Source organism: Ochotona princeps, chromosome 21, assembly GCF_030435755.1.
Source record: "Ochotona princeps isolate mOchPri1 chromosome 21, mOchPri1.hap1, whole genome shotgun sequence".
In the NCBI taxonomy this organism is placed as follows: Eukaryota; Metazoa; Chordata; class Mammalia; order Lagomorpha; family Ochotonidae; genus Ochotona; species Ochotona princeps.
Window position 1 is genome coordinate 28,504,740 of NC_080852.1, and position 133,850 is coordinate 28,638,589.

Consider the following 133,850-nt stretch of genomic DNA (forward strand, 5'->3'; position numbering starts at 1 on the left):
TAACAGTGAGTTCATTACTAGGGTGTCCTTGAAAGAGGGAACTCCTATTTTCTTCTTCAAATTAACTACCAGATTCGATGGGGAACATGCTCACCTTGGTGGGACCGAACCCAGGGGCTGCCTATAAACACCATGACAGAGCTTGCGCAACCACATCCCTCTGCAAGCAAAATGAACCAGTAGGTGCAATGCTTGAAGTCCTTCACAACAGCTGTTCAGGGATGGCCAGGCGAGGAGCTGACAGCCATCAGCTGGTGCTGCGTCCATGCAGAGCTGTCTGTCGATCTGACACAAGCTCTTCCTTTCCTCACTAACTGGTCTTAGGCAAGTCCATCTGAGGCCATAGGTGTGGCTAGGAGAGAGAAGGCAGTATAGTAAGAGTAGGCTCCATGAGTTTGTGGGCTGCTTCCTCGTGTAACTTGAACCCCAGGGGCTGTGGAGGCCTGATTTCACATTTGCCACTTATCTCTGATGGTACAGCACTCATATGCAACCCAACCCTAGAATTAGTGGGTCAGATGGAGGTGGAGTGGCTACTTCGACTGGCCGAGAACGCTCAAGAGAATGTAGGGATTTGATGACCCCAGCTACCTTTGGAACCTTCCTGTGTATCCCCATTCTAAATTTCAAGATTCTATTTATTCCTCACTAATGATCATATTGTAGTAGGAAAGACCCTGAGCATTGTAAATCCCAGTTGTGTTAATTCAGTCACTTGTAGGATGAGACTCAGGGTTGGTTTTCACAAATCTCAGCCGGGTAGCTATTAGAGATTGAATTTCTCTAAGCTTTTGGGTCATGTATGCAGATTCAGGTTGACAGTTGGAAGTCCCCAGCTCATCCTCCTCTTTGCCCACTTCGTCTATCACTGTGAAAAGGAGCAAGCCATTTTTTTGACACATTTTTTTGACCGAGGGGTACTTCGGGACCAAATACCTGATCACCCAGAACCTCATCTTTTTCTCAGTATTTGATTAAAAGTACCTAGCAGCAATAGTGTTTCTGTTATGTTCCCTCTGTCTCATATTTTCTCAGTTCTTTGAAAATAAGTTGAACATCCCATGGGTTTTCTTAATCCCTAAACAATGCAGCATGTATTTCCTGACAATAGGATTATTCTCTTCCATACTCCCTTGAATGTCATTTTATGGTGTACTGAAGTCATCTTAAGTTTAAGTAAGGCCAATGTTGACATAACATTTTTACCTAAGCTGTTATGGATCCAGTCACACTCTGCAGCCTGTCATCCCAGTGCAGGGTCCTGCCTGAGACTGTCAGCTACCACAACTTTGTCCCATCTCTTGGCCTCCTTGAATCTGGAATCACTTCTCAGCCTTTCTTCATTTTGTTTTGACATCAGTGTTTCTGAGCAATAGAGCCACCCATTCCCGTTTTGGAATAGAACATTCCACCCTTTGGGGTTTATGTGATGATTCGTCATGTTACGTTTTGGGTCTAGCATCCTTGACTAGAATATTCTGTAACTGAGGTGCTTTCTTTCTCAGGATTTCATATCCGGAGGACCACCCTGTCATTCCTCCCTTCACCTGATCATTAATAGATCAGTTATGTGCTTTTTCTAAGCAATTTATGCAGATACTTGAAGATTATGAAAATATCCTGCTGCTCCACAGAATGCCACTCCCTCCCTAAATTTAGCCTCCATTCACAGTCCCCACTGTGAGCTGCACCTTGATTCTCTCACTCTGGCCCTGATGTTCTTCTAGCCCCTCGCAGTCTCCTGTAGGCAAAGCCTTCCCCACTCACCTGATCATTTAATTATGTAATATCATGAGTTCTTATGTTTTCAATGTGTTCCTTGGGCTTTTTTATCCTGATGTGAAATTTAAAAATGAAACAAATGTAGCAGTGAACGTGTATGGCAAGATGGAATCATAGACGCAAGTGCTCAATTAAGCAATGCATTTCTGTTTGGCTCTCCAGATTGGCTTTGCACTATGAATTGCTGCAGCATGGGTATATGCATAGTTAACAGCAATGGGCTTTATAGGTATGAGGACAGCCTCCAACTGTTGCTACAATTCACTATTGAGCCTGGCCAAGATCGTTGGTTTCCTAGCAACTACCACACGCAAAGCAGCACAAAAACTCATTCAGCACCCATCCACCATCTTTATCACAACCTTAGAGTTCCCAAATATGAGAATGCTCAAGAATAACACATTTTGATATTGTAAGGAAAACTCTTGAGCTGCAGCTCTTGGAATATATCTGTTTAGAACAGGCTGACTGGGGCCCAGCATGATAGCATAGTGGTTAAAGTCCTCACCTTGAACGCCCCGGGATCCCATATGGGCGCCGGATCTAATCCCAGCAGCCCCGCTTCCCATCCAGCTCCCTGCCTGTGGCCTGGGAATGCAGTAAAGGACGACCCAAAGCCTTGGGACCCTGCACCTGCGTGGAAAACCTGGAAGAAGCTCCTGGCTCCTGGCTTCGGATTGGCTCAGCTCCAGCCATTGTGGCTGCTTGGGGAGTGAGCCATCAGATGGAAGATCTTCCTCTCTGTCTCTCCTTCTCTCTGTTTATCTGCCTTTCCAATAAAAATAAATTAGTCTTTAAAAAAAAAAAAACCAGGCTGACTGGTTTTAAACTGATCTACATAATCCTGACTTTGCTCAGCTGCAATTTTCCAGGAATTAGCATCATTACTAGGCTGTCAACAGGTGTTGGTGGCAGTTGTGGTTGATGCTCCAGTTCACAGTGTTGTCAGGTCCCAGAGAGAGGCATGGTTCATGGAGGCGTGGTTCCCTTGTCCCCTGCCAGGTGGGCAGGGGAATGACTCCACATTACGATCTCTGATGGGGAGATTCCTACATCCTGACAGCATCGCATCTTGGCAGAGGGAGGTGCTTGGCTGTATTTATACTTTTCACTCTTAGTGGAAACTAGATAAGCTAATAGCCACAAATTCCCAAGCAATGACAACTGATCCTTCCAAAACAATCAAGTCTGACTACACTGCAAAATTTCTTAATTCTTTTGGTGGCCTGTGGTCCAATGTAGGGTGAGCCCCACTGCCTTGGCACATGGCAAGTCTGAAAGCAGAGCAATGGTTTCAGTGTTGCTCAATGACTCGCATTTACCCTGGTGGCTATATTACCTATCTGATAACAGTAATTATGCATTAAAAAATATTCCCTAGGTACTAACCCACAGTGACCTGCATGTCCTCTCCTTCTTTATCCTTGAAGATAAGACTGCTTCCTTTCCTTGTGTAGAACTGTACTCCGGACTCTGATAATCACAAGAACCTCAAGCTCTCCAGCTTAACGTTTGCAAGAAAATAACACTAACCTACAAGTGCAGATTTCAATGGGCATGCACATTCAAATCCATGTCAGGACCCCTGCACTTGTCCAACTCACCTCCCATCACTCAAAGCTCACTGTAGCTAATGATGAGATACCTGCCAGGGTCTCTTGTATCAGCAGCTGCAAGCCTGTGTTGTTCTTTACGACTCCTCCAAGGTATCCTTAGTCTGCACAGCCACCTGAGTTTGTCCTCTCAGATGACATCTTCAAAGGCCTCTAAAGCTACAAGACCTCTAAAATGGCAACATGCCTGTAGTTGGTCCCGTGTGCATGAGTGAGGACCGAATAGAACCATGCATTCTGTTGGAGTTGATCGAATTATAACATGAGATCCTGGGTAGATAGCCACAAGTTCTTATATTAATACCAATTAATTCCTGCCAAGGACCATGCTCTGATTCTAGCATCAAATCCTTTCATGTCCAATCTCTGCCCTGAATCTCACTTCTGCAAAGTGGGGTCCAGATCCCTCCTGTGGTACTGAGCTCCTGTATACATTGTGCTGTCCCCATAGCACTGGAGTTCCACTTCTGTCTAAAGCTGAAACTGAATCATGCCTTATTCAAGCCTAACCAGTTGTTCAGAACTTTTTGTGGAAGGCAAAAGTGTGATGCTTTTCACAGTGAAACCAAACATGAGAAAACATGAAAACCCTAGTTTCAAATTGTGACTTCTGTATTTGGGAAGTAAACATTTGTTGAGCACTTGTATGAATCATCGCACGTCTGCAAAAGGCAACTGTTCACACACAAACATACACTCCCCCACACACACATGTATTCAGTTGGTCAATAAATCTGAGAGAAATTCCTAATTTCCAAGTAGCATAATATGTCTATGCTTTCAGCATGATCAGAAGTGTTTACGTTGACATCAGTTTTCACCAGGTGCGTGGAGATTGGAATTCTGCTGTGATAATGAGTAGATTCAACCATTTCCAAAACAATGGCAAAATTTTCCTGACAGTAAAATTAACATATTCTACTCAAACAACTGAAAATCAACATACCATATGATTCAGCAATAGCACTCCTAGGGATATAGCCAAAACATCTCCTACACAAGAAACCAACATGCACGCCTATGTTCATAGCAGCACAATCTACAATCGCAAAAACCTGGAAGCAGCCAAAATGCCCATCAATAGAAGACTGGATAAGAAAGCTATGGTTCATCTACTCTATGGAATACTACTCAGCTATTAAAAAAAACGAAATGCAGTTCTTTGTGGTCAAATGGGCCCGATTGGAATCCATCATGCTAAGAGAAATGAACCAATCCCAAAAGGTTAAATACCACATGTTTGCCTTAATCTGAGATGAAAAGATGACAACTTGGAAGATAGTGCCTGTATATTGTAATATTAGTGCAATCTCTAACAACCTGTATCCAATGCAATAAGATAATGCGATATAATCTATAAACCAACAATTAATGTCAGAATACTTAAGATCTACATCGAAAAACTGTAAAACCTACTATACCCTCAATATGCTATGTTAACCTGTAATGGGGAGGGAGTGCAGGGAAATCTTTCAGGACCATAAAAAGAGTGAGAAAAAAGTACAATATAGCCTATCAAGATCAAATTTGGTAATTCATAGACAACAGACTCAAAGCGGCACCAAACAATAAAACTACTATACCAATGCATGAGGGGGGAATCGGGTGCGATCCTGACAACCTCTTAACAGGAGGTCATGTGCGTGGAGCAGGGGGGCACTCCAGAGTGGAGCAGGTGGTAAGGAGGAAGCTTGGATCCCAACCATGAAGACGCCCAGAACTTCACCACAAACTATTAATACGAGCAACAAGGACTATATCCCAACTGCCAACGTACTAACCCAAGGGAATTGGATGCCCTCGGAGGCCGAGTACTCTGAGGTCACCCACCCCCAACCGGAGCTTCCGCAGGGGATGGAAGAAGTCCAAACACTACCGTGCGGAGGCCAACGTCATCGGAAAGACAACCAGAAGCCCTGAGCAGTCCACAGAAACAGAAGAACAATAAATGTCCTTCGGGACCAGGGAGGAGAGCTTTCTCTGGTCCAAGCCTGGCTCCACCTCTGGACCCCCGCCCTCCCTCGCAATGACCATCGGGATCGCTTTGAAAACCCCTCACAGCAAACAAACAATCATACAAACAAACAAAAAAAAAACTAAAATAAATAGACAAACAACAGAAAGTAGAGCTTGAAATCTGACAGGAAAGAGCTGGTGTGGATTGGCTCATGCCTCGCTGGGTGGAACACAAAGATTAGTTACTCCTCACCACGGTGTTGAGGATTTTCCTGCACACCCCCCCCCCAAAAAAAATGTTCTGCACCTTAAATGTCGACAAATATCTTGTTAGAGTTACAAGCCAGTCTAGATTATCCTAAAATCTGCCAAGATCAGCAAAATTATACTTCAACACAACAAATGGCTAAATACTAAAATGAAATAGACACGAGACAGCTGAATGGTACCTTATAGCCATTTTAAGGTATATAGCAGCTGGTCCTGTATATAAACTAAAATTGAAATGTCAATGAGCAAATCATAGGTTGTGGTTAGGACTTGCTTTTTTTTTTTTTTTTTTTTCCCATACTGGTTACTCAAAACCATGTCAATTCCATAATATTGCAAATTGCTGTTGATGTTATATTGGGACTCCTAATTGACTGTGATGATATTCTACCAGCTCTAACTTCGGACCAGAAATGGTCTCCCCAAGAAACTGTTCAACCCATCTGGACAATAAGTAACTGGACTCTATGCTTGGTATATGTTTGCAAGGAAAGAATCTTGATTGAATTTGAACTGTAATACTGCATCAAGGTGGAAGAATCCACCAGGGGGGAGGAGAGGAGGAGGGGAGGGGGGATTCCCAAGGCCTATGAAACTGTCATATAATGCAAAATAATTAATAAAAAAACAAATATAAAAAAATTAACATATTCTGTGACCCCAAAGTTCTTCACTTTCAGAAAGAAATTCTATAGAAATATTAGCACCAGTAGTATTGTGATAATTGTCTAGGCTGGAATTAAGCTGATGTTCACCAACAGAGAAACAGGAAAGGTTGCTTGCTATGCTTTAAATGTGGTTGTCTCCATGAACTCATCTAAGAATTTGAGTCCACAAATAATATGTTAATAATATTGAGAAAATGGAAACCTACAGGGCTAGAGATGGGGTCTTTGGAAAATGACACTAGAATCAGATATGTTCCTTAGGGTACAGCCCTAATGAGGGACCCAGGTGGCTTTACAAGAAGAGGAAAAGAGACCACGTATGGGTACATGTGTGTGCTTCTTGTCTTTGCGGTATGACGTCCTGCACTGCTGACGGGCATTACCAGCAGGAAGGTGATGGCCGGATGTGTCCCCTCAACTTTGTACCTCCAGAACCAAGAGCCACATCAAAAGTTTTCATTTTAAGTAGCCTGCCTCAGTTGTTTCACTATAATGCTGAGAACCAGACCAAATCAGTATGACTACCATGCAACAGAACACTGTTGGGGTATTAAAAGGAATCCATTTGCTTGAAAAGATGCCCATGCGATGTCAGGAAAAAAGTCTTGTCGTATTTCACCAGAGAGATGAAGGAAATACAGAGATATTGAACGTGCCCAGAACTTGTCCCCTAAGGAATGCTTGTGAAGCGAGAGAAAGCAGTTCACCAGAGCTCAGGATCGTCATTCATTCATTCCCAATTCCCATTTCTCTAAAGAGTCTCCTCCCACACACTACTTCCTTCTTCAAACACGCCAAGACAGGTTTTAAGTAGACTATAAAATAAAGGAGCACTTTTTGCCTTGAGATGCGCATAAAGAGGTGTACATTCAGGTGAGTTCCTTTCAAATCCCTTTCAACTTAGATTTTCCACTGGTTTTCATAGCTCATACTAGCTATTAAACTATTTAAACTTCAGGGGGTATCAAAATTGCCTAGAGGGTGGGTGACCATGCAAATTTTGGAGCCTACCTTTAGCTGGAGTCGGGGGGTGGACATCTGTCCCATAGGCACATGAAATCATTTGGTCTGGCCCTATCATGGCAAGCACAGGTGGGACTCCAAGTTCAATACAACTTTCGCAGGCTCATTTCTTGAAGCTGATAATCTTTTTAAAAAGATAGATTCATTTTGATTATAAAGTCAGATTCACAGAAGGAGAGACAGAAAGATCTTCCATCTGCTGGCTCATTCCCCAAGTGGCTGCAACAGCAAGAGTCAAGCTGAGCTGAGCTGATTTGAAGCCATTCTGCAGGATTACAAGCTATTGGACCATCCTCTACTTCTTTTGCAGGCCACAGGCAGGAAGCTGGAAGTGAAGTGGAGCAGCCGGGACACAAATCAGCACCCAGATGGGATCCCGGTGGTTGCAAGGCTAGGCTTTAGCCATTAGGCTACTGTGCTGGGTCCCAAGCTGATAATTTTACTATGGGTTGCGAATGATGTTAAAAATACCCACATGGCCCTTGGCAGAACTGCAAGACTCCAGTTGTTTAGAGCTGAAGGTTCCCAATACTGTGTCCTTTTCATTATGCCAGAGCAAATAGAGGGGCTTATTGGGTGCTGCATTGTTAGGGAAAAGTCTTGTTATGATTGGAAGTGGTACAATTTGATTTTGTCTGTCACTATAAATTGTTCTGCAGGCAGAAAAACCAAGCCTACTCCTTGGGAATTGATGTAGTAAGAAGGGCTGCCCAGGAGCAGAGTCCTAGGATGTAACTTGCCAAGCCTGAAGTTGGCAGTGTTTTTCTTTGCATCCACAAGAACTTCCAGGGCCCAAAATTCAAATGCCTCTGAAATGTTTGAGTAAAGGAGCTAATAACCTACAGAAAAAAATTTGAAAAAAAAAATGTTTTTTTCAGGATTCCAATACTCCATCTGTTTGAGCTCCTGTAGGAAACAGGTATTGAGTTTTGCCAAGCGGTTTTCTGTACTTATCAAAAACCATCATATTGTTTTGGCCTTTATTCTACTAGTATAGTGACTTAAATTGTTTGATAATCAAATATTAAAACAACATCATACTCTGGGATAAATTCCAGCTAGTCATATAGTATCTCTTTAAAATATTCTGTTGAAATTGCTTTGCTACTATTTTATTCAGGAATTTTGTGTCTGTGTTCCTGAGGAATATTGGTCCTTGGTTGTCTTTTCTTGCAATGTTTTGTCACATTTTTGGATCAGATTATTGCTGGCTTTATAAAATATAGTGGGAAGTCTTCTAGCCGCTGTTTCAAGATGTTTGTGTAAGATTAGTGTTATTTCTCCCTCAAAAGTTTGAAAAAGTTGGGCCTGGCGGCATGGCCTAGCTGCTAAAAGTCCTCGCCTTGAAAGCCCTGGGATCCCATATGGGCGCCGGTTCTAATCCCGGCAGCTCCACTTCCCATCCAGCTCCTGCTTGTGGCCTGGGAAAGCAGTCGAGGACTGCCCAAAGCTTTGGGACCCTGCACCCGCATGGGAGACCCGGAAGAGGTTCCTGCTCCCGGCTTCGGATTGGCACGCACCGGCCCGTTGCGGCTTACTTGGGGAGTGAGCCATCAGATGGAAGATCTTCCTCTCTGTCTCTCCTCCTCTCTGTATATCTGGCTTTCCAATAATAATACATCTTTAAAAAAAAAAAAAAGAAAAAACTTAAAAAAAAAGTTTGAAAAAGTTTACCAGAAAAAAAAATTGTTTCTGGAATTTGCTTTGTCACAAGGTCTTTCTTTTACAATTGGCAATTTTCCATAACAAATGTAGAGCTATTCAAATTCGCTATACAATCTCAGGTGACTTATGGTATATTGAACTTCTTTTTTTTTTTTAAAGATTTATTTATTTTTATTACAAAGTCAGATATACAGAGAGGAGGAAAGACAGAGAGGAAGATCTTCCGTCCGATGATTCACTCCCCAAGTGACCGCAACGGCTGGTGCTGCACCCGATCCAAAGCCGGGAACCAGGGACCTCTTCAGGGTCTCCCACGCAGGTGCAGGGTCCCAATGCTTTGGGCTGTCCTTGACTGCTTTCCCAGGCCACAAGCAGGGAGCTGGATGGGAAGCGGGGCTGCCGGGATTAGAACTGGCACCCATATGGGATCCCGGGGCTTTCAAGGCGAGGACTTTTAGCCGCTAGGCCACACCGCCAGGCCCTATGTTGAACTTCTAACAAGCTTACCTGTTTCACTTGTTGAATTTTTTAGCATAAGATGGGTCATATCTTTATTCTTTTTAAATCTGTAATATCTGTAACAGGAATTTTTTTATACCTGTTATTGACTTTTTATATTTGCTGCATTCTCAATTGAAGACTTACAATATTTCTTTCAGACAACTAATTTTGATTGTTCTTTATTTTAAATTTTTCATTATTTCTACTTTTTAGTTTTACCTTCCTCCTACTCAATCTGAGCTTCATTTGCTCTGCTATTTGTTGCTTCTTAGGTATTTGATTTTAGGCCTTCATTCTTTATATAGGTTTCTCTCTAGGTCCAGTTTTAGTTGCACAGCATGAATTTTGTTCTATGGTGATTTTTACTATTATTCAGTTTAGAATATTTTATGACTCATCTCTTTATGTTGACACCCTAGAATCCAGAATGTCGGGTTTGTCAGTGAACATTAAAGGTTTTTGTAAACAGTCAGATATGTCCATATTTAAAATACAAATAACCAATTTCTATGTCAGCACAACTAAAACACTATGGGTATAATTGAGAGGCTAACAAGCGCACTCAGTGGACAATACTAAATACAGTGTTCTTAAAATTCATAAAACATCATGCAATATATTTCAACTATCTTTACTGAAGTCTCTGGAGACACAAATTGACTTGGCCATCTATAGCTGGGTAGATTTTGAGACTCGTTATTCCTCATATTGAATCCTAAATAAGTGAAGAGCTCAGGTTGCTTCTTCAATTCTCTCTCTCTCCAAAGACAAGGCCCTCATGCCTGTGCTCTCACCTTGGCTTCCTAAGTCGGTTAATAAAATTAAGAAGGTCATGTCAACACAGTTTCTCATATGAGCCTTTGCAGAAAGGGGGTAACATGTTATCACAATGCCCAGTGCCCAGAGGGGCATGGGATCTCTCTACTTGACCCAAGCAACAGCTTCTCCAAGCCTTCCATCCTCCTACACACCAGGCCTAGCAGCCCTGTTGTCCTCTTCCAGCAGCAATGCCACCTGCTCCATTCTCTTTCGCTTCCTCCTGTCTCTGCCTGCTGGTGTTTCCCTGCTGCTAACACCTTCCTGTGAGGACACTGAGTAGGTTCCAGTTGTAAATTCCCCTCCAATGGGGCACCAACTTGCTGCTTCATCTGTGAGATGGACTGTGTCTACCAGACTCCCAGATGACAAAACATTTTGTTCTGAGCTCTGAGCTAGGGCTCTGCTCTGTGCTAGTGAGGCTACAGTCTCCCAGGTCTTAATATTCCCAATCATCTTGATCTTGAATATCTGTGTCTTCTCTTTTGGGCGGTGCTGTAGGAGACAGCACATGCTCTAATACAATCCTACCATGAGGATTTCTGTATTTTGTGTGATGAAAGGAGACTAAGGAAGAGGGAAGGTGGGAAGGAAGGTGACAGAGGGTGAGCGAACACTCGCTGGATGTGTACTGGTTAAGTGAATGAATGACTATGGCACCACTAGCCTTATTTGGTAGGTAAGAACTGAAGTTTCAGAAAGTTTAGCTTACCCACGAGCTCAGCCCTGGGCCCTAGATCGATCTCAGGTTTGACAATCCAGTTCCACCACCACTTTTCCCTGCATCTCCTAGGAAGCAGGGCTAGCACCGCTCAGGTGCCACTAGAAAAAAGATCCCAACAGAAAGTAGATCAGAGCACTGCTTTCTACACCAAGCAAGCCCCCAAATGGGTGGAAAATGGTAGCCTGACGAAAGCTGGTGCTTAGAGAAGCCGTGCTCTTGCACAAGTCCTCCATCTCCTGGTGCTTTACCAGCCTGCAGCTGACCCACACTGTTGTAACCCGGGTGCCATCCGGCTCTGAATGCCGCGTGTCCTTCATTTCAGATGTCCTCCCTGCCCGTCATCCATGCCAGATGGAGACCTCGGGCAATTTCGATTCTACCACCCCTTTCGAATATGACCTTGGCAGCTTGCTGTGTGAGAATCATGACATCAAGTACGCCAACTATGCCACCACCGTCTTGTACTCCCTGGTCTCCCTGCTCAGCCTCGTGGGCAATAGCCTGGTACTGGGGGTGCTGATAAAGTTTGAGAACCTGGAGTCCCTCACCAACCTCTTCATTCTCAACCTGTGCCTGTCTGACCTGGTCTTCTCCTCCTTGCTGCCAATATGGATCTTGGACTTACACTCAGACTGGGTGCTGGGGGAGTTGCTGTGCAAGCTGTTCAACATGGGCTTCTCCATCAGCCTCTATAGCAGCATCTTCTTCCTCACCATCATGACCATCCACCGCTACCTGTCCGTGGTGAGCCCCATCTCCAGCCTACGTGTCCACACCCTCCGCTGCCGTGTGCTGATGACCACGGCCGTGTGGGTGGCCAGCCTGCTGTCCTCCGTAGGCGACACCATCTTCCACCAGGTGCTGTCGACTGATTGTAAGTATTCAGAACAATGGGCACACCTGGCCTCAGTGTACCAGCACAATGTCTTCTTCCTGCTCTCCATGGCCGTCATCCTCTTCTGCTATGTACAGATCCTCAGAACCCTGTTCCGCTCACCGTCCAAACGTCGCCACCGGACGGTCAGGCTCATCTTCGCCATCGTGACCGCCTACTTCCTCAGCTGGGCTCCCTATAACCTCATCATGTTCCTGAAGACCCTGGTGAAAACTGGGATCATCAAGAGCTGCGAGGTCAGCCAGCGGCTGGACTTGGCCGAGCTCATCAGCCGCTATGTGGCCTTCTCCCACTGCTGCATCAATCCCGTGCTCTACGTCTTTGTGGGGATCAAGTTCCGCAGACACCTCAAGACTCTCCTGCGGCAGTTCTTGCTTTGCCAGCAGCAGCTGTCCAGCCCGTCCCCACTCCCCCAGTCCCCAGGTGCCTTCATCTATGAGGGTGCTTCCTTCTACTGACAGGAGTGATGCGGAGCAGGTGTGAGGGGTATGGACAAGACGTTGTGGAAGATATATCTGTGGGGACCGGTGTCACCTACTGCAGCTGGCTGGTGTGAAAGCACTTTGTGGGTCCTGCTGGTCCTTCCCAGCCGCAGGGAAAAGCGGTTCTTCATGTGAGAATTCTGCATTGCTACCTAGGAAAATGTCTTGTCATTCGTCCTTTCCCTCTTAGATGTGGATTTCTGCTCGGCACTGGGCTCAGGAGTTTGTGAGATGTGGAAAGGTCCTGAGAAAGGAGCATCCATGGAGCTGGGGGGGTGGGGCGGCAGCTCCAAGGTATTGTGTGTTGAACGCCATGCAGGTGGCTGGCGGGGAGCTTCGCCGTCCCTTCCCTGACGGGTCATTCCCTTGCTTTCTTCCCCTTGGAGGTGGCTGGCTCTGCGGTCCTTAGTGGCTGTGGAGGACTTGGTCAAGAGCAGTCATGTCCTCACAGGCAAAGTGGGATGCTGAGGACCCACAAGGGCACTGTGAGGCAATTCTTCACCCCAGCTCAAGCCCCAAGTCCATAAATTGGCCCTGGAATATCCAGTTCCTGCACACCATAACAGAGAAATGAGTGTCATACACGCAACCTCAGGGAATACAAAGACAAGTGAGGTATGTTTGTCTGTCCCGCAGCACCCACAGTCCAGCCTCAAAAGTGTACCTAAGCACCCCTCCCCACCCTTGGTGTAGGCATCAAGGCTGAAGTCTCCCCCCTGTCACCCCATTCTTCCCAGGGGTGCCTGAGCTAACCTCAGCTTTACCCCCACCCACCTGAGTTGTCCTCCTCCCACTTGGCTGATGGTCCCAGCTCTCTTCCCAGGCAGCCACAGCTCTCATAGTGAGGTCCTGGCGACCTCTGCCTGAGGATTTGTCCCCGACACTGGGCCTTACTTCCTTGGCATCTTGCTTCCCCTGCTGCCTTTTGCCTCCAGGCCTTTCACTGCTCTGACCCCTGGAGGTTTCAGAACCCTCAGGCTCCTGGTCACCTGCAGACCAAGTCCCATCACCCCAGAGACTCGCAACCCCACAACCTGGGTCCACGGATTTTCCCCCTCCAAGCCCCCTTTCTCTAAAGGAACATGAAACTTGCCAACACTGCTTCCCTTGCTCCAGGCACCTGCTCCTCTCCCTGCCTCTGGGCCTTTGTCATGTTGACACCTCAAGCACAGGTCCTTCTCTGGGCCAGCTCCCACTTGGGTGGCAGGGACCAGGTACTTGTGTCATCTTCCACTGCCTTCCTGAACATTACCAGGGAGCTGGCTCAGAAGCAGAGCAGTGGGACTTGAACTGGGCACTTGTGTGTAAAACACCAGTGCTGCGAGCAAGCGGCAGTTGAGCCCTCTGTGCTACAACATCAGCCCTGGTGTGTCTTTTTCTTCTTTCCACAACTGTCCACATTACATCTGGAAGACTTTTCTCTAACTCTATCTTTCAAATACATAAATAAATCTTTTTTTTAAAAAAAGAAAGGAAATCTTCCCTGAACATCACTGGTGGTTGCAGGGAAGAAGGGATGGGCTGGCTGCAGACAGTGGAGGAGTTTGGCATGGGGATGGAAGGGAGGTTTGCTCCGCCACCTTTGACATGCATGCATATGTATGTCACACTGCCTTGTCAACACAAAATGTCCATGAGCTAGTGTAGAAGGACACTGTGACCGTTGAAGGTCAGTGAGCACAGGATTACAATTGACAGGGTAATATTTGTACGAGAACAGCTGAGTGGACAACATGTGAATGAGCGCACTTGGTGGAATATACAAAAGAGTTCCAAACAAAAGTAGAGAAACAGTTGATGGGGTTTGTTGATAAGCTCAGTGCCTCCTCCCTTATCCTATATGACCCTCGGTGTATAAAGTCTGATGCCACTAATAAACTTCAGTTTTCGACCATCAGTCAGAGTCCACGCGTGTTATTATCGGCTCCGTGCACCAAGTCCATTGCTGCAGGACAGCGACAAGCTAGTTCATGCGTATTTTTTTGGACTGAGACTCTAGAATCCAGGTGGACACTATATGGTGCAAAAAAAAAAAAAAAATTCAAAATCCATGAGCAGGTTCTCCACATACGCATTCCCACGAAGGTTGTGACGCATCCTTATGTTTTACACTTGCAGCACAGGACACAGTTACATAGATCCCAAAGAGGAATCGCAGGCACGCAGGCCCTCTGGAATTGCAAGTTCCAGCGGTGATGGTCAGAGAGCTTTTCACTTTGTAGAGCTCCGCACTGTCGAAGAGCATGCCGGGAGGCGTAGTCCACGGCCATCTGCTCGTGTGGCCCGATGCGAGCTGTAGGCTCATGCCGCCGAGGAGCATGCCGGGAGTTGTAGTTCGCAGCCGCCTGTGGCGGGGCGTACGCGTCACGGCGGCCGGTACGGCGCTCTAGTACTCTTCCGCTTGGCCCCAGAAAGTTTCGATTCTGCCCCGCCGTGGGCCCACGAGCGCGTAAGTGCCGCGGGGGACAGGCAGGACTCTGGGGGCGTCGGGACTGGCCTCGACCCTGAATTGGAGAGCTTAGTTCAGGGTGCGGTTTGTCACCTGTTGCCCTGACGGTCCCCGCCCACCCCGGCTTTCCCACAGACCCTGCCTGGGACTCTGCCCCGGACCTGTCCTTAGCCCAACGCGCCTCGGAAACACCTTGGGCAGGGGGAAAATACCTTTGGAACCCAGGCTGCCCCTGGGCAGGCAGCTCAGACACCGGTTCCCACACCCCGGACAGCCGAGGGGTCGCGCAGGGGCCTGCTGTGTGGGGGTCTCTGAACGAGGCGGGGCTTGTCGTGTCGGTGAGAGGTCTCATTTTTGGCCCAGCCCAGAAATCTTCACCTGAAACCACTTGGCCGATACAGGGCTTGCCCTGTCCCAGGAGTAGTCGGCTCGCTGCCCCCGCCTTCCCCCGGGCCACTCGTGCTTCGTGGCAGGGTCGCTGGCCCTCAGGTAATCCTCACAGAAACAGCTTGTGGGCGGCTTCTGCGGTGTCTCTGGTGTGGCTGCATAGGATGGAGAGGGTAAAATGTTATTTTTTCCTAAGAAAAGCAGCCCATATGGTTGACATTAATCCGCAGGTCCCCTCACCCTGTGAACACCATTGCGTGCGCCCTGCTCTCCCTTTGTCACTCTCCCTACCTTCCCTGCTGGCTGTCCCCTCCAGAGCGCCTGTTGACACATTGCCTGTGTTGGCAGGAGCCCGGTGTCCCTAGCTTGTCTGAGCACAGCAGTTTCCTACCCACACTGGGAAGCGGGTCAGGGCTTAATCTGCTCTCCGCCCTCCTGCGGCTGCTGACCTGGTGGCCCCAGGCAGGCTTAACCCCCTGGCCTCTGCCTGGGGCTGCTGGGGGTGGAGGGACCCAGGGCTCCCATCTTTTAGGAAGGGCTTGGCGTGGACACCCCTTGACTCCCCACCCCTTGAGTGGCAACCACTATTTCCAAAGTGTTGACTACCTGTCCCCTCCCCCTACCAGTTGTGGGTCATGGTCAGACTGACCATGGCCACCTTTGACCAAGGAATTTGGAGGAAAACAGGGTTTATCTGCTTGAGTGGAAAAATGTGCGTCTTTGTGTAGCCTGTGTTTATGTATTTCATGTTTTGGGAGGCAGAGGTACAGAGAAAGAGAGGACAGGGGAGACACAGAGATATTTTGTCCACTCCCCAAATGACCACAACAGTTGGGTCAGGGAGAGGCAGGAGCCAGGAGCTTCATCTAGGTTACCTACACTGATGACAGAGGTCAGAGTGCCTGAGCCATCCTCCGTTGCTTTCCCAAGCATATTAGCAGGGAGCTGGATCTGAAGTGGAGCAGCCAGGACTCAAACCAGTGCCCAGACTGAATGCTGACACTGTAGGCAGCTAACTGGCTATGCCACAGCACCGGCCTCACATTCTTTTATTTTTAGAGTTGTTTTCAACTGTCGATTAGAAAAGTAGGGAAATACCTAGAATCACCAAAAGACTTATATAGGGACCATCCATATACTCAAGGCAATATTTTACCTTGATTTTTTTTTTTTTTACACTTGCTTTAGGGGTTGATCCCAGCCTGGGGCAGGGATTCATTCCCCCAACTGCTCCTTGTACTACCTTCCCCCCGCCCCCACCGCCCCCGGGCTGAGTTGAGAGCACCTGACTGGCTTCAGGAGGCCAGTCTTTAGCTGGGTGGTTTCTGGGTGGGATGCTTGAGATGAGAGGAAGAGCGAATCAGAGGTGGCCTTGCTCCATGTTGACCACGAAGACTGCAGGTCACCGAGTGGATAAGCAAAACATGACAATCTCCTCCCCAACCCGTGCCCACTGCAAGCCCAGGTGTGGCTGCTGGGTAACCTGTGTTTTCTGGAGATCCCAAAGTTGCCACATAGGTGTCTCAAAACCAGAATCCCTTTCACATGAGGCAGGGAAGCTGTTTTCTAGCTGTGATCTCATGGGAGATGTCCCCCTGGTCGTATCTAGGGCGAGGAGCCACGATCACTGTGAATAGACCAGGCACTATGTAGAGTGCTAGTGGCCGTAGAGAAGTCATTAATGCAGCTGCCCTTGCTGGTTCACCTAGTGGCTGCTGGGTTCTTAATGTTGCTCCAAAGATGAAATTTCTGCTTGTGATTTTAGTGTCAGTTTCTTTCACATAGCAGCTCTTGATTGGTGTAAGCGCCTCTGTTTCAGTAAGTCCATGGGTAGAGTGGCAGCTGGAGTGTTGCTGCCTCTCTACCAATGGCAACTTGGTTTACCAGGTTATTTCCAAAAATGTTTTATTGAGTTCTCACTTTTGAAAGACAGACAGACAGACAGACACACAGAATCATTTTTCATCTGTTGGTTCACTCTCCAGATGTCCACAACACCCAGGCAAGAGTCCAGCCATGTTTTCCAGGGGAGTAGCAAGGAACCAAATGCTTGAGCTGTCACCTGCTGCGTCCCAGGGTGCACATCAACAGAAAGCCGGATTGCAAGCGAGGAGTTGGGACTCAGACCAGTCATTCATAGTGAGTCTTAGGTACCACGCCAAATGCCTGCCCACCTTCTCACTGTTCTCTGATGAGCCACTTAAACCGACTGGAGTATCTAGACCATCCCTGTCATGAGCCCTGAAGCCTTGGGATACTTAGGTCCTTTAACTTTGAGAAGCAGCAGGTGGTAGGAGGCGTGCTCAGTTGGCAAGAGAATTTTTTTCCCCTTTTTCTCACATTGTAACCAGTTGACCCGATGGTTGAGTTACTGGTCATAGTCCTTCCTGCTCACCCGGATCCCTGTGGCATGCGAAGGACACCAAAGGCCTGGTTCTGACTGCTTCCAGTTGGCAGGGATGAGGATGTGTGCAGCAGTGTGGTTCTGAGGACAGACCGAAGGAGAATCTGTGGTTTAAATACTCTCATCTCGTGGCGGCTCTGGGGGCCTAGAGACCGCTTGGCCAACCACCTCGGGGGCCTGGGGCAGTGCCTCCTTGGCCAAAAGCAGGAAGTCCAATTAGGGGAGCCTTTGGCATCTAGAAGAGAAACTTATAACCACTGCCCCAAATCCAAGAAAGCCATGAACACACAGCAGGCTTCATTGCAATAAGCCCATCCTGGGGCTGAACTTGGAGCTCCCCAGGCTTTCTGTAGCTGCAGACTTGGCCAGGGGCAGAAAGGAGCGCTCAGCCATGGCCCATCACAGAGAATTTTCCTCCCCTTTCCTGCCCGCTGTTAGGATCGCTGTTAGAATCACTGTGCACGAAGACAGGTGAAGGGCCACCCCCCTCAGGGCACACCTGGAAGACGAGGTAGGAAGAAGTCAGATAACTTGTCCTGGACAGGCAGATTGCTGGGAGGTGGCCTGGTGAGCTGAGTATACGTAACACATAACAAGTCTGGCTATGAGTCCAGGTGGATGAAACTCGAGGGGAGCCTGCTGCAGCTTCAGAGCCAGCCGGGGGTCTCTTGTCCCCACTACTGCCCCCAGCTGATCTTGTTCTGGGCTTCTGCCCAGGCTGTTCTCCCACTGCTCCTCCCCCACCCCCGCCCCAGAAAGCACAGCACCATGTCTCAAGTCCCCTGCACTCGCCAGGGACCAGGCTGAGTCTTCTATTGCCTGATTGAGGTTCGCTTGGAGCTTGTTGACCTCGATGACAGTGTGACCCAGAGCTCCTGCAGTCCTATTTGTGTGATTGGGTTTGTATGAGTTGTGTAGTTGTGTGATTGAGTTTGCATGATTGAGTTGTGTAGTTGCTTGATTGTGTTTGTGTGATTGGGTTGTGTAGTTGTGTGATTGAGTTGTGTAGTTGTGTAGTTTTGTTTTGTAATTTCGTTGTGTAGTTGTGTAATTTCATTGTGTGGGTTATGTAGTTTCGTTGTGTTGTGTAGTTGTGAATCCCATCGAACAGCAAGGACCTCCTTCTGGAGGAGTGGTCTGCCCAAGTGACCTGCCAGATGTTCCGGGGGTGTCCCTGGGGTGTCACGTAGACTGTCAGGCCCGGGATTCACACAGCCCCCAGCCTAGCAATTAAGGCAGGAATCACAAAAGCAGAAATCGTCTAGGTTCTTCACTTCCTCAAAGCCACATGAGTAGCTTTATCAGATTCTGTCACATTCAGTTCCTAACTCATCTGCAGCTGGCCCGACCCTCTTGGCAATGGCTAGGAGTGTGCCCAGGTTGTCACATGGGTGCTTGCTCAGGCATTCCAGCGGCGGGACCTCGGCCTGCAGGCTGGAGCACAGGCAAGTAGGTCCTCTCCGGCAGCAACCGCTGGAAAAAACAAAAACAAAAAAACAAAACAAGACAGTGTTTCCTCCCTGAAAAACAGTGTTGGCTGCTCCTGGGCACAGGCCCCTTTGGGGCCTGCCCTCCTGGGTCCCTGGATTTCAGGCTGGTTGTGTGTGTTCTAGGGGAGTCACTGAAGAACCAGCTGTTTGGGGTGGGATGGGAACCCAGATTGGGGCTCAGAAATGATGGCCAAGTCCTAAGTCCCCATTCCCTTTAAGAAGGGAAGGAGGTGACCCGCAACAAAGGTGTGTTTGGAAAGGATGACCCAGGCCTGCGGTGGGTGGACACTGTAATGACAGGTCCTGCAGGCTGAGTCACCTAACACACCCACCTGTGTTCACGTGCCGGCCTGTGAGCTGACTTCTGGTAAACTCACCAGCACTCTGCTGGCCACCCTGGTGAAGCCCTGGTGGGGTAGTCTGTCTGCCCCCGAGTCCCACTGCCAGCAGGCCTTCGGAGAACAGGTACCACAGGTGGGAGCTTGCGGAATGAATACTGTTGTCTGCACTGAGCCAGGCTTGGGCAGCGGGTGGAGTTGTGCTTGTTGACACGCTTTCTCGGCCAGGATGGAATTTATAACCGGGTGTTCCATCTGGTTGAGACTTGGGGGAGGAGTCCAGCCGTACTACACCCTGTCTGGGTCAGTTCTGAGCCCTTGGTGTGGGAGCAGAGTTCCGAAAGCACGGCAAGGCCCATTGCATGGCCCCAGCCTCCTCCTCCCCTTCCAGTCTTTTGTTGCCTTTAGCAGCTGTGTAGACATTCAGCCAGTTTCCAGGCCACATTATGGACATGAGTCACTTGCAGCATCATGTCATATGAGTCAGTGCATGCCTTTGTATGTTAACTTGGAACTAAATTACTGTCTGAGTTGTTTGGGTATTGAAGGCGCCTGGGCAGGTGTAGGAGTCTGCATTTTGTCTCTTCCCATCTTGGTCAGAATGGATGTTTTGGACATTTTGGATGGCTTTAAGCATACTTTTGAGTTATTGATAAGAAAAATCTAATGTTCCCAAGGGTTTCGTGCAGTGACTGTGCTGATACTCCAAAGAGCTTACCCAAGACAGTGAGGAAGGCTCTGGGGTTCGCTGGGACCCTGCATCCACGGAGGTGGTGTGCGCCTTGGGGCCTGCTGAGGGCTGGACACCTGCAGCCTCCTCTGCTGCCGAAGCAGCGCAGCCCTGGGGGACCGAGGCCCAGAACTGCCCCAGAGTCCAGATAGCAGCTGGCTGCTGGGTTGCAGCTGTCAGGATCGGGCTGCTTCACGCTGAATGTCTGTGGTGCTTCAACGGAAAGTCACGCTTATCTAGGGACGCGGGGAAGTTGGCTGTGGCCTAGTCTGAGATAGTGCCCCTGCTGTTCCTTTCCTGGGGGTAGTAATGGCTTCAAGGCAGAGGACAGAGTGCAAGTGGCTAAGAATCCATGAAAATAGCAACAGGGGACCTGAGTCCCTGTGAAGTGGTGAACCAGGTCTTGGCGGGGAGCTCACTGTGGCCACGGATCTCACGGTCATGTCTGCCGGCCCACAGCCTTAGTGGCGACACAGGCAGTCAGGACAATCAGCTTATATAATCAGTGGCTGGAAACAGCTCACTCCCTGACCTGGGAATTTGACCCCAGCTCAGTATGCTGTGAAGGTCACACGGAGAGGGCCTGCTGGCTTGGCTGGCTTAAAGGAGCTGCTTATGCCTGTGTGCAGGCGCTCCGTGCCAGCAGACTGCTTGGGCTGTACACGTGTCTGCCCACGTGCCAGCCTCCAAACAGGACCGGCTGCCAGGAAAGCCGGCTGCTGTGTAACATGCATTGTCTGTGTCTCACGCCCTCGTCTTGGGATCCAGTGGGCTTCCTGTGAGTCCAGGCATCCTCCTCCGAGATGGGTTCTGGAAGCTCCAGGCTGCCTGGTAAAGGGGAAGCAGCTAGGGGAGGTGAGTGCAGGAAGAGACGCACCCTCCCCACGCTGTGCCCTTCCCCCGCGTCCCCTCTCCCTGGACTTCTCAGTGCCCACCCACCCGTTCCTTGACACACAGTTTAAACTGCCCCTCCCACAGGGCCCCTTAGCATTTGTTAAAAATTCATCCAGTGCTGCTTTTTTTTTTTTTTTTTTTGAGGCAGAACTTTCGTGTTTTGTGAGTTGTTTGGCAGGCCTTTGGTAACTCTTTCATCAGATAGCCATCAGCAGACACTGAACTGACTCCCCTCAGTCCCCACTTCACAAACACTCCCAATTTCCCCCTGTGCCCGCGTGGTCAGCCCCTCCCTCCTCGCCCCTCCTCGCCCCTCCTTGCCCAGCCCTGGCAACCACCAGCCTTGTTTGCTTTGCCATCGTGAGAGCATCTCATGAGTGGGAGGCAGGTGTGCAGCCTTTTGACTGGCTTCTTTCACACCATAGCCTGAGGTTCCTCTGTGTGTCTGTCTGTCCCCGTGTGTCTGTGGTACATTGCTCTTGGTTGCTGTGTAGCTGTGGATTTGTGCCCATGCCCCTACAAGAACCTGTTGCTCAGTGTCTGGCTATTGTTCCGTCTCCATGCAGACAGCTGGGCTCCACGGGGGCAGGCCTGTGCCATGCCAGCCTCTGTATTCCCAGGCTGCACCTGGCGGGTACCTGACATGATGCAATGCTGGGCCAGCTTGCTATTCCTGCTCCCTGCCCTGCCAGGACTGAAGCTCTGCACCGGCCACTGACTGAGCCTGGGTTCTGGTTTACTCTAGGGCCTTGCCTAGTCTTGGTTCAGCAGGTCAGCTGGAGGCACTGCCAGGGATAGACAGGCAGGCTTCTCATAAACCACTCCTACCTCCCAGGCTGGTGTCTGTGAAAAGCAGGTGCCAGTAGGTGTTCAGGGGCTGTTGAGGGTCAGTGTGACGAATTGCTAGGGTGAGTGTGTATGTGTGTGGTTATGGCTTTGTGCCTGGCTGTCTTTTCCCACCCAGGCAGGAGAAGCTGCCCTGGGCCTTGTTTTCACTGAGTCATAGCTGTCCTGCATGCTGGTTAAAAATAGGCGCTCTCAGCATCCACGTCACGCTACCATAACAGGCCCTCCTCACCCCTGCGGACACTGGAATGTTCCAGTCAGGCCTTCCTTGCCCACTGTGGCTGCTGGAATGCTCCAGTGGGTGTTTGGAGGAGCCTTCAGGCAGGCAGGTGGGTGGGCAGGCTCCTAGTGTGGTAAGCAAAAGTCAGCAGTGCTAGCAACTCTCAGGGTGGCATTGGAGTTCAAGGTGGTGCCTGAGAGCCGGTGGGAGGGGCTGCCCACTGCCAGTGGGGATGACGGCTCAGCTCAGTGCGTCAGCTACCCTAGCTGGGAAAGCCACCAGGTTGGACATCAGACTAACCGGGATGGATGCAGTTCTGTTCCTACCTGGCCCAGGGCCTTAGCCTATGGGACTCTTCTGAGTGTCATGTGCTGCTCTGTATCCAGGGGCAATGCCATCCACCCCCTCAGGGTGAGTGTGCACAGAGCACACGCTGGGGCCCAGCACACAGGCCCTCATGTGACAGCGGCTGCTTTTGCCAGCAGATATGACAGCCTGGCGGTGGGCAGCTAAGGGTGGAAGCAGAATTCTGGGAGCACAAGGAATGTCCCAGGCCAGTCCAGTCCCCTTCCCTGGGCACTCGTAGCTCCTCACCCCCATTGGTCTGTAGCCACCTCTGTGTCCTTAAATCACACCAGCAGCTGCCCAAGGGGCTGCTAAGTTGGTACTCAGCAGCAGGAGTGGATTGTAACTGAGCTTAAAATAGAGGCCCATCCCCTGTTTGGTAGAGGGTGGCAGGCCAAGTGGCATTTGTACCCCCAGGCTGAGGCAGGCTCTGGGCAGCTAAGACCAGGGGCTGCTCCCCTTGCTAGGCCAGCTAGGCTCTTCTCGGTCCAGAGGTCCTGAGGGTATGTGCCCTTGGTCCGTGGCCCTGCAGCGCTACTGGCCCAAGGGTTCCTGGGGAAGTGAGGTGAGGTGGAGGGGGAGCCCTGTGTGGGCAAGGTGGGGTCTGACAGGAGGGCGGCTAGGAATCTGGCATACTCTAGCCTTGGCTCTGAAGGGTGGACGGAGCCGCTGGTGGCTTTCCTAAGGCTGGACAGTGGCAGTCCAAGAGGTAGAATTGGGGCGGCTCTCACAGAATAGGCTGTGCTGGTGGGCTGAGGCTGTTTCTCATGGCGCCCCAAAGCAGGCAAGTGAGAATGAACGTGTGAGATCCTGTGTGTGAGTGTTTCGGAAGCTGTGGAGATTGCCCCAAGGGAAAGCACACCCAGAAAGATGAAACCGTCCTGGCAGGGGGAGCTCCCAGGCAGGCACCCTTGTACCCAGAGCAGAGTTTTGGCACTAACTGTGCTCCCATGGTTCCTCCCTGACTTCTCCCGTGCAGGTGTCACTATGGAATCTGACCGCCACTGACCACACAGTCACCAAGGGCTGAAGTTCTAGGCCTTTCTCCAGACACAGACAGGAGGCACAGAGCAAAGCAAGGCGACCTCGCCATGGCTTCCTGCAGCGCCGAGGGCCAGCTCCAGAGGATCATCCGCGACCTGCAAGGTGTGGCAAGGAGGCTGGGCACACCAGCTTGGCTTCCCAAACTGTGGTGGTAATTTGGCTGTCGAAATGGCGGTCCTTTTGTCTTCACTCACCCTGAAATATTTGGGGCTCAGATTTCCACTGTCCCCTTCGTTGAGAGTGTGGTCAAGCCAGTTTGTAAACAGAATCAATTACGCAACTCTGAACTAGATCAGATTTCAGAGTGCATGTTCCAGGCGTAGGAATGAGTGTGTGTGTGTGTGCATGTGCCAGGCATAGGAATGAGTGTGTGTACACGTATGGGAATATCTTTGTGTACACATGTGGAGTGTGTATGTACATGTACATACTAGGGAGTATGCTCATGTGCAGGTGTGGGGTAAGTATGTTCATGTGCACATGTGTGTGCGTGCAGGTGAGTGTTTTCAAGCTGCCTCTGTTAAGTCTTTGACTCAGTCCCAAGCCTGTGGGCTGCAGTAAAGCTGGCTGCTGTGGGGAGGGAGTGTTTTCTGTTCCTCTAAGCAGGAAGGTCACATCCTTGTCTGCCTTGTTTTGGTTTCACTTGGCCCTAGATACAGGTATCCCATTGCCCATGATGCATGATGCCAGCTCTGGGTCTGCCACACCTGCAGGTTCCCCCAGCATGATGTTGCCCAATAGTAGAGGCTGAGCCCCATCTTGGAGAGAAAGGCAAGGTGGCAGAAGAGGCAGGGGGGTATATCTGACTCAGGAGAACAGATGGCCTTCTCTGCCAGCTGCTGGTTCCAAGTTTACGGTGATGGCCCACGGTCAAAAATCCAGGCAGATTTTCCACCCTTTCCGTCACCAGTGCTGATGTTGTTAGCCTCTCGGAGGCTCCACAGGGACTGTTCAGCCTGCACACAGTGCTCTGTCACAGCAGCACTATCAGCCAAAGTGAACAAGTTACAGATCACTACAGCAGGCATGCTGTCACCTATTTGTCACATGTTGAGCCCCTGATAGCTAATGATTAGCTGGTATTTAGTGGACCAGGTGCTATCCTCCATGTCTTACAGATAGTGACTGAGTCCTCGTGTTTGGTCCTGTGGGAAAGGTGCCATTGGCATTCCCACTTTGGCAGGTGAGGAAACGAGCACAGAGACATTAAGTAGCTTGCCCAGGGTCACACAGTGGCAGTGAGGCAGAAACAGAGCCGTGAGTTCCCTGCTTCTTCCGCAGACTTTGAAATCAAGCAGCTGTGGACTCAGTTTCTTGCCCCACTTTCATATACAGATTTATTTATTTTTATTGGAAAGTCAGATTTACAGAAAGAAAGATCTTTATCCATTGGTTCACTCCCCAAGTGGCTGCAAAAGCTGGAGCTCAGCCAATCCAAAGCCAGGAACCTGGAGCCTCTTCCAGGTCCCCCACACGGATGCAGGGTCCCAAAGCTTTAGGCCATCTTCAGCTGCTTTCCCAAGCACAAGCAGGGAGCTGAATGGGAAGCAGGGCTGCCAGGATTAGAACCAGCACCCATATGGGATTCCAGCAGGTGCAAGGTGAAAAGGTCCTGGCTCACGGCCAGGGGCTCCTTTGAGACTGTCAGGAGCACCCAGGTCAGGTTGAGGGTGTCTAGCCTGTAGAGGAGCAGTGAGTGTTGAGCACTGTGCCTTCCCCAAGCAGCCCCTGCCTCCTGCCCAGGGCCAGCCATGGCAGAGGGTCCTTTGGGCACACATCAGAGTCCATCGCACAGGTCCGTCTTTGCCGTTGGCTAACTTCCCCTGGGGGCAGGGGGTAGGGGGCGGAGCAGTATGTTGGCTAAGCACTCAGCCAGCTCAGACTCAGCCTTAGTGATGGGCAGGTGTGTTTCATGAAACCTGGAGCTTCTTTAATTTGAAGAATGATCAAATTGTGTCCAGCGTGTCCCAGCCCTCTTGACTGGTCAGGTGAGTCCCAGGATTCAGACTCACTGTAGTTCTGAGACACAGCATAGGCAAAGGTGGTCGTCCCGCGGCTCCCATCCTTTTTTGTGCAGGGATGTAAATTGTCCCAGACACGAAGATGCAGGCCCAGCCCCAGCTATTGCAAGCATCTGGAGAGTGAACCCAAGGGCAAATCTTTCTCTCTGCCTCTCTCTCTCTGCATCTTTCTGCTGGCCAAATAAAATTAGTTTAATTACTTTCTTGAAAAAATTAAAAGGCAGTCCTGGTCTCTTGCACCATGTTATAAAGCAGAAGACCCTCACCAGAGGCCAACTAAATGGGGCAGCCCAGTGTTGGACTCTGAGCCTCTGAAGTTGTGACCTAAACCAACCTGTAGTATGTAGCCTCAGGTATTTTGTTATAGCCACACAGAACAGACTGAGACAGCAGGAATATGAAACAGCCACTTACAAGATAAAGCTCTCTCGAGGTCAGTATTAGGGGACTGAATGATTCATGCACCCAGAAAGCATTGGGTGGAACAGTTGCTGCATGCACATGCCATGGTGATGGGCAGAAACAGGTGAAGAAGACATATGCCTGGTCAGTGTCTTGGTGGGCTCCGCATGCCTGGACACACTCCAACTCAGGAATGGTACCCTAAGGATACTGATGTGACCTGTACATTTCTGTGGTACTTTGTCATCACTGTCACTCCCTCCTCCTGCTGCTGCTCTGTCTTCACCCAACATCTCCCTGGACACATGTTCCTATATGTTGTCTTCCAGATGCTGTGACAGAGCTAAGTAATGAATTTAAAGACACAGGGGAGCCCATCACAGACGACAGCAGCAGCTTGCACAAGTTCTCCTATAAGCTCGAATATCTCTTGCAGGTGAGTGACACCTGCCCCGTGCTCCTTGTCCTACTGTTGTCTCTTGCATCTGAGCCTATTCCTTATTCCTTATTCATCAGTGAGCCGTTGAATCAGGATCCCTGGAGCCAGCCCAGGGAAGTTTTCTCTTGGCATACTCAGGGTGTGACCCTCATGCCTTCTTGCTTTAAGAGGCATTGGTCTAGAGGACTCTGCAAACGTGGAAAAACGCAGACAGCTAAGATAGACAGGAAAGAAGAGGGCCAAAAGTTTATTTTAGGCTGGTGGTGTTAGCTATTGCTCCCCAAACCCTTCCCTCTCCACCCCCTTTTTTTTTCTTTCTGGACAAGGTGCTCTAACAATGTGTGTCAAGTTGGTTTCCATAATCGGGAAAAAGTGCCGTGGAGTGTTGCCGTGAGACATAGCTGTGTCTGTGTACCTGTGTCATCCTGAACACTCCTGTCCCACACATCCCATCACAGCGTATGAGATGTCAGCCCACTGCAGAGTAGGTCCCAGCACATTGAAGTGCATGAGTTTGCCGTGCCTTTCCAACTGATTGTTTAACCATACAGAAATGTTTATGAGCTTTTATCCCAGCCTCCCCACTCCATTAATCCCATTTTGGTTTTGTACTTGAAATGACTCAATGCTGATATTTCTTTGAATTTGCTGTATATGCTTTAAAGCAATAGTGAAGCCAGCACTGAGTAACTGGTTTCCAGGGGTGTAGCACTCTAAGCCAAAACACCTGTGGTGCCCACGTCCCACATCATGGTGCCTGGGTTCAAGGCCTGGCTCCACTCTTTCAGCTTCCTGTTGGTGCACACCCTGGGAGGCAGCATCCATGGCTCAGGTACTTGGATCCCTGCCACTTATGTGGGAGACCTGGATTGAATTCCTGGCTCCTGCCTCGCCTAGCCCAGCACTGGCTGTTGCAGGCAGTTGGAGAATGAACCAACAGAAGAGAGATGTCTCTGTCAGTCTTTCTCCCTTTGTCTTTCTGCATTTCAAATACATAAAAATAACTTGATATCTTAGAGTTTCATAACTGGGATGAAGTGTCACTGCCTCATTTCCCTGAGTGGGGGCTGAGTTAACATCCTCGGCTTGCCCCTTAGACTCCTCCCTTGTGTTGATAGTGACCTTGGTGGTTGTCCACCCGACTCCACACAGAGGTTCCTTCAGGGGATAGGCCTTCCTGGGTAGCTCTTATTCCCAAATCTCATTACTACTATGACCTTGAGCCAGTTCCTTAAGCTCTCCTAGCTTCAGTTTCCTCGTTTATGAATTGGGAATAAAAAATAGTGTCATTTGGAGATAAGCATAACTCGATTTGCTAGTAAATAATACCACCAGTAATTTTGGTCTCACCTAGTGCTGGCACCTAAGAATCTTTTGTTACCACTTAACCATTTACAATGATGGGATTAATAGTGATGGGCTTGCACCTCTTTCTCTGCCCCTTTCTGCTCCCAGTTTGATCAGAAAGAGAAGGCCAGCCTCCTGGGCAACAAGAAGGACTACTGGGACTACTTCTGTGCCTGCCTGGCCAAGGTGAAAGGAGCCAATGACGGGATCCGGTTTGTCAAGTCCATCTCGGAGGTGAGTGGATGGCAGCAGCTGGGACCGTGTGTTCTCCACCTGCCTTCAGTGACTCTGCTGTGGGTAGCAGTGAGTCAGCAGGTACTTCAGTGGGTTAATAAGGAAGTTTCCTGTGTAGTTGGTACCCACGGTTGCTGTGGCTCCAATTCAGCAAAGCCAGCCACCTATCCCGGGGTGCAACAACCTGAAAAACACTTAATCTCGGATGGACTTTAGACCACAGCCCCTGCATTCCTTCCCAGGCCTGCCTATTCACACTAGACTCTGCTTATGGCATCCCTTAGAGGTAAATAACACAGGATTCCTCTTTTTCAGGTTATTTTCTTAGATGAAATTCTGAACTGTTTGCTAGCTTACAGTTTCCCTACAAATTGCTCAAGAAACTTGGAAATGAAATTGTTATAGAATCTCCAATGATATTTCTTAAAATGCTGGTATGCTAAGCAACCTCCCATGTGCAGTTCTGACAGCAGAGTGCTGTGGCCTTGCTGTTGTCCGGAACTCCAGAACGGCAGTTATGCATGCATGTACACACACACACACACACAGAGTCTGATCTATCCCTGGCCCCATGGCACTCTCTCCTCTGTGCTCAGCATAGCCCATGCAGGAAGGAAGAGCTTGACACATCCAGGAGCAAGTCAGCCCACAGACTCTGGGCACAGTGTCCAAAGGGCTTGTGTCATATGTCTTCTCAGTGTCTCTTCAGTGAGCGTGAGGTTACTGAAATGGACACACATGCTCCTTGACTGGCTTCCTGCAAAGGCCATGACATCAGGTGCTCTAGGAAGAGCCTCTCCCCAGCCATGTTGGTGGGAGCCCATGTGTCCCTTCCTACAGAGAATGGCAGTATGAAATATGCTATCATCAAGCTGCACTGTGAAATCTGAAACAACAGGGAGGGACCCTGGTTTCGAAGAGTTGTTGCAGTGTAGGCAGGTGCTGTGAGGTGTGGCCTGGTGGAATGCACAGGTGTGGAGCAGTGAACCTGCATCATCGGTCTGGAGAGGCTGTCGCCACTCACCCCTCTCCTCTCAGTGCATCTGAGTGGCTCAGCCCACTCCTATCTCCCATTGCTCAGCTGCCACATCCCTGCCACTAAGGCCTTCAGCTTTATTACTGGAGACAGCTGGATTCTGGAGATGAATGTAGTCCCTTGAGGCTGGGAGGTGCTTGCCGATACCTGTCTGCTGCTTGGCAGGTTTGTTCTCTCCTGCCACAGGCCGACCTTTGGCCAGTTCAGACACATGGAGTTAGAGAGCATTGTTTGTGGAGGCTGCCACAGGCTCTGCTTCCGTGCAGCCATGTTCCCAGGGGGCACCGTCGCTCAGGATGGCTTGGGACACCACTGGGCTGCTGGATCCTGGTTGGCATCAGTGACCTTTGTGTCTCCCAAGTCTTCCAGCTGGAGGGGAAGGACAGTGAAAAGGAGGCATTTTGGGACCTGGCAGGTTCCACTGGGGTGTGAGGCAGCGCTTCGGGCTGATATAGGTTAACAGTCTCAGAAGCTGCTTCCAGAGGCTCAGAATGGGCCTCATCTGTCCTCTGCTCAAGCACCATGAGCAGGGGTCAGCTGGCCTCAGGCCTGTGGCCCACTGGCCCCATGTGAAGCCTGTGGTTGTCCCTGCAGGTTTCCTGTCCTCTGCTGCCATCGTGTCACTTCTCAGTCTCATGCACTTGGGTTCTAGTAATTGCTAATAGCATTAAGGAATTAGGTCACGAAAACAGATCCATCGTCTCAAGATGAAAATGCAAGGGCTGTGCAGTGTTTTCCTTTGCAGTACAAAGGAAATATTGTTCCCTTGACGAGGATGTTGAAAAATATATTATAAGAGGTTCCCTATATATATTATATGTATATATACACACATAAGTATATATATGTATGTATGTGTGTATATATAATCCATTAATTTAATGGATCTGATAAAAAAAAAAAGAGCCTCAGATGTTTACTGTTTTAAAAGTGTTAATGTTCTCAAGGCTGTTATGACAGCCAGATTGCTAAGAAAGATGGGTTCCTGCTTAGGGAACTTACACACGTGGCCTGGGATATGAGGGTCTTATTGAATACAGCAGGGCCTGGGTAGGGAGCATGTGTTAGTATGACAGGCACACTTCCCAGTAATGTGCCTCACTGCCCAAGTTCTCTCATCTTCACCACTGTGGGAGCACCTTGTTCCCACCCCGCCCATCAGTGGAAAAGTTTCTGAACATGGGCTGTCATCAAGCTCCCCACCTTGGTCAAGATCAAAACCCAGGAAACTCACAGAAATGTCTTACAGCTTCTGTGGCCCATGAGGTTTCACACCTCTTTATTGTTTAAAACCACTTCATATTATGGTAGCACTTCCTTGAGTAAGCTGTAAGGGGACCTATAGCACTGGGCTAAAGGTGCTGTCTGCTGCAGTGTTTATGCCCTCACTGAGGTGCCAATGCTTGAGGCTCTGCCACAGGCTTCCTGTGTTAATCCAGTGGCGTAGTTGGGATCTTAAAGCATATGAGGGTTTATAGCTCATCTCTGGGTCAGAACACTGTCACCCTCCCCCTGCCACAGACACATACATTAGCCGTTCCTGGCCATCGAAGGGGTGGAAAAGGACTCTAGCTCATCCCACTCAGCCGCTGCCTGAGTAGGTGCCACCTGCATAGGTGCCTGCAGGTGTCTTCTGGGACTGTTCCTCTTGGCCTGTCCATTTTGGCTCCCAGGTGCTCCCAGGTGGCTTAACTGTGCTTTAACAGATGAACCGGAGTCCATGGCTAGCTTACCCCATCTTCATCACAGCAGGCTTCCAGAACCATCCTTTCTGACCATGCTGTGAGTGGTGACTTGGTACCCAAGTCTGTCCCAGTCATGTGTTTTTCCAGTGTACTGGTCTTGAGCCATTGAGAGGTTTGGAGGATGGGCCTGCACCTGGGCCTCCACTGCACACTTTTGAAACAGACCAGTTTCTGTCTCTGGTACCCCAGTGCCACTGGGCCTCCTAGAGCCCCTGCTGCTCTCACTCCCCCAGCACCGGTGACTGATGCTGTCTGTGGTGACTAAGGAGGCACCAGTCCGACCGGGAAGGCCTTAGTAGGTGCGTGGATTATCCTGGTGGTTTCATGGGACACAGAGAAGGTCCTGCCACACCCAGCAGAACTTCTTAGACCTTCCAAGCAAAGCCACTTAGTCTCATTCCTCTGTTCTCCAACAGCTTGAAAACAAGCCCAGCATCAGCCAGAGATCTTGCTCCTCAAAACCCTTCCCTTCTTTCTATCAAAGAATTTCAGATCTGAGTTTCAGCAATGCTGCAGGAGCAGAAAAGCGAAAATGACACCCAGGAGCACCCACAGATGTCTGTGAGCCTGTCTGAGCTGGATCTTTCTCCAGACCACTGGGGTCTGGAGGTTACCCTTGGACAGGGTCACCCCTTCCGCTCCCACCCACGCTGCAGGAGTGGCATTCATCAGACACTTTGTGTCTTGGGTGATACAAGTGAAACCACCGTGTTGGGGTAGAGCAGGGCGACAGGCTCTGCCCTGCAGCTGTTTTTTGCAGGTCATGTTAGGGGATGGTCTGCATTTTCATGTAGGCTGTTGGCTCTTCGTCTTGATAATCTGCTTCTTCCAGCTGCGGACCTCTCTAGGGAAAGGACGAGCATTTCTTCGCTACTCCTTGGTGCACCAGAGGTTGGCAGACACCTTGCAGCAGTGCTTCATGAACACCAAAGTGACAAGGTAAACACGTAATGCTGCTGGGTTGAGTCCCATGCCGCCAAGAAGCCAGGTCAAGTCCCTCCTTAACACCAGTAACACCTGCGGTGACGGCACAGTGTGTCCTTAGCTTCCTGCCACGGCCTTTGACACACAGGGTGGGTAGCCAGTGCTGATGGACCGAGGTTGCAGCCTCGGGCTCTTCCAGAATCATCATAGGGTGTTCAACACCACTGAACCAGGGACGGAACTCGACACAGCCAAGGTATGGCTTGCCAGGCCTAGGCTCCTGGAGACTGCAGTGTGCAGCCAGGATGAACCGGCTGTGACTGCTCAGTCAGGATCATCTGCCCACTCACCTCTGTGTTGTTGATGCAGAGGTTTGGCAGGGATTGGAGTGCAGAGGAGAGTGGGTGTCAGATGCAGAGCTGCACATCAGAGCGCTCTTGCAGGAGTGGACGAACATTTGGCTGCCCAGGGTTGGTGGATATTCCTAACGTCATTTGTGGGCCGTACAAAAGACCAACTCAAAAATTAGCCTGCCACAAGTTGACTGACTTTTCCAAGTTGACACGTTTTATGTTTTTCTGCAGTGACTGGTACTACGCCAGAAGCCCTTTTCTGAAGCCAAAGCTGAGCTCGGACATTGTGGGCCAACTCTATGAGCTAACCGAAGTTCAGTTTGACCTAGCATCGAGGGGCTACGACTTGGATGCTGCCTGGCCAACATTTGCCAGGTATCTTAAGGAATCCATTGATTTAAAAGTCAGAGAAAGAGAGAGATTTGAAATTTTTGCTTGCTCAGTTACAAACAGCCGTGCAGCTCTTAGGCTGCGATTTTTGCAGATTTGGCCTAAGATAACATCTGAGGGCTATAGTTCAAAACCAAACAGTTGGTCAGAAGGTACGAGTCTGTGGGTGTGCATGTTGCTGTAAGACTCAAGATTTGACAGTGTTCTAAGGTACTTGCTGGTCCTTTTGGAAGTATGGGAGGGGCCTGTGGGCTTTGCCCCATTGTGGTTCCTGCAGTTATTCGAGAGGCCTTCCAGGTGGCACAGAAGGGCACAAACCCACTATGGCTCAACCCTGGAAAGGTTGCTGTCTTTTTGTTTCTTCTTTTTCCTGTGTGGAGCAGTCTAGCCAACCATGGTTACCTTACCACCAGTGTGGCCTCATATACCGTCATGCAGCACTCATGTTCCTGTAGGGCGAGGCTGAGTGCAGGCTCAGAGTGGAGGGACTTGCCCAAGGTTACAGCTGATGGGATGCAAATGGTTAAGCTCAAGGCTAGTATTCTTAAGAAAAAAATTATTTTTATTGGAAAGTCAAATGTACAGAGAGGAAGAGAGGTAGAGAGGAAGGTCTTCCATCTGCTGATTCACTCCTCAAGTGACCACAACAGCCAGAGCTGAGCCAATCTGAAGCCAGGAGCCAGGAGCCTCTTCCAGGTCTCTCACGCCAGTGCAGGGTCCCAAGGATTTGGGCCATCCTTGACTGCTTTCCCAAGCCACAAGCAGGGAGCTGGATAGAAAGCAGGGCTGCCGGGATTAGAACCGGTGCTTATATGGGAGCCTGGCGCATGCAAGGCAAGGACTTTAGCTGCTAGGCCCAGGGCTAGTATTTTTTAGAAAAAGAAAAGGTTTTGAAAGGTAGAGAGAAAGCCAGAGTCAGATAGAGATCTTCCCTCTGCTGCGACAGCTGGGGCTGGGCCGGGCCGAAGTCAGGAGCCCAGGATGCAATCTAGGCCTCCCAGGCTGGTGTGGGGGCTCATCGCTGCTGCCTCCGAGGTAGACAGGCTGTGCGGAAAGTCGAGCTGAGACTTAGACCTGGCACTCCGCTTTGAGATTTGGGCATCCCAAATGGTGTCTCAACTGCTTCATCAAACACCCAAGTCTGGCATTCTTTGTGTTTCATTGTTCTCTGTTTATACAGTGACTGTACCACCTACACCACAACACCCACCCTGACATCGACATTTGGGAAAATATAGACCAGTTATTTTGTAAACTGTTCCTTGGTTTTAGTTGGCATTTCTTCACTCTTGGAGTTTAATTAAAATCAGAACAGGGACATATCAAACAAACAACAACAAAATATTTTTTCTGATTATCACTTTCTGAGTCAAAGCATCCCCCAGACACTGGAGATCCAGCTTATTACTGAGACATCAGCCATGACAAAAGGTTTTCACTCTTTGGTCTATTCACATTTTGTAGCAGAAAACAGAACAAAGTCCCACACACATCCTTCCTCTGTTCTTCCTACAATGTGTTCACAAACAGGGACATTCAGAGTTTCCAAGAAAAGCAGCTTTCTTTCTTAGCATGGGATCTGATCACTTAACAAGAGAGTCCAGGGCATCAAATCCAAGCAGAAATTCCCAGGACTTCTTTATTTATCTTTCTATGAAGGGATGGATGCATTCGTCTTTGACGAGTGTCTCTGTCCTGGGATTCCTGTGCCAGTCCGAGACCCCAGTAGACACAGGTGACAAGGAGGGTGAATGAGAAAGCACAGGGCAAGAGCAAGGAATGGGTAGGCTTCCTGAACATTCCATCACAAGACAGAATGGTCCAGTTCCACAAACCACACACAGCAGACATGCATACCCGAACTAGAGGAGGAAGGAGATAAGTGGAGAATGGACTGGGGACATGGGATGGGACACAGAACAGCAGACTCGCCTGTGGACAGTTCCCACCTTCCTAACACTGGAAGGCATTAATTAAAAAGTTGCTGTTCAAAATTGTACTGAAAACATATTTAAAAATAGATCTGTATTATCTTAAAAGGTTACCCCTCAAACAAGAGGAGTAAGGTAACAGGTTTTATCAGATACCAACACTTGAGGTATCTTAGAGGTGGATTTGAAAAATGGACTGTCAGAGAAGGAAAGAGAAGAAAGGGGAACCCAGAATAAAACAGGAAAGACAAGAAAACTGGGAGGAACACATTTTGAAGTCCAGTCTTATCTACCCCAGCTGCCAAACAGAGCAGACCCACAAAGGGGAAGAACTCTTGCCTGTGAGCACCTGAGAATTGGCTTTAAACTTGCCCATATTAGGAACAGCCAGCCAAGACATGTGACACAGTGCTCATGGGCCCTAAAGCAGTGGCCACAGAGACCGGGCCCATCAACCATCCTGCGCTCTCCCAGGGAAATCCTTGGGTGTTACCTGGCATGATACTACCAGCAGGCCTTACCCAGCAGAAGTAGCTGATGTGACTCCTTGTTTGGGATGGACCTGCCCCAGGAGTGTCATCGGCCTTTTTCTTATAAACCTTGCACCTGGTGTTCATTGAGAGCTCCTGCCTCAGTTGTTGCCATCATGGTGACCAGGGTGGTTTACTAACATTATCAGCCCTGCTAGAGGAGCAGGTGGCATTCTACCCTAAAGATCGTTGCTCCTTCAGCTGTGTATTCACCTGTGTCAATAATGACTCATCAATGTTTGTTTTATTCATTGTGATTTATTTTGAACCTTAAGTTGTCCCAGTGTTTGTCCAGTAAAGCTAGTTCTTGGAAAATGTTTTTCTCTGAAGCTATTCTAGTATTTTTTTTTTTTTTTTTTTTGAGAGAGAGAGATCGAGATCGAGATCTCCAGCCTACTGGTTTACTCCCCAAATGCCTTAATAACCAAGACTGGCCAGGCCAAAACCGGGATCCTGGAACTCAATCCAGGATGTCTCACATGAGTGGCAGGAACTCAACTCCTTGAGCTATCACATTTGGCTTCCAGGGTCTGCATTAGCAGGGAGCTGGAGTCAGGAGCCATAGCTGGGCACCAAGCTCAGACACTCTGCTATGAGACGTGGGTATCTTAACTTCTAGGCCAAATGTTCTTCCCTGATATAAAAAAAACTAAGTCCAGCCAAAGCCCCAGCCAACTGCCTTCCCATACCCTTTTACCCTCCAGCAACAATCGTCCCTATACTTAATGCATATCATGCCCAGATTTTTTTTGTTTCTGCCACATGTATACGCTAAATATGTGATAGTTTTACTTTGCATATTCTTTTGTAAACTGACATGCATGGACTCATGAGCTTGCTCTCCTTTTGCAACTTTTCTCATCCTGCACTGTGAGTTTGCTAAGTGGAGGTCTGTGCGTGTAGAGCTGGGGCCAATAAGCCCCTGCCCACAGGCTCCCTGGAACACATCCTTACATGTTTGCATGGTGTCACGGCTGCTTTTATGCTATGTGGTAGACACCACATAGCCCACAAGCCCTAAATGCTTACTGTATGCTTCTTCACAAAACAAAGGCTGCCAGGCTTTGGTGGAGAATTTTCTGCTGTGTAAGTAAACCAGAGTCTGTCTCTCTGGTGACAGTCAGGCTCATTCCATTATTTCCACACTTAACCGTGCTGCCAAGAGTACACCCCTGCTGATTCCTATACATATACACAGCTATCTGTCTGATAGACACAGCAGTTGGGCTGTGGAAGTGGGTGAGTTTGAACTTGCAGTAACGGAAAATGAAGGCCAAATGGGCTTTGATCTGCAGCGCTCCTGCAGCAAGCGCCACCATCCTCCAGGCCTTCGCGCTTCTGGGCTGATGCTGTCCCATGAACTTCCTGCACTTCTGTCAGTGTGGTTCCAAGAACTAGAGGCAGGACTTCTAGCCAGATCACACACATTGATATAAAGCAGTAACTCTGGCCTCCCTAACACAGTGAGACCTTTTTTTTCTTTCCCCAAAAACTGATTGCCATTTATTCCTCACTGGCAGACAGCTTGTGGTAAGCACCAAAAAAGCTCAAGGAGAATTTAGACCAAAAATTGAAAAATACACATGGATGTTTATGTAATGCCTTTGTTGGCAGTGTGGGGAAGGCCAGGATGTCTTCACTGGAGCAGGGAAGTCTGTCAGTCTGTCACAGACCAGCGGGGATGTGGTCTTAGATGGAGACTGTTGGTGTTTGATTGTGTGTGTGTGTGTGTGCACACCTGCCTAGTGACCCCGAAGGCCTCTGTGTGTGTGTGTGGTGTATGTACCAGTTTCCCACTCTGAGTACAGATGTATATGTTTCATGGCCCTGCAGGAGAACACTGGCCCCGGGCTCACCTGCATTCCTATGGAAACCCCCTAGCCGAAGCTCCAGCATGAGCAGCCTAGTGAGCAACTACCTGCAGGTAACACCAGAGAGGCAGCCCCTCTCCTGCTGGGGCTCCCCCATCCACTAGGGCATGGCCTTGCCCCTACGCCCCATCCCTCAGCCACTCAGGACACCTGCTGTTCTGGCCAAGGGAGTCCAATTCAGCCACTGGTTTTTGGAATCTTTAAGTTTTTACAACCAGATAGAATATAGGCGTTTTAAACACTCAGTTCTTTTGGAAAATGTTAGGATGTTTTGAAAAAAGTACCTGAGTGCAATGGTTAAAAGTGACAGAGTTAAATCCTGGCTATGTCACCTACCCTGCGTGACCAAGAACAAGTTACCTGAGCATGTGGGAGCCTCAGGCCTCCCACCCAGGAGGTGGAAATGATGAGTTTCCCAGCTCCTTGCTGAGGAGCCATGTGCACAGTGCTTCTGCACTCAGTTTAGACAATAAAGAAATGTTAGTGGCATGGGGGTAGTTGGTAAATGCTTTTGTGAGATTTAAGGAACATTAAAAGTAAAACAGTAATCATATTCGCCCTAGCTTGTGCTTTAGTCATGCCAGGACCATAGGTCTGTACTATGGATGACCATTGATTTAAATAGAAGTGAATTTCTCTAAGAAGTTCTGTCAGTGTGCAGAGCTGGTGAAGGCCAAATGGGCACCTGCACCTCAGTGGAGCTCTCACCACAGCCTCGTGGCTCAGGAGTGTGGCCCAAGCTTTGAGCAGTGGGGTTCTAATGCAGGAAGAGCTCTCTAGCCTCACCGTAGCTCAGGTCAGTCCCATGTTCTCGCTTCTGTTCCTATGCAATGCCAAAGCTTCCCCTAGTAGCCACACTGCTTTGTCGCAAAGCCCCTGTCTTCTGTGTCTCTCCCCAGAACCAGGAGATGGCCTCGAGCTTTGATCTGAACAGCACCATGAATAATGAGGGCCTGGAGGGCTTTGACGAGATGCGGCTGGAGCTGGACCAGCTGGAGGTGCGAGAGAAGCAGCTGCAGGAACGCATGCAGCAGCTGGACCGGGAGAACCAGGAGCTGCGGGCAACCATTAACCTGCAGGGTGAACAACTGAAGATAGAGCGGGACAGGGGCCGCTCAGCAGCCGAGGACAACGTCCACCTCGCAGGCCTGGTGGCCGAGCTCCAGAAGCAGTGGCAGGCCACCGAGGCCACCCAGAGCACCATGAAAGAGCTGCAGACGTGCCTGCAGGCGCTGGAGCTGAGCACGGCTGCAAAGGAGGAGGACTACCACACAGCCCTGCAGCGGCTGGAGGCCATGCTGCTGCCCTTGGCACAGGAGCTTGAGGCTGCACAGAACTCCCTGAGCTGGAAGAACCAGCTGCTGGCCAGCATCCCAGACCGCCTGGCCATGGCTGAGCAGAAGACAGATGCCGCATTGGACACAAAGCAGCAAGAGCCTGTTCCTAGCAACTCAGCCCTGCTAATCCAAGAGCTGGAGGAGAAGCTTCGAGTTCTGGAAGGTGAGAGCACCAAGGTCCAGGAGCTCAACAGGCAGCAGGCGGCCCAGCTGGAGCAGCTGACCAGGGAGCTGCAGCTGAAGGAGGAGGCCCAGGCCAAGCTGGAGTGCCTGGCAAAGGAGCTGGCCCCACTCCAGGAGGAGCTGAGTGCCAAGGGCCAGGAGACAGCCCAGCTCCAGCATGAGCTACAGGCATCTGCAGCCCGAGTGAGCTCCCTGCAGAAGGAGCTGGCACAGGTGAGGCGGGAGAAGCAGCAGCATCAAGAGGAGAAGGAACTGCTGGAGCAGGAGGCAAGGTCTCTGGGCCGGCAGCTGCAACTTCTAGAGACGAGGCTGACCCAGGTGAGCCTGCATGTGAGCGACCTAGAAGAGCAGAGGAAGCAGCTCATCCAGGACAAAGACCACCTCGTCCAGAAGGTTGGCACACTAGAGCAACACATGGGACCACATGGGACCCTGACCCAGGCAGAGATGCTGGACAGTGGCAAGGAACAAAGGGGCAGCCAGGAGGAGGAGTTGTGGCAAGCCAACCATGAGCTAAACAAGGAGCTGCAGGACGTGCTGGGGCGCAATCAGCTCCTGGAGGACAAGCTGCAGGCCCTGCAGGCTGATTACCAAGTCCTGCAGCAGCGGGAGGCTGCCATCCACGGCTCCCTGGCCTCCCTGGAGGCTGAGCAGACCAGCATCCGGCACATGGGGGACCAGATGGAGGCAAGTCTGCTGGCTGTCAAGAAGGTCATGGAGACCCAGGTGGCAGACAAGGAGGTTGCCCTGCAGAGCAAGGAGGACAAGTGCCAGCAGCTGCAGGAGAAGGTGGCACAGTGCCAGCAGCTGGCAGAGGATCGGGACAAGGAGCTCAGGGCTCTGGAGAGCCAAGGCCACCAACAAACCCAGGTGATCAAGGCCTTCCAGGCAGAGAAAGACCAACAGGAACTTGGCCCACCCCATGACGATGCAGCCCCTGAACTGGCAGCCCAGCTGGCCCTGTCACAGGTGCAGCTGGAAATCCATCAGGCGGAGGCCCAGCGGCTGCAGACTGAGGTGGTGGACCTCCAGGCCAAGGTGCGGACAGCCCTGGACGAGCGGGACAAGGTGCAGAGCCAGCTGAGTGTGGCTGAGGCAGTCCTTGCGGAGCACAAGACCCTGGTGCAGCAGCTGAAGGAGCAGAACGAAGCCCTCAACAGGGCCCACATCCAGGAGCTACTGCAGTGTGCAGAGCGGGAAAGCATGCTGCAGAAGGAGAGGGCCCACATAGCCCAGCAGAGGGATGAGCTGGTCCAGGCCAAGTGCAGCTCTGAGGAAGCCCAGCTGCAGCATGCTGAGCTGCAGGAGCAACTGCACCGGGCCAACACGGACACAGCGGAGCTCGGCATCCAGGTGTGCGCACTGACCGCCGAGAAGGAGCGGATGGAGGGGGCACTGGCGCGTGCCACCCAGGAGCTCCTGGATGCCAAAGAGGTGGCTTCGAGGGAGCGAGAGGACCTGGAGAGCCAAGTGGCAGGGCTGCAGCAAGATAAGGAGAACTTGCAGGAGAGGCTGAGAGCAGCTGAGGAGGCAGCCGGCTCCCTGTCTAGCCTGCAGGCCCAGCTGGCCCAGGCTGAGCAGAGGGCCCAGTGCCTCCAGGAGGCTGCACAGCAGGAACGCGACGCCCTCAAGTTCCAGCTAAGCGCTGAGATCATGGACTACCAGAACAAGCTGAAGGTAAGCCTGCTTCAGCCTTCAGCCTCCATTCCTCTCCTTGGGGTGGGTTTGGTGGGCCCAGAGGAAGTTCCTGCAGCCACAAGATAGATGGGAGCCTGAGGTTGTACAGGCCTGCCCCTACGGTCCTGCCCTGCCAGCACAGCTCCCCTGAATATCCTTCTGAGGATGTTGTTCAAGACCTGACACCCGAGTAGGGAGGAAGATGGAGGAGGGAGGTGACGCCTTAGTCTGGAAATCTCAACATGACATCAGGACCTGGGGTGAAATTTGTAGCCCACACAGTTGTTTTAATTGGGTAGTGGGCACCTGAAGAGCAGGAAGTTTATGAATTCTGTTTGGGGGTTTCTTTTTGAAATCTCAGAAGATCCGAAAACCTGTGGCCACATCTCCAGATGACAGCAAGAGTCTGAGAGTGGTGCCCACTTGAAAGGAGGCGCACAACTCCTGGTTCCTCAATGCACTCACTCAGGTTCTGGCCAGCCTCTTGGCACACAAAGACTATCAGAGCCTAGAGGCTGCGCTGGAGCATGCCAGGGGCTCACGGCTGCCCGAGTCCTCTCCCTGGCAAATTCGAGTGAATCCCTAGACTCTCTGGGGCTGCCCCATGGCAGACACAGCATTTTTACAGAGCTCATGAGTCTACAAGGTCAACAGTTACCATGGTTACCATGTGTCTTTGATCCTACATAAGAAAGGGTTTGGGTGGCAGAGAGTGAGGCTGTGGGCGGATGGGACTGGGGCTTGCCTTCAAGTGCTGTCCCTGGCCTTCCACTCTCGGGCAATCCTTCTTTCCCCCACTCCTCAAGAAAGAGAAATAAACCTCCTTGTGGTTCACGGACCACTTTAAAACCGCCACGTACTTCGTTACCAGCAAGCCTCAAGTTTGTTGAAGCTTCAAGTTTGTTGAAGAGTCCCAGGAAAAAAAAGAGGGGCCCAAGAGGTCTCGGAGTAGAACCCCCACTTTGCCAGCCCCTTTCTTGTGCCCTCCAGGCGGCCAGCGAGGAGTGCAAGAGCCTCAGGGACCAGCTTGAGGAACGAGGCCAGCAGCTGCAGGACGCTGAGGAGGCTGTGAGCAAGCTGAAGGTAGGCCCTGCCCTGGTGTGCACTTGTTGGGGTCCTGGTCTGCTTGTCCTGGGCCACTCATGAGAATGTCCAGAAGGGCGTACAGTTGCCGGCTAGAAACAGTCATCGGTTCACCTTTGTTGAGTTTGTCATGACTCCTCCCACTCATGGATTCCTAGCTGAAGCTGCCCATGGCAGAGAGAATGTAGGTGACCCGACTGTCATTTCCGTTGGTGACCTGGATGCGTGTGGGAGCAGGGATGATACAGCACCGTCCTCAGGGTTCTGGTTCTTGCTCCACCCCCTCCAGCCATCACAACCAGTTAGGATTAATGCCTAGACTTGTGCCACACCCCCAAATATGGAACAGAGGTTCTTGGTCTCTTGAATTTGAATGAGCCCTCACTGTGGAAGTGACCCGGCCCAAGGGGTGGGTAACTCACTGACACCTGACAGCATTTTGAGGTGGCTGCCACACACTGAGTCTGCTGCTGATACCCTGTCCCAGGCCTCCCAAACAGACCTGGGAGAGAAGCTGAGCTGTACCAACACCCGCCTGTCAGAGTACCAGGCTGCCATGCTGAAGAAGGACAAGGAGGAGGCCACCCTGCGGGAAAACTTGGAGAGGTCAGTACCAAGGTTCCTTGCATAGCCCTCAGATCGCCAGGGGAGAGGGGTGTGGTTGGTACAGGTGTTTGGAAAGCCAGTGCTTCCTGGGAGGAAAGCAAAGCCATGGTGAACTCAGACAGTGTCCTTGCCACATGTGCCCTGGAGATGCTGGTCAGGTGCCTCCCATCCTGGGGCAGCTCACCTGTGAGCAGATGGTGCCAAGGGCTCCCCAGCATGGGAAAGGAGGCCTGTGAGGGCAGCCACATTAGCAGCCAGGATGAGCCCAGAGGTCACGGCTCATCAAGAAAACCTGCCACTGCTCCTCAGGACCCAAAAGGAACTTGAAAAAGCCACCACAAAGTTCCAAGAGTATTACAGCAGACTGTGCCAGGAGGTGACAAACCGGGAGAAAAACGACCAGAAGATGCTCGCCGACCTGGACGACCTCAACCGGACCAAGAAGTACCTCGAGGAGCGGCTGATCGAGCTGCTCAGGTGAGCGCCTGGCCAGGCCGGCCTGCATGTCGTCCCTTGGTTTTCGTTTGCAGCTCTTGTGGAAGGGACATGCATGTGGGTTTCAACTTGTGGACAGGCACTTCATCAATAACACCATTTAAGGAAACCAACTCATTCCTTGATACCATCAAATAACTAAATAGTTTCTGAATTTGTTTGTGTTATATGTATATTTTTTAGTTTGTTCTAATTAGGATCTAAATGAGATTCACATATTGTGATTGGTATTCTGTTAGTCCTTTGGCCTCCCACTGCCTCTGGTTAACAAAGACACATATTTGTTCAAGAGCATAGTAAGGTTCCAGGAGGGCAGGGCAGGGTGTTGTGGGTCCTTGGACCTGGCTGTCTGCAGGCTGACTGTGCACAGTCCAGCATGGTGGCATTTGCTGGCCTCTGCCTCAGGTGGCCATGATCTGAGCGACATGTGACCCATCTGTGCCAAAGATGGGAGAAAAACGACCAGAAGATGCTTCTCCCTCCAGGATGCTGTCCCATGTGTGCTGCTGTTACACTAGGACTGACAAGAGACACTCCCAGAGTGAAAGTGAATTTTTCCCATGTGACTGGGGAAATCAGCAGTCAGCCTTTTGAAATAGTCTTGGTGGGTCTGGCATTCTCTATTTATCTTCGCATGTGGCGTTACCCAGGGACAAGGATGCCCTCTGGCAGAAATCGGACGCCCTGGAGTTCCAGCAGAAGCTCAATGCCGAGGAGCGCTGGCTCGGGGACACAGAGGTCAACCACTGCCACGACTGCAAGCGCGAGTTCAGCTGGATGGTACGGCGGCACCACTGCAGGTCAGCAGGCAGGCCCAGCTCCGGACATGCAGCTCTGACCGAGGGACCCAGGGGTTGGTGGGCACTGTGGTGGGAGTGAGCACATTGCTTCTGGCTCTAAGGGAAGCAGATAGTAATGGTGCTGGTGGACACTAGTTGGATCAAAGGTGCTGGGCAGGGCTAGAAGTCCCACAGGGGGCATGGTATCAGAAGACAGTGGCAGTCGCGTCAGTGTCGTGACCATCCCTCAGCCCCAAGGGCATGGCGGCTAATGGCATTATTGGAATACAGTGAGAGCTGAGCCCGAGACTTCCCTACAGGAATGAAGGACCCTCCAAGCCACTGAAGTTCAGTTGGGGAGGGGGCACACAGAGAAAAGGCTAGGGCAGGGGTTTGTGGGAAGCCTGTGCAGGCCCGTGCACATCTGTGGTCCCTGACCTCAGCCCCTGGGAGAGCAATGCATGCCTGCAATTGTGACAGCCATGCACACCATCCCTGGTGACCTGAGGAAATAGAACATTCTCCCACTAAGCTTCCCAGATGACTTCCCAAGGTGGACCAATGGCCCCACCTTACAAGAGGGATAAGAGCCAGGTGGGACAGGAGCCATGAGTGCAACATTCAGTGTCCAGCATAGAGCCCAAGTCTGGTGCTGAGCCGCTGACACGAGCCCTGCAGTGCGTCACCCTCAGAGCGTGCACTTGTTCTGTCTGCAGGGTATGTGGCCGTGTCTTCTGTTACTACTGCTGCAACAACTACGTCCTGATCAAGCCCAATGGCAAGAAGGAACGCTGCTGTCGTGCCTGCTTCCGGAAGCTCAATGAAGGTCCTGGCTCGCCAGAAAGCACCAGCTCTGGCACTAGCCAAGGGGAGTCCAGCCCTGCACTGTCCCCAGTGCACACCGGGACACAGGCCATAGGAGGCCAAGGTCAGGCTCTTCTGACTACCCACTGAGTCCTTTCAGTACCACCCCACCCATTGTGTCTGTTGCATCCAGTTTTCTCTAACATACTTAATACAGTGTTTAACCAACAACATGTTACCATGGTGCTAAAACTGGAGTACCAGCACTCTGGGACTTTCCTCTGAAGTCATGAGGATTGAAAGAGAATTGAATAAGCTTTCTCCTGATAGAGTTCACTGTGATTCACTGTGAAATCTATGCATCTCTTCACCCACTCCACACTTTGAAAAATTGTGTTGACCACAACCTGAGCCCTAACCTTCTCCGTGTCTCCCAGAGTGACCCAAGGCCAGGAGTTGTATCTGACGTCGCCAACTTGACCCTTGGAGTTCTCTTTCTCTCTCCCTGACCAATAATGGTGGATTCTCCTACATGTCTTTCCCCTCTCCAGCAACAGAAGGAAATAGGGTTTGTCTCCTACCAGACAAGCCCAGGCTGTGTCCTGGCAACTAGAGGTAGCACAAATGCAAGACAGAGCTGAGGGCCCGGCGGCGTGGCCTAGCGGCTAAAGTCCTCGCCTTGAACGCCCCGGGATCCCATATGGGCGCCAGTTCTAATCCCGGCAGCTCCACTTCCCATCCAGCTCCCTGCTTGTGGCCTGAGAAAGCAGTCGAGGATGGCCCAATGCTTTGGGACCCTGTACCCACGTGGGAGACCTGGAAGAGGTTCCTGATTCCAGGCTTCGGATCGGTGTAGCACCGGCCGTTGCGGCTCATTTGGGGAGTGACTCATTGGATGGAAGATCTTCCTCTCTGTCTCTACTCCTCTCTGTATATCTGACTTTGTAATAAAAAAAAATCTTTGAAAAAAAAAAAAGAGCTGAGCTGGCGTGTGGACACACGCTTCACATCCTGGGTGCAGGCTCCTCTGCCATCTGCACTTGGCCTCTGGATGCCAGCCAGCCTTTAGAGACACCGTCGGTTTTGTATCTTCTCCACCTCTTTTGCCCATTTATAAAAAAAAAATTGATTGAATTTTGAGAGTCCTCTATAGAGTCCAAATACAAGTTCTTTACAGAGATGCATTTTATAAACATTTCTTCCCAACCTGTAGCTTGTCTTTTTCTTTGGAAGAACAGAAGTGTCTTTGATAAAGCAGAGTTTATCATTTTGATGAAGTTCAGTGTATCAGTTATTTTTCTTTTGGTGTCATATCTAGCTTTGGTTAATCTTATAACTCAAAGATTTTTTTTTTCTCCTAGACACTTTATGATCCTAAGTTATGTATTTAAGTCTATGATTTGCTCCCTTCTCCATATATAGTTGTGACTCCAGATCCATTAATCTCTCCAAAATCCTCATTTTTTGTACCCTTGTTGAAAATCAGTTGGCCTTGTATGTGTGTGTCTATACCTGGAGTTTCTATTCCATTCCCTTTGTGCCTGTTCTTTCACTAATACCATACTGTTACGGTCGAAATCAGGAAGAGACCACTAATTTTATCTTCTGTCAGAGTATTAACTATTCTAAGCCCTTTGCTTTTCCATATAAATCTTAGAATCATTGTGTCAGTTCCTACCAAAAACTCCATGTGAACTTTTCATGAGATTACAGTGAATTTCTAGATGCGTTTAAGGAGTATTGACCCTATACATAAAATTGATTCTTTCCATCCATGAACATGGGATAGCTTTCCACTTATTTAGGGTTTCTCTGATTTCTCTCAATGGACATCATTTTTGCATCCTTGTCACCACTTTCCTGGCCCCCTGCCAGCCCCAGAAAGCAGGTTCAGGAGTGTGGCTGCATGTGTGGGAATAAACTACTCCCTGGTCCCCTTTTCAGCCCTATGGCATAAGCCCTCCCCTATCCAGTCTGGAGGCAGGAGGAGGACAGTGCCTGTAGAGCAGAATGCATCCCAGTAGTAGTTGTGTGGCAGGGCAGTTGGACATGTAGGAGCTTCCCGAGGCGCGTGTTGCAGCGACAGCAGACTGGCACGGTGCTAGGATGCTGAGACAGATTGGTTTTGTTTCTGATGTTTCCTGTCTGCTCATTGTTTTCTTTGTTTCTCTCTTACTCGCTCTCTCTCTTTTTTTTTTTTTCTATTTTCCTTTGCCTCAGATCTGCCCTCACATTTTCCATGACATATGCAAGAGATCATGTGTGGGTGGCTGGTACAGCAGTGTCCCTGCAGTGGCCTTCCTATTGAGCAGCCTGTGCGGTCAAGCACAAGGCCCCTGGTTGGGAACCCAGGGCCTGCTGCAGCCCTGCAGCCTTGAGCAGGAGGACTGTAGCAGTGGACTGGGGGGTGGCAGGTTGGACAGAGGCTGTCTGTCAGCTTCACCTGTGGCTCAGTGACACGGAAGGGTGTTTGCACTCTCATTAGTATCTTCCCTGAAAAGGTTGAGTCATTTTTTTCCTTCTGAGTAGAGAACTTGAGACCATCACTGTAGAGTTTGCAACCTCTGTAAGCCTCTGCCTTTGCATTCCGTTTCATCTATGGTCCCTCCTCTGATCATCTCGTCCCAACAGCCAGTCCTGTCACATCTGGATAGAGAAGCTGTCAGCTGAGTGACCCCTGAGCTCGTCCCACACACTGCACTCCTGACCTGTCTTCCTCTACCCCCTCCTGCTCTTCCACATACCAGTAGTGTCCCTGCTCTCTGATCTGCCTCTGCCCCCCACCCCAGGAGCCAGCACTGACTGCCAGCCGCCAGATGATGCTGTGTTCGACATCATCACGGATGAGGAGCTGTGCCAGATCCAGGAGTCCGGCTCATCTTTGCCTGAAACGCCCACTGAAATGGATTCTCTTGACCCCAGTGTGGCTGAACAGTGAGTAACTGTCACCCACATTCCCTGTGTGCCCCCTGCAAGCCTGACTATGTGTTTCCTCATCGGAAAACCAGCAAAGTGAGAAGTCGGAGCAGGACTAGCTGTCTTGCTGAGAGAGGAAGGATGCCTTGGCAACAGCGCTCGCTTGGAGTGGAGGAGACCTGGAAAAGCCCTGTGTGGTGGGGCAGGGTTCGAGTTGGTCTGTGTCAGAGGGGCTATGAGGAGTGATCACAGTCCCCCGGTTTGAGCAGTGTTCAGGAAGGCCTGTGTATCTTGACCTGGGCATTGGTGCTGGTTTACTTGACTTCACAGACTGGGTGCCCTCAATCACAGTGATGATCTCCTCACAGTTCAGGAGGCCAGGACCAGGGTGCTCTCAGGGTCGCCACCCCACCATGTGTGTCTCAAGCATCTCCCCATATGTCCCACTCTTATTCGATAAGGTGCAATTCCCAAGGGGACTCATTTTATCTCCATCTCTCCCTGAAAGGCCTCATCTCCCAGTTTGGGCACAGTTCGAGGTCCTAGAAGCTGGGAATTCACAACCTGTGAGTTTGGGGCGAGGGCACACAGTTCAGGCCATGACAGCACCCCTTTGCCTGTGTCTTTGGCTGTTGCTCAGAGCAGCATGCTGCACCTGAAGGATCATGCTCCTAGACCCCCAGGCTCCTGGTCCTGCCCACCATACCACCTACCTACCATCAGGGGAGGATGACAGCGTGGGACTGAGGCTAATGGAACAGAACACACCCTGAGCTAGGCTTCTAAGCACTGAGAAAGCTATAGAGGGGCCAGTTCCCAGAAGGGAAGGAAAGGGAAGTGAGGAGAGGCAAAGTCAGTTCCTATTTTGGAGGCATTATTCAGGCATGATAATGGTGTGGTGGGAGGGCAGCTGTCTCGAGTAGACACCTTCATTCCACAGGCCTTGAGCTCATGGTTCACCCACTAAAGCTGCATAGCTCCAACAGGAACAAATCCAGAGGTGAGTCTGGTCCCCTCCATCCTGGGGAACCCAGGTGACTTGCCACTCCCCAAGCCTGCCCTGTGCCCCATTGCTGGTGCCCTACACTGCTCCTGACCAGTGGCCTGGGCCCGCCAAACCCTCCTGGCTGCTGGGAGAAGGCTGTAGGCCCCAGAGGGACAGGAGCATTGGCCGCTTGGGCATCCTTCAGTGCCCGTCCTCCCTCACCCTCCATTTTACAAGGAGAGTTGTGCCAAAGTTCTTCCTTTTTATTTGTTTTATTTATTTATAAGGAAAATGATAAATTTGAGAGAGAGCACTTCCATCTACTGGGTCACTCTCCAGTGCCTGTTGTGGGAGTGGGACTAGGAGCTCCAGCTAGGTCTCCCATATACGTGACAGGAACTCAAGCACTTGAACCTTCAACTGCTGTGCTACCAAACACCCTCCCTAAGGGCCAGTTTTTCAGAATGTGAAAGAAGCTGTACAGAGTGCCACCTCATTAAAGCATCACCTGTTTGGGCTGGGGACCCATAGGAACAGGCAGTTCTCACTGCTGGCATTCAGCTTGATGCAGTCTGTGTAGCTTCCTAGGGTCCAGCCTTTCCTCCCGGGAGGGACTTGTGGGGTGCTGCTGCCAACTCATGGCAATGACGTCTCCGTTCCTCTCCTCCTGCCTAGAGTCCTGAGGCGGGCTGGGGCTGACCTGTCCTGCTGATCTGCAGAATTTCTGCCTCCTGGGAGGAGGTGTGCCTATTCTCCCTGGGCGATCAATAAGGTTTCAGGCTTAACATTTCTGTCCCCTGAAGAGAGAGTAACCAACCTAGCCTTGCTATGGCCTCCTGGAGCTTCGTCACTGAACCCAAGACAGGCCCTTCCCACTCATTCTGTCATGGGCCTTTCCCTTTCTTTCTTCCTGGCACTTCTCCCTCTGCAGCCCTCCCTGACCCTGTCAGCCTGGCATGTTCTGCCCAAACCCACTGCCGCCGCGTGCCCAGGCCTGCTCTACTCCATTATCCTGCCTCCCTTGCCTGACAGGCCATGTGGGGAGGTGACAGAGTGAGCAGGACCAGGAGTCCAGGGCTCTGGATAGGCATCTGTGACTTAGCGGTGCCTTGTCACCTCCTGTAACCTGCTTGAGAAGGTAGCTCCCTCCAACCCTTCTACCCTCACCACTCCCCCTCCCCTTTCCCAGTAGGAACAAAAACAGAAGGTGCTGTGACTGCTGACAAATATATGTGTTTGGGTCTTGGGAAATCAGGAACTGTTCCAGAGAAAGGAAACTGGCCCTGGCCTCTGAGGCGGATCTGGGACTGCCTGATGGAAACTTGGGTCGCCGCACTTCACCTGGAAGGGTTAGCACCCCATCGTCAGACACCCCTTTATCTGTTAGCTTGGCTTAAACCGAACTGTACCCAGTAGCTTTTCCTTGCAGTCTTTTTCTGTGTAACCAAACACAGAAAACTAAGGAGTTTAGAAAAGCAGAAGTAGAGGCTGAGAGGATGAGTGGGCGACAAAGGGGCCTGGATTTGAGCCAGGAAAGAAAGTTCAGGACAGAAGTAAGCCCCTGCACAGCAGGCACTGACCCAGGAGGGGTAGATGCTGTTGGCAGTGGTGCTGTGGAGGGCAGTGCCAGCAGAGCACCTGCCCATCCCAGGGGCTGTCCCCTGTGACCTCACACAGCTTGGCACAGCCCTTCCAGGGGGACGGTGCTTGTAGAAGTCTTCACACACTGTCATGAAGATCAGAACCAGCCATGGGACTCATAGAACCTCCTGCAGCCCGGGGAAGGCTTCTTCTCTTTTCTCTGAGCCGATGCCCCATTGCCTGGAACCTGCCCATTCCCCCTGCTGCCAGGGCCCCACCTCTGCACACAGCCCGTGCGTGGGGCCGAGGGAGCTGTCTCCTCCCTCCTGATAGGCTGGGGCCTTGACCCCCTTGGCCACTGCACAGCCTTCACTTGATCCTGGTTTCTTCAAGGCATGGCAGGCCCTTAGTGTCTGCCAGGTGCACAGGTTGTATACAGTGAGGAGCTTGCAGTCCCAAGGGAATCATACCTGATTGGTCAGGCCCTGACCTGCCACCTGCAGGCCCTGTGGTGCTGGGCAGTGCTGCCCCCTGAACTCAGACCCCACATGGGTCCAGCAGATACCAGATCATCACCACCAGCTGGGCTGGGAGACAGCTTACATGAGAGCTGCAGATGCGAGTACAGTAGAGCATGTGTAGTACTGAGTCAGGTGATGTCAGGCAGCGCCATACCTGTCTACTGCTGTGGGGCCAGCTCCATGCTCCCTGTAGCCGTATCGCCATTTTGAAGGTATCTTGGTGGTGCTAAGTGAGTTTGAAGTCACCGCTCCACCCCGCCCCCATGCACACAACTGGGTGCTCGCTCCAGCAAGCTGTGCCAGAGTGCCCTCCAAGTAGCTGAGGCCTGGCATCCCAGAAGCAAAACAACAACAGGATATGGTGATCATGGTTAAAGCTAGAAAGCCACGTTGTGCTCGGTCTCACCCGCAGTCTCTGCCTTCAGTTGAGTTCAGAGCTAGTGGGCACCATGTGGCCCGCCAGTCGCATGACACCATATGTGGGCAGAGAAGAAAGCAGTTTAGCAGGGCCGGAGCCCCAGCTCTGCCATGTGGGCTGTGGCAGGTTTTAGTCTGTGCACTGGCTTTCACATCTGACGGCCCCACACTCCTACAAAGCAGTGCAAATTCCCTGGGACCAGGAAAGTCATGGTGGGCCCAGCAGCTGACCGCCAAGGTTGCCCTGAGTGTGGCCCATGGAGCACACTGTGTCACCCACGCACCCAAAACAGAGGGCTGTCATCAGCCAGTGGTGTGGGTGTGAACTGGGGCCTTGGGGAGGCTGTGACTCTTGCCCAGAGGTACCCAGAGACAAAATGGGGGCAACTGAAGAGCCCTAAGGCCCCCTCCCAGCACCTCACACTGCTTCCTGTTCAGAGGTCACAGCTCAGTTTATTTCATTCCCATGCGGCCTTCTGCATCTAAGGCTGGGACATTGTCAGAGAAGCCAGGCAGTGGTAGCCCCAGATGAATGTGGAGGGGGTGGGTGTGACAGAAGCCCCCTCGAAGCCAGGCAGGATAGGGTCAGTCAGCGTCAGCCCTGTCACCCTGTAGCAGGCAGACGCCATTGTTTGAGGAAGCCAGGAAGCCTTTGGTGATCCCTGGGTCCTGAGCCCAACAAGACGAGGTCCCGGGGGGTACATGCTGGTTCACTCATGTGGGAGTGCCCAGGATATGGGGCCCCATGCTCACCTGGCTTGGTGCACATGTGGCCTTCCGTGTCCCTGTAGAAGGCGCTCAGCAAGCCCTTCCTCGCCTTGCTGACCTGCAGGGCTGGCGTAGAGGGCTCACATTTTGCTGCGCCATGACTGCCATTTTGGAGGCTCCATTATGCAGAGTGCCTGGTGCTCTGTATGCACATCTCAGGTCCCCCCCACAGCAACCGTGAGAGGTGGGCACCACTCGGATCCATGTGACCCCAAAGAGAGAAGAAACAACTGCTCAGAGCTCCAGAGCCTGGTCCCTGGACTTCCCAGCTGGAGAGTGGCAGGGATTCCTTCCCAGTGTGGCCAACCCAACCCCCCAGGCCACACCATTAAGCTTCCCTGGGCATTATGCTCATCTCTTGTCGGTTGGTTCTCCACAAGTGGGGGAACGATTTGGGGATGCACAAAGCCACAGAGCATCTGTAAAGCTTTGTGGGGGCTAATGAGCATGCCAAAGTCACATTTAAAACAGCCCCTCATCCTGTGGCCCTGTTACAGAGATCAGACAAGTACACCCCACACTGTGGGCCTGGAAACCACAGTGCAGGAGCTGGGTCATTACCGCCAAGGCGTTCCGCTTCCTGGGTAGACTGTTGGCCTGAAACTGCATTATCCAAACTCACTTCCTGTGTGCTCACCACCCCCCCACCCCCGGGCATGTCGTGGTGAAGGAGAAGGCAGATGAACACAAAGGCAGCATAGACTTGTAAATTTTTTTTTTTAATTCTAAGCCATGAAACCCATATGTTATCTGATGTGAGTGAATATGGGGGAGGGCAGGCACTAGGCAGGTCTGTTTTTAAGGGAGCAAAGCCACCAGAGTCTGCTCTAAAACTACTGCATTAGTCTTAATCCTTTTCTTCACATTTTTCTAGCATTGCGTGGCCCACTGGAGTTGATTGTCCTTGGTGCTGCTATAGTCCTTCGAGTGTTCCTTCAGTCAGAGGGAATGCATCTCTGTGTCCCTCTAGCAGAGGCCAACCCCAAGGTGGGCAGAGCCTGACGTCACTGCTGCCAGGTGCCTGGCAGTGAGCAGGGGCCATACAGGCAGACTTGTCTCATTTCCACTGCCTGTCCCGTAGTCAGAAGAATCCTCTTACATCCTAGCTCCCAACAGCTTTGTTCACCCCCTTCCCAACTTTGACCTTTGGTCCCACTCAAGCAGAACCTAAGATCCTAAGACTTGGCACATAGCATCCCCTTGCTATCCACATTCTTGGGGACAGAGGAAGGAAAGCCCTTAGAAAATACCTCCTGGAAGTTTAGGTGTGGGGTGCCAGGTGAGAATAGCAAATACTCATGTCTGAGCAGCGGCAGTCTAACTAGCAGGTGATTGGTCCTTCCCCACGAGAACACACAAGGCACGAACAAAGCCTTCCTTGGATCGCATCCGGAAGACACAGCCCTGATCCATTCCCCAGGCACGTCTCCACGCCTACAGCTGGAACATGCTGGTGGCCTCCACGTTGTGAGAGGCTGAGCACGTTGTCTTGGAATTGTCCTCAGAAGACTTCCACTGACCAGAGACCCTCAGGCAGGGGAGACAGCCAATATCCTTCACGAGTTTCAGGAAGTTCTTGCGAAACTTGAGGCCGACGAAGGCATAGAGCACGGGGTTCAGGCAAGCCCGCAGGTACGCAATGACCTCAGTCACAAGGATGGCATAGTTGAAGCTGGTCATGCTGTAATACTCCCAGTTCGTGCTGCGGATGAGCTTTACCATATTGAAGGGTGTTTGGGTCAGCAGGAACATGACCACTACCAGGAAGATGATCTTGAGAGACTTGTGCTTCTGGAAGCCACGAGCACGAAGCAGAGTTTTGATGATGACAGAGTAGCAGACCACCATGGCAAACAGCGGCAGGAAGAAGCCCAGAGTCATCTGGGTAGCCAGAACCATGGTGGAAATGGCCTCTCCGTCATGGTAGCTGCAGGTGGGCTTGTCATTGTGCTGGACGTTGCCGTAGATGATCTGCGGCAGGGAAACCACGAGGGAAGCCGTCCAGACAATCGCACAGATGACCTTGCCCCAGGTCTTACGCACGGCCTGCTGGTTGTGGGCTTTGGTGGCCTGGACCACTGCAATAAAGCGATCCACAGTGATGCAGGTGAGAATGAGCATGGACGTGTAGAAGTTTATAGTGTAGATGCCCAGTAGGATCTTGCACATGACCTTGCCAAAGACCCACTTGTGGAAGCCTGCATAAGCCCAGAAGGGCAGTGTGCAGACAAAGACCAGGTCGGCCAGGGGCAGGTTCACCAGGAACACATCCGTCAGGGTCTTGAGCTTCTGGTAGGAGATGTAGATGACCAGCACCAGGGAGTTCCCAAGCAGGCCGCAAGTGAACACCACCAGGTACATGCAGGGCAGAAAGATCTCCTGGAACCGCAGGAAGCCATCGTGCTCCTGCCTGCTCTCGGTGGAGCTGTTGAAGAAGCCAGGGTCTTGGTAGTCCTCCTCTTCCAGCATGGTGACTCTTGGGGTGAGAACATGAAATCTCAGGAGTTATGCTTGGAGCAGAGGGGGCACCCCTTCCCTCCCATCCAATGCTGTGCTCAGTAATAGCACCACCGAGTTTCTCCAAGACAGCTGTTTCCTGGGAGATTGCCGAGGCAAGTTGGAGGACTCTTAGTTCCACCTTCTCAGAGTTCTCCGCCGTCTTGGAGATAGCCCAGAGCTGACCCTCCTTCATACTCCATTAACTCTGAGTGTAGTTTGCAAAGCAGAAGCCACCATGCTTTGAGATGGGCACCCCCAGCTTCACCTGGCCATGCGTCAGAACAGCTGCCCACTCACCCCACCCCTCCTCCTGTCAAACTGCCTGGGGACCCCCTGTCAAAGATAAATTCCTGGGGACCAGAGGTGTATACAGCTGACAGGGACTTCCCTGCCCCGGTGAGCAATTGTTCTTGCTTTTTCTTCCTCCCAGTTGCTTAGGTTTCTCCACGATGGGGAAACAAACCTTAAAAAAGCCCTGTCTGTCCAGTGTGTGACTGAGCCACAGTCATGGCCAGGGAGGGGCAGTTCCCTTCCCACCCCAGCTCAAACTTTGCCCTACATTCATCACCTTACAACATTCTGCCATCAGGGCCTCATTTCCTGAAGATTCCTTGGTCTCCAGAGCCTGATACGAGGTAGGTTTCCCAGGAAGGAGATGCTGTCTTAGCCTTTGTGATGAGCAGGTTAGCCCTTGGGGACCTCTTAACAATGGAGGAGCACCCACTGAAGTGAGACATGAGACCTGCTGGATGTCTCCATGCTCTGTGACCTTGCAGAGATCCCAAAACACGTGGACCCAGGGCCCTAACCCATCAGCACCTCAGGGAGCTGCTGGAACAATGGGTGAGAGTTAGGATAGTACTTTTGCAAAACCCAGCAGAACCGGCATATTGACTGCCCAGACAAGGGCACACGAAAGCTGAGCCCCTGAGTCCTTTCTCGTCCCTTCACAGACCCTTCTCCCGACTCTGAGTCCTGGCCAGGGACAGTGGCAGCCCTGCCTCCATCTTTGTGCTGAGCCAAAACATCCTTTCTTCCCAGCCCAAGAGGACCTGCCATGTGGGGTGGTCCCTACCATCTAGAGACCCAGGTGCTAAATCGCCAAGGGTGACAGGGCAGCCAGCAGGACCCTGGCCCCAGCTTTCTGAGGCACCAGATTAAGTAGGGCAGAAGGTGATGTGGATGTGTTATTCACACCAGAACAAAAAACACGCCTTTTCCCATCACTTCAGACCTGAAACAAGTAGCTCTGCTTTTCTGTAAGAGTAGTGATGGTTCTCCGTGGTTGCTGCACTGGCTGCTACCTTTCTTGCAGCATCCCAGTCCAGCTATAGCCATGTCCTCACACTGGCCTTACACACCAACTCTAAAAGCCCATGCAGACTCCTTTGTTGTCATTAATCAGTCATCTTCTGTTAACTGATTAGGACTGGACAGGTCCATGCAGATAGAGTATTAGAAAGTCATGTTCCCTTACAGAGAAAGTAAAAAAAATAAATTAATTCTTTTTCTGTCATCAAAAATCTTGATTTCTGAAAACAATAACACAATTTTGAAAATAGCACAAAAGTCTGATAGTGATGAAGCAAATTGCAATTCAGACATATAAGAAAATATGAACCATTCAGGATTCACTTCTAACTTGGAAAGTGCAATGCATATCTACCTGCAGAAGGACAGGCTACAACCTGTTGCTGTTTTAGCTAATCATTTGTAACCTGTTTTGGTCACAGAGTCTTAGAATCTTACAAAAGCATCCAGCTGTCCTTTAGAAATATGAGGGTGCCTCAGAAAGTTCCTAAAAAACCCAAAACAAAACTTTTTTTTCTCATAAACTTTCTCAAATGCTCTCATGAAGCGTATAAACAAACTGTAACCTGTAGTCCCAAGGGCTCATGAACACTAAGTCCCCTGCTGTTTGTTCCCAGGGACCCTTCTGTAAGAACACACGACAAACTTAGAGCTTCGGCTCCGTTTTCAAAAGCGTAGAAAAATGGCCAGCTGTCACACACAGCTAACCTGTGGCTGCTGCAATTTTGGATGACTTACATCCTCCCCTCCTTGCTATTTTTTTTCTATAGTTTCCAAAGTTTTTACAACAGTCGTTTAGTTTTTTTAGAAAAGAAAATGAACAGTAATCTGCCATTGCAGCTTGTCTTCTAAAATGCAAAAGAAAAGAAAGCAGATTGTTCAGCTGCAAGGTCTGCCATCTGCACACACACACACACACACACACACACACACACACACACGTGAGTCTGCAAGCCCCCTTAGCAGCACCATCAGCTTTCCCACCAGTGCCAGTGTTGGGGTTTGCACCAGGAGCAGCCTGGGCACTTACACCTTGCCTCGGGTGCAAGGATTAGCACCCTGGCCACAGCTGGTGTTGGTCCCCTCTGCCACCTTTTCCTCGTTACGGCAAGAGAAATGACTCACCGACACGGTGGCCTCGTCAGTTGGTTCTAGAGATGAGCCTGCTCACGAGACCAGGGCCACCTCCACTGCTGTGGCCAGGTTTCCGCCAAGTATTTATGGTTGCTCTGAGAGACCCACACCCCGCCCCACCACCCCCCACCCCGCCTGCTGCAGCTCAGAATGCACGTAACCAGCCTGCACGTACATCATTTGGTGGGGGGCAGAGGGGGGTGTGAAGGGATACTTTGCTTCCCCCACACTTCTCCCCACCTCTTGGATTGGGGTTTATTCTGTCAGGGCCTAGGAAGGTTCTGTTTGGAAGCCCGAGGGGAGCAGGGTAATGTAGACTGGACTCTGCCAGTTCCCCCGTCATGGACATTTGTCCCTTGGGATTATTTGCATGCTGTGTGTCTCTTTGGAACTGTGTAGAGCTGGACCAGTGCAAGGTGTGTGCACTGACTGTGGCCACCTGGCAGTACAAAGCTGGAATCTCAGGTCTCCAGCACTGCCCAGACCAATGGGCCAGAGGGCTTCTCCATAACGTGGGTGCCAGAGCACCTCCGCAGCCCCTCCTCCACCCAGGGACAGGGAGCATCTTTCTGTCAAGAGCCCTTTGGTGTTTGGAACAACATCCACAGGCCATATGAAACGTGCCACCTCTGCATTTACTGCTTTCAAGTCCCGCCTGTGGTGGACTGGACCCACACCTCTCGGGTCCTTAGGCAGGCAGTGTCCCCACCCTCCCATCCTGAAGGGAAGCCTCTAGATCCCTGGGTTGCTGCATCTGCCCTTGGAGTTCCTTGATACCGAGCACCTTGATCTCCATGTAACCCTGGTGTTTAGTCGCCATGATCCAATCTAGTGACCCCAGCAAAATAACACCTGCAAGGTGGGCGTTGGAGGAATGGCCGCCTGAACCATGTTCCCTGCTCCCTCCTGATGGAGAGGTCTAGACTCTTGTTTCTGCTGGGAGCAACTGCCCACCTGCCAAGGTGCCAGGCCTCTCTTGTCTGCCTGGCACTCCTGATCTACCTCTTCCTACAGTGCTGCCACTCTGCCCCACCTACTGGGCACACCCTCTGATGTCGCTCTTCTGAAGGACCTTGTGAGTGGGAGCTACCCCTTAGATGTAGAAACAGCTACCAATGTCGCCGCAGTCCAACAGCAACTCCTGGTCACTTGGTGATGGGCAACCAGGAGGTCAGAGGGTGAGGCCACCTGGCCTGGCTCATCGAGGGTCAGTCTAGCTGAAAAGCCAGGGCCCCTTGTGCTGCTCTCTTGAGGGTGGAGCTGTCCGGGGGTGTTGCTGGGAGAAGCTCGGAAGGCCTCTGGTGGCCTTCCAGGCCTTTGTGTTGAGTGAACTCATTCAGGTGACCCTGCACTGCAAACTGGTCTGGACGAGTGGAGCGGGCATTAGCAACAGGAGCCGTGAGGCTGCTTGGGTACGACTCAGTGGACATAGGTGGACAAGGGAAGGGTGGACCATGACCTTGGGTGAGCAGGATGGGCCGAGACACCCACCCTTCTGAAAGAGACCATCCCTTTGAGGAGCAGGACAGCACTTAGAGCAAGGCTGTCCAACAAGGTGGGATCTCCAAGCTTTGCAAGAAGAGTATTTGGCAGGGACAAGGCAACTGTGACATGCAGGCCAAGCCGTGGGCAGTTAGAGTGGCCTGAGGCATTTCAGACATCCTCAGCCAGGCTCTTCGCAGCAGTTCTTTGGGCTCCATGGAAACAACAGAGATTTGTACCCACTGCCTGCCATGGCTGTGCAGTACGTGGGGGAATGTGTGTGTAGGCCTGGCAGCCCTGGAATCTTTTGGTAAAGAAAAGGTGTATCTAATATAGAAGACTTGTAGTAAACCTCTTGGGGATCTGAGCCATTCAACCAGAATTGTATGTGCTGTGTCAGTTCAAGGACATTACTTTTATTTGAAAGGAAGCTGAACTTGTTAATGATGAATATTCAATCCTATCTGCCTCAGATTTCCCCTGGAATGTAAATTTTCTAAACAGTATTAGAAGACAAGGACACTGCAGACTCTGGTGACTTCCACTGCACTCTCCTGCTTGCCTTTCCCGGCTCCCTGTGTTCACAGCCAGACGTGTTGGGGTGGCCATCCCAGGATGCAGGGGAGAGGGCGCTTGCTGCTTTGGGGAGAAGACCCCCGCACCTGCCAGGAGCCACAGAAGGGCCACCCATTGCAAGCAAGAATCTGCAAGGGAGTTGAATGCGGCTTGCTCAGCAGCGCCCCTAGCCGTAGTCAGGAGCACAGCATACAAGTGTGCATGTTGTGGTCAGACCCCCCAAGCCACCAGACGTCACACTACCAGAGATGCTCAGCTTCATGTGGCTTTTAGAAAAAAAAAAAAAAAGTAGTCTATGACTAAAAAAGGAAACTCCCACGACTTTGCTGGCAAAAAAAAAAAAGTTAATAAGCCTAATAAGCCTAATAGCAAAGTAGAAAAATGCCCCCCCCCCCGATCCCACAATGAATGTGGCACAGAGGGACCCATCTGCCCTGGTACGTAGACCCTTCTGTCATGATGGACAGGCCCTGGACCCACATGCGGTGGCTGCCAGCTTGTCACCATGAGCAATTGCAAGTGTGGCTAGTGCAGCCTAAGAGCCACCTTTCCAGTTTTATTTGATTCTGAGAATTGAAGTTGTCAGCATCCAAGTGTGGCTCGCGGTGACTGCATGAGCCGGCCAGCCATGCCTGGCCCTGTGCTGGCTTGGTAAGAGCAAGGAGATGTGCCCTGGAGAAGAACTGTCAGCAAGATGTAGGGAGCACTTCCCAGGGCCTCTCTACTCTCAGCCAGACAGCCCAGACACGCTGGGCACCTGCTGCCCAGGCACTCTGCAGAATCAGAGTCATACAGCAATGAATGAAAAACAGGCGAAGGTGTCGTGAAGGGCGTCAGGGAAGTCCTGGGGATTCCAGCTCTGCACAGGGTTTGGGCTCCTGGACCACGTCCGCAGGCTCCTGGCCCCCATTAGGTCTGCCACTCTGAACGACTGAGTTGGTGCACACTTGGCACCTACCGGGAGGTGCATACATAAGAATGCCGTAGAGCTTCTATCAGCTGTGCACAAGGCAGGGTGCCTGGGCATACCGAGGTGACCACCCGCGGGGGATGAACAGTTGATGGGCTCAGGAGAGGCTCAGGGTGGTGAGTCCGCAGGAAGGATGGCCATGTCTGCCATCTGAGAACACCAGCCTGGCTAGTGGCAGGCTGCCACAGCCAGAGCAAGGGAGAGCCATCAGCCAGTCTTCTGAGAAGACTACCGTGCAGGAGAAATGACTGTTGGTGCAGCAAGAGCGCCCTCTTGTGGCTGTGCTTTCGCTGTCCATCCTCAATTTTTTTTAAGCCCTTGTCATGTTCTAACAGTTGCTAGAACATTATACCGCATCCTGCAGTAAAAGACGCATTTCACCTGACTACCTAGGTGTTCATGTGTATGTTCACATAGTTTAAAAAGCTCCATAAAGCGATGCTTACCCATACAGCTTGCAACGTGCTCTCACATTGACATACCCTATTCTGTCTCTTTCAATATTGGTCATAACTGATTCGGCTGATTCACAGCCCACTTGAAAGGTGCAGGACCCACAGTTGGGCATCCATTGGAAAGAGCCCGTTCCTAGTCATCACCTTGGAGACTGTGTCACCTGCCTGCCCAGGCTGCTGCCCCCTCCAAGCAGACCTCAGCCAGGGACTGGGGAAGGTCCCCTGATTACCCGGGGGGAAGTCAGAGCTGGTCTGTCATGAGGCAGAGATGAGGGGCAAAAAGAGGAAGTGGAGATTAGAGACTAGGATGTCATTTTCCTAAACTCGGGAAAATCGGGAGAAGCAGCTCCAGTTTCCAGCATTTTCTCTTCTCTTGCCCTGCTTTCTGTCTTGTTTATGGTGTGTACACTTTGGACAAGGATGAGAGCTAGGGAGCTGGGACCCCCCTGCATGGCAGGGAGAACTCAGTGGCAGCCTTAGCTTTCAAGGAGATTGTGGTCCAGGGGGACATAAGACCCAGCGGCAGGTGGCTGAGGCCAGCATGGCTAGTGCTCTGGCACAGTGTGCCTGGAGTGACAGGAGTGTGGGGTGGGAGCTTGGAGGACAGGAGCAGGCTGTGCGTGCCCCATGCGTCAGCCTAGAGCGTGATGTGCCAGTCCTACCTCCCACCGGTCCTCAGTGTGCTGCTGGCGCTGCAGGAGCACCAGGTGTTGCCCACGCATGCCCTGGCATCCAGGGTTGGACTTGCCGTGGGCCCTGCTGACTGAGCATGGAGCCTCAGTCCCCAGACCCAGGACTCGGATGGTGGGGGACTGTATGTGTGCTGTGGGTGCTCCCCCTTGTGGAAGGATGGAGCATCTCACTCCACAGCCATGCACTTGACAGAGAAATGCCAGCAGTACTGCACGCAGTTGTTAATGATATGTGGTGACGGTGAAACCGCTGTCAGTGAAACTGCAAAGAAAGAGGGAACCGTGCTAGTGTGTCACACCCCCAGCTTCTGAGGTGCCTGGCCCCAGTGTTTGGTTCAGGTGGAGCCCATGCCGTCTGCAGTTTGAGGCACCCAATGGAGACTCAGAGCACGCTGCCATGCTGACTTTTCTTGATGCCTCTGTCCTCGGCCAATAGGGCCAAGACAGAGGAGGAGATGTGCCTGGGCTCTGCCCACTTCATTCCTGGCCCTGTCCCCTCACCTCCCTCTCAGCCCACACCACTCTCCAGGCTCCTGTCCCCTGTTAGGGCAGGCCCCTGCATCCCGGGCTGGCCTGAAGAGGCAGGGGTGTGTGGCAGTACTTACCTGGCCCTGTGGTGGGAGCTCTGCCCGCTGCAGCCAGACAGCAATCATCTTGTGTTCCTGCTCACGCCCTCCCAGGCCCCTGGAAGACGTCAGGACAGTCATAGTGGCCCTCTTCCCCCAGTCCCTATGCCTCTGCCTTCCACAGAGCCCACCGGGGACACAGAGCCCACCATGGCCTCCCAGATCCCACATACTTTCCAAGATGGGCTGCAGGATGTCAAGACAGTGGCTCCCAGGATACGGAGCTTGTGTGCTGAGCAACTAACAGCTGTGTTCTCCTTTACAAAACTGCAGGGACACCACATCCAACTCACTCACCCCTGAGGACACGGAGGATGCATCTATGGGGCAGGATGCTGAGATCTGCTTGCTGAAGTCCGGGGAGCTAATGTAAGTGCCAGCCACCAAGGGGCCACACCAGAGGGGCATCTGCCCTTGCCCAGCCCTAGGCTGGAATAAGGCACCCATGGGAGCTTCTTGTTCGACTTCTGTTTTTCTTAAGATATAATTTCTATGCATGAAGATTCATATTTCTTAGTGCACAGTGCTTGGATGTCAAATAACCCGGTGAAATAACCACCACGCTTAAGACGCTGGCCAGTTCCATCACCCTGAGAAATTCCCAGGGCCCTTGGTAGCCATCGCTCTCCCTCCCCCAGGAGTCTCTGGTTCCCTGTTTTAAGAAAGCGAGGCTGAGGGACGTAAGTGGACTGTTGAAGCATGGCTCTGCAGTCTTCTCAGAACACTGTCATCCCCGGCTCTTCCGGGCCTGGCCTCACCCCATAGGTACCAAGATCTGCCAGAGTCCCTCAAGGAAGCCAGTGCAGCATCTGCATATGCGCTATTTGCATATATCACTTTAGATCAACTCCAGATTACTGACAATACCTAATAGAGCGCAGATGTCTTGTAAATAGTTGTTAGGCTGCATTGCTGGTGGAATAATAGTTAAAAAATAGTCTGTGCATGTTCAGTACAAGAACGGTTTTTAAAAATGTATTTGTTCTGGGCCCGGCGGCATGGCCTAGCGGCTAAAGTCCTCGCCTTGAAAGCCCCGGGATCCCATATGGGCGCCGGTTCTAATCCTGGCAGCTCCACTTCCCATCCAGCTCCCTGCTTGTGGCCTGGGAAAGCAGTTGAGGATGGCCCAATGCATTGGGACACTGCACCCACGTGGGAGACCCGGAAGAGGTTCCTGGTTCCCGGCTTTGAATTGGCGCTAACCGGCCCGTTGCGGCTCACTTGGGGAGTGAAAACATCGGATGGAAGATCTTCCTCTCTGTCTCTCCTCCTCTCTGTATATCCGGCTTTCCAATAATAATAATAAAATCTTTAAAAAAAAATGTATTTGTTCGAGAAGCAGAGAGATAGATGTAGTGACAGAGAACTCTCATCCGCTGCTGATTGGTCACCTAGACGCCCACAACAGCCGGGTCTCCATCAGGCCAAATGCCAGGATTCAGGACTCTGTTCTCCAAGTCTCCTGTAGCAGGTGTCCAGCCTCTTGAACCCTCACCTGCTGCATCCCAGGGTGCACATTGGCAGGGAGCTGGGACCCAGACCAAGGCACTCCAGTGTGGGATGTGGGTGCCCCAATATAAATCCTATTGATCCCCAGTTGACTGGGCTTGCAGATGGGAAATCGCTGGGTGTGCAGGCCAGACTGTGCCTACAGGTCATTTTTTTGCGGAAATACATGTTCCCAAGCTGAATCTGCAGTCTGTATAAACTGGCTGTGGAGTGTCTTCCCGGTGCTCTGTGCAGTAGCTGAGTATTAGTCATTGCACAGGTCCATTCACGGGTGTGTGTTCATTGCCTGCTGTGTCCCTAGTACTGTCCTGAGCGCTCAGAGCACAGCGGTGAGCAGTATAGACCAAACCCCTGCCCTTGGGGAGCTGAAGTTCCTCCTGGGGCTGCAGCCAATGGTCCGTCCATGTCAGTAAACAATTAGCCTGCCATCTGTTCCAGGGTGACGCTTCTCATGGTCAAGGCTCAGTAAAGAGGAGGAGAGAGAAGTGGGGAGTGGGGGAGGGGTGAGGAGAGGAGCTTATAGGTTTAAACAGAGAGGCACTAAGAAAGTAGGATTTGAGGGAAGAAGGAGACAGCATTGCGAGGCAGATGTCTGAAGGGAGAGAGAGGATTCCAGGAAACTGACATGTGGAAAGGTTGATAGGAGGGCCAGGGTGGCCTCAGCAGACACCAGAGGCTAGAGGGGCATAGTCAGCGAGGGAGTAGGGGCCCTGTCACACAGGGCCTCGTTAACCACTCAGAGGACATTTTGGGCACGTCTCCTGCTGTCAGGAGAGGTCTGGTGCCCATGTGGAACCTCCCCGGGGACCCGAGAGTCCTTTGAGAAGGTTGGGGTGGGGCAGGGACTGTGCCAGTTAGGTGGAAGGGCAGTCAGAACATGGACAGCTGAGAACAGAGGCTTGGCATTCACTACCTGCCCACGAGGGGCACAGGCAGTCCCCACCCCTCACTCTCTGGGCTTTCAGGTCTGCACAGCAGGGACTGTTGCCTGTGGCACTCACTGCTAGGCTCTGGGACCATGCCAGGCACAGAGAGAGTGCTTGGGAAGCACCTATTGGAGTGAATTCCACATCCAGCAACTAAGCATGGTAGTCAGGGCCACCCAGGAGCTCTCAGGGTCTCCAGCCACCTCTGAGTGACCTATGTCATTTCAGGATCAAACTGCCCCTCACCATGGAGGAGATCGCCAGCTTCGGGGAGGGTCCCCGGGAGCTGTTCGTGCGATCCAGCACCTACAGCCTCATCTCCATAACCATGGCCGAGGCAGGCCTCACCATCAGCTGGGTCTTCTCCTCTGACCCCAAGAGCATCTCCTTCAGTGTGGTCTTCCAGGAGACGGAAGACACCCCACTGGATCAGTGCAAGGTAAGCTAGGTCCGCTGGGTGCCCTATACACCTGGGCAGGGCTTCTGTAGAATGTTCTAGATTGTGTCGTGCAGGTCAGGCACAGCACCTAGGGAAGAGAAGACCCAGGGGCTCAGTAGTTCTATCTTTGAATATTCGAAGGCGACTCCCTTGCAGTGAAACTCAGGAGAGTGCAAATGACTGTGCCTGTGGTGCTGAGCAAGAATGGGCTGCCTCAGGAGGCAGGGCCTTGTCTCCTTCTGATTGCTGGCGTGGGGTGTAAAGCATTCCCTGCAGCAGAGACAGGTCTCGTGGGAGATCAGGCCCGGAATCTGGACAGCCTGGAGCTCTTCATAACCCACTCAGACTTCCAGGCATGGAACATTCACCTTGGCCGCTCATTAGGAACCACTGGACGTGCCCAGCTGGAACTTAAGAATCCCTCGTGGCTCCAGTGAGTAGCACTAGTTGATATCCATGGATGTAGATCCAGGGCCTGGGACAGAGCAGACAGGCGGGGGTGCAATATAGGGCAGAAGGTGGTCTACTCGGTCCAGTTGAGGAGGCAGGTCCGTGTGCGCTTCCCCACGGCAAAGGGACCTGGGGGACAGTGGAAGGAGGGCTGGGTGGCCAGGGGCTGGAGTTGTATTGGAACTATTCGTAAAGTGGGGCTGGCGAGGACAGTCAGGTGAACCGTGCCACAGCTAGAAGAGGATCGTGGGTTGGTCGTGCAGTTTCAGGAATCTATGTCGCCAGAATGGCAAGGGTGTTGACAAGGAGGAGCCATCGGGAGTCCTGAGGGACCGGCATCCTACAAGCCCTTGTAGTAACTACAGCTAGTCCACCAGGCACTAGGTCCTCTGGTGCCCTTGGGAGCTCACACTTGAGGCACGAGGAAGACAAGGAAAACGCAGGGTGGGAGAGCCAAGCTGGAGGCACAGGGAGGCAGGCAGCAACTTGCAGCTCTGGTCTCGTGTGCACATGTGAGGCTGGGGGTCTCTTGGGGTTACTGTCCCACCATCACCATGCTATGGGGATCCTTGGACGGTAGGGCTCTTTGTCACTCGTGTCCTCTGCAGAATCCCTCCACCCCATAGCTCCACTCCACAGCCTGTCCTAGGCAGGCCTTATGTTCTTTCTTTATACACATCTCTTCCTCCTGAGGCCTAGCTTTGGAGCCCTTCCTTCCTGAGTGATCCTAAACCCCGAACAGGCAGGCAGGCAGGCCCTGGCGAGTCCGCAGAGCCCTGACAAACTCATGTGGACTTGTACTCGGGCCTGGAGGTCTTTCCTGTCTACTTTCCAGGTGGTCCTGTCCTTCCCCACAGTGGACACCAGGTGGCAGAGCAGGACCATTACAGGTTGTCTGCCTTCTCTGCCTTCAGTCATCCGCCAGCTTGGGGACAGCTATTATAGCTGCTTTTCCAGACATATCCCTTGGTGCCTGTCCCAGGGCTTCCCCGTGTGTTCCCCTGAAGGCCAAGGCACAGAGCAGAACCCAGGCCCCGCCCTCCCTCTGGGCTCAGGGACCCGTCTTCGGCCAGAGAAGCCTGACAGTGAGCTCAGGGCCATAGCCGGAGCCTGAGGAGAAGCAGGACTGAGGGCAGGGACCTGGGAAAAATAGAGGAGCTTTGTGGAGATACGATTCATCCACTGTATAATTCCTCATTTAATATGCCCGATCCAGTGGGTTCTGGGATATTCCCAGAGATGTACAGCCATCGCCACTGACTCAGGTCATTTCATCCCTTCCCAAAGAAATGCTGGGCCTGCCATTGGCAACCACGGGCAAACCTCCTTGCCCATTTGTGACTGTGCCTGACTTGCTTGGCTTAGCACAGAGCCTCCAGGCACTGCAGCCCACTGCAGGGTGAGGAGGCCTGGACTGGCCACATCCTGTACGTCAGGGCATCACCTGCTCATTTGTGGGGTGCTGGGCGAGGCATCCTCTTACCATCCCTTAGGCTGTGTGGGCTTGGTGCCAGAGCCTTGGTTCCCTCCAGTGGACTGACTGATGCTTTGGTTCATGTAAAACAATGAGAGAATCTCGCCTTCAGCATGGTGGGAAAACAGAAGCTGTGGTGAACCATCAGAGCTTCCAGGACACAGAGTATCATTTTAATAACACACAGTGAACCACTTTGCAAATACCTGCTAGGAGGGCCTGCCCCAGTGAGCCTCCTAAGCAAGGTCGTGAGTGGGGGGATGTTTGGGCAGGCGCACAGCTGCCCTTGCTAACCACAGGCCTCCGTCATGGGCTGCAGCGTCTCCGGCAAGGCCCAGGGTTATTAGGATCTGGACAGCCCACACTACTCCAGGCTGGGAGGCCTGGAAGGCTACAGGACGTGAGTGGAACTGCCCAAGCTTACACACGGACAAGCAGCTGGCCCGGAGCTGCTCGGAACAGGTGCTCGGCGTAGGGCGTCTGGTTTCCGGCAAGCTGGCTTCGGGCCTTTCCCATTCCCTCCCCGCACAGCGTCTGTGTCCAGCCTGCACGGAAGACACCATGTGGCAGCGTCCCCATCCTGTGCCCCGGTGCTGTCCCTCGGCGATTTCTCTTTGCCCTTGGGGTTTAAGTGTGTTAGTTCATCTCCACATATTTTGTAATTTTCCAGAGATGCCTCATTGGTTTCTAATTGAATGTGCTATAATTAGAGGACATACTGTATCACTTAGACCTTTTCAAATTTGGAGGCGTTTGGTTTTGACAAATCAAACAGTTCAGGAGTGGGGTCTCCATGGGGCTTGGTGGGTGGCATGTGCTGCATGTGCCAGCTGAAGCCAGCAGAAGACACTGCCCCCATCTTCCCTCGCACCATCAGTCCCCATCCCTGTCCTGTCGGCTGCTACTGATTGTCCAAGTCCAATGTTGCCTCTTCCACAAAGTCTTCCCTGACAACCTGCCTCCCCTCCCTGCCAGCCAGAGGCTGGGGACAGCCCCCTCACTGGTTCTCCTCTCTGGTACGGTCACCCCCACCTCGTTGTCTTCTCCCTCACAGGCAGAGCCCTGGGTGGGAGTTGCCCACCCTCTGGGGAAGCTGTGGCCTTAGGCAGAGGATTAGAGGGAGTGTACAGCTGTGTTCAAGTCTGACCGTGAACAGCAGTCACATCTTGGTAACAGACTCAGGCACTTTGTACAGGTTAGAAATAGTTAATAGGGGAAAATAGAAGCTGAACTCAGCAAAGATGTAGATCAGGGCAGGCAGCGACTTCTGGTTTTATAAAAAGTAAAAGAGGTCATGGGGGCATTTCCCACCTTAGGGGCTCAGAGTTGCTAAGTCGAGGGCATAGCTTGTTGAGCTCTTACTGCGGGGTGGGATGGGGGCTGACCCTCCAGGTCCTTGCTGCTTTAAAACAAGATGAATTTAGTTCATTTTGGATCAGCTCTGCTTTCTTGTCTTCATTATTAAAGGCAGGGGCCTGTCTGTGCTAGCTAGCAGGTAGACAGCTGTCATCCTGGCCACCCAGAGACACTCCAGCCTAGCCCTGGCCAGAGCACACCATGGTCTCAGATTCAGGGTTCCTGGAGAAGGCAGAGAGGCCTGGGGAGATGAAATGGTCCCATGGTGCAGAAGTGGGCCAGGGCCTGGCTGGGAGAGGACACCTGTGGTGAGAAACCATGAGCCATCTGCACAGTGCAGCCAGAGAAAAGCGAGTCCTGCAGCATCCTGCAGTGCCTGGCTGGTCCTGGCAGGTGCACTTCCCCTCCGACAGTCCCAGCCTCTGGATGCCAGGAAGCAGCTGCTGCACCAGGTACGGGAGCACCCCGGCCCTGACTGTGGCTGAGGGAGGCTGAGAGACTGCCGTGGACCTGGGTGGAGGTCAGACCACAGCCTCCCCTGCCTCTAGTTGTCTCAACAAACTCAGGTTGCACAGGTGACCCCCCAGTCACTGTCAGCAGGTGACTGGTGCCCCAGTTCTGCTCAGCTGTGTCCTCACACGAGGTCTCCAGGCCACTCCCCAGAGTCAGGAGTCTGCCCTGATGACAGAGCTCCACAATCCACATGACACATCCTCTTCTCCACCCTCTGTGTAGGTGCTGATCCCCATGACACGCTGCAACTCCCACAAGGAGAACATCCGGGGACAGCTGAAGGTGCGTGCTCCGGGCGTCTACATGCTCATCTTCGACAACACCTTCTCCAGGTAGGATCCCGCCTGCTCCCGCATCCCATGACTCCACCACCCGCGCTGAAGCAGGTGCTGGACCCCTGAGTCCCACAGCACAGGGGGCTTAGGAAAACCCAGCGGAGGCGCTGTCAAATAGTGAACCGTGAATGAAGGAGGAAGATTGAGAGAGACCTGAGATTGCAAGGCAGGACCCCCGTCCAGGCCCCCAGTGGCCTCAGAATAGTTCTGGGTTCAGGCATGCACAATTGAAAGGCTGGGAGGAGACGGGGTCAGGAGGATGGAGTGGGGCAGGGGGTAGGACATGACAGAGGCCCCTCCACACTGACCAAGCCTCTGCCACACAAGACAAGGGTCCTGTCCCTTTTGCATCTTCTGGCTTCAGCATAGCCTCTCTCTTGTGGCTGCTTCTTGGGAGAGACATGTCTGGTCTGTGCCCAGGCACATCCTCTCCGAGCAGGGCCTGGGCCAGTGGGCACCTCCCCTATTGGGCACTTGGCTGTCAGCAGAATAGCTTGACAAGACCTGCGAGAGAAAAGCTGTACATGGGGTCTCCATCCTGGGAGAGATTAGAGGTTAGAGCTCCTCTTTTCCCCTAAGCACCCCTAGGAGAATGAGCACATACATGTCTGGTATCAGCGAGACTGCAGCCCAGGCCCGGCTGGCCCCAGGCTACCTCTGAAGCTCTACTGCGGTCCCACTGTCTGCAGGTCCCCACCCTTCCTGGCTAGCAGGACAGGTTAGCCGAAGGGAGTGGGGACAGCCGGGGGAGGGCTCTCCCTAGCCAAGCCTCTGTATGCTCAGCCAGTGTTGTTGCTGCCTCTGGGACACAAAGCCAGGTGGGTGCCCTGGCACCACTGCAGGTGCCTGTGGCCATGATGCTCTGACCTGGACCCCTGGAGTTCATCTCCAGGGACCCTCTGAGACATTCACAGCCTAAGTGGCAAAACTAGCGTCAACACCAAGTTATACTGAAGCCCACACCAGCTTGCAGATCACACTTGCTCCTGGGCCTCGTCCAGCTGCTGCTCTGTACAGGGCCAGCTCTCAGCTGCTGCGCCCCAGCCATGTGGGTCAGGAAGAGCAGAGAGGGGATCACAGGGAACCAAGGGCGTTTCTGTACCCAGGCCCCAGGAGCTCTGTGCTGGTGGTCCTGGCCCCGGTCCTGCACAGAGAGAGCAGAGAGCACCTGCTGCATGACAGGAAAGGGGCCCAGGGCCCCCACCCCGCTGCTCTCGGATGTACTGTGTTCTGCCCTGGGGCTGCAGCACCCACACCTAGCAGAGCCATGCCAGGGCCCACAGACGCCCCCACAACACCTGCCACCCCTGGGGCTTTCAGCCCTCATGGTAACGCCCTCTCCTTCCACTTCTGCTTCCTCAGGTTTGTCTCCAAAAAAGTCTTCTATCACTTGACAGTTGACCGGCCTGTGATCTACGATGGGAGTGACTTCCCATAGCTGGCCCCAGGCGCTCGAATTGCCTCACTTCCTGCACAGGAAACACGGCTCACTCTCCCCCAGAACATATAACACTAGAAGGGGAGGGACAGCTTGAGCAGCCCTAGAGGGGCCTGGGCTGTGCTTTGTCCCTGGCCCTGCTATCCAGGTCCTGCCTTCCTTGGTCCTCCTCACCCTACCTGCTTCCCTAGCACCCCACCTCCCCACTGCCTGCTGCTCAGCCGGCACCTGACCTTTGGAGAGCAGCGGGCCCAGGCTCCCCCTTCTCCTGGATGAGAAGCCAGTAATCTTCCTGCCCTCCGTGCACCTTTCCTTCTCCACCACAGAGAGCTCACCTGCTGTGGCCTGTCCATCTCTTGGCCCCACAGAGGCCAGCTGCCTTCCCTGCTGCCAGGCACTGGGTGCTCCCACCAAGGCGCAGAGCCCCAAAGCCAAGGCAGAAAGCACTGTGCACTGGGCAGGTGGCATGAGGCCTGAGTGCTGGGCTCCACTGCCACTCCAGGCAGCCGGTGACTCCCTCCAGGGCCTCACTCTTTAGACTGTAATCCCAGGCCAGGGTTTGAGGGTTTGGGGATGGCTCAGACCAGCACCAGCACAGACCCCAGGCCCACTGGCCTTCAATAGCCACAGCCTCCTGACCAGCAAGGTAGAGCCCCCACAAGCCCATGAATGGGAGACAGTCGCTGAGCCTGTGTCCCAGCAGAACAGTGAAGGGACACCCTCTAAGAACTCAGCTTCACTTGCAGTGGCAGGCAGCCCCAGGGACCCAGGCATGTGCTCCTGCTCGAGGCCCTGACCGGACTGTGCCCAGCAAGACAGAAGATGACCCTGGGGCCTATGAGGGTTCAGCGCTGGATTGAACACTTCCGCCCCTGGCTGGGAGTAAATCAGAAGTTGCCTTGTCCACCACCATGAGAAGGAAAACAATGGAAGAGAAACCTGAGCCATCTAGAATCAGCTCTGGAGTAAGCACTCCAGCACCCCCTGAGAACCAGGGCCAAACCAGCAACCCTCTGCTGGCACCATCTGCAAGAAGAACCAGCTTGCTCCGGTGACTAACATGTCTGAGGCCTGGCATGGACCTGGGCAAGCCAAGACCCATGGTGAAGCTCACCCCAGCTCATTACAGCAGGGGACCACTCACAGCCCAGTCCCAGCTCCAGGAGACGCCACTTAGAGTCACCAGCCCTGTGCGAGAAGGGGCCCTCGTTGCCTTGAGGGGCCTGTTTGCCCAGCGCCCTGACGGGTACTGCCCCACCCCCTTGGGCTCATTAACATATTTATTTCTCATGCTGGATTGATATGTGTGTGTCCATTAGTTTGCCATTCAGGTTCAAGTTTGCAGTGCACTTTGTAGCTGGAGAAAACATGCTGGCCTATTTAATGGTGACTTTCTGAAAAGCATTATTATAATTTTAAACAGGTTCCCAACTTTAACTGCAGTTTGGGGACTGAGACATTTTTAAAAACAAAACAAAAACTGCAAATGGCACTTGAAGAAGCACTGTTGAAGGTGGCAGCCGGCAGCTGGCCGGTCACACTCAGAATCACAAGTGGCTTTGGGTGGCTCTCTGAACGCCATTCCCCTGCTAGCGTCCCCGTTCCAGCTGCCTCGCTTCCTGTACCTGGAGCTGTCTGTCAGCTGCCACCAGAGGCACAGCAGCCAAGGAAGTGCATCTGGGGTCAGGTTGGCAGGAACCAGGATAGGCAGAGGTGTATGCAAACGGAAACCTGGAAACCCCACAGGCTCTGCAAAGCAGAAATAAAAGCTACGCTGGATAACTCAGAATCGGAGACCAGAGTGTTTCCAAGGTTCCCCTAAGGACGCAGAGCCATTGCTGACCCAAAAGAAACAAAATCCCTTTGGGGGAGGAGGGTTCCCTACCTTTGGTGACATAGTTATATATCCATTTCTGCAATGTTACAGGTGTTCTGCCTCGGTCCTCCTGCATGTGGGAAATCTTTAGGCCCGGAGACCATCCTCAGCTCCAAGGTGCTGGGAGCGAAAGCAGGGGCAGGCCCCTCATGGTGCTGAGAACCTAGGCTGGTTGGGGCACAGCCCCACCGAGCCAGCCCTGCGTGCTGCAGGGACTCGCGTGCCACTCTGCAGAACCTTGGACAGGTTTCTCTCATCCCACCCTAATTCTTCCCAGGACCCAAGAAAATCGTTCCCTTCCCTCTTAAGCACTTTTGTAAAATCATAGAGTATATTGTGACATTTTGGAATGAGCTTCCTTAGATTCTCATGACACGTGTTACCCAGGGAAGCCCTTCCTCACAGGTGGCACCAGGCCTCCCCTGGGAGGCTCCGCCTTCTCGTTGCACTTTCCCTGAGTGAAGCTCTGTTCTCGCGGCCTTAGGAGACGTGGGTGCAGGGACCCCAGTCCATCCTCCCCTGCCAAAGAACTGCCCAGAAACACATTGCTTACCTTGTATCCCGTGGTGTCTGCCACACTTTTTGGACCTGTTTTTTAACCCCGGGATTTAAATAAACACTATGACATTGAACATAGCCTTGTCCTGCTTTGCTTCAAAGAGGATGAATCTTAAGGTAAATGACAAAGTACCCAAACTGACAGTGACTTTTCACAGGGACTTGAGCCAGCAGGTGCTCGGAAGCTGCCGGGTAGCCGGGCATCTGGATTCTGCCTGCCAATCCAACCACTGTGCCAGGTGAGCATCCACTTTCAGTCACGCGTCCCCAGTAGCACAGTTCTCACAGGGCACTTGGAGCACAGCACAGACTTCTAGTTTACTGCAATTATGGGTTGCAGAGAAAAGCCGTGAACGGCTCACTGCTGCTGCTGCCAGGGACCAGACCCCAGGGGCACGACCCCAGCCACTCTTGTACCAGCTGTCAGCATGGAGCTCAGGCTTGGGTCCCCCACATCCAGGATGGCCAGTGTCCCAGGCTTCATGGCACCTCCACCAACATCTGCTCTTTTTCCCAACCCCCAATCCTCCCCTAGCCAGGATTTTCTCCAGCACCCCCTTCCCTATTTTTAAGATATATTTTATTAAGGCATGGGTACAGAGACAGGAGAAATGGAAAAAGCTTGAATCCACTGGTTCACTCCCCCAAATGGCCACAATGGTCAGGGCTAAAGCCAGGAACGTGGCACTCCAGATCTCCCATGCGGGTGGAAAATACCTGAGCATTCAGCCATTGTCTGCTGCTTTCCCAGTACATTAGCATGGAACTGGGTCAGAAGTGGAGCAGCTGGGACTTAAATCTGCCCATATGGGATGCTGATGCCACCAGGAGCAGCGTCTCCATCTGTTAGGTTGCAGCACGCCCTCTCATGGCACCCACAGTCAGTTCCTTGGAGGAAGTCAAATCTGTAACGTCTGAGAGCACAAAGCCAGGTCTCCTGCATCTCCTCTCCCAGCCCCCAGATAGCAGCGGACTCAGGACACATGGCGTTGATGAAGGCACTGGCCAGTCACCTGCATTGCCTTGGGTCAGCTGTAAGGTCACCAGCAAACGCTTTGACCAACCCAACCCTGCCAGGGAGCCGAACTCGCTGTGGCTGAGCTGGGAATAAATAGCCTGAGACACACAGGTGTGAGTGCTGCTCCAGGCTGGGGGCTGGAATAAAGCAACTGAAGCACACACAGGTGTTCAAGGTCAGCTTGCCCATCCCCCAGACCTGTCCTGCTACCCCGCTGAGCATCAGAGCAGCTGCCCCAGCAGCCTCGAGCCCCACACTCCGTCCTGGGGCCTCGTGGCCCAGCTGGGTGTCTGCAGGCTCCATGACCTACAGGGGCCCTGCTCTGGCAGCCGCATCCACCCGGGCGTCCGGTGCGGGGGAACAGGGACTCCCCAGGTGACTCAGAAGGGAATTGGCTACAAGGTCAGCCCTTTCGGTTTGAAGGTGCGTGGGAAAAAATCTCCTCTCGCTGCCTACACACATCTGAGAAGTCAAAGACACAGTGAAACCGGGCCACCTCGGTGGGGCAAACGGACTGTTGCTTAAGGCAGCAGCTGAAGCCAAAGCCAGCAGTCAACACAGCAGGGGCGGGGGACACAGCAGGCTAGAGGTGAGAGAGAGGTCAGCCCTTGACTTTCCCCACTGCGGTGGAGTTATCACCAGCCTCCTGCCTTTGATGTGTGTCCCCTCCTCCCGCCCCTGTGCCCCCAGCGCCACCCGTGTGGCTTCCTCACACCTTGCAGCCCATCCACGTGGAGCTCCTCTGGGAGGTGGCAACCCCACCTGAAGCCAAGAACAAATGAACTCTTCTTGGCTCAAAAGTGAGCCACACCTGAGACGCTTGGCGATGCAAGAGGCCTGGAGGTTCCTCCAATCCTCCAAGACACCATGACTGATTGATGGGTCAATAGCAGTGGGACCTCCCCAGCCTCCTGGCCCCCCAGGTGGACTCTGGCCAAGCCCCAAGAGGAGGAAGAAGAGAAGGAGGCAGCCATTCTGGGACAGCGCAACATCCATGCAGGTCAGTGTTGGCGGCCCGGGATAGGAGGCAGGGGTCAGGACAACAAGGGAGCTGTGGCAGGGAGGCCTGCACAGGAGGCCGCATAGCACCAAGGCATGGAGGGCCAAGTTTAATGCCAGCAGGAGTCAAGCCCAGCGCGTCATCTGGCACAGCCCACGTGTTCACATCCGACTCCTCCAGGCCACTGCCTGCACAGGAACCAAAGGCAAGGCCTGCGGGTGTGGGTGGCTAACCCAGGTCACCCCAGCACTGAGGCTGACAGAACAACAGCCCCCTCATCCCCCAGAGGCCTTTGCACAGAGGCGGGAAGGGTCCACAGTGGAGCCCAGGGCCTCTTCCCTTGCAGCTAGCCCCCCACTCCCAACAGGCTGCAGGGGAGGGGAGGTTCCCAAGGCCACAAGAGCACACTGTGGGGCTGACCTGTGGTGGGGTCCCAAGGAGAACAGAAATAGGCCATGCTCAGGCCCCAGTGTCTCTGGTTGGCTGGGAATGGGGGATTGGGAGGAGGGTGGTGTGATGTTCAAAGGCACTGGGAAATGCTGTCCTGGATCACCAGGTCGGCTCATTCTCAAGACGTCGGCTGAGGTAGTGCAGGAGGTCTGTGGGTCGCGCCGAGGGGGCCCTGGGTGGGCAGCGCTGGGTGTAGATTACGGCCAATGTGGGCAAAGCTTGCAGGAAGTCGGAGAAAGCCAGCCCGTCGATCTGTGTCCGGGTTGAAATGCGCCGCTGGCTTTTGCTTTTCCGAATGGAGCATGGCCCTTCCTTGTATTACTGAAGTGACCAATGCGCCATCCTCCTATGCAGTGCTGTGACTGTCACCCGCAGAAGTGACAGATTATTTCCATGACATGTGACAGTTGATGCTCCCTGTTGCTCAGAGATAAAAGTGTTTGTTGAATCTGATTGATTTTAATGTAAAGCTCCAACTAAATAGGCGGTGTAGGATTGCCTCAGGCTTTTTTTTTCTTTAGTACTTGAGAAATTCATTTCCATCTAAGGGGATTCCTTTGTGTGTGTGTGTGTGTCTTTTTTAAAGATTTTCTTTATTTTTATTGGAAAGTCAGATTTACAGAGAGAAGGAGATAGATCTTTCATCTGCTGGTTCACTCCCCTAGTGGCTGCAATGGCCAGAGCTGAGCCAATCTGAAGCCAGGTGCCAGGAACTTCTTCCAGGTCTCCCATGCAGGAGCAGGGTCCCAAGGCTTTGGGCCATCCTCGACTGCTTTCCCAGGCCACAAGCAGGAAGCTGAATGGGAAGTGGAACAGCCAGAATATGAACTGGTACCCTATGGGATCCTGGCACAGGCAACGTGAGGATTTTAGCCACTAGGCTACCGTGCCATGCCCTGTATGTGTTTTGAAGGGACTACCGGCTTATTCAGAATGTCGAAAGGAGTGTATGAGATTAAAAAAAGTTATAAGTACAGATTCTGTGAGATTTGGGTTCTGACAGATCTTCACTGATAAAAACAGAATAATTAGCTCATTACTATACTGATGTTTTATTAGTAACTGAAAGTGGACATTAGCCCATAGGCTAGCACTTAGAGGTCCGGGTCCTACACTGGGTAACTGGGTACAGTTCCCAGCTCCTGCTGCAGGCTCAGGCTTCCTGCAGTGCAGACCCTGGGAGGTAGTGATGATGACTCAAGTCCACGAGCTCCTATCACTCATGTGGGAGATCTAGTCTCAGTGGCTGACTCCTGGTTTTGGCCTGGCTCAGCCCTGGTCATTGGAAGCATTTGGGGAGTGCTCAGTAGATAGAAATGCTCTCTCTCTCTCTCTCAAATAAGCAGATACAATTTGAAAGAACAACCACGGTAGCAGATAGGGTCTGATACGAAGTTGCTCAGTGTGACCCATGCACAAACCAACTGTGTGACGGTGACCGCCCACGTGGAGATGTCCCCAGCAGGGATTCTCTGACCTGCTCTCATTTCCTGGTGATATAAAAAATCTGATGGTTAGAACAACAGCAACTCCTCGTGGTCCTCAGGCCCTGCCTGCCGTGCGTGATCGTCCATATTAAAGGTTGTATTGGTCATTTATTGTCGGTGTGGTATTGCATGTATTTTGCCTTATTTTAAGTGCAACAGCCTCAAAGCCAGTGTGCAAAATCACTAATCATTTATTCAGTGTGCTAATACGCAGGCCGGTGGCGGCAGTTCTAGACTCACCCACGTGTCTGCCCGAGGTCAGTCAGGTGTCCTCTGAGCTGTCTGGTGGAGGGTTGATGGACTGTTGGCTATCCTTGGCTGGGTTCACTCCTGCATCAGTGATCAGTTGGTTGGTTGGCTCAATGGAGTCTGGTGAGCCTAGAACAGTCATGCCTAGGGCACTTGGCTCTGCCCCACCTGGTCTCCCAGACCCCCAGCAGGGTAGATCAGGCTTGTTCAGGTTGCGTTTCTGAGATCGAAGTGCAGGTGCACTGTCTTGGGCTGTGTGGTATTGCTTCCACCATGGTCTGTTGGTCCAGATAAGCCACTAGCAAGCCCAGCTTCAGGTATGGGCCAAAGGACTCCTCTGGTGGGGAGGAGCCGCAAGAGGTCGCTTTGTGAACGTGCAGGCTCAGTGAGGGGTGGAAGATTGAGGCCATTTCTTGGTTTTGGGGTGTTTTTTTTTTTCTGCGATCTCTCTACGGGACAAGTCCGAGTCCCTCTTACGTGTCTGTCTGCCTCCTCCTCCAAAGAAACTCCTGCTGCCTTTGCCAATGCACTCCCATGTATGTACAGGCCCGTGTGTGACATCCTCCATGGCCATACTTTCTAAGCAGCGTAAGAAATGCTGGGAGAACATGTGTTCAAGGGGGAACAAGTTGAAGGAGTGTGTGACTGTGCAGATAGACCACAGGGGGACGCTGGTCATGCATGGGCTGTGTTTTTGGATGAAGATTCTAGAAACACTGTGGCTGCTTATAGAAACTGGGCCCAGGTTGCCAGGAGAGGATACTGTTCATTTTCCTTTATTTCCTTCTATAGCACTTGAACCGTTTTTATTTTTTTTCAATTATAGCCGCTTTAATGATTAAATTTGAAAACTTGATTTCTAAAAGAAAATTCACATCCGTTTATGGGCATCTCAATTTCCTAGTACGGAACCAAATGTCCAACTTTCCTACAAGTTCAAGTCATAACAGCTTAGCAAAATATTTATGTATTTTTCAGTGGAACATAATAAGCTTTCATTTTTGTGGGATACAGTGTTATAATGTATACCTACCGTGTTTAGTGATAAAGTCAGGATAATTAGTATATCCATCACCTAAAATATTTGTCATTCTTGCGTGGTGTGTGGTGTGGTGTGGCGTGGTGTGGTGTGGTGTGGTGTGGTATGGTGTGTGTGTTGTCATTTCTTTGTGGTAAGAACACTCGTGATCTTTTCGCCCAGCCGTTTGGAAAGCAGCTGTGTGTGATTGGGAACCATGAGCGCTGTGTTGTGCAATGGGATGGCAAGACTGGTTGCACCTCTCGCTGTAACTGTCCCCACAGGCCATCCTCCCCCATCCTCTCCCATTCTCTCCCCGTTCCCCTTCCGGCCCCCTAACCTTTTCCCTTCCTAATCTCTGGGAACCACTGTTCCTCCCTTGTCTTCCATGAGGTCAGCTTTTTTTTTTTTAAGATTCCACATGTCAGTAAGATGATGCAGTAAGCTGCCTTTCTGTGCCTGGTTTAGTTCACTGAACACGGTATCCTCCAAGCTCATCCCATGCTGCTACAAATGATGAGACACAGTTATTTTGAGTGATTAAATAGTGTTCCATTATAGAAACAAACAGGTGACATGTTTTAGCCCTTCTCCTTTGGGTGTGCAGGTTGATTCTAAGTCTTGGCTGATGTTTACAGTGCTATAGTAATTGTGGGTGGGGAGATATCTCCCAGACTAATGATTTCATTTTCTGTGTGAATATGCTGTTACGTTATTAGAACTAATAAACACATTCAGTGAATTCGCAGGATACAAAACCAACATACCAAAAATCAGTACTATTTCTGTGTGCCAGGAGCAAACTATCTCAAAATAGAAATTTTTAAAAAGCAGTCCCAATTGATAGCAGCTTTTAAAAACGTTAGGAACAAATTTAACCAGAGGAGTGGAAGATCTCCAAACCTAAAATATTGAGAAAAAAAATGTAGAGGGGAAGTGGGGAAGTATCCTATATTCTGTGTAACAGTATGTGGAAAAACGCCTGTATTGTTGAGAAGAATACACTACCCAAAGTAACTCAGTGGAATCCTTTTCAAAATGCCTGGAAAACTTTCTTCACAGAGCTAGGAAAACAATCCCAAGATTCATGCTGTACCAATAATTATCCTAAATAGTCTAAGCAACCTTGAACAGAAAAAAGCTAAACTGGGGCCAGCGTTGTGACATAGCAAGTTAAGCCTTCTCCCCATTGCCTAGCTTCAACCTGTCCCAGCCCCGGCTAGTGCAGCCATCTAGGGCAGTGAACCAGCAGGTGGGAGGTCTCTGTTTGTCTCCCCGCCTCCTCTCTCTCTCTCTCTCTGACCCTGCCTTTAAAATTAAAAAAAAAAAAAAAAAAAAAACTTTAAAAAGAACAAAATTGAAGACACCACATTACCTGACTTAAAAAAAAAATACTACAAAGCAGTAATATCAAAACAGCGTGGTACCAACATAAAATCAGACACCTAGACCAATGGAAAGCAATAGGGATGGCAGAAATAAACCTACACGTCTACAGCCAACTGATTTTTCACAAAGGTCCAAGGAATACAGACTGGGGAGAGGACAGTCTCCCATAAGCGGCAAAAAATGGAACTGGACCCCTGTCTCTAAATATGTACAAAAGTCATCTCAAAATGGACATGAGACTTGAATTAAGTCACAGGTGTCGTACAATTCCTAGAAAGGCCGTCTACTTAAGAGCAAGAGGGGCTGGGAGGAAGCCACCCTCTGGTCCCGGTTCCTGCTTCCTCTGCCCAGGGTCTGAGCCAAGGAGTCCCATCCTGTCCTCTGACTCAGAGCCTGGATGAGCAGACTCGCCCAGGTGAAGGTAGTGGAGGAGGGTGAAGGGAGGGAGGACAGTGGCTGTGTCAGCCCCATGAGGAGTGGATGATTGAGTGTACCTGGTGGGAGCCCATGCCTGTCCCACTCATCATGGGGCTCCAGCCTGCATTTCAAACCCAAGAACTGGCCTGCAGTTGATACCCAAGAACACTCACCAAACAGCTGGGCTATACTGGGATGTAGCAGCTGTTGTGGCCTCTCAGAAGAGCTCCATCCATCTCTGGTCCTACTTACTCTGTCTCCCTACATCCCTTGCACCACAGGGCTCTCGGTGGCTTCCTGTAATCCATAGCACCTGGTGAGGGTCTTGGTGACCACTTGTGGGGGGCAGGGAGCACATTGCTGAGATGCAATTTAGGTGCCAAGTGTGTGCTTAGAATAGACACCTTTGAGGAGAAGCAGGGGAAAGCAGGCCTGAGCAGAGGGTGACCGAGGCTGCACTCTGCCTCTACCAGCTAGTTAGCATTCTTCCTCCCCAAGTGCCCTCGCCACACCTTACAGGCACCGGAAGCAGGTGGCCTTGGCTTTGGGCAGGGCGGCTGTGCAGCACGGGCCTGGCCAGCAGCACCAGTGACTGGAGGGCGTGAGCTGACCACATTCCCCGCAAGACCTATCTGAACATATCTCCATCTGACCACAGAGGTTTTCTACTTAGCTTGCAGCACCAAAATTGAGTGTGTACAAATAAATACATGTAGAAGAGAGAAAGAGGGACACACCCCTGCTGGTGTCACTGAATGAGTTGTTGATTCTCCAGAGCAATGATGTGGAAATGATGCACACAGCATCTCACAGCCCCCAGAGGATGTGTGGCCCCAGACCTCGACCGTCAAGGGAGGCACACGTGGGACAGGGGAGAAAACGCCATCCGGCCCGAGCCCCCACAGCATCTTGGCCGTGACCTTAGTGTATCTAAGGCTGTGGTCGTTTCTTAACCACACACAGCAAACAATCTGTAAATATTCATTGAGTGGAGAGAGTTATCTGAGCGTTTTAAATGCATAAGGTGTAGCACATGAGGCCACAATTGCCTGTTGTCTTTTTTTCAAAGTCATTTAGAGCCTGTTAGCCAGACCTCACCTTGAGACAAGCTGACCAGGCTGTAGCGGAGGAAGCCGCCCAAGGAGAGAGGCCAGTTCGCTTGAGGACAAAGATCTTTAGACACGGGAGCCTGGGCTTCCATCTGAAGGCCCAGGCACACCCCAGTTCTTAGAAGGCAAACTCAGAAGGACGACGGAAGCTCACAAACATGAGAGAACGTGGAAGAGGGAGGCAGCTTGTCACATACTGAAGCAGAAAAGTTCGTGGAGGTACCCCACAATGTCACCTCCAGGGGGCTGCACATCAACCTTGGCTTCAGATGCTAGCCAGCCTCATCACCGAAACCCCACCCATGCCCACACCACCATGGTGCCGGTCTCAAGGGCAGGTCAGCCAGACCAGAATGGAAGGAGCATGCTGCAGGCTAGCCCATTCCTCCTCAGAATCAGAACAGCAACGTCCAGCACGTGGAAGAAGTGATGACTACACATCTCACTCCCCGGGTGACCCGCAGGCCATGAGAAAGCTGGGCAAAGAAAGAGGAGTGTCTGGTGCTAGGCTCACCAGTCTCACCCTCAAATGCCAATTCCCCAGGATGCATGGCTCTCCAGGAGAGTCCCTGTGCCATCGCTCACAAGGAGACCTTGGCTGTTGAGGTTTCTTGAAGCAGAACTCTGACACTTGAAGTACATATAGAAATGGCTGCTTTTGTTTTTTTTTTTTTATAAGATTTATTTATTTGAAACACAGAGCACACGAAAGAGCTTTGATCTCCTGGTTCACTCCCTAAATGGCTGCAACGACCAGAGCTATGCTGGGCCAACGCCAGAAGCCAGGAGCCTCTCCCAGGTCTCTCACCTAAGTGCAGGGGCCTAATGACTTGAGTCATCCTCCATTGCTTTCCCAGGCACATAAGCAGGGAGCTGAATCAGAAGTAGAGCAACCAGCATAAGAATTAGCACCCATATGGGATGCTGGCGCCACAGGTAGCAGCTTTACCCACTACAACACAGCAGGGGTCCCCAATTAATTTTAGATCTTAATAAATGTATTAATCCAATGAGCAGGTACACCCACACATCCACCTGTTTAAGAGCTCATCAGGGGAAGCACTGATTGTATCCATTCTAGCAAAGCAGTCATGAGTGACTGTTATCCAAGGAAAAGCACCTGCCCTTGGCCATGGAAGCCACCCTAGGATGATGCACTGGGCCCACCAGCTTACCACCAGCTACCGGTGGGCGTGGTATTTGCATTACTCACCCTCCCTTGGGGCTTTCCATGTCATATTCACGTTGCTTCTCCCTATCCTGTGCTTCTCCCTAACTCATAAGGCCAAGGCCAATGCTTTTGTGTCTCTGCGGGAAGGGATGGCTGAAACCCCAGCAATGCACAGGCGCTTTCTCCAGCAAGGGGACCAAAGCCTGGGGTGGCTTCTGGCGCTGCTCCCGAAATCCTCTGTGCAAGTCCCATTTGATTAACTGAGGGACACTTGTGAATGAGTTGGGTCATCGGGGGGGCTAAAAACTCATCCACGACAATGGGTTTAAGGTACTTGGGCATTTTATTTATTTCTCTTCAACACTCTTTGAGATTTAATTGTACACGTTCAAAAATGGCAAGAGGATAAAAAATGATAAAAGCATTTTAAATGTACATTAAGGAGCAAGTTTTCCAATATGCAAAATGTTTTCAAATGTAAAAACTTCACCAAATAGTTAAAAACACAAAGCAAATGTGAATTACAGTACATTTTTTTCCAGCTTCACTCTAGATTTAATGCTTTTTGAAATGTTGGCACGAACAAGAAGCAGGGAGCAAAGAGTTTCCATCAGCCTTAGCAAGCAGAACCAGCCCATTCTATTGGGAGCCAGTAGAGTGGACCAGGAATAAGTGCCACTCAACAGAGCAAGCCCATAATGGAGCCAGAGCTGTAACCCAAACCATGGGTCTCCACGTACAAGCTGGTAGGGCTGCGTCCACACCTGCAGATAAGCTGAATCATTGTCCAGATCAAGCCTGTGACCAGCTGTGGATTCTAAGGAACCACCAGTCAGACACAGAAATGGGTTGGAAGCCAACAGACCCTGGATGAGCTGCTGGTGTGGTCATTTGTCCAGTCCCACAGTTTTAAGACAAGATCAAGCACCCTCATAAAACAGGCCAACAAGCCCCAAGGAGAATTAGATCTGAGATTGTTGAGGAGGATTCTGTTTCAAGCACTGGCAGGCACAGGTGTCAGGTCCCAAACCTGGGAGGAAAGTTCCTGACAATGGAAGTTTCCCTAAAACCTTCTGTTTTGGACGGTCTCCGGCAGTTCCCCCTAGCCGCAGATGGCCTCCAGCAGGCAGCTGCACCTGTGCTAGAGCAAGTGGCCAAGCCAGCACATGGTCCCCCAGGTGTCCCTTAAGTCCTCTGAAAATGTCAGGAATACTGCTGCCAAGACAAAAATGCTGGTTTCACAACTGCTCACTGCAAGTAGTAATACTGTGATGATTCATCTGAGTTGAGTTTATTGTTTGCCTCTTGTCCTTTTCTTGCCTACTGGGTTTCTCTGTACTACTCCTTCAAAAGCACCATCCACGCCCCAGGGAGGAGACTCCCTCAGAGGGACAGAGCTCCTGAGGTTGTCTCCAGCAGCATTGATGACAACTTCAGGCTTCCCTCTCTCCTGGTAAAAGAAACCCACTGGGCCTGGCTGATACAGCCCAAGTTCTTGAGGGTTTTCATGAGATCCCGGCGGAAGCGCTCACCGACAAAGACATAGAGAACAGGATTCAGACAGCTGTGGAAGAAGGCGATGGTCTGGGTGACCTGGAAGCAGATGTCGATATTGGTGGAGATGGCACAGCTGGAAATGAACGTGACGTAGGCGTCAATGGTCTGCACCAGCAGGATGCAGTTATAAGGGAACTGAGACAAGACGAAGACGGTGAGGACAGCGATGGTCACCTTGAGGGCCTTGTGCTTGGAGGACCTCTTGGCTTGGGTCAGGATGTGGATGATAATGGTGTAGCAGCAAGCCATGACCACAAAGGGCAGGAAGAAGCCCAGGATGACCTTCAAGGTCAAGACAGCTGACTTGAGTCTGGTGCTCTCATCCCTGGGGTAAACCATGGTGCAGATGGTAATACCAGACTCCTTCTTGGTTTGGCTGTACAGGAGCTCTGGGAGGCACAGGGCAGCAGCCACCACCCAGACCATGAAGCAAACCATCTTGCTATACAGCAGCCTTTTCTGCCGCCAGATCTGCGCCCTCATGGCCTGGGCAATGGCGATGTACCTGTCCACGCTGATGCACATGATCAACAGCACGCAGCTGTAGAAGTTCATCTTGTACATGCTGTTGACCACCTTGCACAGGAAGGTCTGGAATGTCCACTGGTCAGCAGCGGCAATGGCCCAGAAGGGGAGGGTGGCCAGGAAGAGAAGGTCGGCGATGGCCAAGTTCAGAAGGAACATGTCAGTCATGGTCTTGACTCGGGTGCAGTACCAGTAGACGAGAACGACCAGGCTGTTACCCACGGTGCCCACAAGAAAGACGAGCCAGTACAAGGGCGGGAGGAAGTGGCTGGCAAACTGCCTGACCTCGCCTTTCTTACAGAAGAAGTCAGTGATGTTGAAGGCCATGTACTCATCCATGGAGGACGTGGAGTCATAGTTGTAGTCATCAGACATGTTAGCGATAAGGCTCTGCAGAGGGGACGTAAGGCAGTGTTAGGGTCAAGGACAGTCTTGTGCAGATCCTGTCTGATGGCAGGGGCATGGGCATGTATGTGTAAGGGAGTAGGACTCCTGAGGATGTCTGCCCAGGGTCTGCCATGGCTTGGATATGGTTTGAGTATATTCCCCCACAGTTTTGCACACTGGTAGCTTGGTTCTCAGAGTGGTGGTGGTGGGGTGGAACCTATTTAATAGGATGCTTTGGAGCGGTACATGCAGTTTTCCGGAGACTCCCATTAAAGTGTAGAAGGTTAGAGTGAACAAGGCCTCCAGATCCCTCTTGCTCCCTGTTGCACCATGTGACCCCCCCCACACACACACACACTTGCTGTTCCCATCTTGCCATCCCTTGTGTCACGAGGTAGCCAGGAGGCCCTCATCAGAAGCTGGACCAGTGGGGCACCCATATGGGAGCCTTTCAGCCTCCAAAACCCCAAGCCCAATAAATTTGCTTTCCTTTGAGCCCTGTAGCCTTCTGCAACAACAACCAAAAACAGTCAGACACAGTTTACAGCACCACTCATGCAACAGGAGTGTGTGGCACAAGTGCTGTTTGCAGGCTTGTGAACTGCAGGGCACTACTGATGCAATCGGACATCAGGTCAACATGGTTTTCTCTCTCACAAAACAGACACAGGTGTGTACATGAAATGCTCAAGGATCACAAGCCTCAGGGCCAGCACTGTGGCACAGCATGTAAGGCTACCACCTGTGACACTGGCATCCTCGTGTGGGTGCTGGTTCGAGTCCCGACTGTCCCATTTCCCATCCAGCTCCCTGCTTGTGGCCTGGGAAAGCAGAGGAGGATGGCCCAAAGCCTTGGGACCCTGCACCTGTGTGGAAGACCGTGAAGAAGCTCCTGGCTCCTGGCTTTGGATCGGCTCAGCCCTAACTTTTTGTGGCCATTTGGAGAGTGACCCATCAAAGGAAGGAATTTCTCTCTCTCTCTCTCTCTCTCTCTCTTTCCCTTTCTCTCTGTAACTCTTCCTTTCAAATAAATACATATTTAAAAAAGAAAAAAGAATCTGAGCCTCCCATGAATAATTTGGGTAACTTAAACTATTTCAACCATTGTGCTACGTAGTTCATGGAGACCTGGGGCAACTCCACCCCCTAGGAAGATTGGCCTTGCACAATTGTGTGAAACACACTTTGAGAGGACCTCTTCAAGAGGTCCATCGGGCATTTGCAAAGCTAACAAGAGCCCTGGAATTTGATTTAATCTTAGAGTGAATTGTATTTGGTTGGAAAAAAAAGAATTATCTGAATTTTATTAGTAATAATAATAATTTTATTTAATAATTTTATTCACTAGTATTTGTTCAGCTCTTTTTGATTCAAAGAAGTGTTTACCACAATGTGTGGCTTATAGAATGTGATGCAAGAAATATAAAGGGCCCACCCTGGGTATCCAAAAAGCAATTCAAAGATTTAGGTAGGTAGGTAGTCGAAAGGCAGAATGACACAGAAAGGGGAGAGAAAGGTTTTGGATCTATTGGCTCACTCCCCAGATGACCTCATAGGCCACAGACAGGCCACGTCAAAGCCAGAGACCTAGATCGCCATCTGGGTTTTTCATGTGATCGGTGGGGGTCCAAGCACTTGAACCACCTTCCACAGCCTTCACAGGTGCATCAGCAGAGCTGGACTGGAACGTGGAGCTGCTGGATCTTGAACCAGCACCCTGATATGGAAACCTTTACAGCTCAACTGGTGGCTTAACGCACTGCACTGCAGTGTCGGCCCCATTTTATAAACAATTCAGAGGTGGCATTTTGCCTGCCAATTAAGACCCCTACTTGGGACATCTGTTCCATATCAAAGTGCCTGGGTGCTAGGCCTGATTCTCCTGTGAGTCCTGCAGCAGGCCACGCTTCCAGTGATCGGGTCCCTGCCCCTCACATGGGAGACCCGGTTTGAGTTCCCAGCACCTGGCTTCTACCAAATAGCCCTCTCCGTTGTGGGTATTTGGAGAAGGAATTAGTAGATAGGAAGTTGTGTGTGTGTGTGTGTGTGAGAAAGAGAGAGAGAGAAAGAGTCTGTATGTCAGTCTCTCTTTCTGTCTTGCTTTTTGTCTCTGTCTTATTTCAAATAAATAAAAATTAAAGCCGTTTTAATGGCTTCTTTTTTGTCCTGTTTTGCTTGTGCTGGAAAATGTAGAATCAGTCTTAATTAAAGATCATTAAAAAAAAAAAGCTTCGCTGTCAATAAAATCTAAAGCCACATTTTCTTATGTCGTCACAGACTGTCTCACCACCCAAACGCTCTGCATTTGCCAAGTCCACTGGGCTGGACCACAGTGGGCCCAAGCCATGGGCACTGCTCAGCAGAGAGCGCGTTGTGGGAAACCACACTGAGAAATGCTTCCCCACCACGGATTCCTTCCCACGCCCCCAGAAAGGGGAAGATGGAAGTGTGTGTGTGTGTGTGTGTGTGTGTGTGTACGTGCATACTCGTGTGTTAGGCACCCAAGGGCAGGCACGGCCATACTCACTGCAAACTCTGTGGGGGTCATGGTGGTGGGTTGCAAATCCGCTCCTAGAAAGAGAAGGCAAAAAATCAAACAGGGACCTGGTTGTAAGTGACAGGGAACACCCAGAAGCCAAAAAATTCAGACTCAGTACTAAATACTCTTCTAATCATGGGGGAGGAAGGAACTGCCTACCAAGATTGAGAGCTTGTGTTATGGTGACACCAAGCCCAACAGCCCAACACCAGAAGCCTGGGAGACCCTGAAAGGACAGATTGGATGCCTGCTTCACCTTCCCAACTCCCGGTTTCTGTCCCCTGATCCCAGCCTTTCTCTTTCTCCTTGGATGGCAACTGGCCCAGCATCTCCCATCTGCTGGTCAGTGAGGGACTTTAGAATGTCCCCAGGCCAGCCTCCTGGGCTTGGCCCATTTTCCTGTGTTGCTCAGCAGTTCTCCTTCCCATCCCTATCCCATCAACCTGAGTCAGAAACAAGTGTGGGCAGCTTCAGCCTCAGGCCAGGACCAGCCAGCGGTGTCCTGGGGAATAAACCAAGTCCCACCAGAGCCCACCAGGTGGAGTGGGGGAATATTTCTGGCATGTATCTTTAAAATTTTTTTCTCTTAATGTAATTATAAAAACACCACATTTTTTATGTGAAATCTGACAAATCCATGAGCACTGAGAAAACAAGGTCGTCCCAGGTAGGACCTTCCCCGTCCGCTCCCCACCCTCCCTCCAACCTTCCCCTCATCACCACTCTTGGCTTCCTGCTCCCTTCCCCAGCTCCTTTCTGGGTGTGCACATGTTTAGAATGTTCTTCCTTTTTCCAGCTGAACATGCTGTGAGTGTTTCCTGTTCCTGGAGCGTTCCTGTAGGGACTGAGCCTTGCCCCTCCATTCCCCCCGCCATACACACACACTTCGAGCATTCTGCCTGCAGGGCGGGGCACTGAATGGCTTTTTTTCAGGCATTTATGGCTATTTCAGGCATTTCTCAGCACACAGAAACCCATTTCTCCGGGAAAACCGTGCTCTGCACTTTTCTTCTCAAGCACAAGAAGGGATGCCTTTCCCCCAGGTGTCTGAGTTGTTCCAGACATGGAGTGATTTTCCACTCAGGTGCCATTAAAAAACAAAAACAAAAAATAAAACACACATCAGCCTGTTTGGAAGGGGGAGATTCCCCAGCAGCCACTTGAGGCTGGGAACCACGGTTGCTTGGGTTTTATTGTTTTGTTTTGTTTGCCAGTCTTCAAATTTCATCTTTCTACTCCTTGGAGAACTGGAAAATGGACTTTTGAGACATAGGTTGGAAAATGTTTCAGATTTTTCTAATGCACATGGCTCATGTCACCTCCTTTTTACTGGCTGAAAGAATGGAATGAATCAGAAAACATCAGGAAAATTCCCAAAGCAGGCAACCAATGAAAGAAGAAAGGTATGGTTCTAAGCAGGGAGAACAAGTTGAAAGTAGTGATAGATGATAATGGCATTGCTAGGACTTCAGCGTCAGACCTGGTACTGCTGTGGAGAATGTGTTTGCCTCTTGGGGGGGGAGGGTGGCGAAAGCCCACAGTTGAAATTTATAAAGCAAAACTCCAACCCTGCACTGCACCTGCTGGTTTTCTCGCAAAAACAAAGGCTCATGAGGAGATGCTAAGACAAGGTTTCAAAATATTTGTGGAAGGTGTGTGTGATGAGGAAGAAAAACAATAGGTACAGCTCTCAACATTTCTTTTTGCCCCCCAAACATCCTTATCTTTTAAGCCACATTCCATGCACTTTCCCAGGCATTTCCATGAGCTACTCATTCCCTCCCAGAACAAGAAACGGAAAAACCACCCGAATAGTCAGTACTTGGCAACATCAGGATACAGCCATCTCACACCACAGGTAGACAAAAATAATAATAATTTTTACAAAAAAAGACCTCAGGGCTGATAGAAAATATCTCACCAAGGTTTTCAGGTCAAAATGCCAGGTGCAGAAGACAGGCTCAATGGTCCTTAGATATAGGTGTGTAGCTGTGCCTCCCTGGTGCTGTGTACTGAGATGTCTTTTGGAAGAAGGATGAGAAGCAAGACTTTGATCTAAATTTTTATAAATGATTCAAGTCATTTTACCAAATGTTTGAAAATTTAAGGCCTTTCATAGAAATAATGCCAGAGTCTTTAAGTAAATGAATAAATAAATAAATAAATAAATAAATAAATAAATAAATAAATAAGCAAGCAAGCAGCTCGTGCCTTCTCAGCACAACTGCTTACGAAATTTGAAGGGGCACCTCGCAGCCTGCACAGCTGGTGCAGATGCAGCTGGTACCCTGAGTTCAAGACTAGCGATTAAACTCCGCCAGAATATTCTTGGCACCAGCGAAATCCTGCACTCACTAGCTGTGTGGTAGATGTTTCTCTTCCTTCCATGGCAAATGTGCATCTGGTTTGGAGAGAAACTGGAAAGAGGTGAGGAGTGACAGCAGAGCACGCGACTGCCCAGCTGCAGCAGGTGCACACCGCTGTGTCTGGGAACTTCTCCGGGGGCTTGTTGAATGTGTGGTGCCGCCAGCTGCACAGGCACCGGCTTGCATTCATTTTCTACTTGATCCTGAGCAGGAAGGGAAAGCATAGGGAGGAAAAAAAAAACCCACACAAGACCCAACACAGGAGAGCCAGGAGCCTCCAGCCCCATACCGGGAGTGATGGACAGCTGAGTCAGTGCACAGCAGCTGCCCCGATTCTAAGAGGTGCCTGTGTTTTTGCAGCATAAGGAAGTGTGGCGGAAAAAAAACCCACACTGGACCCAAGGTCATAACCCTCATCTATCCCTTAACCCACCTCTCCGTGCCCTAGTGACCTTGGCAAGAAATGACACACCCTCACTAAGCCTGAGCTTCCTGGGCAATGGAGGAGGGGAATAGTGGAGGGGGAGATAGCCCAGCTCATCCAAGGGCTTGTTGGCCAGGGTCAGGGACAATGATCTGTGAGAATGCTGTCTGTGGAACACAGAGAGCTGTGTGGCACCTGCCTTACCCCACAGCCAACCTGCACCTGCCGGGCTCCCACCGGGAATCAGGGATGAACCATGACCTCAAGGAAGTTCCCACTCAAGTACAGTGGGTAAAGTCGCAATAGCAAATACCAGCATCGGAAAGGGCTGTAGGGCACCGTCAGAACTAGGGCTAGGCAAATCCAGACAGCCATCATTGAAGCGGTGGTACTTTTACTGGCCCTCAAGGACACAAGGACACAAGGACACAAGAATACATGCTGTGAGCAGAAGGGTGGTCATTGCTCTAGGTCGGGAAAAACACCTTAAAACAGAAAAAAAAGAAAATCCTGATAGTGAGGATGCTGGGGTGCCAGGTAAAGGAAAGGAAAGGAGCCCAAGAATTACAGACTGTTCAGCGATGAAAGGTGCCTGTTAGGAAGGTCAGCCTGGAACCCAGCGCCGCTGCCCAAACCCCTGACTGTACTCCCCAGTCCTCACATAGCCAGTGGGCACCTGCCCACACCCATGGCCTCTAAGGCTCATGGCAGCCCAATGGGAGGGACATCACTGTGGAGTTGGGATCTTTATCCAGTTTGCTATATGGAGGTTGACTCATCTCTTGCTTTTTTTTTCTTTTTTGTAAGTTCTGCTTCTATTTTCCCACTTTGTGGTTGGGGGGGTAGTGTTGTGAGCCATGTAGCCATGTAGGTGCTAATATGTTGGATCAGCTTTGGTGCATCCAGCAAAGGGAGTGAAGGGGGCAGCCTCCACCCAGATTGACCCACAGGACCGGCTCTCTTCCAAGCAGGCTACTTCAGAACCAAAGAGCTCACTGTGCTTCACAGAACCAAGTGGTACCCTTGATGAGTCATTCGAAATCACCTCATTTCCATCTTTTCACAGTGCACAAACAGAACCCCCAAATGCAAGCATCTCTCTAAGAAAACAGAACCCCGCCAAACACCCTGCAGCAGTACAGCTATCATTAGATATCTGACATGCATTCTTTCAGAGATGTTTGCTCTGTAACACGACCACACACCGACAGGGACACACAGTTACAGAGGGGCAGTCAGACCACCGGGCAATTATGATCTTGCCTTGCCATCAGTAGTCTTCCATGGCCACTTGCCATGAGTGCGACACAGCCGCGGCATCTGTTTGCCTCTCGGTGTCCTATCTGCTCCCAGTGTCGCCACCACAAAGGACCCTTTCTCTGGGCAGATGAGGACCCAAGGTCCCTCCTAGGAGTTTCATTTTCACAGCCCCTGACCACCTTCCTGTCACCTGTGCCCACCACCTGCATCTCCTTTCCTTCCTTTAAGGTACGGATACACACGCTGCTATGAACCCAAACTTCACCAGCGTGGGTGGGGAAGTTATTACTCACCCTACAAGGAGCCTGAGTCGATCACCACCAAGTTGCCTTTACCTTGCTAGAAGTTCCTGGCAGAATGCCTGGTGTCTGTGATCCCTGCAAACACACAGAGTGTGAGTGAGATGATTTCTGGGAGTCTTCACGGCAGCGTACAATGGAGTTCACAGGTGACTGGGCCAGGGGAGAAGAAGGAGGCAGAAGGACACTCACCGTGGAGGCCAAAGCGGGAGGCTCCAGGGGAAGGCTGGCCCCAGCAGCTCTCAGCACTCGTCCTCTGGGGGAAGGTTGGGCACTCCCTGCCCGGGCAGAGGCAGGCCTGCTGTGCACCTCCCGCAGTTAAGGGATAGAAAACCCAAAAAGGAAGCCGGGCAACACTGCCTGTTGTCACTGTCGGGGGAAGGGGTTAGCTGGGGAGGGGGGGAGTCACCTGCTGGGGCCTGGGGGGGGTGGAGGGGGGAGAGCAAAGGAGTAAAGTTTTTTGCAGCCAGAAAGAAGAAGGCCCGAGGACCAGGGGGGCAAGGAGAGAGCAGAGTCTGAGGAAGCCTGTTGACGTCTCCCAGCCAGGCTGCACACAGTGGGTGGGGAGGAGTCACCTCACGGGGCTGGCCAGAAGGGCACATCTGTTTTTTAATGATGTTACTTGAACAGACCCCCAGGTATGAGGCCATCTCCAAAAACATCATGGGAAAAAAATGGAATCAAAGAATCTGGGTTTTTTTGAGGGGGAAGGGAGCTGCCAAAATTTTTTGAAATTTCATTCATGCACAGTGGGGCTTTAAAATGTTCATAACAATGGAATCAAAAGGTAGATTTCTTCTGGCACAAAAATTTCAAAATCAACACTGCTTTCTTTTCATAATATATAGTTTTCCAGAACTTTCATGACGATCATGCTAGGGACACCCAGTGCTGGGTGGCCAGAGATGCCTGAGACTTCATTGGGAGTGGTGGTGAACACAGTCAGATGGCTGCATCAGCTGTGTTACCACAGCGCTAATAGCGTTCTGCTTATTCATCAGGGTATTCCGAGAACATTTTGAAAAACCAAACTTACAAAAGGTTCTGGATGAAGCTCACGTTGAAGTCTGCCCATCCACAGCCCCAGGAGGCCGTCAACCCCAAATGCGATGGGAGAGTCCTCCTCATGACCAAGAACCCTTATGTCATGTCCCAGCCAAGGAGAGGGTATCACCTATGCACCCTAGTGGAGACGAAATTGCCTGTTCTCGGTATATTCTTCATCGCACAGACTCAGGGATACTCTCCTGGGGCACGGGGCACCTCCCAGATGCTGCCGCCCACCCCCATCCTCAGCAGTTAGTACACAGCCCAGGAGTGTACAACTAACTAGCTCTGTGGAGAGTTAGCGCGTGTGTCGCGTGAACCGAGGGGGCCTGCGCAGTAAGAACGAAAGGAATGGCTGATTCATCAGCCTTGGAGCCAGCACTGCGGGGTCCCCACCCTATGGTGTGACTGACCAGTGAAATCCCCGGGGGACCTCACCCACATTTTGGTTTGTTAAGCACATAGTGTCTCTAATGGCGCTTAAGTCAGATTCAGCCAACCTGGGCAAGCCTCTGGGAGGGGAGGACTGCTCTCTGCTGTGTGCTCTGCTTTCACTCAGGCTGTTCCCCCACACTGTGGGAGAGCGTACCTGGTGACACAGCTTGCTCCCACTGGCCAGCGAGGCAGTCAGGGAAAAGGAGGAGTCCTTGGACCACTGTGGAAAGACGTCTCCCCTCCTGTGGGCCCCATAGTCTGGATGGAGAAGACAGATCCGGGGAACATCAAAGCCTGGGCCAGCAGTCACCTCCCTCCCAGGACTTCACTCTGGTTCCCAAAGGCGATGTGGGGAAAATGGGGTTCCTTTTGTTGCCATCCAGTTTAGATCCCTCTTCAAGATTTGTTTTTATTTTTACTTGAAAGGCAGATTTACAGAGAGAGGGAGGGATGGAGATCTTTCACCCACTGGTTCACTCCCCAAATGACTGCAACAGCTGGAACTGAGCAGATCCAAAGTCAGGAACTAGGAGCTTCTCCCTGGTCTCCCACACACGTGCAGGGACCCAAGCACTTGGGCCATTCTCTGCTGTTTTCGCAGGCACATTAGCAAGGAGCTGGATCAAAAGTGGAACAGCCAAGACTCAATTGGGTACCCATTTGTGATGCCGGTGCCACAGCTGGAAGCTTATTCTACTGCGCTATGATGCCAGCTCCCAGGTCCCTCCCTCTCTCTTCCTCTCTCTGAGGGAAAGCCCATGCTTTTGCTGTGCTGTGATCCTGTCTTTGCAGCTAGAATATAAAGCTGTGTGACGGTAACAGTGGTAAGACCATCATTTCCCCCATACCATACCATCCTGCCACACAAGTGAGTGCTGCAGAGCAGGGCAGTGGATCCTGGGCCAGGTGCCACATCTTGTAGAACAATGGTGGAATCGAAGCGGCATTCCACAATCTCCCACATCTGTAACGGGACAAGCTAATTTTGTTGTGGGCACCAATGGTAATACCAGGGCTGGGTTCATTGTGGTTCATCCCCAAATGCAAAGAGTCCAACACAACCACTGGCAGAGAAATGAACCCTTCAGTCCCCTTCTCCTCTAAAACCAGGTCAATAATCCTGCTCTGCTCTGTACCTAATCGGGAAGTTGGGGCACTTGGAAGAAGGTGGGGCTGTCCTAGCCTGCATGGATGAGGGCCAAAGTCAGGGTGGTTTGGAGGTAAAGGTCAGCCCAGTGCAGGTCCAAGGGAAGCCAGGTTCAAACTCCTGAAGAGTAACTTCTGTTAGAGTTGTCTTTCCCATGAAGTCGTAAAAATGGGGAACAGTCCCAGCTGCCCATTGTAGGAGCTTATTGCATACCTTCTAACTGCATCGATGAAAGATGTGAACTGAACACGGGGGAGCTTTCTACAGCCCGTGTGAGTGCCTGGTGCCTGCACAGCCCAGCATGCAGCTGCACGGAGCAGACGAACTGTGATTAGTACAACTTTGAGCTTGATCTTGTAAGCACTGTATCTATGGCATTGCAGCTGGCCAGAATATAAATGTCCATAGCTAGAGTAGCTGGTGGTCCCCCACATGCCCTGCGTGGTTCAGTAGTTGGTGTTTCTACTACCAAGAGTCCATGTGGCTCACTTGGTGACACAAGCCAATGACAAAGCTGCAGTTCTTGGGAGGTGGCGGTGTTGAAGGGGAGGGGGCTTCTGCTTCTCCAGTGGGGTTAAATACGGGGCAGGTGCTAGCTACCCCAGTATTCTGGAATTCCTGTCAGGTTCTTTGAACTCATCAGGTTTGTAGGTGGCTATCTATACCTTGACGAGATTTGGGAGAAAAGAGCCATTTTATCCTGGCACGTCACAGAAAGCTTGGATGCCAGTGAAGAGGCACCTGTCAGAGAAAGGGAATAAGAAGGCTAGGAGGCCAGGAGAGGGATACGGCCCACACCATGGGGTGGTGGGGATGGAGGGAACAGCAGCCATGGTGAGGGACTCGCAGGAGCTGGCCAACGATGGGCTCTGGGAGGAGGAGGGAGAGCAGCAGCAGTGGACGGCTCTAGAAGCACATGAGTGGCTCTACTAGAGAGGCGATGTGAGAGGAAGTGATGTGTTAGCACTGTGTAGGGTATGGCTAAGGTGTGAGAGCAAAACAGTCTGGCAAGGCCTTTAATGTCCGCCACCACCGGAGCTCAGCATGGAGGTTAAAGGTTCAAATGTGGGGCAGCCGGGGAGTTCTAGATAAGGGCAGTCAGCCACCGAGATCCTGTGTATTCACACACGCAGTGCGTGACTCGTGAGGCCAATCTCATGAGGGCCTTACAGTCATGATTGCCCCCTCTGGTCCTGGTAGGCATCATCCCTTCTTCCCTTCAGAGTTTTCCATTGAGTACAGGGAGTAACAGTCAACAGGACAGAGGATGCTGGGCGCTGGTATGTGCTCTATGGAATTAGACCAGAAAGAGAGAGATGCTCCAGAAATGGTACAGTAGGGCAACGGGGTAGGCTCCCCCATATGGGGTAGGAACATATGAGGCCTGAATAGCTAAAAGTGCCCTCGCATGCAATGACTGGAGCAGGACGGGAATAACTTGGCTTATCCAACATGAGACCAATATGCCGGGGACAGGTGGCCAGAGAAGTGGGAGGGGCTGATTTCATCCAGATTTGAGGCCCCATAAGCAGCACTGATTGATCTGATATTAAGCCGCTGAAGGTTTTGTTTTTATTTGAGAGCAGAGAGAGAATGAGCTCCCATTTGCTAGGTCACTTTCCAAATGTTCCCAATGACTGAGGAGGAAGCTGGGAGCCTGGAACTCCATCTTGGAACTGCCTCCCAGGGTGCTCATGAGCAGGAAGCTGGACTCAGAAACAGAGCCAGGACTCAAATCGAGGCCACTCTAAGTTGGGGGGTGTCAGTGTCTTAACCCAAGGCTTAACCACTATGCCAAACAAATCAACAAACACTCCCCTCTCCTCCACTCCCAACCAAATGCATTTCTGTAGGCAACAACATCGATATGATCCATTTCCATTTTTAACAGCTTCCCAGTTGCTGTGTGGAGCAGTAAACAGAAACAGCAAAACCTCAAGGTTTCTCAGCAAGCAACAAGCACCAGAACCAACCCTCTAGGTGAAACTTCCTCTTAGCTGTCCAGACGCAGCAAAGCGGCTGCAGGCGCTGCCCTCCGCCCCGCCCACCACTGCCACCCCCTTGGTCATAGTCTTCTAGGAACAGCTACCTGTAGAAAGACACCAGGGTGCCTTAAGCCCCTCCCTTCTACCACCCTCCAAGGACAGAGGCCTCAGAGGACATCTGCAGTGATAACAGTAATTATGAGAAGTTCTGACAGCCTGGATTTTTAAAAATTGAAAAAAAAAATTCAGAACTGTTTCATCTTTGCAGCAAAATTGTAGGGCAAGTTCAGAGTTCCTGCTTAACCTCTTCTCCCCAGCCTTCCGCAGTAGCACTGGCCGCAGCACAGGGAGACGCATTTCAGGCCTGATAAACTTACAGACATATCCGTATGACCCAAAGTCTTAGTGCTCACTCTTGGTGTTGAGTAACCTGTGAGTTAAGGCAAATGTATGAATAACACCTACTCACCATTACAGGGTCTCGCAGAGCAGTTTCGTTGCCCTAAATATCCCCTGTGCTCCACCCATTTCATCCCTCCCTTCCTCTTAACCCTTAGCACCCTTTGATTGTCCCCTTGACTTTCTGTCTTCCAGAATGTCCTGTGGTTGGAAAAATTCATACAGTAGGTAGTCTTTTCAGATTGGCTCCTTCAACCTAACAAAATACTGCCTGGAAACTCTCTCCCTGACTCTCTGCCTGGCTTGATATTTCCTGTCATTCTTAGCACTGAATACTATCCCTCATCTGGGTACACCACAGTTTGTGCACCTGCTGGAGGACATCTGGGTTGCATCCCAGCTTGGGCAACGAGGAATAATGCTGTTCTAAGGATCATTGTGCAGGGTTCTGGGCACACAGACATTTCCAACTCATGGGGATCAATACCAGCTAGGATCACTGGCTCCTACAGTCAGAGGAGGGTTAGTTTTGTGAGAAGCTTGCCAACCACGGCTGGACCTTTCTGTCTTGCAGCCAGCAATGAACAGGAGAGTCTGCGGCTCCATGCCAGCTGCCATTGGTGGTCTCTGAGTTGGGCCATTCGAACAGGTGCACAGTAGTATTTCAGTCACATTTCCATTTGCACTTCCCTAATCATTTGTGATCTTGAGCATCTTCTCATAAGGTCATTTGCCACTTGGAGATCTTCAGGAAGGTATCTGCTCAAGTGTTCAGGTCTTACAACCTGTTTTTTTAATCAGGTTTATCCTTATTAAATTTTAAGTCTTCTTGATATATGCTGGAGAGCAATCTTTTAGCAGATGTGTTTTTGGCAAATATTTTCTCGCAGACTTTGACTGGTCTTCTCCATCTCTCGAGGGTCATTCTCAGAAGTTTTACACTTCTATGAAGCAGGTCGGTGCCTTCTTTCCTGGAACATGCCATTGGTGTTAGAGCTAATAACTCATTGCCAAGATCAAGTTCAGCTAGACCCCTGACTTTCTCATGAACAGGGGCCCCCGTGCCTGTGGTGCGTGACATTTGTCAAATTTGAAAAGAAAAAAATTTTAATAGCTGGTGCTTCGAAAAAAAGCCAGAAATTTTCCACAGCATCAAAATAGCTGTGTCAAAATGGCCTCAGGTTCAAATTGGCCACATGAAAGCAACCACATCAGAAGGCCAGGTCTGTTCTACGGGGGCCCAGAGTAGAACTTACTGGAAGGTGATGGAGCAGCTGACCTCGAGCCTGGGCTGGTGCTTCCTCCTGTGTGCATGCTGGCTCAAGTCCCCAGGCATGGAGGGATCACTCACCAGGGCACTTCGAAAAGCTCATGGGAATAAAAGAAATGTAAAGGTATTTTGATGCAAAAATGTTTTTAAAATTCGTGCATTTTTTTTCCTTTATGAAAAGATGTATCTATTTATTTGAAAGGCAGTGTTTCAGAGAAAAGGGGAGGGGTTTGATTCTATCCTCTGAATCACACCCCAAATAGCCACAACAACTAATGCTTGGAACTTGGAGCCAGGTGCTCCAGCCCAGTCTCCCACACAGGGAACAGGGGCTCAAGCACATGGGCCATCTTCTGCTGCTTTCCCAGGTACTTTAGCAGGGTGCTAGATCTGAGATTCAAGCCAGCATCTATTTGGGAGGCTGGCATCACAGGCAGCGGATTAATCCGTAGCACCATGATGCTGGTCTTGCATAGCTTTTTCATAATGTGTATTTTTCATGATCTTTTTAACAACTCTGTGTACTTGCTAGGAAACAAATTAAGATCCTATCCGTTGGGTCCAGAGTGACCCTGGTTAATGTCTTGTGTCTTTGAAAATTGCTGAAGGAATCAGTTTTATAAATGTTCTCACCACAAGCAAATGAGCAGATGGGGTGATGGATAGGTTAACTTGCTCGATTTAATCTTTCTGCAGTATGTGTATGATTATATATAAAACATCACACTATAACCATGAACGTGAATAAGTATTTGTCCATTCTATTTTCTGCATTAAAAATTAACTCCCTGGGTGGGTACTTGATACAGTAATGACATTGTTACTTGGAACATCGGCATGCCGTATCAGAGTACCCGGGTTTGAGTCCAGGATCCTCCACTTCCAATCTAACTCAAAGATTTAGATCCCTGTCACCCATGTGGGAGACTCAGATGGAGTTTCTGGCCCTGGGATTTGGCCTGTACCAGAAGCCCTGACTGTTGCCAGCATGTGGAGCTTGAACCAGATGATGGAAAATTGTGTGTGTGTGTGTGTGTGTGTGTGTGTGTGTGTGCGCGTGTGTGTGTGTGCGCGTGCGCACGCGAGCATGCATGCAGCCTTTCAAATACCATGAAAGTGCATAGATTAAAAAAAAAACAAAAAACTAAGACTCCTTTCTGGACTTCAGCTTGCTCAGGAGTTCCATCTTAGAAATAAGAGCCAGAGCTTTCGAGATCAACCACATTTAGGGAAATGTCCTCAAAGCTAGCAGCACCCAACAACCTCTCCAAACGGAGCCGTGCAGCCCAGCATGCCATCAGGGTCTGGCAGAAGGAGGTTATCTGGGGAGAAAGCCAGGCAGCACCTGAAAGGCTCTCCAAGGGTCTGCAGGAAAGCAGGTGGCCTGGACCCTGTTGAGCGCAGTCACATGGTGTCATGAGTTCCGTTCAACATACCTTGGGCTGTAGGGTCTGGGACTCCACCAGTTTCCCATTCTCTGCCATGCACTGATGACACCTCTTCCCCCTGCCCCCTGCACTTGAGCCCACCCAGGAGAGACACCTGGGGAAAGACAGAGCTGTGGCTCCCCTCCCACCTCTCTAGCCTCTGATCACCATCACCACCACCCCCGCCCCCGCCCCCTGCCATGACCCACCCTTCCTCTCCATTGACCTCAAAGATTTTGCTCACTTCTCTGTTTCAAAGTTCCCTCTGAATAATTGCTTCAGTTTTTTCCCATCCCTCTACCCCTAAGAAGGGCCAAACGTCAGCAGCTGTCAACCTTGGCCCTTATTCAGTGACCCTGAGCCAGGTAGTGACCATGGTGAAAGTGTTGCTGGGAAAGGAAAGGGCCAGCTTAGGGCAGGGCCACACTGGCCGTCCAACACGTGGCAGCTGCCCACCAGGGACGCGTTCTACAGAAGTGAGTAGTCAGGAGGTTACCCTGATGTCTGCGGTTCGCTGGGCAGCCTCGTCTCAGAGCCTATTTCCTCTTTTGTAAAACAGGGACACCACTGCTAGGCCCTCAGGCTGCCATCTGAACATGTGGCACTCTCCAGAGGCCCAGGCAACCATATGTATACTTTTTTTTTATTCATTTTTAAGCATTGCAGAGAAACCCAACAAATGAGTAAGGCGGAAACATCATTCACATTAAACCAGGTGTTTTGAGATAACCCAGTCTATGTGAACCAGTTGCCAAGGGCAAAAGATGCAGAGAGAGTGAAACCAGGAGGCCAAAGACAAGATGGTGTAGATTGTTTCCTGGGCATGCGCAGACAGAAACAGTCTCAGGGACCCGCGAGACGAGTGGATCTCTATGCTACAGGCAAGAGGATGGGATTTTGCAAGCAAATATGACGCAAATCTCTCCTGAATGGGCCTGGAAACATTAACATTACCAAGAGATACTCTGGGCATCAGATGATGAGGGCATCAGACAAGATGGTGGCCGCCACGCCCTGCTGAGTCCAGCAGCTGCCAGGTCCCCCTCTCCCACAATCCTTGGCGAAAGACCTCAAGGGCTTTCTCTCCTGTGCCCCTGGGCAATGGAGAACCTCAAGCTTCCCCGTGGTAGTTACATCCCCTCCAACTCCCACCCACCTACGCCCAACTCCTGGCCCCAATCCCTTTTCCATCAGAAAAAAATAAATAAATAAAGTACCTACCTTGTCTGCTGTAAATCCAATGACGAGTGTAAGACAAGGCTTGGTGGGTATTGGAGCACTTGGTTCCCTAAGGCCACACAGCAGGGATTCAGACTAATTCCCAAGCCACTGTGTTGCTTCTCCTTCTGCCTAGAGTTTACCTGTTCTGAAGACTCCTGCTCTGTAACTGTAAGGCTTCACATTGGAATCAGAATGTTTCTTTACCCTGAGAGCCACAAAGTAGCAAAAGCCTCCACAAACAAAGCAACATGTTAAGCATTTGTGAAGAATATATTTGGTCAAAACTGTCTTAGCACCTTAGATGGCCAGATGCTACCCTAAAAGCTAGGAATACGTGACTGAACAAAACTAACAAAACAGAGAGTGTTACTGTGCAAGGAGGGAGAAACAGAACACCCTGTCCCGTCAGATGCTGATGAAGACTCCAAAGAAACTAAGTCGGATGCATCTGTTAGCTTTTGGCTGCACAAAAAACAATGTCAAAATGCAACAGCTTAAAGCAACAAGGATTGAAGTGGCTCATGATCCATGGCCATTTAGGCTGGGTTCAGCAGGGCAGTTCTGGTCTCACCTAGCCTTAGCTGATCTCAGCAGGGCCTTCCAATCCTGGCATGTGTAGTCAGCCAGCAAGCTGACTAGCAACTGCTGCCCTTGCCTGGCCTTTGCTCTGGTCCCCAGCTGTCCCATCCCCTAGCTCAGACACATGGTGATGAAAAGTTCTGTGGGGGTGATGGGAGAGTAGCAGGCAAGGCATCTCCAGGTCCAGCCTCGGAACTGACATGCCATCCCTTCTGTTGCAAGCTGTTAGTCCAAGCAGGTCCCAAGGGCAGACTCTACCCATCAGCAAAGGGAGCGGCTAGAAGGGGAGACGGCTAATTGGCAACTTTTGATGAAATTCATCTACCACTTAGGGCGAAGTGTTGGGGTGGCTGGAAGGTGGGAAGGGGTACAAATAGGACTACTGCATTGTGGGCAGTGAGGGGGTAGCATCTCCAGGAGCAGGTGCTATTTGTACTCAGACCTGATACCTGAGAAGGAAGAGCCATCCTAGGACGCAGGCAAGAGCATCCCCTAAAACAGGGCTGTTAGCTAACACTCTCTGCAGAGCAGCGTGCACACATCCCTCCACACAGATGTGCGTCTAGGGACAAGGCTTCCTGCAGCCCCAGGCAGCCCCTGAAAGCAGGCAGCTGTCTTCAGCAGCCATGGATCTATAGAGTGGGTACTTCCTAGATGAGGGATGGGCAGAGGGGAATACACCAGACACACAATGTGAGAGGATGTGGGAGAGAGCTGGGCACACACAGGCCTGGCGTGTGTGAACCTTGAAGCCCCACTCCACGCCTGAGGCCTCCATCAGTGAATGGAGGTGCTCCCTGCTGTGGCCTCCAGGTGTGTAGACACACCTGTGTGTGTGTGCTCAGACACATGCGGCTGCTGAATGAGGGAGAGAAAACAAAGCAGACAGAGATATCATTACGGCTGGGGGTGAGGAAGGGAGGGAGAGGGGAAGGCTGCATTTGAGTGGGAGGAATAGGGAGCCTGTCAGGGAGGAGGCAGGAGGGAGGAGCCGCAGGAGGTACAGGGGCGGGCAGGGTGTGTGTGTGCACTTATTTGCATCGGGGGAAGAATTATAGAAAGGATAAATACGTTTATTTTTTCTTTGAAAACTCAAGAGTGTCTGGGTTTCAATTCCAGCTCTGCGTCTGATCCCAGGTTCCTGCTAATGTGCGCCATGAGAGGCTCAAGTACTCAGGTCTCTATTGCCGTGTGGGAGACCCCAAGCGGGTTCTGCACTCCTGGCTTCAGCCTGTCCCAGCACAGGCCAATGTGGGCATTTAGGGAGTGCGCCAACAGTTGGAAGATCTCTCACTGTCTCTCAGTGTGTCCATCTCTGTGTCTTTCAAATACATTTATATAAAAAGATTTATTTGTTTTTATTGGAAAGTCAGATCTATAGAGAGAAAGATCTTCCATCTGCTAGTTTACTCCCTAAGTGGCCACAATGGCTGGAGCTGAACCAGTCTGAAGCCAGGAGCCAAGATCTCTCTTCCAGATCTCCTACGTGGGTGCAGGCTCCCAAGGCTTTGAGCCATCCTCAACTGCTTTACCAGGGCACAAGCAGGGAGCTGGAAGGGAAGTGGAACAACTGAGACACAAACTGGTACCCATATGGGATCTTGTTTTTTTTTTTTTTTAAAGATTTATTCATTTTATTACAGCCAGATATACACAGAGGAGGAGAGACAGAGAGGAAGATCTTCCGTCCGATGATTCACTCCCCAAGTGAGCCGCAACGGGCCGATGCGCGCCGATCCGATGCTGGGAACCAGGAACCTCTTCCGGGTCTCCCACACGGATACAGGGTCCCAATGCATTGGGCCGTCCTCAACTGCTTTCCCAGGCCACAAGCAGGGAGCTGGATGGGAAGTGGAGCTGCCGGGATTAGAACCGGCGCCCATATGGGATCCCGGGGCGTTCAAGGCGAGGACTTTAGCCGCTAGGCCACGCCGCCGGGCCCCCATATGGGATCTTGCCAAGCCCCCACCCTGTCTGTCCATCCACTGAAGACACGTCACCCCCTACCTCACTAGTGAGTACTAGGCAGGGAGAGGGTGCTACCTGGCACAGACCACCCTGTTCCCACAGGAATGCATGTTCACAGTCTCACTTTCAAGTGGGTCCTGCCCTCCCTTGTGCTGACACTGTGCCTCTGCTTAGTGTTCTTGCTCCTGGGAGAGACAAGAGCCTGGAGTAGAGTGAAGGCCACAGGTCCAAATCACAGAGCGTCATTATAAGCAAGACCTGCTGAGAAGAAAGAAAATTAGCAACTCCAGGGAGGAGGGGAAAAAGGCTGGATAAGAAGGAACTGAGGGAGCCAGTGCTGTGGCTCAGTGGGCAAGGCAACCACCTGAGACGCCACCATCTCATTCTAGACCCGGCTGCTACGCTCCCAATGCAGGTCCCTGCTAATGGCCTGGAAAGGCAACAATGGATGACCCAAGCACTTGGGTCCTTGTACACATGTAGGAGCCCTGGAAGAAACTCCACACCCTTGGCTTTGACCTGGTCCAGCTCCGGCAGTTGTGGACATTTCCAAAGGGAACGGTGGATGGAACATCTGTATCTCTTCCTCTCTCTGTGTAACTGTCTTTTAAATAAATCAATCTTTTTTTTTAATGAAAGGAAACAATAGTTTGCTGCTTGCCTGTGCAGTAATAAGTTTACTGATATTGATATTGATAAAAGCGTAAATAACACAATACTGTAATAGTGGAAAGGTGTATGAGCTGATGTAAGAGTGAATCCACATTTTCCGTGAGCTTTCTGAAGACTCCAGGAAGCAATAACCAGATCACACAGCCGAGAGGATAGTATCAAGAATGCATGACCCCAAGTCCCACACCAGCGTCACCTGTAACCTCGTCGTAAATTCAGACTCCTAGGTCCCGCCCCAGGCACATTGGGTCAAATGAGTTTAGTGAGATCCCCAGTGTTCCTTTACGCAGGGTGCGAGGGGAGCAGGCCGAGGGAGCAGGAGGCTCTGCTTCCAGTCACTGGCCACTGTTGAGCCAAGGGCACGTTATTCCTCACTTTGCTCTTACAAATTTCCAGCGGTTTAAAAATAAGTGCGGCCCCTTTCTCAGTAGCACCTGTTCCCCCTCACAGCTCCGTCTGGCCCTGGCCCTCAGCTTAGAGCTCTCACAGTCCTGCGAAAGCCTCCCTTGCTTCCTGAAGCTTCTCGTTCCTCATCTGCCAACCTGACCATGGAATAAATTCTTGGGGTTTTCTCTGCTCCACGGCCCCCTCCCCCAGGAGGTTGAGAAGAGACCACAGCCACAAACCGTCAACAAAAGCCCCCAGCGTCCCAGACCTCTGCCAACTCCCCCAGCTCAGTGGTGTTCAAAGTGTGTTACCCTGACCAGCAACCTCAGCATAACCTGGAAGCTGGTGGGGGTGGGGTGGGGTGCCTCAGACCTACAGAATGAGAATCCCTAAGGAAGGGGTCCAAGGATGATGTCACAGACCCTGCAGGAGACCCGGCTGCTTGCACATCTGTTCCCTGTCCTGGAGCTGGGTTTGTTGCACATCCCACCTGGGCTCACAGATCAACACTTTCCCAGTGACAATTTCAGCTGCTGGCTACTTTGACATAGGAAATTCTGCCAGCCACAAAGTGGTTTTCGAGAACTAGTTAGAGCCTCTCCCTAGGCAGTCTTCTCAAAGCAGAGCTTTACCGATTTATTGCCCAAAGGCAGAGAGAGAGAGAACACAAGATCTTCCATGTGCTGGTTTATTCCCCCAGATGGCTGCAACAACTAGTTCTGGGTCAAGCTGAAGCCAGAAGCTGGGAACTTCTTTAAGGTCTCTCATACAGCTGCAGGGGCCCAAGCCCTTGGACCACCCTCCACTGCCTTCCCAGGCACATTAGCAGGAAACTGGATCCTAAGTGGAGCAGTCGGGACTCCAACCAACCAGAGGTCTGAATGGTACTGTCACACAGCCAGATCTTTGATTCACACCACAGGCCATCACTGGAGTTTGCCTTGTCACCCACACGCATCAGTGTCAACTCTGGGTGGGTCTCTAGAGCCCCTCAGCTCCCCTAAGCACCCCACTCTTACAAGCCCCCAGCCCTCGTCCTCCCCCTGCAGATAAGCAGTAGAGATAAGTCCTGCTGCAGTGGGAGGTGAGGGGGGTGATGTGGGGAGCGTGGGCCCCCTGGCCTCCCTCCCACCAGGTGGCTGCTCTGCCTCTCTGAGCACCCCTGAGTGATGAGCCCCTCAGATAACCCTAGGCGAGGGTTGACGTCACTTCCTGAGATGAGCAATTGATAAGCAAAGGCCAAATCCCAAACTCCCACTGTGGAGATTGCTGTGGCCCGGACAGTGTCAGCTCCCAGCACTGCCCAGCAGAGCCCCCTATGCCGGCTGCACAACGGGGCTTCGGAGTGTGCCTGGAAATGGCCCCTCTGGCTCTCAAGTATCATGCAGAACTGTCTGCCCTCATTTTGCCTTTCATCTTGGCCGTTGTAATCTCGGGGGGCTTCTCTCCATCTGCTAGAGGTGTGTGGGTGTTCAAGTCACGCTATGGAAAGAAAAAAGAAAACCACGTGTACAGAAAGGCACACCACAGCTTTCTCCCCTCATTCTAGGCAAGCAGATGTTTTTGTGAGTTTGTGAAGAAAAAAAAAAGTTTGGGGCTGTATGTACTATTTGCCTTCTGCAATCTCTCTCAGAAGAAGACAACTTAGATCTTACAGTGCAGAGCGAGGAAGAGAAGTTCCCAGCTGAGAGGACGAATGTCTCTGAAGAACTAGCAGTTGCGGAAATGCCTGCTAAACAAGAGCAATAGCTTCACGCTTGCAATAGGCAGATGTCGGGAGAGAGCGTTTAGCGCACCAGGTCCCTCCCGAGGTCAGCCCCTTGACCTGGCGTGCCTAAGGTTTCCATGTGGATTATGCTGCCGATCTAAGCTTTCTACTAACGTACTCCTCACCCAGGAGGCAGCCAACTGTGCTGCCAGATGTAGGTTTCTGCAACCTCACCTGGGTGACCTGGCAGTAGTGAGTCGAGCACTTTCTCACAGTTCCGAGGATGTGGCAAGTGATTCAGTGCCATCGGGCAGAAGGGACAGCAGCGTACGTTGCAGTACATGTCAGCCTCCCTTGTCTCCCATCGGTCACCTGTGCACTCCCTCCAGGAGCCATCGCCACCACAATCATGGCAGCATCGCTGATGTCACTGAGCCGGAGGAACTACTGATGATCACACACAGGCTGGTCCTCGCATGGTGTGGAATATGATGCACCAGGGCGAAGGAATGGGTGGACCTACCTGTTCTCACATGGAAAGATCCCCAGGGTCTATTTCCAAAGGAACAAAGTAACTTGTAATCTGGTCCATGCAGTGGCATTTCTAATCAAGAACAAATGCCAAAGTAGTATCATCTATCCATCTGGAGACATATACATGTTTACAGTGGCTGAGAAATGATTTTGTAAGAATTCCTACACAGAGAGCCACAGTGCTTACTCCAGGAAGCCATGGGGAGTTGGTAGGAAGTAGCCAAGGTAATGGGGGTGGAGGAGGAATTAGCTTTGTCTACAGTCACCGAGTATTTCACAATGAAAGTTGTATGTATTCAAGAATCAATTGTAGGGCCAGGCATGGTAGCCTAGTGGCTAAAGTCCTCACCTTGCATGTGCTGGGATCCAATTCTGATCCCGGCAGAACCACTTCCCATTCAGCTCCCTGCTTGTGGCCTGGGAAAGCAGCCAAGGACAGCCAAAGACTTAGGACCCTGCACCCGCATGGGAGATCCAGAAGAGGCTCCGGGCTCCTGGCTTCAGATTGGCTCAACTCCAGCGATTGTGGCCACTTGGGGAGTGAATCCACAGATGGAAGATCTTCCTCTCTTTCTCTCCTCGTGTATATCTGACTTTCCATTAAAAATAAATAAACATTTTTTAAAAAGAATCAATTGTATAACTGCATAATAACCTTAAGCATTTTAGAATTCTGATAAGTGTTTCTATCATATCTTGTATATACCTATATCCGACAAGTGTTTGCCATCGCAAAATCTGCAGCTTGCCTTGAGTACAAAGTAGAGTTGATGTTTAGTACAAGTATGTGATTACTTCTGATTGGGAAACTGTTCAAACATTTGTCCAAAGATTTGCCCAAATCTGTTTGTTTAATCATTAAGAACAAACGTAGGCACTTTCTGTTCAGCTATAAATGCTGAACATAATCACACACATACACACACACCCCATAACTCATCCTGGGCTTAGCAGTTTCCACTTATGCCACACTGTGCACCCCCTCAGGATGTGTAAACCACATCCAAGTGGGCCTCTCCAGTGAGCTGAGAACTTCATGTCCAGGCTTCCGTGCCTTCTGATTGACAACTCATAAGTTCAGAGCTGCTAAAAGCAAGAGGCACCTGACTTGGTGAAGGTGCCCAGGGCCTGTGGGTGTGGTCTGACAGCCAGGCCCTTGGTTTTCTGACCCCAAACCACACGGCTTCCCATGTGGCCCCTGAGCATCCTTATCCCTCGCCATCCTGCCGCTCCTGCCAGGCCGGGCTTCCAAGCAGACACTGGGTAGGCGGATGGGTGAGGGTGGCAGATGTTGCCTTAAGGAGCATCGTTGTTGCAGTGTATTACAGCACCATGAACGAGGCCATCTTGTGCACAGAAGACAGAATGGAGAGAAAGGTACAACTGGAAGTCACAGGATTGGAATACCGTTGTTCTGTCTCCCCTCTCCTCCTCTCCCCTGCCCTCTGCTCCCCTCCCTGCCCTCTTCTTCTCTCCTCTCCTCTTTTCTTCCCATCTCCCTCCCTCCCTTCCCCAATGGGAAGATCCACTGAAGAAGCTAAAGCTAACTCCAGCCCTGCAGGAGATGGCTTTAGTGCAGGGCAGAGAGCAGGTGCTGTGACTCTCATCCCAGGTTCTCCTGGCCTTTTGGTGCCCTCTGTTCTCTGATCACACGCACACCTGAATTTCTTTCTGTGTCTGTGAGAGGAAAGCTTCTTTTTTTTCAAAGATTTATTTATTTTTATTGGAAAGGCAGATATACAAGAAAGATCTTCCATCCACTGGTTTACTCCCCAAGTGGCTGCAATGGTCGGAGCTGAGCTGATCCAAAGCCAGGAGCCAGGAGCTTCTTCTGGGTTTCCCATGTGGGTGCAGGGTCCCAAGGCTTTGGGCCATCTTTGACTGCTTTCCCAGACTACAAGCAAGGAGCTGGTTGGGAAGTGGGTCTGCTGGGATTAGAATTGGTGCCCATATGGGATCCCAGCGCGTGCAAGGCGAGGACTTTAGCCACTAGGCTACCATGCCAGGCCCAAGAGGAGAGCTTTAGGGCTCTAATTAGACAGAGTGGAATCACTCCCTATTGAGGCTATGCCCAGACACTTCCAGATGTCACCCACGCTGCTTCCTCCTGCAGAGCAGCCACTTGAAGGATTGTAGGCTCGCAGTTGGCCACATTCACTTGAAAGTGAGAGGTGGAGTTGAGGGGACGCTCCTTCTAGTGACTGTGTCCTGGGTTGGGGTTGGGGGTGCAAAACTGACAAGCCCTGGTGACACCTAACCCCTGTCCTTGTTAAGATGTCCACCTTGATTTCCAATAGAAATAGAAAGAGCACACAGGCCTGATCTGCCGACACAGAGGAACCCCCAGGACTGTCCGGTTGGGCAGATTCTGGGACAAAGGGGTGACATCAGAGGCTCTGCAGGGCATCCTGACGCTATCCTCCTGTGGCAGGACTGACATGCCAATGACCTCTAGCCTGGGGGACATGGTGTCTCTCCTCCATGATCATGTCTCTGCTGTGACCTCCTTGGGTACATTGGGTGGCTGCCTTGGTGGGCATCTTATTGAAATATAGGTGCTTTTTAAAAATTATTTATTTATTCTTTTGAAGATTTATTTATTTTTGTTGCAACGTCATTTATACAGAAAGGAGGAGAGACAGAGAGGAAGATCTTCCATCTGCTCATTCACTCCCCAAGTGACTGCAACAGCTAAAGCTGAGTCAATCCAAAGCCAGGAGCCTGGAGCCTCTTCTGGATCTCCCACATGGGTGCAGGGTCCCAAAGCTTTGGGCCATGCTCTACTGCTTTCCCACGCCACAAGCAGGGAGCTGGAGGGGAAGTGGGTTAGCCTGGATTAGAACTGGCGCCCATATGGGATCCTGGTGCATTCAATGCAAGGACTTTAGCTGCTAGGCTACTGTGCCGAGCCCTGACTTATTTATTTAAAAGAATTACGAAGAGAACCGGAGAAAAAGATCTTTCATCAACTGTTTCACTCTTCAGATGACCACAAATGCCAGGGCTGGGCCAGGTCCAAGCCAGGAGCTTCATCTGGGTCTCCCTCGTGAGTACAAGGACCCAAGCACTTGGGGCCATCTTCCATTGCTTTGGCCAGGGCACATTAGCTAGGAGCTGGATTGAAAGTGGAGCAGCTGAGACTCAAATCAGTGCACATATGGGATGCTGATATCATAGATAGCAGCTTTACTCTCTAAGCCACAAGACAGTCTCTGAAATACATATTATGAATCAAAGTCTGGGCTCTAGGTTGGAGTCCAAAAGGTCCAGGTGGTGCCCGTTTTGATGCCTGGCTGGAAATACACTTGGAGAAGCAGGACACTGCAGGAAAGACGCATCTCCACGGCTGGGAGTTGTGAGAAGGCCTGCCTCGCAGGAGCTTTGGGGACAGAGAAGGGTTGTATGGGCAGAGGAGACCATGGACCCAAGAGCCCTGCAAGTTGCAGAGCGTAGGGCAGATGTGGGCTGGCATTGCCGTGTCTTTGTTTCACACAAAGGTGTTTCGGCATCAGAGAGAGCCAGCTTACTCATGAGGGACTGGGCATGTCTTTCGCTTTTAACTGGCTTCCTTATGAACTGTAGGTTACCACTGAAGTAAAGCTCTTTTTGCAGGTATTCCAAGTTGATGCATGCATTCATCAACAATTCATACTTGTGTGTCTGTAATTCAGGGAGAGTGGGGAGCTTTGACCAAGCACCATTTGGATATTTACAACTTCATTCCCAGACCATATAAAAATAATTGTTAAAAAGATGAGCCTGCTGTAGATATACTTATTTGGAGTCCCACGCACAGTTGCCTTGGCAGGGCCAGAGCAAACTGTATTACAGGCCTTATACAACCCATGGGCCAGATGTTTCTCACCCCCCCAAAATAAACAAAAGCCGAACTTGTGAATGTGTAACTCACAAAGCAGTTCTGCTAGAGGTTGAGACTGCTGGAGCCAGAGCGGGGCTAAAAATTCATGCAAAAAGTGCTTTTTCAAACAGCAGGATCTTGCCCCCTGGGCTTCTAAGGTTCACACCAACCCTTGGGGAAGCCAGAATGATTTATAGGTCGCTACCACAACCCGATGAAGCTTGTGGTTTCAAGCAAGTTTCACTTGCCCAACTCTGCGAGGCAGCGGAAAGCTGGGGAAAATCCACGTGAAAGAAAACAGCTGCCCTTGAACCCTTCCCTTCCCCAAGGCTGTGCAGACTCAGCCTTGAGGTGCAGCTCCCCAGAGCAGACCTGTGTGCAGGCTTCAGCAAGTCCACCGAAGACGTGCCCATTTTTTAATTCCATTCGTCCACAACTTTTCCAAAGTACCCTTATATATGTCTTTGGCTCCGAGGAGCATCTTTTGTTTTTTTCCATTGGAAAGACAGATTTATAGAGAAAAGGAGAGACAGAAAGATCTTCCATCCCCTGGTTCACTTCCCACATTGCCACAATTGCCTGAGCTGAGCTGATATGAAGCCAGGAGCCAGGAGCTTCCTCTGGGTCTCCCATGTAGGTCCAAGGTCCCAAACACATCCCTGCTGCTCTCCCAGGCCACAAGCAGGGAGCTGTATGGGAGGTGAGCAGCCAGGACACAAACTGGCATCCCTATGGAATGCTGGTGCTTGCAGGTGGCGAATTAGCCAGTTGAGTCATTGCATGGGCCCTGAGCAGTTTTATGCTTATGTTAGTTCTAAATGTTTTCTAAATATACTACTATTAAAATAGCTCCATTGATCTTTACTTGGAACCATGTATATTGAAAGCATAGTGTTGGATCTACTTTGCCTTAGGGTACCCCAATGAAATCGTCACCCCAGTAAAGACTGTAGACTTACCTGTCACCCTCACAATGTCTTGTGCCCTTTTTTACCCTTTTCTGACCACTCCTCCCCCTGCAGTCACTGTTGTTATGCTTTCTGTGGCCAGGGTTTTGTTTGTATTTCTAGACTTTTTAAAAATTTACTTAAAGGAAAAGTGACAGAGAGAAGGAGAGACAGAGAATGAAAGAGATTTTCCATCTACTAGTTCACTCTCCAAGTGGTCACAACATGCAAGGCCAAAGTGTGTGACAGGTGTCCACGTATCTGGGCCATCTTCTGCTGCCTTCTCAGGAGCATTAGCAGGGAGCTGGATTGGAAGAACAGCCAGGAGTTGAACTAGTTCTGTAATGTGGGATGGCAAGGTCCAGATGATGTCTTAACTCACTGTGCCACAACACTGGTTCCTAGGATTTTATACAGATTAGAATATAGAGCATGTACTCTCTCTGTTCCAGTTTCTTTCAACATCACTGTTTTGTTCCTTACGCTCATGAAAGAGTGTTACACAGCTTAGGTCCCACTGTGTCATCCACCCTGGCCACCAGACATTCCAGTTATTGATGAGTTGAGACAATAGTATTGCCTACATTTGTGTTCAAATCTTTATGTGGGCATAAAAATCTTTATGTGTCCTGGGGAGAGTCCCAGGAGTGAATGGCTGGGTCACGCTGTCATTCTAAGGGCAGCTCTTTGAAGAACTGCCAGGCCATTTTCAAATGACTATGCCCTTTATGTTTCTACTAGGAGTAGATATTCTACCAATTCGTCCTCCCTTCTTTTTGAAACTCACACCAGAAGTAAACGAATTTCTATTGTCACAAAAAGAAGACACAAAAGATTCAGAAAGGCAAGCTGAGAAAAGCGGAAGTTTATAGTTGCATCCTTTTTATGGTTCACGGTACAAGTGTAATTACACAGGGGCACGTTTTCATCTCGCCTCGGTGCGCATGCGTGGGTGGGATCCTACACGACTCAAGTTTCCTTAACAGTGAGGCTTGGCGGTCTCCCCCCCTTAGGATAAAGACCCTGACTTCTGCCTTCATCTTCTAAGTTTCTGCCAAGAAACCACCTCAATAGTCAGAAGGAGAAGTGTTTCCTAATGGGAATAGGATCTTATTTGCCCTTCTCATGAGAGACGCAGGTCTCCTTAAGTTTTTGTATTGAATTAGATAAACAAATTTTTCCCTTTTTTTGTTTTTATTTGAAAGAAACAGCCAGAGAGTGCTAGAGTCAGAGATTTTTTTGTTGTTGTTTTGTTTTGTTTTGTTTTTTCATGCAGGCTTGGGCTTGGGCGGGGCTGAAAGCAGAAACCAAGAACTCCATCCTCATCTCCCACGTGGGTAACAGGGGCCATTGCCTGCCGCCATCGCAGGCACGTCAGCAGGGAGCTGGATCAGAAGTTGGCAGATCAGAATGCTCATCAGATGGCATGTCTGTGGAACAAGTGTCGGCTTTATGCACTGTGCCACAGCGCCAGCCCAGTGTGACAGCAGAGGGAGCTCTGAGTCTCCTCCTGAGCACAGAAGCGTTAGGTTTACCTGGGGTTGCAGGGAGCAGCCCTGGAAGGGCTGGTCTCCTGGAGGGATAGCCACGATTTAGCAGCACTGTGTTCCTGGCAGGCTGAACTGTGTCGGCTCTTGCCGCGACCCAAGGTTCGCCTGCTGGAGCCTGCGGGAAGGAGGCGCACCCTCGCTGAGTCATCCTGAAAAGGGCAAAAGGGCTTCAACTTTTCAACTTTCGGTCTGGGGGATGAGTGAAGTCAGGAATGTCATTTGGTGATGGCAGGAAAGTGACGGCATCTGCCGAATGCGGTGAGACCTCCGCCTGTGCTGCTGCAGGCGGCCGAGAGCGGCAGGCGCGCGTGCTCAACCCAGCGGTCCACTGCTGTCCCCCACTGGGGACGTGCGCGCGTGCTCAGCCCAGAGGTCCACTGCTGTCCTCCCCCACCCCTTGGGTACATTATTCTCCTGCTTTCTAGGAGCAGTGGCTCTAGAACACACAACGGTCCGTAGTCCCTCTGTTGGTAGTGCTCTGGGGGCTAGGTCATTTGCGTTTGTGTAGAACGTGGATTAGCCAAGTCCCTTAGGCTGCAGTAAGCAGTCCCTCACAGACAAGCATTCAAGAAACAACAGATCGCTTCAAAGTTGAATTGTTACTCATCTAGAGGGGTCAGTCTAACCTTTCCTCTGCGGTTCACAGGTTGTCATGTCACTCAAAGTTGTCAAAACAGTTTGTTGTGGTAAGTGGAGGCGAGAAGCCAGATGCCAGAAGCCAGACTAAAACTACTCCACATATTATACCTCAACTTCACCTTCCTCATCTTCCCCCACTAACGCCTTCTCCACTCTTCTGACATCAGTACTTGATGCATTTGCAAACCTTATTTTTTGTTCATTAGTTGACAGCAGGTTATAATGACATGTTTTCTGGCTGGTCTCTGACAAAGGACCTGAACATTACAGCCCATTGCATATGCAGCATTCAGATGTGTGCCATACCTGAATGAATGAGAATGAGAAACCACCTGACATCCCTCCCTAGTAACTCAAGTTGCACTTCTTAAAATTAAAAAAAAAAAAGGAATCCACCATCCTGCTTAGCAAAATAGCAACATTATCATAATAGAAATAAATGTCATTTTATTCTAACCATTTAATTCTTTATTTAAAAGTCAGTGTTACAGAAAGAAAAGGAAAGAGAGAGAGATTCTACCAGCTGACTCATACCCCAAGTGGCTGTGACTGCCAGCCCAAGCCCAAGCTGAAGCGAGGAACATTTTCCGGGTCTCCCATGTGGATGCAGGGGCCCAAGCCCTTGAGCCATCCTCCACTGCTTGCCCAGGTCACTGGCAGGGAGCTGAATTGGAAGTGGAGCAGCCAGGACACTTGAAAAACAGCAAATGTACTTTCCCTTAGTTTACAGAATGCCAATGCTAATGGTACTCTCTGCCTTAAATGGGTTTCTTTTGAATTTCTCCTGTTATTATGGACTTGGGAGTTTCTAGATGTTTCCCTTAAATTGTTCTTGAGACTCATAGCAATGCTATTCTCACCAAAAACCAAGGTAGCCAAAACCGTATTTCATTGAAGAGCCAGTAGTGTAATAGGAGTGGTTTCAAATAATATCCTTTAGGCATTCTGGCAGTAGGAGCGCTGTGGTGAAGTCACCTAACAAACTCACATCTTATTAAGACGTTGGGGCTCCCTGCTCACTTCACAGCCCAGAGGACCCCCAGGTGTGCCCCCAGGTGTGCTGTGGAGGTCACCTTCAGGCATGGACAAGGGCTGCACATCCAAGGTTAACAGCTGCTCAACTGGCCAACCATCTAAAGTGCTTTTGAACCACGGAAGCCACCAATTTATTAGAAAATAAATCTTACATGTACCAAGATTCTAATTTTCCTTCCTTCCTTCCTTCCTTCCTTCCTTCCTTCCTTCCTTCCTTCCTTCCTTCCTTCCTCCTTCCGTCTCTTTTCCTCCTTCCCACACAAGGAACTATAGAAACAGGAGAAACAGGAGTCCACCACAAAACTGTTAAGTCATTGTCACCTCCCACAGTTTGTAAAAGAAACACTGATAAGAATAATGTTCTTGTTTAAGTAACTCATGAGTGTGTGTGTGTGTGTGTGTGTGTGTATAACCCTGCACACATGCCCACCCAGCCTCACCCTGCAGGCTTCCTCCTGCCCTGCATCCTTCCCTGGCTGGCAGAATCCTTTGGGCTGGGGGGCCCTGTATCCCAGGTTCTCACCTTGACAGTGAACACGTCTGTTCCCTCTGGTGCAGGCTGAAGCATTCTTCCAGGCTGGGCCACACAACTCTGGCTGTTCCAAACTGTAGGAGTTTGAGGCTAACGATCATTTCTAAGCTTCCCCAAAACTAGAGGAAAATGCATAGAACCTATCCACACAGCTTTCCAATTCACTGTACTTCCCAGGGGCAGAGAGCTGTGTGATCCTGGAACACACGGTGGCACCCAACACACATCAGGGGTTTGATACATTTGGGAGATCAGATAAAAGAACTGGCTGGAGATTGTGACTTTTATTTTCTTGGGAAAACAAATGATTATGACTATCACCCCCAGGGGACAAATCAAATACTTGAACAGCAGTGGCTGCGTGGTACTGTACACAAGTCACATGACTTCTTGGGACCTCGTTTCTCTGCAGGACAGTTTTGTCACTAAGTACAGGAGCATCCTTCAGAGCCTGCAGCTGCTAGAAATGGGTTTCTTGTTTCCAGTAAGGGCTGAGTAAATTCTGCCAGTTGGTTACAGTGAGGGATGTGCTTCGTGAAGCCTAAGAAAGTGACACATCTCAAATCTGTTGCAGGCTTTAGTGTGCCAGGAGATGTCTGCAATGCTCGTACACCTCTGCGGCAAATAAGCAGCCGTGAACACCCACACACAAATACACACACTTTTACAAATACAGAGCACACACGGGCAATGCCAACCTACATTTTTCTAAAACCGGTCCCCGTTCCTCTTCAAACATTAAAGTTGTAACAAGTGGTTTACACCTCAGGCTGGCAACCAGTTAGGGGAAAAAAATAACAACCACCACCACCAACTTTTCAGGAATAAGGCAAGTATATTTAGCTGACTTCTGGCTCAGAAAACATAAACACTCGGCAAACGAAAGAACAATTCTGGGTGCCCTGGGCTTTTGCATCTCATCATTGTTCTCGATTTTACTCACAAAGCATCTTCTCTTTCAGCATCAAAAATAAACTCTTCCTTGAACTTTTGTCCTCTGAAGTTTAGTCTCGGAAGAGTTCTGGGTTTTGTCTTCCTTCTGTTTTACATTCTTTTGAAATAACTCAACTACCCACAAGCCGTGTCTTCTGACACCCTGGGCAGACTTGGAACCAAGAGCTCTCTCTTACCTGCCAGGCCTGGTTTTCTGGAAGCCTCCCTGCCCCTGTGAATAAACACACACATGCAAGTCAGTGTCCTTGGACCCGGAGCCAAGCTGAGTTGTTTTGTTTTATATGTTTCATTTTTCCTTCTCTCCAAATAATAATAATTCCAATGAAGAAATACGCTCAAATCAGAAACCAGCAGAAGCATACTAGCAATGAGCTGGAGCAGAAATTAGTGTCAAGACTCGAATGGAAAATCTCTTCTATCACAAGGAAGGAGGGGGAATGATTTTTTCTCTTTTTAACATCAAGGCAGGAAAATATGAAGCTGGCTGCACACTTGAGTAGCTCAGCGGCTCCATTTGAACACACGAGCTCCTGCAGCTGACCTTCCTAGTGGCACTAATCCTTGGTGATGCGAGATGGGACAGCCACCTTCCTGGAGCCCATCTCCGAGGTGACTTTGTAAGTCCCCTGAAGTCCTGAGAATCACAGAGTGGCCTTTGAATCATACGAGCCTGGCCTAATTCTTTCAACACAATCTAAAATATTGGCTACCAACTTCAGGCAGAGAAAAAGCCTGGCCTTCCAAAGAGAACCTTGTAAGTAAATCCCCAAAAATCAGATCTTATACATTGACTAATATTATTTTGATCACACACACACACACACACACACACAAACTTACCAAGGTAGGTGATAAATATCCACCTGCCGTTAAAATCATCTTTTCAGTTCTGCTTTGCACCCACTAATGCATGCACACACATACACACTCACATACAAAGGTGGGTACCTTTACTTAGTCATCCCTTGGTTTCCTCTTCTCCAGGATATCAAAATTCAAGGATGCTTAAGCCCCCAACTTTGTAAGATGGCATGGTGTTTGCACTTCACCTACATGTACATCATTTCTGCTTTGAGTCACCTCTAGATTACCTAGGTTATAGGAGTGTGAAAAAGGTTATCTCTCTGTAAATTGTTGTGTCATTGAGGAAATAATGACCAAAACAGAGTCTGTTCATTACAGATACAATTTTTTTTTCTCAAATACTTTGGATCTGTCTTTGGTTGAAACTGTGGCTGTGAGGCCCACACATGGAGGGCCAGTTGTACACCCCCACCCATCCATTTCCATACATACACACTCGGACACTCTTCTTTCATTCTCTCTACAGTATTTCTCCAACAAACTTTACTTGTGGGTTTGCAGTTGTAAATCTAAATTGAATCTTGATTTTCTTTCTTAAAATAGTAGTAGATGTTCATTAGAGGCCCAGATGTACTGTTTGGTTAATATTTGATTCATGCCATTTGCATTTCAAATTTTCTAAATCCTGCTTTTCAGACACAAATTGAATCTTATTTCAGTTCTTGACACTATTGAGTATTCTGTTTTCTGGAAAAGATTCTCCTTCATTCATTTATGCATGTGATTTTTTTTTTTTACCACACTCCCAGAGTTTGATGTAAGTGGGTTCATTCTGACTGTGACAGCTTTCACAGTGTTTTCACAGTGTGAAAGATCAAAATACCAGCCTAAATGAGAAGCCTGGGATCTAAATGGAGTAGAATATTTATCTTTAAAAAGTCTTTTTTTTTAAGATTTATTTATTTTTATTGCAAAGTCAAATACACAGAGAAAAGGAGAGACAGAGAGGAAGATCTTCCGTCCGATGATTCACTCCCCAAGTAATCCCAACGGCCAGTGCTGTGCCGATCTGAACCCAGGAGCCAGGAGCTCTTCTGGGTCTCCCACATGAGTGCAGGGTCCCAAGGCTTTGGGCTGTCCTGTCCTGCTTTCCCAGGTCACAAGCAGGGAGCTGGATGGGAAGCAGGGCCGCTGGTATTAGAATCAGTGCCCATATGGGATCCTGGCACATTCAAGGCGAGGACTTTAGTCACCACTGCAGGCCCTAAACGGCCATTTATTGGGCCCAGCGTCATGGCCTAGCAGCTAAAGTCTTCACCTCGAACGCGCCAGAATCCCGGGGCTTTCAAGGCAAGGACCCCAGCCGCTAGGCCACGCCACCGGGCCTAAATTAAATAAATTTTTAGAAGTCATTTATTTGAAAGTAATGAAAGGAAAGAGAGTAAAAGAGATCTTCAGTTTGCTGTCTCACTCCCCCAGTGGCCACAACAGCCAGGTCTGGCCACGCCAAACCCAGGAGCCAGGATTTCATGTGGGTCTCTCATATGAGGGGCAGAAATCCAAGTACTTGGGCCATTTTCCAGACTCTTCAATATGGAATGCTTTAGTCACATGTGGGGCCTCAACCCACTGTGTCACAGTGCTGGCTCCTGAGTAGCAACTTCAGATCAGGCTTTTAGATTTGGTATAAAATGAAAGTTATCCCTGCACAGCAACAGTGTTAAAAACCCAAGAAGAGATTTATTTCCATTTCTGTTCTCTGTGTTGTGTCATCTATGAGCACTGCCCAGCACGACTAAAATGCTGCCCCTTCACTTGGAGACTCAACTGTTGGTGCCATTCTTCCTGTGATTTACAAAATAATGTTCACAAGGAACAGCATCTCTAACCATGTGACCATTTCTGAATAACATCTTAGAGGCCCACCATTAGTGGGTTTATCACAACATCAATAGATTAAGTCGATCTCTGAAAACCACAATTGACAACTGCCAGCAAACAGCCATCTATGTCTGTGGCAAGCATCCCATTGCGAACGTTTGTGCCTCAGGGTCCAAGACAACAATTCTTAGAATTATTTTTTTTTGATGATGGTGTTACAGGAAAACTCTATGCTCTGTTTAGTAAACATACTGGGCGCTTGGTGACGGGATGCGGTGTGAGTTCAGATTCAGCCTCATCCACATCATTTTCCGGTGCATCTAAACAGAGGCGCTTGCAATCACACTTGTTTTCATAGCTTCTTCCTTCTCTTGGGATTTCCAGCCTTCAAAAACAAAGGTTGTCCGTTTTTTAGTTTTTGTCTTAATAGTGTATGTGCATCTGCGTACAGCCACATGTCTTGAGCTTAACAGAGAAGATGTGAGGGGTGTTAATACATTCTTTCCAGATCCAGTTCACCCCCTGGGGTTTTGACTGCTTCCAGGTCACCCTGCTTCCCCAGCAGCTGTGTATGCTGCGTATGGAGGTCATCTTGAAGAGATTCTCCCCTCGGCTACAGTACAAAGTGCAAGCTACATGCACTATTTCAGAGCACAGAAGGGCTACAAAAAATAGTTTTGCAGTTGAACCTCGAGTTTTTGTTTTATTTTTTTCTTGACACTCCAGCCTGACAGTTGTTTGAAAAAAGAACCAAGTATAAGAGCACTTACTCTGTCCTTGCTTACTCTTCCAGGAAATGGCTATTGATGAGCCATTTTCATCTTAAAAACTGAATGTATAAAAGCATGAGATTGCTAGAATGGCCTTAAAAAATTATGGTACATTGACTTAATCCATTTCTCAGGAAAAATGCAAAGCGAGCAGGTATTGAAATTAGCACATTTTTTAAATAAAATGAACAGTATTACTAACAAATGTGAAAAATAAGGAGACTTTTTTTCTTTCCACATCAGAATGAAAGTTTAAAAAGTTAAAACCAAATGGCTCAGGCCAGATGTGTTCTTGGGGTAGAAACGATGAGCCGATATGGTCATTAACTCTCCCCGGGACCATCAAGTTGGGGCAGTGGGTGACAGGGTAGCTGTGGGTGGATCCAGAGCATACACTGGAAACCTGAGTACCTCCGGCTCCATTTTGTTGTGGATGTACATTACGTCTCGCTCTAGTAGTAGTCTTTCAGTCTATACTGGTGACATTCTGGTGGGTTTGAGGGGTTCTTAGCAATCTTTGACTTTAAATATTTGAAGTGAGTTTTAGTCCATTGGGCAGTTCTGTCTATGTGTTCAAACTTCTAGGTTATGGCACACAGTCAGGTGTGAAAAAACCATCCCTTTGGAGGTTTTGTAAGACACCATCTAGTTTTTAATTGGTGCTCTCATTTCCTGGGGAGGGCAGAGAACATCTAACCACCCCAACCGACCCCAACCCTGCTCTCTCCCTGCCCCCCACCCAGCACGCAGCAGCTTCTCCATGAAGCTGGTCTAAGTCCTGGCAGGGAATCTTCCCGTGAGTACAGGGACATGAGCTTTCAGCTTAGCAGAATCACACCTCGGTTGTCACTGTTGCTGCCTCTTTTGCTTCTTGTTTTCGGTCAGGTTCAGTGCGATTGGGGAAATGAATCTCTGAATGGGGAAGGGCTGTGATGATGGGGAGCGCTTTCCAGTAAATGGCATCGAAGACTTACTGGAAACAGCAGGCGAGCGAGGACACCCCTCGATGCCTCTGGATCTTTTCATCAGCTGATGATGTTACAATGGCTGGTGGGATGAGACCTTCACACAAGTGTGATCTCTGTATGTGAAAATTAAGAAGTTTTGGAAGCAGGTGGAGAGTTCCCACAATATAGTTATTGGGTGCACCAAGCAGAAGCATGCATTGGAGATGCACACCTGATGGTCCCAGAAGATAAAATGAAACTTTGGGAATGAATGAACCCAGGCTGACATGATGAGGCAAAACGGGACTGAAGAGTTCCGAGGGAGGCTGGTTTTCAGGGTTGAGGAGCCAAGCCATGAACAGGCAAGGAGGGAACAGACAGACCAGCACAAATCAAGGGCAGGGTACAGAAGGAGGTGGCCCTGGCGCACAATGCTGTGAAGCTGAGGGCCTGGAGGCTCACACGACGGCTTCTGCACAGCCTGTTTCCACATCAGAGGAAAGCCATGGCACAGAGCGAGTGGCAGTGGGAGAGTGCATAGTCACGGATGCTGCTCTGTCAGGGAGTGTAGCCATCAAAATGAGGAGCAGGTTGTGCAGGTGGCTACTGGGAAGGTTGTACAGAGGTAAGACCATTGACAGTGGTCCCCTTGAGAATGTTCTGGGCCCTGGAATCCACAGGGCCACTGGGAAGCCAGGTTATAGGAAGAAAATACTCCTAAGTAATCCATGTAATAACAGCTTGATTCCTTTTGAGGGATGTGCCTATGCCCGGGTTGGGGCTCTTCTTTCATACCCTTAACCAGACTATTTCAGAAAACCATGTCTAGCACCAAAACCCCAGCACCTAGAAGAACACTTTCTCCTTCATAAACCTGTCTCTCACATGTTTGCTTCCATTTTCATGGCATTGTCACAAACCCACCCTGCTCTTCAGACAGTACAGTGATTTTCAATAGGTGACATGTGATGCAACCACATTGAAAAACTGTCAGGAGCTCAACCCATATAAGTTAGCCACACCACTCCCAAGGATTGACCTGAGAGGGACGCAGGTGCCTGAGTGTGAATGACAGCTCCATTTGTAATAGCCAAACCCTGGGAGCAGGCCAGGTGGCCATGGAGAGGTCAGTGGATGGACATCCTGTGGATGTCTGTGGAGAGCGGGACTTTGCCCCAAGATGGCGCTTGTTATTGTCTTCTCAAGGCACAAAGGCAGTAAACAAGTTTTAGGAAGTTGTAGAGGATTGGTTCAAGGTCTCATGCAGTCTGCATGGTGTGCGCGTGATCAGAGTTGTGATTGGTGTGTGTGTGCGTGGCCAAGCAGCCCTGTTGCAATTGGCTGTTGATAGGGTTTTAACCTAAGTTTGAGAGAGAAGAAGAACAAAGAGGAGTAGTGGTAGAGTAGTAGTAGTAGTAGTAGTAGAAGAGGAAGCCTGTAAATATGCTGTAGTTACTGCCCTTCTGTATTATACTTGGATTTCTTGTTTTGTTATGTTATGTAATTAGTTTGTCCTTCAATAAATCCTCATAAGAGCAAGCACCTGTGTGGGAGCTTCACTCGCTGGACGAGGGACCCCGTTAGATGTCCACACAGAGAGATGAAGAATGAGCGGCTGATTCACACAACAATATGGGTGGCTTTCAGAAGCCAGACCAAAATAAATACATCTTGGAGGAACTCATTTGCACAGAACTCCACATGATGGAGACTCAGCTACAGCGACATTGGGGACCCGACAGTCCCTGGGAAGTAAGGAGATGGCAAAGGAACATGCAGGTGCACGTATGTGTCAGAACATACGTGCTGTGCTTTAAGCACTCGCAGCTGATCGCCGTTCAGGTGAAAGGCAAAGAAGCCAAGTATGAGAACTTTCTGCTCGTCTTCCTTCGTTAGGGCCACGTGTCGGCTGTCAGCAGGTCAAGAAGAAGGTTCTGCAACTTCCTCCTTCCTAACTTGTGATGTGAGAGCTCGGAAAGTCTGTTCCATGAAAGACAGGGGGCTGCTGGAAGCGGGGTCTACCCAGGAGCCGCCTAGCCTGAAATGCTCGCCTTGAGGGTCCTGAGCCACCAGTCAGGGCCTGGCTCAGCTTGCTAGAGCTTGCAAAGGAGAGAATTCTTTAACTGGGATCTGGAACCACCTAAACGTGCTGGAGTCGTCAGAGCTGGCCCAGCCCAGTCTGCTCAGGTAACTGAAGAAATAGATGTGTGCATGAAGGACTTTCCTTAAAGTTTGAGAGTGACTATTTATTAGGAGATTATTTGTTTTTAGTCCTGGGCGATGGATAGACGCACAGTCTAAGCTGTGTGTCGTGACTGCAGACAGAATCATGAAGGAATCTATGACGTGGCAGATACACAGTCACGTGGAACTATTGGGTGAAGTCATGCTGTGTAGACTCTGAATTTTTTGCCAAACTTCTTTTCACATTCTCCATTATGAGGGATCTGAACAGCTTGGCTTCTGATAAGTGCCTTTTTGTGTGTATACAAGAACACGTAAAATGACTGCATTTTAGTGACTGTGGTCTCTGTAGTGTAAGACAGGGCCTAGGAGAAAAGCAAGCAGGGAGGAATAGAGGCCTGAGAGCCTAAAATGGATCCATTTAATTGTGCTTTTTTTTTTTCCATGTTAGAAACTGTGGAGGTTTCCCAGTACAGCCGTCTTTTTAACGAACTTCTAGAATCCTGTATAGAAAGCAATAGTCTTGGCATGTCGTCCTCTGAAGCCCGAATTCATGATTTCCAAGGGCATCCCTGTTGATTTTTCTTCGAAGGTTAATTACTTCTTTAGGGAGAAACTGTTTATGGCTCAAAGCCAGAGCCCACTACAAGTCAGTTAGACGTGAAGTTTGTTAATTCGATATATCAGTTTTGAATTTTATTTTCTAACCCGTGATGCATCTGTAGTATTTAAGACTAGTGATTTAAATCTGTACAAACAGCAGTTGCCGGATATGTGAAGGCAGCTGAGGTGATGTGTGCTGGCTCTGAATCCTGTCCTTGTTTCCAGTTACTGTAAATGTGTTGGCTTGCAGATTAGAATAACCACTAGAGGGAGAGCCAAGGAAATAAATAACACACGTGGATCTGTCGGCCAGGTCTCATCAACTAAGAGTTGCATTCGTTATTTGCCCCTGTTGGCTATGGGGGTAACGCTGCTTTGAACATTCTAAGTCTCTTAGGTGTCAGTAATCTTGGGAGAAGACTTGCTGGCTTCAGCCGCGGCCCAACTCCAGCTGTTTAGGGACATTTGGGGAATGAAGAACATGGCAATGCACTCTCTAATAAGAGATATTACAAAGAAAAAAATCATGCCTTATGGTAGTTTTTCCCTCTGAGTAGGGACGGGAACATGTTTAAAATAGAGATCTGTAAACTATCTATCTAACTAACTAAATAATTTTAAGAGACCGGTGTGTTAAACAAGGCGTCACTCCTTCCTTGTATTTGCCACTTCCTGTTTTTGGTAGTGTCAGGGCCCAGCAGCACATTCTTAATATGAACATATGTATATTAATGCTGAAGTGTGGTCCACTGCCTTGGGGGCAGTGTGGACTTGTTCTTGACATGGGAACCAGGGGTCCCAGAGGAAAGACTTGCCAGGAGCCTTCTGGTATATTCCAGCTTAGAAGGAAATGCTCTGCATTTTGGCAGACTAGACAGTTACCCATTATTTGCAGTTTTTGAAAATCCAAGATACATAAAATTCCCTCATACAGGTTACTGTAACACGGCAGTACTGAGTGTGCAAGAGGAAACAGTCTAAAGCCAAGATCTAGGCATGTCTCGAGTTAGGCATAAAGGTCTCAAATGCCCCCCCCCGTTCAATATGAATGAAGAGACTGCACACGCCCAGGGAGCGGACAGCTTGGGTCTCGTCTCCTGTGACCCCCTGCGCAAGGGCTGCTCTGTGGGGTGTGACAGCAGGAAGGAAGAGGGCCGAGGGGCAGAGCATCATGCTGATCGCTGTAGCACAGGTAAAGTACTCAGTCTCCATCACCACAGCTTAGCTGTTACGGGAACACCATGACTCCGCAGCCAGCCCACGTGGACCTGCCGGTAGCGTCAAATCTCGGACTGTCATGGTGCACTCTTGCCCAGGCCCCTGCAGCTACCTCCGTGCCTTTCCTCTGTTGAACACTCATTCTAGGAATTCAGCAGTCATGCTGTGAAGGCCTTTGGGTGACCCTCAGAGAGGCCCATGCGGTGAACTGATGCTTCTTGCCAACAACCATTGCAGTGAGCCACGACGGAGGGCGTTGCTGCGGCTCCCAACACCCAGAGTCAAAGCACCAGCAAGACTCCTGCAGGACCCTGGGCTGGAACCATGCAGCCACAGTTCTGCTGCGGCTCACCCGCAGGGATAAGTAATACAACACATTGAAGACCATGCATAGGGTTGGGCTGGGCTGGGCTGGGCTAGGCCACGCCCAAAGGCCAGGGGGCTTCCTCAGAGGTGGGCAGAGCTAGATCAGCAGTAGGGCATTTTTCTGAGGGTTGGTCCGAGGGTCCAGGGTCTGATGAGCCCTTCCAGTACTCGATCTGTAATACCGTCGGTAGCTTGGCAACCTCCGAATGCGCAGACAACTTTCCCAGGAGGGTTAAAAATGCAGGTTCTGATGGCCAAGACTTCTAGAAGTGATGTGTGGGCCTGGTGTGGTAGCCAAGCGGCTGAAGTCCTCACCTTGCACATGCCAGGATCCCATACGGGCGCCAGTTCGTATCCCAGCAGCGCCGCTTCCCCTCCAGTTCCCTGCTTGTGGCCTGGGAACGCAGTAGAGGATCGCTCAAGGTCTTGGGACCCTGCACCTACCTGGGAGACCTGGAAGAAGCTCCTGACTCCTGGCTCCTGGCTTTGGATCGGCACATCTCCAGCTGTTGCGGACACTTGAAAAGTGAATCATCGGACAGACGGAAGATCTTCCTCTCTGTCTCTCCTCTTCTCTGTATACCTGACATTCCAATAAAAATAAAATAATCTTAAAAAAAAAAAAAACAACAGTGGAGCAACTAAGGCTCAAAACATATCCATGTGGGATACCAGCATCACTGGCAGTGGCTTAACCCGCTTTGCCATACTGCTGACCTGTTGATTAAATATTTATATAAAGTATAATAACAAAAGTTGTTAACCATAGATATGGCAGAGTTTTTAACTATGCCGTGTTATGAAGAGAGGAATTTTCCTCTGAACTCATAATAAACACAATCCCATTTGCGTAATAATCTAAAATGCATCAGACAAATTTTACATTTTAGATGAATTAAGGAAAAGGAAAGGCAAACAATTTTTACTTGTTTACAAAGCTGTTCCCAGAGCACTGGGTACAATGAAGTCACAGAAGAAAAATATGTGTTGGAACCTAGACGAGGAAACACAAATACAGAACCAACAATGTTTTAAACAAAAGACATAGGAATCCATCAATTTTCTTTATCTGGTTTATGTAAATTTTTAAAAAGATTTATTTATTTTTGTTGGGAAGTCAGATATGCAGAAAGGAGGAGAGACAGAGAGAAAGATCTCCCATCTGCTGATTCACTCCCCAAGTGGCCACAACGGCCAGAACTGAGCCGATCCAAACCCGGGAACCAGGAGCTTCTTCCAGGTCTCCTACATGGGTGCAGGGTCCCAAGGCCTTGGTCCAGCCTCTACTGCTTTCCCAGGCCACAAGCAGGGAGCTGGAGGGGAAGTGGAAGAGCTGGAATTAGAACTGACACCCACATGGGATTCTGGTTAATGCAAGGTAAGGACTTTAGCCACTAGGCTACTGCACCGGGCCCTGGTTTATGTAATTTTTTTTATTATTAAATTCCATGGGCAGGTCTTTTTTTTTTCCACAGTTTCAGAATTTCTTGTATAGTCCATTGTTATCAATATGATCAGACAATCTATATTTAGGAATATTTCTTAGAGTGATTTTCCATCAATCTGATTGCATGTATTTTTTAAAAGAACAGAGAACTGAGTGACAGAAAGACATTAAATAATCATGGTTAAGATGAGTGAACAAGAAGAGGTATTTGGTCACTGGATTTTATGAATACTTGTCACCTTTAGGCCTCAAGCTTTTTTTTTTTTTAAATCAGGATGACTACTCTGACACTTGACCCTGAGGCCTGGTGCTCTTTGGGGAAGGGCATGTGGACAGGCACTGTCCCTGTGGTCCCAAGGGCCCCGGGCGCCCCCTGGTGTGGCCCTGCAGCAGTCCTGGGACCGAGTACTACATCAGTGGCTGCAGGCAGGAAGTCGGCTCTAGGACCCAGCCGAAAGCCCCAGCCCACCAGCTAGTCCTGAGCCTCAGGATCCTGGGCAGAGTGTGTGATTTCCCTTCTGTTCACTCTCCCGTGGAGCCCTGCCCGCTGGGATTTCCCCCAGCATGGCATGTGGGAGAAGGAAGGGGATGTCCTGGTTATATAGGCTCAACTAAAAGCCCAGGCCCACCAGATATGTGTATATTTCCTATTCCTGGGGAAAAGCCAGAGTCTCCTCTGGAGTTACTGTCCTTGTTTCCTGTTCATTCTGTCCTGGGATGAGCTTGTAAGACATGCCACTCTGGGCTCTTCCCAGGGTCATAGGTCAGAAACCTCCCTAACAGGTGTTCAAGCTCTGGGCTCCTACAGGGAGGACCCTGGTAACAGCCTGACAGGATGTTGTCCTCTATCTGAACCCAATTCTTCCCTGCAACGCGCAGGGACCCTGTCACCATGACATACGGCACCATGCCCAGGCTGCGTGTGTCTGCCTCTATAGCCATAGAACTCCTCTTCTGGGAACTCACCCAGAGCCCAATACTCAGGAATCCTGTACAATGTATCCAGATGTCCCTTAGTGAGCCTGCAGCTTGGGCCCATGTGATGCTCAACACAGCATCCAAAAGGAGAATTTCCCAATGTTAAGTTCTGGTGCGCAACACACTTGTTATGGCAGTTGTATAGCACCCACATCTGATTGAAAATCAGGTGTGCCCCTTGCTCACACAGGTGGCCACGCTCAGCCATGTAAGTGTTCCCATCTGCTGGCAAAGTTAATGAAGCCATGTTCTGTGCCTGCCGGGTGCTTTCTGTGTTGGGTGATGCAGCTCCTTAGTGGAGCTTCGGCCAGAGGAGTCCTGGTAATGATTTTCACGGCCTCCTAGGCCTGGCTTTGTGGATGTTGGGCCAGCTTCACTAGACCACAGCTGTCCTGGTCGATGGTTCGGAGAGCCTAGTATCCTTCAAGGACTTCCTCCCCACTGTACAAGGCCATGACACCTCCTGTGTCATGTAGGGTTCTTACTTCCTACCCTCTTTGACACGTTTAAGTTAACTGTGTTAACTTAAGTGTCACTTAAACAGTAACTGCTGTGTGCCATCGATACCTGGCAAGGATGGAGCCACATAGAACAGTCTGTTTCCTGCTGAGGTTCAGTCAGTGCTGACTCACAGCAAACAGGTACAGCTTTTAGATGTCAGTGGTCACCACAGAGAAAATACCTAGAGAAAATGCAAAAGAAGCAGATATTCAAATGTTTCCCTCCAAAAACCTATGAAATTGCAATAGCGGCAATAATGCACTCAAAGGAAGTGAGGGATCCCAAAACTAAAAGGCTATATAAATCAAATAGAAAATAAGAAATTATAATTTTTTAAGATTTATTCATTTCTATTGAAAAGTCAGACATACAGAGAGGAGGAGAGACGAGACGAAGATCTTCTGTCTGTTGATTCACCCCCAGAAGTGGCCACAATGGCCAGAGCTGAACTGATCTGAAGCCAGGAGCCAGGAGCTTCTTCCTGGTCCCTCACGCAGGTGCAGGGTCCCAAGGCTTTGGGCTGTCACAGACTGCTTTCCCAGGACCCAAGCATGTAACTGGATGGGAAGCGGGGCTGCCGGGATACGAACCGGTGCCCATATGGGATCCCGGCATGTGCAAGACAAGGTCTTTGAGGACTTCAGCTGCTAGGCCACTGTGCCAAGCCCAGAAATTGTTTTAAGAAAGAAGTGGCTTAAACACGCCAATCAAAAATGGTAATTAAAAAATACCCATAAGGATGTAGAGAAAATCAGAGCCAAGAACTCTTTGGAAAGGAATGAAAATTGGCACATCCTTTATGGAAAACAATAGGAATTCCTAAAAAACAAAACAAAACAAAACAAAAAACATGAAGAGAGCTTCCAAGATGTCCCACTCCTGGAAATATATACAAAAGAGATGAAGCCAGGATATTAAAAAGATCCTTGCACTCCCATATCCAGCCCAGTGGACGCCAATTCACAATCGCAAACATAGGCTCAACCTGGGTGTCCATCAGCTGATGACTGGAAAGGACAGGTGGCGTGTACTCAATGACAAATCACTCAGCTGTACACAAAAATGCTGACATGGGCGCCAAGACAGATGAAACAGGACATCATGCTGCCGAGCGAAATAAGCCACACATGGAAAGACGAATTGCACATTTTTTTTTCTCATCTGCGGAAGGTAATATATAAAAACATGCTTTCCTGAGGCACAAGGCAGCCACGGCCTTCCGGCCCCATGGGGCAATAGGGACGATCCAGCTTTGTCCAGGTTCCACAGAGACGCTCCTCCCGTGGCCTAGAGAGGCCGCACTGCGACGCACTTCCGGCGTCAGATTCCCCGAGGAGCCCTGGATGCTGCGCTTGGGGTGCATCTCCCGTTGCACCTGCCGGCAGCTCCCCGACCTCACGGTGAGCAGGGCCAGGGGCCTGGGGAGGGGAAAGGAGCGCTTCCTCAGGCTGAGGGCGCTTCTGGGGAGGAAGACTGTCCCTGCCTGGATTGCTGCCTGAGCCGGACACTTGGCGGCTGCCAGGCTGACAGCCTTATCCCGGGGAGGCATTGGAGAAGATTGCAAAGTGAAGGGAGCAGCGAGTGAATGCTGACCGAGTGATGGGCTTGAAGTGCTGAGGCGGCCCATGTCCCAGGCGCATCACCCGGCCCACCTGCGGCTTAGACAGTTTAAGCTGTGTTCTGGAGGGAGGCACCCAGCCAGCCCCAACATAAGCATTTCTATGCATACTTTGGGGAACTGCAGGATTCAGAACAAATATTGTCTGATCGCGGTATCTCAACAACTCAAGCTACAGCTGTTAAGATCCGACACATGGTGCCAGTTTGTGTGCCCGCCAGTGTGGGAGACTCTCCCAGTCAGTCTGAGTTTAATGTGAAAACTAGTTTCTCGGGGGGGTGAGTGTTTAACCCAACAGTGAAGTCGCTGCCCACATGTAGTACCTGGTTGTGATGCCAGCTTCCTGCTAGAACAAACCGTGGCAGGCCTGGTGTTGACTCCAGTGACTGGGTTCTTCCCACGCTTGTGGGAGACCCAGATTAAGTTCCTGCCCTTGGCCTGACCCAGTCCCAACCACTGGATACATTTAGGAAGTGTGGGTCATCAGACAGGAGCTTTCTCTCTTGTTTTTCTCTCTCTCAAATAAATTAATACAAGTATTTTTTAAATAAGAGGTTTTTTAAAAAATTTATTTTTATCGGAAAGGCAGATATGCAGAGTGGAGGAGAGACAGAGAAAAAGATCTTCCATCCTCTGCTTCACTCCCCAAGTGACCACAACAGCCAGAGCTGTTCCAAAGCCAGGAGCCAGGCGCTTCTTCCAGGTCTCTCACTTGGGTGCAGGATCCCAAGGCTTTGGGCCGTCCTCGACTGCTTTCCCAGGCCACAAGCAAGGAGCTGGATGGGAAGTGGAGCTGCCGGGATTAGAACCGGCATCCATATGGGATCCCAGCGCGTTGAAGGCGAGGACTTTAGCCACTAGGCCATGGCGCCGGGCCCTATATTTTTTAAGATAATGAAGCCTGAACTTCTATTGAGCTGCACGTGAAGGCACACTGTGTGATTGGTGTGACGTGTAGAAGACGTCACTGTGTCTCTAGTTTATGTTGGATAGAAAGGGTCCCTGAGTCCCCTCCTGGTCATATCACATGTGGTAGAAGCAGTTTAATCAGACAGTGCGTTAGCCTTGCTGAGGGGCCATTTTCCCAGTGTAATGGACTGACTTTTTATGTTACGAGAGAGAATGTTCTAGTCCTTGTCATCTTTATCATCGTGAGGAGAAAAATAACATTCTGATCTGTTCAACAGTATGTCAGTCTGTTTGAGCCTGTCACTTCCAGAACAGCTGACAGATGGAGTGTGTGACCCTCGAAGGCTCTGGTGCTTGCTGATTTGATCACACCTCGCCACCCTGAGAGGTACGACGCCGGTCATCAGATGATCTTACTGACCCTAGGTCACGTCTCTGTCCCGTGTGTTCTGTTCACTGGTATGGTTATTTCTCCCTGTGAGCAGGGCTCCCGGTTCTTGAACCCCAGAGGTGTTTTCCCATCAAAGCCCAGAGAAGATCGGTAGATGTGGAATATGCAAGGAGCTGAAGAGATTAGAGAAGAGACTTGTGCAGGTGAGTGAAGGAGGAAAAACCCATGGGAGAGACAGGCTGACAGTTGGAGGAGCTTAGATGTTTCAGGAGGGAAATGGAATGAAGCTTAGGAGATAAGCTTCCTGTCTTACAGGGATGATGGGGCAGGTCCACTTTGCCCACTCCTCATGTTGCCCCTCCCATCCCCCAGGTTTTCCTAACATTAACTCATTGACTCCAGAGCGCCACTCCCTGTCCTGCCCGAAGCTTGTCCTGTGTAATCTTCACTGCTTTCCCTTTATCTGCATCCCCTGAGGTTCTCTCACCCCCTAGATGTCTAGTGCCCTGTCAGGCGGGAAGGGTGGGGTTCTTCACCGATGGTGACCACGTGACCCTGATGCAGCTCTTCCCAACACATGCAACGCTAACTTGCTTCTGCTGACCCTCACCCCTGCGCCATCCCTGAGGCCTATCTGGGACACCAAGTGCAGGGCCTTCACTGTACCCTGTACCAGGGACATTCACTTCAGTGGTTTTTTTTTTTCAGGCTGGGTGAAAAATCCTGTTCCTAAGCAAGATCTCTCAGCAATTGGCTCAACAGGGATCCTAGCAGAGAGAATCCAAGAGGATTACCTGGATTCCACAGCAGAAGAAAAATGCACATGTGAGGGCATGAAGGAAAACTCTGGAAAGGCCCCGGCGCCGTGCCTTTTCCAGAAAGGGGGTTTTGAGGGAATAACCTTTCTCCACAAGGAAGCACCCCCTGAAATGATGAGGCAAGCATATCATCTCGAGAAAAACTTGCTTTTGACCTCAAGCCTCGTGACACATCTGCGGGTTTCTACAGAAGAGAAAGAGCATCGATGGGAAGCCAAGAGCATATATACCAGTGCGATGTCAGGCCAAAGTCAGTGTCCAGCTCCGTCCACACACAAGAAATCTTGGCCATGTCATGAATGCGGGCAAACCTTTGCTCAGAGCTCATCCCTCACCCTGCATCAGAGAGCGCACACCCGGGAGAGGCTGTATGCGTGCGAGCAGTGCGGGAAAGCCTTCAGTCACAGTTCTTTCCTTGTTCAGCACCAAAGAATCCACGTCGGAGTGAAGCCGTACCGGTGTGAGCATTGTGGGAAAACATTTCGTTGCCAGTCATTCCTTACCCAGCACCAGAGAATCCACACTGGGGAGAAACCTTGTAAGTGTAAGGAGTGTGGGAATTCTTTCCGCAACCAGTCACATCTCATGGAACACCAGAGAATCCACAGCGGAGAGAAGCCTTACTCATGCCACGAATGTGGCTCCGCTTTCCGCAAACACTCGAACCTCATCCAGCATCAGAGAATTCACTCAGGGGAGAAGCCCCATAAATGTGACGAGTGCGGGAAGAGTTTCCAAACAAAGGCCAACCTCTCTCAGCATCAAAGGATCCACACTGGGGAGAAACCCTATAAATGCAAGGAATGTGGCAAGGCCTTCTGTCAGAGCCCATCTCTTATTAAGCACCAGCGCATCCATACAGGGGAGAAACCCTATAAATGCAAAGAGTGCGGGAAAGCTTTTACTCAGAGCACGCCGCTGGCTAAACACCAGAGAATCCACACAGGGGAGAGGCCCTACAAATGCAGCGAGTGTGGGAAAGCCTTCATCCAAAGCATTTGCCTTATTCGGCATCAGAGGAGTCACACGGGAGAAAAACCCTATAAATGCAACGAGTGCGGCAAGGGCTTTAACCAGAATGCCTGCCTCACGCAGCACCTGAGGATCCACACGGGAGAGAAGCCCTACACATGCCAGGAGTGCGGGAAAGCCTTCGCGCACGGCTCCTCGCTCACGGAGCACCGTCGGACGCACACCGGCGAGAAGCTGTACAAGTGCAGCGAGTGTGAGAAAACCTTCCGCAAGTACGCGCACCTCAGCGAGCACTACAGGATCCACACGGGCGAGAAGCCCTACGAATGCATTCGGTGTGGGAAATTCTTCAGACATAGCTCAGTCCTCTTCCGGCATCAGAAACTTCACGCTGGGGAATGATGCTGGTAGGGACGTTAGGGCAGAGCCAGCGGGGAGCAGGGCTGGGAGGAGAGAGGCAGGTGGCCTTTGGAAGTGGAAGGAGGAAGGCTTCTCGATGGCTGCACTTTAGAGGAGCCTTCCAGAAGCAGGACCGGGAGTTGGGGAGCGCAGAGTCCATTCCGGGGAGAAAAGGAAGTTCCTGCTTTTCAAACCAAGCCAGTTGGCGGCTTCTCCACACTGCGCATGTGCTGGGGGAGGCATCTGTTGGGTTAGCCGCAGGACTCCTTTACCCCCGCCTCTCGTTCCCTTGCACCCATCTCCCGTGCCCACTGGCTGGCACGTCAAGGTGCTTCTGCATACACTGTTCGCCAGCGTGGCAGTGGTGACGGTTCTGGGGCCGTGCTGAGTACAAGGGCCTCCGGATGTTTGGGACCGCAGTGACCCTGCGGTTGTGAGGGAGGATCCCAAGCAGCAGGAGTGATCCCCGGAAGGTAGGGGAGACAGACACGTGACAATTAGACTGTCTGCATTCATTCCTTTTTGATAAGATTTTTGCATTTGAAAGGCAGAGTGACAGGAAGGAAGAGACAGATCTTCCATCTACTGGTTCGTTCTCTAAATGGCCACAGCAGCCAGGTCTGGGTCAAGCTGAAGCCAGGAGCCAGGGACTCTGTCCTGGTCTCCCACATGGGGTCACCCTCTGCTTTGTTCCCAGGTGCATTAACGGGGCTGCAAGCAGAGCAGCCAGGACTTGAATCAGTGCTGCCCTGGGAGATGCTGGCATCACATGCAGAGTTGCCACAACTCTGACCGCTCCATCTTCATCCACTAAACAAATAAGGGGCAAGGTTACAAGAACTGGGCTGTTTTTTATTTTCAAGCTGAGAGTGATAGTGTGTTGGGGGGGGGTGGTGGGGGAAGGATTGGCTGGGAAATGGGAAATCAAGAGACACGCTGTGGTGCCAGTTTGTGTGAAGCGAGGCAGATCTGCTGAGAGCACCAGGAGGAGCAAAGGCCCGGCCGCTATTCAGAGAGGGCTGGCTTGCCCGGGAGGGAGCCAGCCTCTGCCAGGCCCTAGAACGAGCTCTCAAGACAATGACCTCTCTCAAATCTCTGAAATCCAGTTGTCCTCTTTGCTGCCCGCTACAGTGATGTTTTTTTCTGAGAGAATCCACATAATTTGCCCTTTATTTCCCCAGTCTTTGTCATGTTCAGAAACCGAGCTTCGGAGAACTGACTGAGGACGACGTCTTTGGTTGGTGTTTGAAGTAGCTTCTAAGCCCTGGAGGCTTGCTAGTTGTTCAGTTGGTGCCTATTAAAACCCACTGAGGTACACTGATTCTGGGATGCTTGGTTCTTTGGAGCTCAGCGTGGATATTTCCAGAGCAACTGTCTGTAAGCATGGGTCTGGGATGCAATCTACTGCATTGGGGATGTGGTAGGGCCATCACATTGGCCTTTCCTTCTCTGGCTATGAAGATGATGTTTTCAGTGCCTATCGCAGGGGGATTCATAATTGAGAAAATTAATGCTTTATGTGCAAAGAAAAAAAAAAGCCCAATGACATCTTCCTGAGTAATTTACACTCCTGAAAGTATTCTTCCAAAAGCAATTGTCACTGGATTTATGCTTCCTAAGTGAAAAACAATACTGCAGCCTTAATTACTGGTATACAGTATATGTGCAGTAAGCATTTCTTTGGTGAATTCAGATTTTTTTAAAAAAGGTTTATTGGAAAGAATTGCACAGATAAAAAGAAGATTCCATTTACTCTCCAAATAGGCACGACAGCTAGGGCCGGGCCAGTCCAAAGCCAGGGGTGAGGAACTTCTTGCAGGTCTCCCACATGGGTACAGAAGCCCGAGCACTTGGGCCATCTTGTACTGCTTTCTCAGCAACATTAGCAGGGAGCCAGACTGGAAATGAAACATCCAAGACTTGAAAACTGGCACCCATTTGGGATGTTGGAGCTGTAGGCAGCGGCCTTACCAGCTACCCCACAGCATTAGTCTCCATAGATTTTTTTTTTTTTTAAGATTTATTTGGGGGCTGGCATCGGAGCTCAACAGGCTAATCCTCCATCTTCAAGTGCCAGTGTCCCATATGGGCACCATGGGTGCTGGTTTGTGGCCCATCCAGCTCCCTGTTTATGGCATAAGAAAGCAGTGGAGGATGGCCCAAAGGCTCTGGCCTCTGCACCCATGAGGGAGACCCAGAAGAAGCTCCTGGCTCCTGGCTTTGGATTGACTCAGCTCTGGCCATCGCAGCCATTTTAGGAAGTGAAAGAATGATGGAAGATCTTTGTCTCTCCTCTCTTTATCAGAAAGGCAGACAAATTTACTTTATTTAGTTATTTTGTTCGGATGGTAGAATTACAGAAAGAGGGGGAGAAGTCTTCCATCCATTGGTTCGTTTCCCAACTGGCTGCAAACTACTGGGGCTGGGCCAGGCTGAAGCCAGAAACAACTTCTAGATTTCCCAAATGGCTGCAGGGCCCAAACACTTGGGTCATCCTCCACTGCTTCCCCAGTCACAGCAATAGGGAACTAGATTGGAAATGGAGCAG

At 50.6% G+C, this 133,850-nt stretch overlaps 5 protein-coding genes across 8 annotated transcripts; 3 read left to right on the top strand and 2 right to left on the bottom strand.

Annotated features, from left to right (window-relative positions):
- The first annotated feature begins 11,256 nt into the window (after positions 1-11,256).
- XCR1 (X-C motif chemokine receptor 1) lies at positions 11,257-12,383 on the top strand. Its single transcript, XM_004581409.2, has one exon. It carries the CDS (start codon positions 11,370-11,372, stop codon positions 12,369-12,371), a length of 1,002 nt encoding a protein of 333 aa, XP_004581466.2. The 5' UTR covers positions 11,257-11,369; the 3' UTR covers positions 12,372-12,383.
- Positions 12,384-14,715: 2,332 nt separating this feature from the next.
- Positions 14,716-69,456, top strand: FYCO1 (FYVE and coiled-coil domain autophagy adaptor 1). 4 transcript variants are annotated; one of them, XM_058678789.1, is made up of 20 exons: positions 14,716-14,844; positions 15,208-15,333; positions 18,074-18,146; positions 23,478-23,644; positions 26,295-26,401; positions 27,860-27,985; positions 31,599-31,705; positions 32,275-32,418; positions 36,728-36,818; positions 37,665-39,962; positions 40,953-41,045; positions 41,533-41,651; positions 41,961-42,128; positions 42,797-42,946; positions 43,642-43,853; positions 46,519-46,663; positions 60,936-61,031; positions 63,326-63,536; positions 67,552-67,661; positions 69,027-69,456. In XM_058678789.1, the coding sequence occupies exons 4-20, from the start codon at positions 23,590-23,592 to the stop codon at positions 69,100-69,102; spliced, it is 4,308 nt and encodes a 1,435-aa protein (XP_058534772.1). In that variant the 5' UTR covers positions 14,716-14,844; positions 15,208-15,333; positions 18,074-18,146; positions 23,478-23,589; the 3' UTR covers positions 69,103-69,456. The 4 variants fall into 4 exon arrangements, with proteins under 4 accessions (XP_058534772.1, XP_058534769.1, XP_058534771.1 ...); XM_058678786.1 differs by lacking the exon at positions 18,074-18,146; XM_058678788.1 differs by lacking the exons at positions 15,208-15,333; positions 18,074-18,146 and having other exon boundaries at positions 14,719-14,844.
- Positions 51,783-55,890, bottom strand: CXCR6 (C-X-C motif chemokine receptor 6). Its single transcript, XM_004581408.2, has 2 exons — positions 55,853-55,890; positions 51,783-53,393 (listed from the first exon to the last, which is right to left on the bottom strand). Exon 2 carries the CDS (start codon positions 53,384-53,386, stop codon positions 52,352-52,354), a length of 1,035 nt encoding a protein of 344 aa, XP_004581465.2. The 5' UTR covers positions 53,387-53,393; positions 55,853-55,890; the 3' UTR covers positions 51,783-52,351.
- Positions 69,457-81,956: 12,500 nt separating the features above from the next.
- CCR9 (C-C motif chemokine receptor 9) lies at positions 81,957-90,532 on the bottom strand. Its single transcript, XM_058678795.1, has 4 exons — positions 90,394-90,532; positions 90,196-90,279; positions 85,841-85,884; positions 81,957-83,316 (listed from the first exon to the last, which is right to left on the bottom strand). The coding sequence occupies exons 3-4, from the start codon at positions 85,859-85,861 to the stop codon at positions 82,228-82,230; spliced, it is 1,110 nt and encodes a 369-aa protein (XP_058534778.1). The 5' UTR covers positions 85,862-85,884; positions 90,196-90,279; positions 90,394-90,532; the 3' UTR covers positions 81,957-82,227.
- Positions 90,533-128,982: 38,450 nt separating this feature from the next.
- ZNF502 (zinc finger protein 502) lies at positions 128,983-131,491 on the top strand. The gene is made up of 3 exons (XM_004581406.2): positions 128,983-129,110; positions 129,208-129,316; positions 129,822-131,491. Exons 2-3 carry the CDS (start codon positions 129,268-129,270, stop codon positions 131,303-131,305), a joined length of 1,533 nt encoding a protein of 510 aa, XP_004581463.2. The 5' UTR covers positions 128,983-129,110; positions 129,208-129,267; the 3' UTR covers positions 131,306-131,491.
- Positions 131,492-133,850: the final 2,359 nt, after the last annotated feature.

Excerpts from the sequence above, each read along its gene's own strand:
- XCR1 (XM_004581409.2), top strand. The coding sequence starts at position 11,370 with ATGGAGACCTCGGGCAATTTCGATTCTACCACCCCTTTCGAATATGAC.
- FYCO1 (XM_058678789.1), top strand. The coding sequence starts at position 23,590 with ATGGCTTCCTGCAGCGCCGAGGGCCAGCTCCAGAGGATCATCCGCGAC. Across the intron at positions 41,046-41,532 it reads AGGCTGTGAGCAAGCTGAAG|GCCTCCCAAACAGACCTGGG; the intron begins GTAGGCCCTGCC and ends ACCCTGTCCCAG. Across the intron at positions 63,537-67,551 it reads CCCCACTGGATCAGTGCAAG|GTGCTGATCCCCATGACACG; the intron begins GTAAGCTAGGTC and ends CCCTCTGTGTAG.
- CXCR6 (XM_004581408.2), bottom strand. The coding sequence starts at position 53,386 with ATGCTGGAAGAGGAGGACTACCAAGACCCTGGCTTCTTCAACAGCTCC.
- CCR9 (XM_058678795.1), bottom strand. The coding sequence starts at position 85,861 with ATGACCCCCACAGAGTTTGCA. Across the intron at positions 83,317-85,840 it reads TGACCCCCACAGAGTTTGCA|AGCCTTATCGCTAACATGTC; the intron begins GTGAGTATGGCC and ends TCCCCTCTGCAG.
- ZNF502 (XM_004581406.2), top strand. The coding sequence starts at position 129,268 with ATGTGGAATATGCAAGGAGCTGAAGAGATTAGAGAAGAGACTTGTGCA. Across the intron at positions 129,317-129,821 it reads TAGAGAAGAGACTTGTGCAG|GCTGGGTGAAAAATCCTGTT; the intron begins GTGAGTGAAGGA and ends TTTTTTTTTCAG.